We start from the raw sequence: 134,845 nt of genomic DNA, 5'->3' as shown, positions 1-134,845 counted from the left end.
AATTAATTGGTAAATTCCTCGGTAAAATAAGTATTTGGTCACCTACAAACAAGCAAGATTTCTGGCTCTCACAGACCTGTAACTTCTTCTTTAAGAGGCTCCTCTGTCCTCCACTCGTTACCTGTATTAATGGCACCTGTTTGAACTCGTTATCAGTATAAAAGACACCTGTCCACAACCTCAAACAGTTACACTCCAAACTCCACTATGGCCAAGACCAAAGAGCTGTCAAAGGACACCAGAAACAAAATTGTAGACCTGCACCAGGCTGGGAAGACTGAATCTGCAATAGGTAAGCAGCTTGGTGTGAAGAAATCAACTGTGGGAGCAATTATTAGAAGATGGAAGACATATAAGACCACTGATAATCTCCCTCGATCTGGGGCTCCACGCAAAATCTCACCCCGTGGGGTCAAAATGATCACAAGAACGGTGAGCAAAAATCCCAGAACCACATGGGGGGACCTAGTGAATGACCTGCAGAGAGCTGGGACCAAAGTAACAAAGGCTACCATCAGTAACACACTACGCCGCCAGGGACTCAAATCCTGCAGTGCCAGACGTGTCCCCCTGCTTAAGCCAGTACATGTCCAGGCCTGTCTGAAGTTTGCTAGAGAGCATTTGGATGATCCAGAAGAGGATTGGGAGAATGTCATATGGTCAGATGAAACCAAAATAGAACTTTTTGGTAAAAACTCAACTTGTCGTGTTTGGAGGAGAAAGAATTCTGAGTTGCATCCAAAGGGAGGGAGTTGAAAGTCCGTGTTGCCCAGCGACAGCCCCAAAACATCACTGCTCTAGAGGAGATCTGCATGGAGGAATGGGCCAAAATACCAGCAACAGTGTGTGAAAACCTTGTGAAGACTTACAGAAAACGTTTGACCTCTGTCATTGCCAACAAAGGGTATATAACAAAGTATTGAGATGAACTTTTGTTATTGACCAAATACTTATTTTCCACCATAATTTGCAAATAAATTCCTTAAAAATCAGACAGTGATTTTCTGGATTTTTTTTTTTTTCTCATTTTGTCTCTCATAGTTGAGGTATACCTATGATGAAAATTACAGGCCTCTCTCATCTTTTTAAGTGGGAGAACTTGCACAATTGGTGGCTGACTAAATATTTTTGCCCCACTGTAAGTAAATAGTGACTTCAAGTTTGAGAAATGCTTTAAAGCCCCAAAATGGTATTTAGGACAGCCCTACCTCATATCATTAAGATAACTTTATGTATTTCCACTTTTCTCCTTTGGACAATCAACCAAGTCTTCAAAAACACTTTTGAAAAACTTTCATTGTTGTTATTTTTTCAAGGTGCATTTTTTCTGTTGCAGGAATGTCCACCAGTACAAATCCCTCATTGTTCTGACATGCATTCATAAGATGAAGCATGGAGTAGATTCAAGACTAGAATCTATCATCTGTTGTATATAAATCTAAACAGCATAGCAGCTTACTAGCCCTGCCCCTCACTATACAAAATATAGTTGCTAATCCAGCTGTCTCGTTTAGCCTAAAAAATCAGCATTGATATTAATCAACTTTTTGCCATGATAATCAATCAAAGATATTGTAGTTGACCAATGCTGAGTTGGTCTTTCTACTTCTTTACATCAATGTACGCACAGTACATGATGTTTATCATATGGGTCAAGGACACTATAATGACTAGGTTTTTCCACATGCATAGGCGTTTGTTTTTCACTTGAAATGTGAAGACCTAGACTTTAAAGTAATTTCTCAGTCAACCTCACAATTCACATTTATTTCTTAATTCCTGATTTGAATTGATACTCCGGTGCCCGCTGGGCTTCTGCTGATGGTAATTAATATTTTCAGCCTGTGGCACTAATGAGCACTTAATATTGAGACATTTTGAAATGTTGAATAACTTTGCTTTGAGCCCTGATGATTTTTCTTTTTTTGGTGGTTGCAGTTAGAATATGACAGGAGGATGACATGGCAAAAGTCACATATACAGTGGGGCAAAAAAGTATTTAGTCAGCCACCAATTGTGCAAGTTCTCCCACTTAAAAAGATGAGAGAGGCCTGTAATTTTCATCATAGGTACACTTCAACTATGAGAGACAAAATGAGAAAAAAAAAAAAATCCAGAAAATCACTGTCTGATTTTTAAGGAATTTATTTGCAAATTATGGTGGAAAATAAGTATTTGGTCAATAACAAAAGTTCATCACAATACTTTGTTATATACCCTTTGTTGGCAATGACAGAGGTCAAACGTTTTCTGTAAGTCTTCACAAGGTTTTCACACACTGTTGCTGGTATTTTGGCCCATTCCTCCATGCAGATCTCCTCTAGAGCAGTGATGTGTTGGGGCTGTCGCTGGGCAACATGGACTTTCAACTCCCTCCAAAGATTTTCTATGGGGTTGAGATCGGGAGGCTGGCTAGGCCACTCCAGGACCTTGAAATGCTTCTTACGAAGCCACTCCTTCATTGCCCAGGCGGTGTGTTTGGGTTCATTGTCATGCTGAAAGACCCAGCCACGTTTCATCTTCAATGCCCTTGCTGATGGAAGGAGGTTTTCACTCAAAATCTCACGATACATGGCCCCATTCATTCTTTCCTTTACACGGATCAGTCGTCCTGGTCCCTTTGCAGAAAAACAGTCCCAAAGCATGATGTTTCCACCCCCATGCTTCACAGTAGGTATGGTGTTCTTTGGATGCAACTCAGAATTCTTTCTCCTCCAAACACGACAAGTTGAGTTTTTACCAAAAAGTTCTATTTTGGTTTCGTCTGACCATATGACATTCTCCCAATCCTCTTCTGGATCATCCAAATGCTCTCTAGCAAACTTCAGAAGGGCCTGGACATGTACTGGCTTAAGCAGGGGGACACGTCTGGTACTGCAGGATTTGAGTCCCTGGCGGCGTAGTGTGTTACTGATGGTAGCCTTTGTTACTTTGGTCCCAGCTCTCTGCAGGTCATTCACTAGGTCCCCCATGTGGTTCTGGGATTTTTGCTCACCGTTCTTGTGATCATTTTGACCCCACGGGGTGAGATCTTGCGTGGAGCCCCAGATCGAGGGAGATTATCAGTGGTCTTCTATGTCTTCCATTTCCTAATAATTGCTCCCACAGTTGATTTCTTCACACCAAGCTGCTTACCTATTGCAGATTCAGTCTTCCCAGCCTGGTACAGGTCTACAATTTTGTTTCTGGTGTCCTTTGACAGCTCTTTGGTCTTGGCCATAGTGGAGTTTGGAGTGTGACTGTTTGAGGTTGTGGACAGGTGTCTTTTATACTGATAACGAGTTCAAACAGGTACCATTAATACAGGTAAGGAGTGGAGGACAGAGGAGCCTCTTAAAGAAGAAGTTACAGGTCTGTGAGAGCCAGAAATCTTGCTTGTTTGTAGGTGACCAAATACTTATTTTACCAAGGAATTTACCAATTAATTCATTAAAAATCCTACAATGTGATTTCCTGGATTCTTTCCCCCATTCTGTCTCTCATAGTTGAAGTGTACCTATGATTAAAATTACAGGCTTTTTAAGTGGGAGAACTTGCACAATTGGTGGCTGACTAAATACTTTTTTGCCCCACTGTACATGCAGGTACCATGTTGCAGTTGTGACCTATGTTTTCACTTTCTATGTTAATACCATCATGACCTCATCACGTCGGCATGTGGCTCCACTCTGAGGGATTGGCAGCAGGAAAAATAAAGATTGAAACTGAAATCATCAAGTATTTTTCAAATATGAATTTGTTTATAAATGTTGTGGCGCTAACATTCTGCATGTATCAGTGCTTAGTATAGTTTTCACATGTGATGCATGCCAGGTCTGGTCTTTAAGGAACGGCAAAGCATGTCATATGCCATGCCACTCTGCACTGTTACTGCAGGGTAAGCACAAGCCTGTAGAAGGGGAGCCTGGTGGAGAGCCAGGGGAATTTTTGAACCCAACTGTGATAATATAGAAATGCGTCCAGACTGTCTTTGTTGGTTGTCAGTGGGTTTCCATTTGCGAGCACTGACAATTGCTATGAGCAACCATTTGACTGTGATGCATACATTTTTCTTTTATGAAGTACTCACAGACTGATGTGACAGAAATACAAATTATTGACACTGAGTGGAAGACACTGAGTGAAGACAGACAGTGTCCTGTATGTTTATGGCAACTATAACAATTACTCATTACTGTTGAAATTGAAACTGCTGTCACATTGGCATCATTTTCAGTCTTGCAAACATATCAGACATACTGGTTTCACATGAAATAATCTCTTCAATGAAAATTCCTTCCGTGTCAACAGTGTATTAAAAAAACAAGAAGATAGTGGCACCCTCCAAGAGCTCAAAGGCGGAGGAGATAAGTGAGAGGGGGTATTGGTTCTTCACAGTCTTTCAGGCCTCGGTAGGTGATGGAGATTCAAGATTCAAAGATTCAAAGACTTAATTGTCACATGCTCAGCAGTTACATGAAGCAATCACTGGCAGTGATAATCTTGTGTCTCTGGTCCCAGTAACACTGCTAACAATATCAAATAAAACACGCCAGCAAGTAAGTAAGTAAGAAATATAAGAAATATAAATATAAATAAGGTATATACAACTAAGAAAATAAAATAAAATAAAATGTACAGCTAAAGTGGCAGTGCAAATTGTTTGCAGATTATGTGCGGTTTAAGAGTCTTATGGCCTGGGGGATGAAACTGTCCCTGAGCCTGCTGGTGTGGGCTCGGATGCTGCGGTACCGACGGCCAGACGGCAGCAGGCAGAACAGTTTGTGGCTGGGGTGGTAAGAGTCCTTGATGATACTGGTGGCCTTCTTCCTACACCGCTGGGTGTAGAGGTCCTCCATGGATGGCAGCATTGACCTAGTGATGTGCTGTGCAGTCTTCACCACCCTCTGTAAAGCCTTACGGTTGAGGGCAGTGCAACTGCCGTACCAGGAGGTGATGCAGCCAGTCAGGATACTCTCAATGGTGCACCTGTAGAAGCTGCAGAGTATCCTGGAGTCCATGTTGAGCCTCCGCAGCCTGCAGAGGAAGAAGAGCCGCTGTCTTGCTGACTTGGTGATGAAGTCAGTGTGGTGAGACCAGGTCAAGTCCTCGCTGATGTGAACCCAGAGGAACTTGAAGCTGCTGACTCTCTCCACCGTAGTCCCGTTGATGAAGAGGGGGGCGTATTCCTCTCTCTGTCTCTTCCTGTAGTCCACGATCAGCTCCTTTGTTTTGCTGACATTGAGATGGAGGTTGTTGTCCTGGCACCAAGATGTCAGGGCTCTGACCTCCTCTCTGTAGGCCGTCTCATTGCTGCCAGTGATCAGGCCAATGATGGTCGTGTCGTCAGCAAATTTGATGATGGTGTTGGAGCTGTGGGTGGCCACGCAGTCATGTGTGAACAGGGAGTACAGGAGAGGGCTGAGCACACAGGAACACTGGTCAGAGACAGAAGGCTGAAGTGATTACTAAGACAGAGACGAGGTGGCTTGGTCAAACACAGGCTGGGTTGGCAAGAGGCGATCAGTCCGGGAATGAGTACCAGGAAGTTTGGAGGGACTGAAGAACAATTTGGCAGTGAGTGAGTGAGTGAGTGAGTGAGTGGTGAAGGCTTAAATACTGGCTTAATGCGTGGCCAGACTAAATGACCATGTATAATGTGACCGGGGTTGCTGATAGTGACGAGCCCACAGAGAATTGCTCAGCTCTCCAGCGCCCTTTGGCTAATGGTACATTTACTGTCGGCTCAGTGTTTTGATTTTGATATGTTGTGCCCTCCAAGTGGCAAAATAATCTATCAATGCAGCTTTAAATGTAAAATCTGATTATTTCTATAGAAAGGAAAACGTTAGCGCGGTGCAGTTCACCTCCACGTTGTACACAACAGAGCCTCTGAGGGGAAAAAGAGAAAAAAGGTCAAAATTAAAATGCATTATGTTTATAGCCTCCATCTGCCATCCTGTTCATGTTCATGATTTGGCCTTTAGCTCATTACCACTATCTGTCCCCCCTTGATTATGACTTGAGAAAATGAGCTGTGAAACTAACACTGTTGACAGTCAGCATTAGTACTGCATATGAATATTCTCCAGTCATCGTGGATCACTTTCCAGCGAATTTGAGTTAAAATTTACCCGTGCCTATCTAATATACCAACTGTTACATTAAACTATTCATCAAAGCATTTGTGGTTCTTAAACGCAACCTTTTTGGTGAAATGTGTGGTTGTTAATGGAGCCACACTAGGCCACTGATCAACACATAATTTAATATAGAATACTTACATAATCACCTTTGTAAATGTCTTAGGATGGAAATGCACTCGATACTTAAGTTAAACCATAAAGATACACACTCTGCGTTTTTGGTGAGCAACACTAAATCTGCACATAACTTGTGTTTGTTTGCAAGAAACCTCAACAGGGCCCGTTTAATAGAGCCATAAGATCCCTTCAGAGAGTCCTGATCCCCATAAGCTGTTTAGAAGTGTGTATGAGTGTGTGGTTGGTTTTATGTGTTGAGACTTGGATCAGCTCGATGCGATGGCCTGGGGAGTGAAACGTGTCTGTGTGTATATACTAATGGGGCCTGTCAGGCCGAGGTGATGATTGAGCCTGTGCCAGGCTATTTGAACATAGATCATAATGAGAACATACCCCAACAGCTTAATGTTGCCATGATAATAGTAACTGGTTAATCCTTCAAATTATTTATGGAGAATAATAAATAATATGCAATTAATGATCTGGGGTTTCACATGATGATTCATAAACATGCTGAAATTAATATTCATATATAAGTATTATTTGGTTAGTTAGCTCTAAACTTCTGTTATGGATTAGTCAAACTGGCAGTGGGTGACTAGGCTAACATTAGCAATATTAGCTAAGGCTAGCTCTAATATTAGCTTCGGGTAACTTTACAATGGCAAGGACATATCAAAAGGCTTTACTGTCGCACATATCTCAACATTTGTTAATTCACCGTTCACTTCGGTGTGACAGTCTGACAGGGGTAACACTGTCAAGCAGGACCATAGGCAGCCAATGACTAGAAGCGCCTTGTTGAAAGTTTAACACATACCTTCATTCCTTCATACCATCAGCCATCAGACTGCACAACACTGCAGCACCCAGCACCTCCTGACCGCAGAGACTGTTATCATGGTTCATTAAACCACCAATAGCTTTGCCATTTTGCACATATGGTACATTTGCACTACCTGTGGACACTTTGTACATTGCATCAGATTGCATATTTGCACCATATTTTATTTTGTACATTTCTATTTTGTATTTTTTGTACATTTGCATTATATTTTGTATATTTGTATTTGTATTTTTATTTTTCGATTTTTTTAATCTCCTTTTCGATTCTGATGTAGCTGTTGTGAAATGGGAATTTCCTCCTTGGGGGATGAATAAAGGTGCATCTTATCTTAAAACCATAAACTTCCTGCAGGGTAGACTGGTAGATTGCATCTGTTGATGGCTTGTGGGTAAAAACTGTCCTTCAGCCTGAACATCCTGGCCCTCACACTCCTGTACCTCATGTTCTGTAGAAAACACTTTTTTTTTTTTTTGCTGTTTTAACCATGGCCACTTTCGGTTACATGTAGAGCTCCCTGCTGTGCAAAACTATCTATCCATCTCTCTTGTCCAATGTGGTCCTAAATATTAACTAAAAGTCGAATTTCCACATATCCAAAAGCAATAGGTAACATTTTCATGGTGCTTTAGGCTCCACAAAAATTCGGACACACCCCATTATTAAAGGGAAAATATTATTAAGAGGAAATGAGAGGAAAATAAGTTATTGACTGAATTTATTGACTAATTTAATTTCAAAGGTTGTGATTACAGTCAAAATAGTTACCACCCTCAATGAATATAAATCAATGACACTGTGATAAAACATGACTTTATAAGGTATGACGCTACTTGATATGAAGGTTTGTTTAGAATTTAAAGTAATAAGTATGCTTGAAAACCTTGAACATACATAGTATAAGTAATCAGACATCTTGAGTATTTTAACTTTTAACTACTATAATTTTTGTGTAGACTGACAAAGTGCCAGTTGTCTGTATGCTGTCAGTATTTGTATAATTTTATGTGGAACATAAGGAGGACTAGCATTAGCGAAAGCTAATGTGGCGCTAAATAGAGAATAATGCTTCTATGTGGTCGAATATTGAGTAACAATGTATTTATCATGTGTGGATATGGGCACTTAAAAATCCTCATCCTACACACAGTGTTCAATCCTTATTTTAGAATAACAACTACATAAAGGTCAAAGTATGTCTTGTCCGCTGTAAAACAATGTGAGGAGATAAAGTAATAAGGGGCTTGTTTATTAACTGGCATGTTATGTCATTTCTGGGGTTTAAAGTCTAGATTTCTGATGCATAGTCAGTTAAAAGCCACCAATGTGTGACCCTGCTCCACGCAACTTTTTTCGACACTTGACAGACATTCCCGCTATGAAGACTGGCCTAACAGCCTCTAACCTGCAGGCTTCTCGGCCAGCTGATATGTGAAAGAACGTCAGAAATAATGGATTTCACTGAAAGGACAGGCTGTCATGCTGTCATGACCATAACTGAACCTGCACTGACACCATAGTACGCAGAACAAGAAATCTGACCAACCAAGCTATCCATGTCGCCCGTTTAGTTCTATTCTACTATAAAGGATTGAAATTTAAACATCCTGAAATTGCCAGAGCTTTGGTGGAGGATGAATGTGTACAATAGGATCCCTGGTATGCTTTTTTGGACTTACAAGAGCAAAATTGCATTCAACTGTTACTAATGGTCAGTGATTAGCAGTTAGCAGCAGCATTAGGAGGTATGTAGGTATTATTATAACTATCATAACTTTATACTTTATAACTTTATATAGCACACTACCAAAACAATGCTTACAAAGCCCTTGTCATGGTAAAAACAAAAAACTGGAATCATCAAAGTGCCATCAATAACAATACATAAAATATTAAGAAAGTCACACTGTATGTTTTCAGAGGAAGGCCCCATGTTGCTCAGTTAAATAACACACACGGACGTTGATGCTTAGGAGAAGAAAACCTCATCTTTATTCATAACAGTTTGCAAGTCCGTCCATCCATCCACCCTTCTATTGTCTATACTTCTTATCCTTTAGGGCAGTTTGCAAGTCATAAATCATTAATACCCACTAAGAACTTGTATGAAATAACTATGGAACAATGGACAACTATGGAAGCTATAGAAGAGCTATAGAACCAGTCACTAATTTTCTTTTTTCTTTTCAAACAACAACCTTATATCACCAGTGGCATCATCAGGGTTCCTTTTTTAGGATTGTTCACTGTGAATGACATCAGTGTGAAGTATGCAAAGCAACATGTTGTAATATGTTATTCATTACCAGTGAAATAATGATTGTTATATTGTTGCAGTTGCAGTCAAGACAGGAGCTGCAGAACAGGTTGGAAATGTTGTAGGTCAACCTTCTACGCTATCAGCTGTTCAGGCTCAAAACAGTAAAAGATGAAAATGGAAGACTTCTAGTACACGCTCTTCTCATAACTCATTATTCAGCTGGAATATGTGGGAATTAGCTACATTATGACTGCCTTGTCAAAATAAAGGTTCTCCATTTAGATTATTTCAAACGAATAATACTTTGCTGTATTCTACGTAGCTAAATTAATGTGTCAGTTGAGAAGCCATGGTTGCAGCAGTTTTCCTTTGAATTACAATGTCACATACCTGAGCACAGAAGATGCTCATAGAGGCGTTTAGCCAGCCAACCGGACAGCAGGCGCTGGGTAGCTGGTTACTAAAGATCGGACGTGCACGAGAAAGCACTACGGCAATTTGTGGAGCTGACACAAGACACTTAGATGACGTAATTTCCCAGAGCGACACTGTATCAAGCATAAAACTTGAAGCTTAAGGGGTGGAATGAAACGGCGTGAGATTTGTCCTGATGACATGAGAGCGTGAGCCTGGAAGCATGAGTCTCTCCTCAAAAGCACAAGAGTTGGGAGTTTGTCTCTTTTTACACTGGATCAAACAGATAATGTGTTGCTGATAAAAAATTAACACCTTTACATTATGGTTGAGCAAAAACAAGATAACCTGCTTTGCAGATTTCACATAAAGTAAAAAAGCAATGTACTTTAAGGGCAGGATATCACTTTCCTGTTGTGCAACCCACTGAAAATGACGTGAGTGCACACTGAATGTGTGCATATGTGTGAGTGAGTGAAAGGTCAGAATCTTAACATGCATCAGCCTTGTCAGGTCTAGGTCAACATCTGCTCAGAGATTTATCACTCATGAAAAACAGATATGCTATGTGATACCTGTGTGCTGATTATCATCTGCTTCTGCTTTACCTGAAATGAGAATTGTTTCATGATTATTTCATCGTACAATTACCCACCAATTTTAAAATGATCACTGAATATGCAATCAGGTACTCTGAGGCTGTTTGATTACTGGAATAGATTTCACGAAGTCCATCAGATACACAGTTCAGTAAACTGGGGAGCTTATTCATGAAAAATCATCTTGCCCCAGGCTTCTGTGGATTATTCAGAGACTGGAGGCAATTTGTTTTTCTGTCTTAATTAGCAGTACAGATTGGAAATGAGATCATTTTCCTGCCCAACTAACTTTGTAAATGATTGCAGTAATATTTTCAACAAAAAAAATCTTGACAAATTGTAGAAATTAATGCTTCAAGTACAATTAGCTGTCTTCTGAGGCTCTGAATACAGAGTTAATGATGCATCACAAGAGCATTTTAATACTCTGAACCATCAAAAAACAACATGAGATCAGATATAACTGATTGATTTTATGTTTTTTGAGTTAAACCCGAGTGTTGGTTTGGAAAATAACGGCTATAAGGAAGTAATATTGCATTTGCATAAGAGATATTTAAATGTATTCTAACATTGGGCAAATACATCGACCTTCTGCAGCCTCTCTGAAGACTCAAACTAATTATTTACCAAAATGTATTAAAATTTACAAAATTATTGTCATTCTAACGAAGGAAGACTGACTGACGGCACTAAAGCAGCAGATTCCACTTTGGCTCTGGAGGTTGAATACAATGTCACTGAGGTTTGCAGAATCACTTATCAAAATGTATTTTTTTCTCTGAAGTTTCTTGCTAATCCATGCTGTGTTTTATTCCAGTGTGCAGTACAGTGGGCACATACACTATTCAGGCACTTTCCCTGCCCAGGTTTTCCCCATAAGTCTCCAATGACTTCTGTCTTTAGTTACACTCCAGTTATACTAGTAAATGTTGATGTTAACAATGGAGGCTTCAAAATACTCAAAAACTCAGCTTTGCAAATGTTTTTTTACGAGGAAGGAAACACAATCTAACATGTTTGTTGGGCCTTAAGGACACAGAATGTGTTTTGGAGAGAATCACTGAATGTAAACATAATCTTTGTGTCTTTATAAAGAAACCATATAACACTGGAACTGTTGGAAATCCTCCATCCACTTAGTGCCCAAACCAACCCCACCCTTAACCTGGTCACCCTAGGACTGATTTGCAGAAATGCAACTGCAGCTTTTAATGGACCCATTTAAAGGGAAATTTCAGCCATTTCTGTGGATGTCCAATTAGTGCTGATGATATGGTATGATTCAGTTTCTGTTGGCATCAGACGACACCATTAGTTGCCATTTGTTCTGCTCTTTGTGCTTTCAGCAGGACAATGAGCACCTAACATTTCCTCTTGCACAACTAATGCAGCAGCAACATCAGCAGTGTACTCTGGCCCGAATAAATATGGCTCAATATCCATGTCAGCCAATTTTGGATACTTGTATCAACACTGATTGGACACTCACATAAAACATGGTGAAATTGACATCTTTAGACTTATTGTTATATCTAAATTTGAATTATGTGATAGCACACGAAATAACTTTATTCAAGAGAAGGGTGCTTGGAGAAAAACACAACCCCTAAAAAACCAAAAAGCAAAAGCACTATAATCTTTGTTCACTTAAACTGCAGTTGTCACACGTTAGCATTTGCATTTCATTTTCTAATTAGCACAATCTACTGTTGATGCCGATGAGAATGTCATTAGTTTCGCAGGTATTTAGTCACAAACTAAAGTATTGGAAAAAGTATAGAGTAAAATTTTGACCTGATGATGGCAGGTCAGTGGATCACCACCGCCACCACAAGTCAATAGGTGCCATTCTATGGGCACTATTAAAATTGCTGAGATTTGTTTTTGGACCAAAGTGATGCCAGAGCCAGTGGTTGCCAGCATAGCTAATAACCAAAGGCAATGCCAGTTTACATTATATCTTTTTCCAAAGCTTCTGAGGCCTCAAAGTCAGGATGAAAAAATGTGTCAAACTTGGTAAAATGGTACATTAACATCACATGAATATTTCTTAAACAGCACAATGTCAATGCAAGGCAGTACACTACAAAGTATTAGTCTAGTGTGTATCAGGAGTCTTATTGTATTTTTCATCACTAACTTAAGAAATCAAACTGAAGTCAACGGCTGAAATGAAACACTACAATGATCCACTAACACACTCAGAAGACAGCTAAACATCAGTAAAATACACTGATGGCACATTGCAGATTTCAGCACTAACAAACAAGTCAGCGACAGCAAGAGGTGTGAAATAGCAACACAAGAAAGAATGGATAAAGCAGAAAATTAATCTGCAGTGCATAATGCCTCAGCAGAGGTTTTAGAAAAGCATTGAGCTGAAGTAACTGGGGCATATCATGAGATTTTAGGAACATCTATTCATTGTCACTTTGAACATGGCTCCTTTATTTTGAGCTGTGCTCTCTCCAAGGTGAAGTAGGTGACGATGCTTTCAGTGTGTCCCGTCTTATGACAAAAAAACCAAATGTGATTAGGGTCAGATGAGGATAATCATTATATTTTTTTCTATCTGCTATGACTGAGATATTTCCTTCCTCTGTACATGCTGGCAAGAGGGGGAAATAAAATGACCAAGAATTGTTTGAGAGTCAGATTAAGGAGGATGCAAAGACAGACAGACAAATGCAAACTAAATATAAGGAATGTTAAAGAGAAAATTTAAAATGGACTCGGTGACCAAAGTTAAAACCACAACATAAAATATATTTAAAAGGTTTGTTACTATAAAATAAAAAGATGTAAAAGGAAAGAAAAAAATGTTTGCAAGACAGCTGGATTCATGGGAATATCATCACGTGAATATCCATCTTGCTCGGCCTCAAGTTACGTATTTGTTGCAGAACCACGGTGATTTGGACCAATCGGTGTAAGCTACAGGTGGGATTTAGGAGTGGCTACAGCGAGAAACTCTTCCAAAACAACAATGACAGTCCCTTAAAGGGGGTAACACACATTTTGCTAATACATCAGGTATATCTGAACTGGAGAGCATTTTCACATTAAAAGAAGAGCAAAGATGATTTTGCTCTTCTGCCGACTGGCTTAAGCAATAGTTTTAACTATGTTATACGGTTTGTTGGTTTGACTGGTTGAAGTTAGCCTGTGTTAGACGGTGATGAACAGATGGTTCATTCAACCACTTTTTTTGAATGTGCCTGCCCCTTTACAAACCAAATACCCAATAAATGATCTAAAACATTGAGCCAAAATCATTACAACGTGCATAAAACCCCATAACACTAATACATGACACATTGAAACATTGACAAGCCAGTCACGGAACATTTTAATTAGAGATGGTTATTGAATCAGATATTGGAACATCAGTAAAAGCTAATTTCCCATACTTATGTGATAAGGCAAATTCAAAATACTTTAATAATATACTTTAATAACCAATTTTTAACCTCCATTTTATTTGTATTTAGTGACAATATAACGTTTGGAGAAAAAGCATTTGTTTGCAATCCTAAACAGAGGCAGAAGAAGGTATAGAACTGTTTTTATGTAATCTCTGTGGGTTCAGTACAGAGTTACTTTATAGCAATATTCTAAAACCCGACCCTCAGTTGTACATTACTTATTCTAACATGTTGAATAAGGAAGATACAATGTGTAAATATAGCATTATTGGTCAGAAGACATATTCTTACACTGCTGAGCTAGGCTAGTTGCCATGGCATTTTTGACCACTCGGTTCTGGATGGCCAGAGATTAAATTGATATTGATTGCTCATCTGACTGTGAAAACAACCATATCTCCCAAAACGTTAGTTGTTGATTGCTCCTTAAAAGAAGAGCATTTAAAGTGTGGTTTCATGAGTGCACATGATTTCAATTTCTGGAGACAGTTCCCACATTTTGAGTGTAATTCGCTGTATGTGGATATTGTCTCAAAGCATGTTCGAAAGGGAACATACTACCGTCATCACAGTTAAAAAAAACCATAGAACCCAAAACTCCTAAGCAAAAACCCAGGCAGACAAACAAAGAGCAAAAAGGTCAGGCTGAGGCAGAATCTGGGGTTAAAAAAATTAAATCAGGATCAAAACTCATGGTCAGGCAGAGAACAGAGGTCTGAAAAGCTCAGGCGCAAAACACAAAAACAACCCAGATGAGGGCTAGTCTCTTTGGACCTGTATTTATACTAGAGAGCTAAAGAGGGAATGGGGAAAAGGTAATTAGGGAGAAGGAGCATTTGAGGTAGGAAGAGCAGATGGGAGTAGTCTGAAATGACACCAAAGTTAAAATATGAACGGCAAACTGAATAAATGAATATAAAAACCATGACAACCGGTGTGTGTGGTCAGACGGGGGAAAATGCTCCAGACTCTGCGGAGGAAAGAAACACTACATGGGCGCTAATTATCAGCTGACAGCAGCTGTAACTGCAACACTGCTGCCTTCCTCCCAAGAGCAAACTTCACCAGAGCTCAGTGAGTTCAATTAGGTTATTTGTCAATGCCGCAAAGTCAGGACCTTGGGCAAACGACAGGTCTCTTATTTCCAGGAGGAGTGCATGCCCTTTGCCACCTGCTCTCAGGTGTCAGTCACAGTAGTGCCATTGGCCCAATCCACGAAGCATTGCAGTGGGGCCTGAGCCATACATGTGTTAATCCACACAAAGAATCAGGCTTGTGCACAATTATGGGTCTGCCACCTCTACAGTTTTGCCCATAGCAAATATGCCATCAAATTAATCGCTGAGGTGGATAAACTGTCTTTAGAGCCTCCAACTCAAACTCATCTCTCTCCACTGCTCATGTTCTGAGACTGACACTATGGTAGTGAGTTCATTTTTACCTCCCTGTTTTGTTAAATCTCTTCAGCTGTCTGGGGATTATAAATAACAGTCTTGTTTTAACAGACGCCAAATAATCTGTACAATCTGTGCAATGTGGCGGACGTAATGAAGAACTTGCATTGGTTAAACGCAATTGGTGATTTCTCCATGGCAACTAGCCACCAATGTCATCAGTTTCACAGTCAAGACTCATATAGCCTATCTCTAGCCGGAAAACAAAGTGAAGGTGGATGACCGTTGTGCACCTGCTTACTATCAATGGCTGTATGTGTGGTGTAGTGGCATCAGACTGCTCTAATGGAAAATTAGGGAAAACTATCAATATCTGTGTGCTCTACCAAACACCTTCGCCCATTCCCTGTCCTTCACAAGAGCAGCTGTGTATCAACAGTGAGCACATCTACAGTTGCCCACCTGTTGAGACTGTGCCTCTTTATGGTCCACCGACGCCCAGAAGCCAATCAGTCAGCCCAAAATTATAGGGTGCATAATGTGGGAGCATGAGTTAGAGTGACAGTATGCCTGCAACATGTAGCACATGCATATTTTATGTGGTCACTGGTGTGTGGGTGTGTGTGTGTGTGTGTGCATATAACATACAAAAATGTCTCTGGCTGCACAGGACACAGATGGATCACTGATTGCATATAGCCAGAATGTGTCAGGGCCTAATAACTACACCCCAGAACTTTGCTGACATTCGTTTCTGATTAGGGTAACAGGCACCAGTCCTATCTCTAATATACACTCTTCCCCATAATGGCATATACACCACCATCAGTCCTAGATGCTGCAGTTGGAAAATGGAGGTGCAGAGGGAGAGATGGATGACACAGCCTAGGTGGTGTGGCTGAATGCTTTTTCTTCAAAGTTTGGATGTTGGCCGAGTGTTTAAAAGAAATGCTTGCAAGAAATGAGTGCTGGAGGAGGAAGACATCCCACACATGTTGTCATTCCATTCTCAAACACCTCCAGCAGCATCATTGAGCCACCTGTGTCTGTCACTTTCTTTCCAGTGATGTGGATGGTTGTTGGGCCAGTTTGGCCCAACGGCTCCTGAGCAACGGTCCAGTCTGCTTGGAAAGCTTCCTGTAAGGTTGTCAAGTCTTCTTCTCTCTATACCTGGGCCACATAGTGCAAGATATGGGCCTCCTGCAGCAAGATGCAACACTGAAGAGCTTATCTCAGAGAGTTCTAGGATTGTGATGGCTTCCAGCCCGTTTTCTATAGTTTCATCCACAAGCTACAGCTTTGACAAGGCTCCCCATCTTTCATGGGTTGCAGAAGCACACAGGACACAGCAAAAGAGAAGCATATGCCAGCAAAGTAATACAACTCCTCCAAAAAAAGAACTCTTCAGCCAGGAGATTTGTAAGCCTGCCTCATGTGGAACAGATGAACAGACATGAGCACCAAGTGTCACGCTGTGTTTTAAAGAAAACTCTACTTGTGGTACCAGTGGATTGCATGAAAAATAGCATAGAAGCAGAAAGAACCACAAGAAAATCAAACTGGGGGACTGGGAGTTCAGCACCTATGCACAAGCTGTTTTTTTCTCTGAGTTGTCTCAGAATGAACGGCACATATTATTATTATATCATTACCCTATTAACATTAAAGTAATTATACTGTAAGTGTGAGCAGAATTATAAATGTAGGTTTGGATGTTTGCATGTTCTTGTATGGTGTAGAGAGGGTGGAGGTGAGGGATAATGACAGGGAGGGAGGGAGAGAGAGAGAGAGAGAGAGAGAGAGAGAGAGAGAGCGTGTATGTGCGTGTACTCTATGTAAGTGTGTGATAGTGAGTGAGACTTAAGGAGAGAGCGACAGACCAGGAGGAGAGTGGACTGAGAGAGCAGCACATTGTTCACATGCCACTCAAGACCCTAATCTGTGTTTCACCAGGGAATAACAAGAAGGGAACACATTAGAGGTAAGACGATTTATGCTCTTTGGAAAGCTAACTATCACGAGTTTGGGGATAAATCACTATAATGTATATTCACCATCTATTAAAAAATTCACTTTACTAGTCAGTGACTGTAGTAAAATGTAGAGGATCCTAGTGGTCATCATCATTATCTTTTTCTTCCCAGTGCTATGGTGATTTTAATTATACCCCTTTTTAAAAAAATAAAAACATATATCATATTTTGATTTTAAAAAGCATGTACTCATATTATAATCAGAAGCAATTATAACAAAGCTAACAAGCAGTGGCTCACAAAACAGCTTTAATCTACTGTATGTGAATACTGATTATATTAACATTGTATTATAACATTTTGTTGATAAATAACTTGATAAAGTGATGTTTCATAGCAGGTATGACGCACATTATTGGGCATTTCTGTTACTGTGCTATTTGTATGCGAAACCAACAAAATAGGATATTCTTCGTCCACAACGCTTAGGCTATGATTTAATTTGCAACTGGCCTGTCACTTTCATTTACTTAAGCGACGTCTTTCTTTTAAGCCACTGCCAAGCTGAGCCTAACAGGATTAAAAAGTAATTGATCTAAAACCACTGAAATGTAATTAGATACTTTACTTTTGAAATCACTTACCCTGTGTAGCCATTCATCCAAATATCACACAGTGTTAAACAAGATATCCCAGTTTAATCACAAACAGGGCCTTTGTTGTTTGCCATAAATCTCTAAGATTCTTTTGCCTCCTTCTGCTTTTTAACTAAAAACTAAAAAAAAGAAAGAAAAAGAAGAAAATGATTGACCTGAAAACATAATTAGCAACATCAGTCATAATTGTGAGGAGGGAGTGTAAATATCCTGATGGTCTGTGTCATCTGCACATCAAGTGATTGATCAAAACGTCTGCGCTGTTATTAAAGCAATAACTTAAAATGATCTGTGGGCAGAGAGGCGTGCCTGACACATTCCACTGTTTTTTGGGGATTTTTTTGGTTTTGCACAATCCCTGCAGACAACAGCACACTACACCAAATGGAACAACACATGAGTAAAAGTAAGCAAAAGCAAGTATCAATGCAATTAAACTTATATTCCAGAAGTAAAAGGCCAATGCATGAAGTTATTTGATACAAAGAGGCTTTGTTGTAGCTGCTCAGTGGCCTGATATCATGACATCCAAAAGGGGTGAATTTCCTGCTGGAGATCAATAAAGTATAATCTACCACCTAACCTGGGAGATTTCCATCTGTGGCCAACAGGCGACCGAATACAGCAGTTTGAAGGCAAGTAATTTGAGAACAATGCATGTTGTGATGTTGTGACTTTGTTTCACTCATTTTGGGCGACAACAAGTCATGACTCTCAGTTGGACGTTGAAATTATCTAAATTTACAAGCATCGAAAAACATTGGTGGCGTAGCTGAGGGCATATCTACTTATTTAAAACACAGAACTTTGCTGTATAGATGGTATTTCAACGCACTGCAAGATATATTTACTGAAGCATAAAACTATTTCAAAACCCAAATAAATCAAAAACAATCTAGAGTTACTGCAACTTTTGAATTTGAATATTAGAGATGCATTACTTGGAGAATACTGATGAGGAAGACTTGATATGATGTGATGAATGCATCAAATCCACTGCAGATCTTCTATCCTACAGGACTGAAATATTCATTACAGTAGTAAATCTATTTTTCTAAAGCATGCTATGTTATTCTTCAAGGGGGTATTCACTGGACAGAATGCTAATATGCTTTGCATCCTGCACCCTAAGCTCGTCTTTGAGGTTTCCATCTATAGATGATGCCTATATGATAACACAACTTTTTTTTAAAGCTGACTGTGTACATGATCGGCAACTAAAAACTAGCTTTATGGACATCAGGATCTATATGTAAATCCTCCTGAAAAAATAAGTAATTTATGGCACAGTAGAGGCTGCATTCTAAATCCTAAGGGGGAGGGTTTATGATATGCAATTCATTGTAATGCAGTTGGTATAGTGCTATAGCTGCTACAGTGCACTAAAACACCTTACCACAGATTTTGTTTCAGAGTAATTTTCTGTCTAAATTGAAAGCCTCAGTCAACAGACACAAAATGTATTCTGATAAAATTTATAGTATAGTAGCCCTCTGCCACTGAAAAACATTGTGTTTTCCCTCCTTATCATCAACAGAATACTTCAGAATAAATCTTTTTTTTTTTCTTCCTTGGGCTAATATCGCTAAATCCAGCAGCATCCGTTTTTAAACCCTTCCCAGATGTTCCTCTGTAAAGTCTAATCACATTTCCTTCGTTATTAACTTACAAAACAATGATATATCAAAAAACCTTTAAAAATTTAATGATCAAAATGTTGATCTTAACTGTCATCTTGTTCAAGTTCTTGCAAAGCCCTTAACAGTGGAATATAATTATTACTAAAATATTTTACTTTTACCATAAGGAACTGAATATATTATTATGTTTTGAACAGCGGGTACAGTGCTTCTCATGGACATACTGATGGCAATGAGAATCTGCTGATTAGTAGATATAATGCACAAACAGTGTCCAAAATCTTAAAGAAAAGTAATCAGTTTAATTCCAATACTTGGGAGGATGAATGTGGTAATGCTAGCACTGCTCTCATTGCTGAGATGCCCTTAAACGGATGGTTTGGCACTTTGGGAAGTACGCTTTGTACACTTTGTGATAAGAGTTAGATGAGAGGATTTCTACCACTTTTATGTCTGTGCATGGCTACAGCCAGCAGCTTAGCTTAGCACAAATGCATAACTGCTCACCTGGTTCTGTCTAAAAGTAACAAAATCAACTTACCACTCATAAAATAACATCTCATTATATGTTTTTAATATGTACAAAACCAAAGTGTAAATACAATGATTCAACATTTTTTTTATGCCAGACCTAGCAAACGTAAGAAATAGCCTGGCGTGTAAACCAAAATGTAAAATTATCCTTTTTAAATTTAGTTTTTGTACAGATTTTGCCCTTCTCCCAAAATGTAAACTGTTCCTTTAAGCAGCTCACATAGTTGCCTATGTGCCAACAGCTCAGACTGGGTACTGGGCAACTTCAAGGTGTAAATGTATGAGATTAAATATGGACTGAAATATGAAAAATCTGCCGACTGATGGACGACAAGCAGCACCTTAGGGCCGCCCCCATTTTTATGGGGCAGCTGTAGTGCGGTTCGTCCATCAACCCGCAGATTGGTGATTCAATTCCCAGCTCCTCCAAGTCCAAGACAAGGGCACGTCACTAAACCCCAACTTGCTCCTGAAGCATAGCTTCAGTGTGTGAATGTGTATGAAAGAATAGTCTCCTCTGTTGGGTATGAATGATGTGTGAATGGGTGAATAAGGTTGTAATGTAAAAGCACTTTGAGTAGTCAAAATGATGGTGAGTAATCAAAATGACTAGAAAGGCACTATACAAATACAGACCATTTGCCATAATACAATTACACTATCCTGGGCCACTAGTGGCACAGTGCTTTGAGTACATACAGTGTAGAAAGAATGGCTCTGAACAAAATCAGAATAGTGAGATTGCCATTTATTATGTACTAAGCCACTCTCCACCCTCTGATCCGCTGCAAAGGGACAAGTTAATGGAATAATGAGAATACCACCGAGGACCTTTTATTGCAGTCTTTTTTAGTGCCCCTCCCAAGTGTACTGACCCCATTTCATTGTGCTCCTGCCGTTGAAACATTTCATGGATGCATCTAGTGACTGTCAATAAATCCCATGAAAAGACCAATACTCTGCCAGAGACATCCATTGTTGTCCCAATCTAAAATGGAAAATAGTCCCCACAAAAATTCATTGCTGCTGTTTGCGTAACGTTTGCTAAAACATCACAGACTCTAGAAGTCTATATTTGTGATCTATTTTAAACTTGCATTAAGTGATTTATTTTTTCACTTGAGGCAGTGCCACAAACTGTAAATACAACACTGACATAGGGTACCAAGCAATGATTTGTATTCTTGATTCTGATGAACAGAAGTCCAATATTCACTTTTCTCTCTGCTTTGGTCTCCACCAACTCTTGAGAAAAATGTGTTGGTCTTAAGCTGCCAAATGCTCCACTGTGTTCATCAGCTATTTGCTTAATTTGTCTGACTACTGTTTGGTGCTCATCAGGCAGTGAACAGTGGGTTTTATGAGCCTCTAGTGAGAGCGGAGACAGAGAACCAAAACAGTGGGTAGTACCTAAAATGCTCTGTAAGGTTGTGCAGAACTTGAGCTGAGACCTGAGAAGGCCTTTTCCCCGAACAACCCCTTTCACCTAGTGATTTCATGCATCACTAATGTAAAAATATTATTCAGTAGAGTTTTAAAGATTCATGTTTTCAGTGGAGACAAATGGAACAAATCCATTGTCCAAATACACAATAAGACCAGCCACATACTTGATGCTCCACATGTGTGTTCATTGAAGCATGGAGACAAAGCTTCTAAGGATTTTGAGCTATACTACAAAAGCAGGAAACAGCAAATCAAGCTTATTCAATCACTCAGTCTTCTGTTTACTGTCAGACGTGAATTCAAAACCCATTGGTAGAAACAGCAGTCATAGCTAATCTAATTCAGCGTTTTCAGGAATCATGATGAATGAGAGACAAATGTCAAGATGTGAAGCAGCTCTTTCCTCATTTTGTGCCAACACTTTACACATTTGCAATTTCAACAAAACTTTTATTCTGGTTCAAGTATAATTACAAATCTATCCTGCATAAATGTCATTACCGACGGGTTGTCAAATCTTTCGCTCTAAAATCATATGTAATACTGATTTTCTGTTTCACCCTTTTATTCCCCAGATAGCGAGAGTGACTACTTCAACAGGATGGCAGCTTCTTACAACTGCTCTCTTGACCTAATAGCTGAGAAAGGCATTTGGCTTTGCCCCCCAGGGGAAAAATGCGCCAATCTGACCTCTGGCATGAACAGCAGCCACATGGAACTAGATGATGCATGTCTGACAGAGGAAGAGTATCTGGAAAAATATCTGGGGCCTCGTCGATCATCTGTGTTCCTTCCCGTCTGCCTGATCTACCTGGTCATCTTCATGGTAGGTGTGGTGGGGAATGCTCTGACGTGCACCGTCATCGCACGTAACAAAGTGATGTGGACGCCAACAAACTACTACTTGTTCAGCCTGGCGGTGTCAGACCTGCTGGTGCTGCTGCTGGGCATGCCATTAGAGCTGTATGAGCTGTGGCAGAACTACCCTTTCCTCCTGGGGAAGGGTGGATGCTACTTTAAAACGTTCCTATTTGAGACAGTCTGCTTTGCGTCCATCCTCAACGTGACAGCATTGAGCGTAGAGCGTTACATTGCTGTGGTGCACCCATTACGTGCAAAGTATGTTGTAACGCGAACCCATGCCAAGCGTGTCATCCTTACGGTGTGGGGTGTGTCTGTGTTGTGTGCTTTGCCCAACACAAGTCTGCATGGCATCGAAGTCCTTCACGATCGCTCTCCCAGCCTTGCAGGAAACATGGAGATCCCTGACTCAGCAATCTGTACGCTGGTGAAACCCCGCTGGATGTACAACCTGACCATCCAGGTGACCACCTTGCTCTTTTTCATTCTGCCCATGCTCACAATCAGTGCTCTCTACATGCTCATTGGGCTGCAGCTGAAGCGGGAGAAAATGCATCAGGCACTAGAGGCTAAGTCGGGCTTTGGACAGGACGGCTTCTGTAACATCCGAACGCAGCAGCAGAAGGCACGTCGCAGACAGGTCACTAAAATGCTGTGTGAGTATCAAACTCTGCAGATCGTCTTTTTTTTCCTTTCCTCGTCTTCCTTTAATCATACTTTAATCTTAGTTGTGGGCCTAAATCACCTGTAAACTACCCTGATCATGGTTGAGGATTAGAGTTCAATTGATATACTTTGTGGCCTAATATTTGAGAGCTTTGATGAGGTTTTGTTTTTGTTTGTAAAAATATATTCACTATTTTACAGCTGCTTGTTTTTTTTTAATTATGCATTAGGGAAAGTGCTATTTGGGGTTATTAGTGCATCACATGATACTGCACTACCAAGTGAGGCCACTACATCAAAATCACCTGACAGCCCAGCGCTGTGTTTGACTGCTTGCCTCCTACAGACAATAAAGGGGAGATGGCCCCACCATCTAACTTGCGAAACCAGGCAGAGTCCCTGGCTCTGATTTACTCCTGAAATAAAACTTTGATCAAATGATGAATGCGGTATTCATCTACATCAGTGGGAGTAAACTACGAAATAAGTTGAGTGAACATGTTGTAGACATTTTCTCTGGAAACACAGTCTGATACGACGATGAAATTATAATCCATAAGGAACTACATTTCCCCCAAGCATATCTTAGTGATGATGAACAGTTTCTTACGGGCACTAATAAATATTGATGATATGATAATGAGAGGCAGCACCAACCATGCAGATAATGTTAAACAGTTTCCTTCGTATGAAACAGACACATTCAGATTAATGATGGTTTGCCATTTAAGATACAAGCTTGAACTCACATGCGCTTATATATCACTCAGAGGTGAAGGTCAAAGCAAATGTAGAGGTGTCCGTCTTTCATGGAGCATATGAATGAGCCATGTGAAGGTTTTAATCTATACCTTATCATGATATAATGCTATGACACTGAGTTTCATGCTCTTAGATGCCTGGCTGCACAGGTGCAGATGCTGAGATTCCATTGAATCCTCCCCCTTATCAGCACAACAACAGAAATAACGAATAAAAACACATAACCTTGTGAGACTCATATGTTACTTGACACTCTCAAACCTCAGGAGACTTTACAGTATATTTGCCTCTTCAGTCGGGAGCGGCTCTCAGCTGCCAGCTAGGCAGCAAAAAGGTGGCTGCATCTGAATGTGTAGCAAATAGAGGGCATGATTAAGCAACAGCATGGCCAATTTCTTGTCTGAAATGTCAATGAAAACTGAGTTCAGTGAATAGCTTGATAGATTTTCCAAGTGTTCAAAACAGCTGACATGATTCTCCTGTTTTATAAATGGAGGAAAAGACCAATGGCACCCCAGTGTGTGGTACATTTGTCCAGACAGGTATAGGGCAGGGATCATATGAAATGGAGATATATACAGATAAGTAATTTATTTGTAGCATAATTTTTTATAACTCATCTTTTAATTGAAAAAATGTATTCAATTTAAACCAGTTCTCACATTGCTTGTGCTTTTTTAGAGTTTTCCCATGTACTCGAAACATTACCACAAACAATGGTCAGGTTCTAAAGAAACAGAACTTTGAGCTTGGAAATGTAAATGCATAACATCTGATTGTGTGGGACAATTGCTTGAAATTGATATTCAGCCCTAACAAGCTGCAACAATTGATAATGTACAATGATCCATTTATAACCTTACAGCCAATCTGAAACCAAATCTCTAATGAACAGTAAAACTTTGAAAGAGCTTGAGGGGAGCAGTTTGGGCATGACTGCATTCATAAAAATAATCATGGCAGTCTTTTATAACAGCTATTGCGAATTGAGTCATTTTGGGCCACAATAGTCCAATTCAAAAACTCTGTGAGAATTTCGCCCTCAAGCATAGTGCACAATTAACTTTCGAATCACATTGCTAGAGGTGAAAATGTGGGCTGACTTGGTGAGTGCTCTCCTTAGTTCCTTTACAGGTTTTACCCTGTGTGGTCTGTGATGTGTTCAAGTCATGACTGGTATTTAATCTTATAGTCGGACTTTTATGAGCTGCCATTTCAAAACTAAGGGAGGTTTAATTTTAATTCATCCATTTCAACCAGCTTTGTATCATTACAAAGCAGTAATAATGTTATTGCAAATCAGTTATTCAGTTAAATAATAGCCAAATAGCAGGCAAATATCTCCCAGGTAGTGCGTTTTGTTAACTACCACTACCAATAGCCTACTAACTAACTAATACTACCAATACTGTAATGATACAAAGAATTTTTAAGGACAAGTATTGGGACCCATAGTAATTAAAACAAAAAACACAGATTTCAGAGAAGGATTTTGTAATCATAAATCTATTTATTTATTCAATACTTATTGACAGAACTAAATCAAAGGATGTGTGCTCAAGACAGAATATGTCTGCATCATTGACACACAGCCCCAAGAGGGCCAATTTAATTGAGAGCATGTGGAAGAGACAGCATGTTGGCAGCATCAATCAATGAACTGCTATTGAAATTCCCTCAACCCATGTCTCCTGTTGTGTCTTTTCTCTCTTGATGTTTGTCCAGTCGTTTTAGTGGTGGTATTTGGGATCTGCTGGGCCCCATTTCACACTGACCGCCTCATGTGGAGTTTCATCAGTGACTGGACCGACAACCACCTGGAAATCTTCCAGTATGTGCACATCATCTCCGGAGTGTTTTTCTACCTCAGCTCAGCTGTCAACCCGATCCTGTACAACCTCATGTCCACACGCTTTAGAGAAATGTTCAAGGAGGTCATGTGCCATCGGCCACATCACATCACGCCCAGGAAACACTCGCTCAGTGTCACACGGGTGACGCTCCGCAGCACCCTCAGTGATGCGCCGTTCAGCAATGGGGCTGCTGCAGTTGAAGCCGAGGCAGAAGATGGAGAAGTGAGGATGAAAGATGAGACCAGTTTTTCATGTTAAAAGAAACTTAAAGGTTATGTCAAAGGGGACATATTGTTGGTATGTCGTCATGGTGTTTAGCCGTTATATCCATCAACTATCATCATCGTCCACTTTGAACGGGTGCATCAGCTAAATACCTAAAATAGTCTGAGTGGGAAGACTGCGAAAAAAACAGGCACACCGTTCTGCTGATGCTGCCAGACTGCAGCGTTACTTTATTCGTAGCTCAGCAAATCACGTCCTGAAGTTGACCTCTAAACTTTTTCAGACACACTTCAGCAGGCTTAGATAAATAAATGATGCAGGAATGTAAGACTACAATGTCATTTTCAGTTCACCAGCAAAAACAGCCTCCAATGTTGAGTGTGGAAAAGCCATTTAAATGAGGACAATACAGTTTATAAATCCATGGTAGAACCAGGTGGATCAATGAATACTGAAGTTGGTCCAACCCAGAAAGAGGCTGAAAACTTTTACATGTTTGATCATGTACAGTAAGGACGGTGTCAAATATCAATAAATGGACATTTCTGCGTTAACTAGAGAGTATTTTAAAAAGGATCAACATGTAAAAAACTAACAAAAAAAGAGGACGTATGACTATAAAATTAAGAAAAAAAAAAAAATGTTTTGTTGTATTCATGATACGGTTACTGTGAATGTCAACAATGTATGGGTGAAACCCCACTGTACGTACAGTAAGTATTTATATCTAACAATTTACATAAATTACATATGTTCTTATCGCTTGCATTGTTCTGAAAGGATGTATACTGTATTAGAAATTTGCCATGTCCAGAAAAGAGTAATGCTGGATACTGCTTTCAGTAGTGTTCATTTCTGCTAAATGTCTTATGCTAAATACTTTTTATTGTTCAAAGTGTAACTTGTGTTGAGGTGTTATCTGTCACTATGGAAAAAACATGAGTTGAGCAGAATGTTGAATGAAATAAATTGCCAAATGCTTTTAAATGATGGACTTGTAATGATATGATATCATAGGATATGATCTGACAGCTATGTATGCTAAAACTAATGGCCACAAAGTCTGTCCTGCTATATAATAACTGTTTAGATCTTGTATAACCCAAAATCTAACAACTTAAGTCCGTTAATATATGCTGATTTTGTTCTTCGTATTGAGTTTTGGTGGAACTAGCAGGGGAGGTTCATGGAGTTCATGAAGTGCGTACCACTAGATGTTGCTATAGGTATTTTTTGTGTAAAAGTGGGAAACTGGACTGACGGTATTGTAAACAAAGAGGAACAGGTCACCCAAACAACAGTGAGCTTCACAAACACTTCACTTTAACAGATAGTTTTTACTTTGTTGGTCTGGAATCTGATTTATCAACATGAATTAAAACACATCGTAAACCAACTATGTAATATTATTGATGACATAATTTGGATTAACATATTATTGAGCACATTTCAATGAAAACAGTGCTGCATGTAACCCAAAGAAGCTTTTGGTTTTGAAACGCTACACTGGTCAAATGATTAATAAAGATACAGGCACAAAGTGATCACAAGAAGCAGCAGCCAACTGCCTGCTGATGTTATTTAACACAACAATATAGCCAAGTACCATGACATTATACCATCATGGACAAACATCCTCCATACCTGGCAGTGCTATTTAAAGCCCTCTATGCGGCCATGTCTTTTGATGGAAGAATCACAATGGGAAGGGCTTTTAGAAGCAAAACCTTTCAGAACTGACAACATCAGCAGTCCTGAAGGAAATGCAGGCCCGGTTTTAGCTGCTGTTAATCCTTCATCTGTACCTCAGGCAGAATGCAAAGGATGCAGCATTCGTCGTCTGTAGCGCTCTGTTAGACCAGAAGGATTTATCACATTTATCACCGGTATGTACCACAAGTTGCGCTGGAACAACACTAGTTTTCGCACGTACACTGTTGACACCATTTGAAAAGAGAAAGGTTAATTGACTTGGCTCATACAGATTTACTCTTCCACTGTGGGGGAATTCATGGCTGTCTCAGTTTTGTTGCAAATGTAATGCTGTGTGCAAGGTCGTCTCATGTACTAAATCATGTGTGATAAATCAATTTTTCAATCTCTGCCTTTATTTTCATTCCATTTCAAAATCACAAAAAATGATTTCCTACATTTGAATGCCTAATAATAGTGCAACTAATAGAAAATCTATAGAAGAAATAATTGACAGCAAATTGCAATACCTTCAGCGAGACTACTTACCAAGTTATTATGTATTTGACAAGCATTCAGGACCAGCTAGGTCAAAATGCAAACAAACAGCATGTCCATGTTTGTGAAAGATAACTCCTCTAGTTCTGTTGCCACATGAAAGATGATTTCATGTTTCTATGATAGTTAATCAGAGCGAAGAAGTTGATGATGATAGGCTCCTGTTCTGAGGAAGGCATGGGTGTCGAGTTCTCCCCTCTACACAGTGTTAACCCAGGTAAAGCACACCGAACCAGAAAATAAGTGCAGCAGTGCCTTGGCTCTTTTAATACTGTGGCAGAGGCTGGACTGCAAACACTCTCTGGAAGTGCAGACTACTCAAATCCCATTTCATGCCATATCTAATGCCAGTGCTAAGGGGATTACCAAGAGTATGAACCTACGTGACAATATTCAGTAAGGAGGAGGAATTTTTAGGAGTCTAGTCTACTTAAATAGAATGCCTGGTACCTAAAATAAGTTATATGATTGGTAACTCATGGTTAACAGTCAGCGTGTTCATATACTGCAGTCACACTGGAGTTAGTCCTAGTCTGGCCTTTCCCCAAATTGAATAAAATAAGTGTGGGAATATGAATGTGAATTCTACACAGAAAAAATGTGAAAATGTGTGAGTAATATTCAAAATCAAATATATATACTGTGACTGATAAAAACCAAAAACCATCCCAGAGTAAGGTGGCACAGTTAAACACAACCAACCACCTGCTGTATCCAAACAAGAAATTGATTTGCAGACTAACTTGAGAATGCCAAGATCTTGAACTAGCAATTTATCACACCGAGTACTTTTTCTACAGTAACTGCATTCAGGATCATCCACATAGAGTTCGTACAAACACAAGTGTGGGGAACTTCACATGTTTGGATTCAGCCATTGTCAAGTTAAAAATCCAGCTTTTGATGTTTCTTTAGTATAAATTATAGTCACTACCCAATTAATTCTCTGGTTCTTGCCTAGCCTAACACACCTAGCAATTACTGCCACATAGAACAGGTAGGAGGTACAGTGAGCTTGTTATGTTGTGGTGAAAAGTGAGGATTGGAGGTCAGGATGGGGGATGGTCGTGTAACACGTCTGATTTTCATGCAGGAGTAACTTCCTGACACACGAAATCAACCTTATTATTCATCTTTCATTAACCTTGACAGTGTGTTTCTTAACCTGCCCCCTACTCTATCTTCAACCGTCTCCGCTGAGGCTTCGTGTACTGTTTTTTAAGCAAGTTAAGCTTTTTAATTATCAGCACCAGCTATGCAGGTACATAGTTGAGCAATCAAATGAGAAGAAGAAAAGGAGGTGAGTGAGAGAAGCTCATCAGAAATAAACTGGCCTGAAGCGCCTCAGAAGCTGAGAGGTTACACAATGCTGCATGTTGCAACCATTGCCGGTCTTAGTTGCATGTCCTACCCCTATCTCTCTCTATGAGAATTACTGACCTGTGTTCTCTGCAAACATGTGGGCCTATAAAGCCTTCTGAGGTTATTTACTGTGTTTTTAAAGACTCTAACGCAGTGGTTGTCAACTTTTTTTGGGCCAGCACTCCTCTACCCACTATTACAGACCCTCATGAAAAATATTGTAGGCTAATCGTGTACCCTGAAATTAATGTTCATTATCACTGTGCGTTATATCATTAAAAAGCATGTGATTGAATGCCTAATAACAGATTTGTTTTTTAAATGCGCTGGTTGGAAATTTGATGTTCAGACTTTGATTAGGTCTTGTTATTGATCACAGCAGCAGCAAATCAGAAATACCAAACAAAAAGCATTCTTATAAATAGTTCCAAATTGTTCTGATGGAAAATGGGAGCAGCCTACCAAATAAAGGTGTGAGGCTACTGGGAAAAAAGCAGGAGCAGGTCGAAATCCAGTTTGACTTGATGGGGGACCAATTGTGTCTGTGTGTGAGAGCTGAGAGCTGAGGGTGAGCATAATATATCCTGTTGTGTACGGATAATCAGTCACTATAATATTTGGAAATACTCTTTATCGGAAACTGAATACCAAATGTTGACATTTAATCTCTACTGAATATTTGATGCTGAAGTTTATATATCACAGAATTTAATTTACTTTGTGAAATTCTCAATAGTGACTTTTAATTGCATTTACTTTTCTTATTTACTTTTATTTTATTTCAAGGATCATTTGGGGGGGGTTCAAATTCAGGTAGAGAATTCACATGCCATCCATCCCTTCAGTTCAGACATGATGTAGTATCTGAATTTATTCCAGCATATTTGAGTTTTTGACTTGATTTTAATATTTTGATCTGATTTGAGGTAACTGAGCACCTTGAATGTATCTATCTGAATGTGAGAACCCTAAAATATATAGTGGGAGTAAGTTTTAATAATTGAGCATGTAAACGGTGACTATTGAAGTGAAATTCAGAGCAGTTTTCAGTCAAATATTTCAGCACCAGTGTGCACAGGGACCTCAGGACAGTAGCTAGCCATATGGAGCTTGACTGCTTGCCCTTGACAGACTCTGAAATAATAAATTTCAATACGCTGCCAACAATATCAGCGTCTTGGTGCTCACCTTGAATCTGCACCTTTCTGTCTGCCTCTTTGCCTCCATTGTCTCTTTTTAGCAAGATGTGTGCATATAGGCTCACACAACTATACAAAGTACATGCAGAGTATCTTTGTAATGTTAGAATGTTCCCCTCTTTTGTACAATAGGCCATAATATAGATATATATTATGGCCTATTGTACAAAAGAGGGGAAAAATTCATTTATCTTAAATTCTGACGGAAATAAGATTAATTGCTTTGAAAGTTAGTTTGAGTTGGAATGGTGTAAACTTCATCTCAGCTGGAAACAGAGTGGCTGATGGCCGTGCTATGACTCAGCGTGTCATGTGGTGACAGGTATCTGGGAAGTGCGTGTCTGGGTGATACGCGAGGTTGCTTTCACAGGAAGACCGATGTTCAGATGTACATGTTTAGATGTTACAGGAAAATGAAGTTGGCTGCTTCAATCAAATCGTATTTGTGATTGCAATTGCATTTATTCTCAGTCTCTCCTTTAGACTAAGATAAATCTGTGTTCCTTTGTTTATGTTGCTGCTGGGATCGGCTGCAGCCCCCCTGCGACCCTTAAGGCGAAGCTGTATAGACGGTGGATGGATGGATGGATGTTTGTGTTGCTTCGTAGTTGTTGTTGTTGTCAGTGCTGGAACAGTGACTATTTCAGCTGGACTTTCCACCAGTGAATCAGGCTTTCACTGACATCTGAAGAGATCTGCACACAATCTGCATTTATAGACCAGCCAATAGGAACACTCTGTCGCTGAGATGACCTGTGATTGGCAAAAGTCAGCCGTCACAGCCTAGATTTCGAAAAGCCTGGAAACAGAGCCAAGAGGAGGTGCGGAAGTCTACTTTCCTCTCAGACCATATGAATTACAATATGCTGAAAGGTTATTAAGGAATTTTTGCCCAACAATGTCTAAAACAAACTGCCTACTCCAGCTTTAAGTACATGGCATTCAATAACAAAATGTACAATCACGGTCACAAAATAAAAATATTGCCCCATGCACTAGTCACTGTGTACACAAATTGCCTTCAGTTCTGCACTCAACATAGACGAATCCATGAATTAATTTCAGTGCACTTGAGGCTCTCCTCTAATTATTGTCATGACACTCATCTAAACCTCTCACTCTGCATTTAATGTACCTTGTATTCATTTTTTGATGAATTCTGAAAAGCATTCAGTAATGAGTATGTGGGCTCCAGCAAACAGTTTAAGATAAGCAATTTTTTTTTTTTTCATTGGTGGAAAGGCTGTTTTACATCTCAGAGGAGATCTCATGTTTAACAAAGTGGACATTCAATGAAGGGATGTTGTCTGACTTCTGAATTTGCCTAAACCATTTATTAAAATGCTATACATTTTGAATTAACTATTTAAGTCGTCTTGTCTTACCGAGGAAATTTATGAGGGCATTAGAAGTTTCAGTATACACAATAATTACAGAATGAGCAATGATGCTAATGAATTTATACTGACAGACCGTGACCCATCTCATCAATCTGAACATCTGATTATTTCACATTCTAACTGCACACCGCTGATTTATCTACTTTTACCAGAAGCTCAAAAAGACAAAGCATATCCTTAAAGTATACTCAACACTTAACACTTATTCTAGTGCACATATTCTTCTTATAAATATTTTGATATTATATATTTGATGGCACATGTAGGACATTCGCATGGTGCAAATATCCATCTCGAAGGCACCGTACGTTATCTTCTTGGCCCCGGTCAAATCAATAATGAGGGTACTTCACTGGAGGCTGTGGCTTGGTGTGATTGCCTCGTCAAGGCTTCAAATTGCGCCTTTCGGCTAAGTGAGAAGTTTGGCTTCTTCTCAATCAGAATCCAGAGAATATGAAATCCCAGAGCGGCTGTGAAGTACATGAATTAGGCATTTACAATGTGCTTCTCGATCAAATGAAATCAAATGAAGGTCTTAATCTTCTCTTCTAGTCTCTTTTATTCACCTTTCACAATGCACTTGATGTGAGTATTGTGTGGCTGGCTCTCAGCTTCTATCTATCTATCTATCTATCTATCTATCTATCTATCTATCTATCTATCTATCTATCTATCTATCTATCTATCTATCTATCTATAAATGCTATTCTAAATCTTTACAGACAGTTATTTTTATTAAACAGTCCACTGCATCTTCTGAGGTTTTGTGACTCAATAATGAGTCTTCAGATGCTGTTCTTTAGATATTACTGCATGTCTGTCATTCTGTGTTTTAGATCTCCAAAGGAGTAGCCCACCACCTCCCCATCAGCACCTTCTCCCTTGGGACGATCTGGGTGATCATCCTCTACAGATATTGGATCTATATGCTGGCTTTATTCCACCACCACCAGCATTTTGACCACCTATGTCAAATCTTCATGGGCCTATGCTTTATGAAGATAAACCACATCTCTCTAATCACCTTCTATGTTGTTAACCTAAATAAACGTGGTTATATGTAGTTTCAATTTAAAAAAAAAAAATCATTTATTACTGTACAAGACTAATGCCATACTATAGAAATTGAACAACTAGAAAAACTGAGGGGCTCAAATGTGACTAGGTTTTCATATTGCAGAGTGAAAATAAAGGTAAAATCCACTCTGTTTTAATCAGCAAATTCTACACTTCATTTTAAGGGAACAGTTTGACATTTAAGGAAACACTGTATGTGGATTTGCTTTCTGGTGGAGAGATGGACAAGAAGATCAATACCACTTTCATTTGTGTCTGTTAAATACACGGCTATGGTCACTTTGTGAAAGTCAGCCACTGCGTCAAACTTCACGCCCCCTACAAGTGTCTGTCAGCTACTGTCTGAATGGCAACTTGTGGCAACTCATAAGTGCTGACATTCTGTCATCAGTGCTAGTGTTGCTAGTTGGTTATATATGAAATCTTTACATCTTTATTCTATCCATCCATTGATCCATTGTCTATACATCTTATCCTTCAAGGTCGCAGGAGGGCTGGAGCCAATCCCAGCTGACTTTGGGGCGAGAGGCGGGGTACACCCAGGACTGGTCACCAGTCAATCACAGGGCTGACACACAGAGACAGACAACCATTGTAAATGTGACTACCCAAAACACAAAACAAGTGTTACCATGTTACAGGAGGTTAAATGCTGGACTAGTAAATGCCTGCACAAAAACTACCAGGAGTCTCCGACAGTTGACTGGCAACTACTCATATACAAGAAAAAGTCTGGTTCATAGTCATAAAACTTTTGCTTTAACACATTTTGTGAGCAATAATTTGAGGTGTGGAGATGAATAACACCACATCATCACAAATACCCCAAATATCATAAGAATGCAACAAACCAAACCTAATGGCTATGTTAGGTTCATTGTGCTGTACACAAAAATGTTGCATCTGCACTAACAAAATCATTGCCAGAATGAGACATCAAACTTGCGGATTAGTAGTAAAGGCCTTTTAAAGGTAATAAGAATGAAACAGGGTTTGTTTGTTTTTTTACATCATCAGTACATAGAGCATAGATACACACAATTTGAGACATTTTTTCTCTCAAATGCCTTCAAAGTGTTGAAATGAACCTCTAGCCATAAATTACTTGAATAATCTAGATGCTCGAAAACCTTATATCAGTGGCCAAGACAGACATTACTAAACCACATGGGAGCAATATTGGGTACCAATATTGGGTACATACTCCTCCTGTAAATAACAGATCAGCTTATAGCCAGCTCTCCTCAGAGGGGGAGATGAGAAAATAAGAAGAGAAAATAAGGCCTCATGAATGCATGGGCACAACTCTCAACAGAGTCTATCAGTAGACTGTGAATGCAGACACACAGCCTTCACGTGGACCCATCTGGAAGAGTGCAAACACAAGCTTAGCTCTGCGGTGAAATGGTTTTGGCACTTGTCTGAAAATAAAAGAAGAACAACGTCTACATTTCTGATTTTGTCATCATTGTCAACAGATTTTTCAACTAGATATGAAAAATTATAGAACTCAATCAGTGGAAGTTACTGGAGGCAGAAAGACAGGCAAGAGAGGGGCAGAGTGAAGCTGAGGTACAATACTGTCTGGTGCATGGAGCCACAAAACAGTGTAGAGAGCAGCTTGGGTCACAAAATGAATCAATTTATCCCAGCCTACTTACAACATTTCAGTGTCGAGGTTGAGTTCTGTCCTTCAACACAGTCTGTGTGTCTTCATGTCAACTTGGCCACATAGATGCAGAAACAGTTTGGATTTCTCTTAATTGTTATTTCTCTTGATCTCTGTACTTTTTCAGAATTACTGTAAATTGTGATCTATCATTTTATAGCTGAAACTCAACTGTAGCTTAGTGAGTAATCGGCAGAAATAACAAAAAAAAAAAAAACAACCACGCAACAACTAGATGGATCTGAGATTGCAAGGTACTACATGATCACCAGAAGCTGTTTTTACGTTTTTGTATCCAGTTTTCTTTCATTATCATTTTAGTAGTTGTCCTGTAAGTTAAAAGCACACATATAAAGATGAGCTCTCCAAATATAGAGATTTTCACTACGTGGCCTCTGTGTCTGAGTATTGACAGTCATCAGGTGATTGAGGTTGCTATAGAAACTGGATAATGTCTTGAATGAACTTGAAGGTGACGACAAGCATGTGCTGTCCCCTGTGTCTTCCACAGGTCGATCTATGAGATGTTGCTCCCTCCTCACACTGTGCTCCGATGGAACGTGAATTGGCAATTCATGGAATGAGTTCACTGGACTTTTCAGCCCGAAAAAACTCATTCAGCGTTGCCTACCGAGTTGCCTTTTGTGGGGAAAATCTTTGAATTCACATGCTGATATCCATTAGGAGACATTAGCATGAGTATGAAAAATACATTCAGTTTCAGTCAATATATACCTGACTTGTTCAAAGATGTGTCTAATTAATTTTGTAGCAGTTAATTACATGCATTCACCAAATGGGACTAATATTTCATATCTAATGTCAGCGAGCATAAATGAAAGCCTTTACTGAGGCCACCTGCGATCTCCCCCTGAGAGACAGGAGACATATATTATCAGATATTTAAAAAATGTATTTTTTCAAAGAAAACGAGAAGAATGTCATTAAGAATAAATATGCAGGAAAGTTTTATTGTTGACAAGAAGCTGTTGTTCTTTATTTGAACTGATTTGGTGCTCCCCTACATAGTCTTGAATACGTCCGCCCTTTATCTGCTGTCATTAACACAATCTCCTCTTAGTGTAATATTAATATTTATACTATATATTATAATAATTATTCATGGTCTCAGTTTTCCTTGCGGGACTCACCCCATATATTGCATGAACATCTAACAGCCGACGGAATCAATCACAATGCATAATTTGTACAATTCTCTCTTCTATGCATATGCAAAAAGGAAAGAGGTTTTTGATCTTCATTTATTACATGCAAGGTGCGCTGCAGATGACAGAAAACATCTCCTGACCTCTGTTTAAAGGATAGCATTCATGTTCCAAGGAGAAAGAGACGGAGACAGAGAAGCTCAGATTACAACACACACAGAGGTGGTGGGACTTCATTCTTTGCTCAGGGTGTCATTACTCCACTGTATCTTTACATAGCAATTAGTTCTTTGCTGCTGTATTAGTGTCTTGAACTCCCTTTAAATACACAGAATTTTCAAAAGAAATTCCTTCTACTGAATTCACTTAGAAGGTGCCAACATTGATAAGCCCCATGAAATTAAACTCAGTCAAGCTTTGACCGTGTGTGTGAGATAACCCCACCTCAGAGTCACTGGGTGTTTCTTCAGGGCAACTGTAAGTCTGGAAAGTTAAACATGATAGTAAACACGATGCAGAGGAGAAGGAACACACAGAGGCATAGCAGAAACTTCTGTGCCAGCTTGACAAAAAAAACAAAAACTAAATGGCACTCTCTCATAGCTGTGATTCACCAGTTTTCTAAACAAACTCAGACAAACTGCTGTTAAGAAGAGGGGACAATATGGAGAGATACACTCCCCTCCAAAAGTATTGGAACAGTGAGGCCAGTTCCTTTATTTTTGCTGTAGACTGAAAACATTTGGGTTTGACATCAAAAGATGAATATGAGACAAGAGATCAACATTTCAGCTTTTATTTTCAGGTATTTACATCTGGATCTGATACACAACTTAGAAGATAGCATTATTTGTAACGGAACACCAAATTTTTAGGCGAGCAAAAGTATTGGAACAGATAGACATAAAACACATTAACGTGAAAAGACTTAATATTTAGTTGCAAATCCTTTGCTTGCAATAACTGCATCAAGCCTGTGACCCATTGACATCACCAAACTTTTGCATTCTGCTTTTGTGATGCTTTTCCAGGCTTTTACTGCAGCCTCTTTCAGTTGTGGTTTGTTTTGGGGGGTTTCTCCCTTCAGTCTGCTCTCTAGCAGGTAAAATGCTCTACAGGGTTGAAGTCTGGAGATTGACTTGGCCAGTCTAAAAACCTTCCACTTCTTGCCCCTGATGAACTCCTTTGAACTCCTTTGTGTTTTGAATCATTATCTTGCTGCACCATGAAGGATCTCCCAATCAGTTTGGTTGCATCTTTCTTTGAATTGGCAGACAAATTGTCTCTGTAGACTTCTGAGTTCATTTTGCTGCTGCCATCATGTGTTACATCATCAATGAAGATGAATGAGCCCATCCCAGAAGAAGCCATGCAAGCCCAAGCCATGACATTACCTCCACTGTGTTTCACAGATGAGCTTGTATGTTTGGGATCATGAGCAAATCCTCTCTTTCTCCAAACTTTAGCCTTTCCATCACTTTGGTAAAGGTTCATCTTTGTCTCATCAGTCCATAAAACTTTGTCCCAGAATTTTTAGGCTTGTCTCTGGAGTTTTTGGCAAATCCCAGCCTGGCCTTCCTATTCTTCTTGCTAATGAGTGGTTTGCATCTTCTGGTGTGGCCTCTGTACTTTTGTTCATGAAGTCTTCTGCGAACAGTAGACTGTGACACCTTCTCTCCTGCTCTCTGGAGGTTGATGCTGATGTCAACAGTTGTTTTAGGGTCTTTCTTTACAGCTCTCACAATGTTTCTGTCATCAACTGCTGCTGTTTTCCTCGGTCTACCCGTTCGATGTCTGTTACTTAGTACACCAGTGGTTTCTTTCTTCTTCAGGACATTCCAAATGGTTGTACTGGTTGTACTATGGCCAATGATTGTGAAAGATTTTCCATCTTCTCTCAGCTTCACAATTTCTTGTTTTTCACCTATGGACAGCTCTCTGGTTTTCTTGTTGGTTACGCCTGGTTGGTTAACTATAAATGCAGTCTGCACAGGCAAAACCCAAATCTGAAACTGAACGTAGACATTCAGCGCTATTTATTGTTTGAATAATCAATGTAATAGGACACACCGGGGCAACAAAACACACCTGTCAGTCACATGTTCCAATACTTTTGCTCACATGAAAAATGGGTGGGTTCAAACAAAAGGTGCTAACTTCTAAGTTATGTATCAGATCCAGATGTAAATACCTGGAAATAAAAGCTGAAATGTTGATCTCTTGTCTCATATTCATCTTTTGATGTCAAACCCAAATGTTTTCAGTCTACAGCAAAAATAAAGGAATTGGCCTCACTGTTCCAATACTTTTGGAGGGGAGTGTATGTGACGATTGCAAAAGAACTGTGATGTGGTTGATTGCTTGGGTTTTGTTCATTTTCCATAGCCTGAAGAAATACTCAGTAATCTTCTTTTCACTGACGTACACAAAGCCATTTCCACCGCAAGCCTTCTCACCACGATTTCCATTATCTGACACAAAATGAACAGATGTAAACATATTTACTTCTGCAGTGAATGACTGCAAAGCAATATTCTCCTATTAAGCAGCAAGAAAACTGTCCCTTTGTCACTCTGGTGAATAACAGGATGTAAACACAGTTCCTTTGCAGTATGTAATTAAAGCATGACATCCATAAAGTGTTGTAGTGGTGCTTTCCACATATATAACTATAGATTATACCTTTAACTATAAATTTAACATTTAGGGTCTGAGTGAGCGACAAATAAAAACTGCCAAAAAAGTGGGATTATCCTTTTTTTTTTATTGCTGGCAAAGAAGAGTTAATCATAAAGACTAAAAGGAGAGCACCCAAACTACAACCAATTATTATTTTTCAGCTATTAGGCATCCCCCATTATACTAACCACCAGTTCTGAACAGCCAGTCTGGAAATGATGCTAATCACTGCATTGACTACATTCGTGCAAATCCTGCAGTGCGGTCATTAGAGCCGATTTAAAAATGCATCTACTGAGAGCGAGTCCAATTATCATGGCACTGTTCTGAGCAAAGAAAAAGGAATCAGCCATAGACATCGTTATGTTAATTACATGTTGTCTGTTGAAATTATACTTCTGACAAGACATGTCAGATTAAGAAAAGAAGTCATTCATCTCAGTGGCAGTGATCAGTAATGTAAGATTTCCCCTACTGACAGGTTGACTACCCCTCACTTTTAATAATCCTGGTTTTGTTGCCTCCACTTTGTTTCATTCACTCACTAAAATCTCTCTAAATTGTGTCCTCTTATTGTCCAGCAAAATCCAGACAGGACAAGCTAAGAGTTGATTAAAATGTCGACAGGTTTAATTGTTATGATTCACTCAGTAATAAGCTTTGTGGCCAGCAGTGACTCATTTTGGACTTTTAGGCCCCTGGTTTCTGCCTCTAAGGTTGCATAGAAGCTGCCTCTGATTCATGGAGCTGATTGGCCTGAATCCAAATGTCCATCCTTTGGACTCAGCTCTCATGGACTTCAGCATACGTACTGTGACGTGTTCACTGCTATCTCATGAAGACTGCAAGGCCATATAAACCAATGACAGACAGGCCTCAAGACAGCAATACTAGAATATATTTTGATGTATCATGATGTGGTTGAATATTATTTCTGGCCTACATGATTCATATAAAGTTTTAATAAATTAATTGTTTTACACATTCATAATACGTTTTTGGGTTTTATTTAGCCAGCAATTGGAAAAACTACATGTCCATATTGCAATGAATTGTGGGTAATTAAATCTCAGACTTGAGGCCCCCATGTGGTCTAGAGTTGTGGGTTTGGACAGCCCTCAGCACTCTCACACTTCCTGGAATGTGTCCACAAAGTCCACAAGCCTGTAAGAGTGGTGTGATGGGAAAATAATTGTTTTTCACCGCTCTCTCACCTTGTCCTCGTCCTCTTTGTGTTACTCTCTGCAGAATGCTTTGCACTCTGCCTGATTGTCTGACCTTCTTTGCAAAGAATAAAACTTAAAGAACTTAAAGACATCCTGTTAAGAAATTCCATAACAAGCGGTGAAGTCTAGTCATTTGGATTCAGCCTTGGTGTTGTTCACAACCTGAGATGACACCTGCAGAGAGCACTCTGAGCTGAAAAACCACTTATACCTGCTCTGCCACCTCTTGGAAGGGAGAAAAATCACTAATTTATATTTTGATAAACAGGTGACAGTGTGTAGTTATAATCAGTGGTGGTCAAAGTACACAACTCCAGTACTTGAGTCAAAGTAAAGATACTTCTGGTGAAATATTTCTGCAATACGTGTGAAAACAAGTGAAGGTTATTCAGTTGAACTTTTACTTACGTTTAGGTAGCTGCTTTTGTAAATACTTGACATACATAAGTATTCTTTGTATATGTCAATGCCTTGTTGTGTTGATGTCACAATACATTCACAGAACACAGACTGAAACAACCTTCTGAGAAAACATCCTGTAGAATAAAAGGTGCAGAATATGCTATAACATGGCCATAGAAATGCCTATAGAAACTCAACTGAATTGCCAAATGACATCCATTGCAGTGCTTTGGCAAGCTTTAACAATGTATGTGTGTGTGTACGTGTATATGTGTGTGTGTGTGAACATATATTCATTCATTCATTCATCCATTACAACTTATCCTTAAGGATTGCGGGAGGCTGGAGCCAGGCCCAGCTGACACTGGCCGAGAGGCAGGGTACACCCTGGACTGATCGCCAGTCAATCACAGGGCTGCAAATACACATGAAAAACCAGGACATACTGACACCTGGGATACTAATGGGTATAAAAACACACTAATTATCAGGCCAGATTAGGAATAAGGTCAGAAGTAATTTTAAATGCTCTTAGAACTTCAATAATACAGAAAAAGCATCTGTATTTCTGTTGTTAGACTACCAATATCATAGAATGCATAATAACTAATTTAATCATAATGTGTTATTTGCCGGGATGAAAAAATGTATAGTGAAGGAAATAACATTCACATTAAAATTGCTAATCAATGCCAGTTGAGTCAGGCAGAGTCAGGCCAGCTCTGTTTATGAAATATTGTTGTTGATGCAATATGGAAAACACCAACTCACCAAAAGCATCACATTTGCAAAGATCCAAAGGTCAGAAGCATAATTTCACCCATGGACAAATTATACACCACTGAATGAAGGTTTCATCTGGTTTACATTTTTAATAATAAGACCAAAGCTAGCAACGAAGCGGGTGACATTTTCCTTCCGCTGCTGCTGCCTTTGATGAATAATCTCTGAAATATGCAAATCCTCAAAAGGTGTGGCAACTGTGAAAAAAAGCCACGACATGAAACCTGTGCAGCTGACCGAAAGATCCACGTTCATGAATTGAAACCAGCCTATTAATCTTAATAACTCTTTAAAATCAAAATGGCGTATAAAACACATCAACCTTGAGGAGGGAATGAGTGGGGCTGTCCTGCATGTACACGACACAAAATCGCCTCTACAATCCTATGTTACGAACAAAGGCCATGAAAACAGCTCTTAACTGGAAAACACAAACATGACACCAAACCTGCAGATGACTTTAGCAGGCTAAGTGAACAGTCACTGCAGTGCCATACATCCAGAAGAAAGACCCTTTAAATGTTGTTCAATGGAATGACCGTCTTCTATAACACATGTTCAGTCTCAGTGGGAGTCAATCAGGAAAGGTAGCTGCAGGCAGCCAAGAGGGTCCTGTGTAAGCAACGTGACACTGGTACAGATGATTTTTAAGTGATGGATGTGAAAACACACATTAAATAAGACCTTGAAAGTCACCATGTCTCTTCATTTTTTAAGCAGCTCATCCATTAAATTAATTTAGTCATGGTGGGCTGAAGTGAATATTCCCAACTTCACATTTACTCACACATTTAGACTGTAAAGGGAATCGCCCTGAGAACTCTTCTGCGTTTGGTGTTAAGCATCTCCAACCGGAGCAGTTGTGGATTACGTCCTAAAGGGCGAGTATTTACCTACGTCTGTTGGCTTTAAGCCGGAAAAGCAATTAAGACACAAGTTTACTCAGAAAAATCAATAGGCCTGTTTAATGACTACACGGGCTCATGGGAATAACCAACGGAGAACTGTAGACTGAAGATGGAAGGTTTAAATAACACAAGGTGATATAAATGGTGGAAAGCTTGACATGTTAATATGCTTTTCAAATGTTGGGAACACATCAATGAGTCAGACAGAATCAACTACATGAGTCTATATGCTTAACATGCGTTTTTGTGCTTGTTAGGGTCCCATATTCAATGTTTTTTTGTTTCTTTGCTTGTTGCTTGTTTTAATGCAGCCCAGATTTACAACTAAAGACATGATATTCTACAAGTATATTTTAATCAATAACTATTTCTTTGTGATACATGCCAGCATTTTCCACCTACAAGGTTGCATTCTCTGAGTATATTTCTCAGCTTTGCTGGCTGTCAGAGAGCTTGAGTAAGTGGTAAGAAAGTCTAGTAGGTGGGCATGTCCATAATAAGCAAGCAGCACAATGCAATTTTAGTCTAAGGATGTCTCTGAGTTTCAGTTGAGCTGCCAGCTGGTTCAGACCTGCTCAGAGGTATGGGTGAATTATGTGATGTTGCTTTGAAGAAGCTGGAAGTCATGACCAGAGGAAGCTTATCAACCTATGTTGTTGACATACAGTGTATAGTCAGAACAGGATATGAAAAGATGCCGTTCCTTTCATAAAGGATAAGGCAGGGGATTTCTATATTTCTTTAATCATCACCAAATTCCATGAAAACACAACACTGTGCAAGTCTTTCTTTCACTACTTTCAAACTTCCCAAACCAATCTGCGGCTCCCAGCCTATTCATACGGTGGCCCTAAGAAGTTAAGGCACCGCAACTTACTCTAGAAACTCTAGAAAATGAAGAAAACATCTTCATCAACTTGACAACACATGCGCAGCATTTAGCAAATTCAGACAACATCACACATATATCAGCAGTGATCTGCATTTTTTCAAAATGCTATACGTGTTGTCAAGTTGATGAAGACGTTTTCTTCATTTGCTTGTATTTTGTGCTGTTTTCTTAAGCATTGAGCTCTCAGGGCCACCATACATTAGTTCCAACTAAAGATGTAAATCTTTCAAAAGAAATATATAGCTATTATTATTATTTTTTTTTTTTTCATAAAGCTAAATGTTTTTTCATGTTGCTTGAACTACTGAGTATTTATGGCAGCAGGACATGTATTTTGGATGGAATCAAATTAGACTACAGTGGCCGTGTTTATTGTAGTGCTGATGTAACCTTTTCATGCATATTTAACAATTTTGGACAATGCCTATTGGCACAGAGGAATAAGATAAAACATGCTTTGGGGTTTGGTTACACAGAATAATATTGGTTTATTCATGGAAACACACGTTTTAAAGGGGGCAGACTGAAGAAGAAAGATGGAAAGAGATTTAATTGCTGTACAAGAAGCTACTAGGGCAGGGGTGATATATCCAAAGTTTGAACATTTTGCAAAAATCAGATTGAACCAGCATCAGTTGAGCAGTTTGACAGATTTTTTCATCAGACAGCTGGATCCTCTTTTGGAGTTAGTCTGTTAAGTTTAGTGGCTTGTGTCACAGGGTAATACTGCTTTCCTGTATCTCTCTCTATTCCGGCATCTCTCATATGCACTTTTCTGATTTCAGAATGGATCAGACAGTACAAGGAGGGGGACAGGAGTGCTGGAAATTGCACGGTAGTTAGCTGATTTGGTGTGTAGTAAACACCTCTAACCCTAACCCTAACCCTGACTCATCAATCTCTGGCTCAGTGCTTCGTTCTTCAGAGTTTTCAACATTTATCTCTTCTGTTGTCTGTGTGTGTGTGTGTGTGTGCGGGCATGTGTGTGTTGATTGGCAGTGTGACTGAACAAAGGTTGTGTGTGAGCCGTCTTCTGTCGTGCTTCCAGCCTGCCTGTCAGATTAGTTTCTGTCTGAAAAACTCACTGTTTTTCCAAGTGGGCTATTTTGTATCTGACCTTTGAAAACTCCTTTGTAAACGAATTGATTTCACTGAGTGTATAAATATTTGGTGTGAATGCTGAAAGCATTTTGGGCCATTTACTGGAGTTCATACTGGGAGTGGATTGCATTTATCCATCTGCTGCTTTAGATTCCCACACAATCTGAAAATGATTGGTTTAGAACGGGTCCTTGCTGACATGTAGTGACAAAGTTAAACTTAGCTATTTCTTTAGTGCATTTCTCTATGAAGAGAAGATATCTAGCCAGTCACCTTTGGCGCCATCTTGATTCCAGCCAATTTTTGTTCAGGTCCATTTTGGACACAGGCCAGGAATTTGGTTTTTGTCAATCTGAAGCTCTTTGTAATTTATTCCTCCACCGATGAACCTCAACTCTATAGTGGTACTTTTAATCTGAAGGACATTTGCAAGCAGAGGAAGAGTTTCAGCACAAACATTGGCATTTATTTTCTCTGTTTCTGAGCACAAAGCTTTTGTCTTTCCCTTGTGACCATGAATGGAGGACCAGGAGGTGGCATACACCTAGTCTTACAATACATGCAGATGCAATACATGCACTCTTGGTCTCCTTGGTTCCTGAAAATGTGCGACTAATAATATTACAATAAATTACCAAACTATAAAATAGATAACTGTGGCAAACTGTTGACTCCTCACTGCTCACAACATTTGTAGTGCCTAAACAGTCTTAACAAAGGGTAAGACAAAAGGAAATCCTCTGTTGCTTATGTGAATGTATTTTATTAGGTTCTGGTCGCCACACACAATGCACAAAATACTGTATGGTGAAAACGTGACAACCCCCTCTCCACCAGCCTAGAAGAACCTCCCAAGCTGTTGCAGTATGAGAAAAGGTCTCGCTTCCTCACTATCTTGTCAACAGAACCAGACAGATCCAGTTTCCCACAGGCACATCTCAAGAAACTGAGACACCCCAAGGTCTTGTAACCTTTATGAATAGACAGTCTGAACCTTTTTTTCTCATCAAAGAGCGCATCAAAAGCCCCTACACAGCATGGACCACAGAGAGAAGAAGTGGCTGTTGTCAGGCTGGATTAAAAGACAGCACAGAAGCACTAATCATGGCAGCACAAGAGCAGGCACTTAGTACAAGATCAATAGAGGCGGACGTCTACCACACCAGGCTGGACCCCAGGCGCAGGCTGTACAAAGATGCTCCTTAAACAGTCCAGCACATAATAGCAGGGTGTAATAACCAAATGCCATAACCAAGTGGCCGGCATAGTGTACAGGAACATCTGCACTGCGCTGGAAGTCCAATTGTCAGACTCCCAAAGTGGTTAAGATCCTGTGGAACGTCAGGCCAGACTGATCCAGACTGACAAACTGGTGATGGCTAACCAACCAGACATCGTGCTGATTGACAAACAACAGAGGAAGGTGGTGTTAGATGTGTGAATCCCAAGTGACACCAACATCAGGAAGAAAGAACAGCCTGAAACAGCAGAAAGAGGAACTAGAAAAGATGTGGGGAGTAAAGGGATCATTTTAATTTCATATACTTGACAGATTTGTGGACAGCAACAAAAATCTAGAATATCACCAAGCTTAGAACAGCAGATCCTCTAATTAAAGTATTCAAATGAGGTAAATGTGCTGAGCGGAGACAAATTGGCCTGATTTGAAGAATTCCAACAAATGTTCATTCAGTGGTGCCAATGATGCCCCATTATGCTGCATTTAGTGGAGTCTGAATCTAATTTTAAAAAAGAGAGAAGAAGAAGGGTTTTGTAAAAGCATTAACTTCAGCCAATAAAAACAAAAATCCACTTTGAATGAAGCATCTATTTAAGTCAGTGACAACATTCTCCTGTACATATAGTCTCAAACGCCGCAGCATCGCTTCCAAAACAACAGACAGTGATCAAATATACATACATTTATTCACAGCCAGAAGATGTCCTGAATGTGACCAATTATTACCTGAAATTTACACTGCAGGTTAGCTGGAGTCCCTCAGTAGTACAGTTTAATATATAGGATATAGTAGCTAGCTGCATTTCATTTATTTGCACCTTGACCCCCGCAAATTGGCATTCTCTGAATGCTCAGTTTTCAAAATTCCTCAAAGATTTCAAATTAAAAAGACTGACATGAGATTAAAGATACTGAACATTAAAAAAAACATACATTTTAGTTGGAGTTATTAAAGTGAAATATGAGGCGAATGGCATAAAGGCCTGCACTATCATCTCTGATTTAAATTGAATGAAGTTTTAACATTACACTTGAATAATCAGGAGAGCTTTTATGACTAATTTGGGGAAACAGTTGGATGTGGTTTTTAGCAGCAATTGATAATATTTAGCTATATGTATGGCACACTAACACTGACTATTACTATAATTTACTGTAACATTATTATGGTATTTGAGTAGGAATGAAGATGGCTGAAGCATACTTGAGCTTCCAGAAGTTCAATCACAACTCAGTTGGAGTTTGCAACCAGAAATAGAAGGGCAAAACCTACTTCAGCATGTATATGTAATCAGAGTATGAGTCATTTGACTAATTGACTCGGCTAAGCTCGATCACTTCATCTGCTCAATTCTGTCTCATTAGTCTTTATATTTAGTCTGAAAAGCATCCAGTTTTCCAGCTGGGATCTGGTTTGCTGAAATTAATGGAGGAGACCCAAGAGTAATTGCAAAAACTCAAAAATATCTGAAAATGACCTCCTGTCTTATCACAGGCATCACAAGTTCCCCAGCAAATTACAGGGAAGAGGAGCTGGCAGAGTTTTCACTGTTGCACTTGAGTATTTTTGTTAGGAAAACAACTGTTGTGTGACGATATTTCTGTAAAAGGAGCAAAAGCAGGCAAAAAGCAATAGACTGAGACACTTTTTAATGAGGCAAACATGCCATCAAAACAACTATTAAAATCATCAGTATCTTCCTGTTGGAACAAACATTCTCAGTGCCATCCTGGAAACACACAAAAACTAAAGCAAAGTTAACTTTTAATGATGCGAACTGCACATCTCAGTCAAAAGAACATTTCACACAAAACCTTGTATTTCAAAATAGTTTTGAAGCAACATACAAACATGAAGAAAAGCTAAAACTTGAGCTTTATTAATTATTTCAAATGATCAAAAATGTGCTTCCACGTCACTCGCTTTGTTGTGAAATATTCAATCCGGTCCTTATGGTCAAACTCCGTCTTTTACTATTTTGGTGCTTTGCGATGACTAGTTTTATGCGCTGCGTTACTGGTTCCAGTGATTTTAATCGATCTACAGTATATGAATATGAATGTTCGTACAGTGCAATCTGATGGAATACATTGATGGTAATTATGAAAAACAAGCAGGATAAAGTAGGATGTAATGGTACTCATTCTGGTGAAAAACTCAAGGTTAAAGAATCAATTTTAATCGTATATATATTTACATTGAGAGCACTAGCGTTGCCAGTCTGGCCATGCTTTGACAGCTCTCATTTCAGTCTGTACAAACAGTTGTAAATGCAATTAAACCTTCCTATCATATCTACTCTTTGTTTTAGACTGAGCATCTGATTTCAGGTTAGCTTGGCTACACACTGCTGTAGCCATAATTTTCAGCAAAGTGTTTTAGACACGTCTCCTGTCAAATGGGTATTTCATTTAATCTTATAAAACATGTACTGCCACATCAGGTAACAGCTTATGCTGCCGCTGTCTCAATGACGCTTTCATCACACGTGTCTGTTGCTAAGCAGACCATGAGTGTATCTGCATCCACCAGCTTTTATGTTGAAGCAAGAGGTAGCGAGTTGAAAGACTTCAACACCAACAACAACAATAACTTAAGAAGGAAAGAAGTCCTCCTGGAACAGACGGGCTGCCCTCAAACCTGAGACTTTGTGTTCATTAACCTGCCCCCTGTGGCACTCGCAGATCAGAGGACTGTGCTAGCGGGCCCTTAGCCCTCGAGGAAAACAATTCGGCCCCTACGCGGCCACACTCACTGGCCTCGTCCTCGACCTCAGGCACCTTTGAGCACTGAGGCCTACGAACGCGGGAAGGGCGGAGAAATAAGGCCTTCCTATTTGAACTACCCATTGGACAGTCCACCCTCAGTTAACCGCTGCGACCTGCAGACGTGCCAACGCTAATGTCAAAAAACCCTTCAAAGGATTTCCCTAAGCCTAACAGAACCTAACAGCTATAAGATTTTAACACAGAGGCTGACCTCCCAGGGAGGGATACCAACAGGATTTCCTACCCTTGGATGTGGTGCGTTTCCCTAGTATCAGTAGTGCCGCCGTGGTGTGGAAGCACTGAAGCTCACCCCTGGGGGCAAGGCGGTGTCCCTCTAGTAGAAAACTCTACCTGTGTGCTTGTGTGTTACCTTCTCAGAGCGAATTCAAACACCAACCAAGCAAGAGCCACTGAAAATTTAAATGATTCTTTATTCGTGTATAACTAAATGCTCAACGAAGAAGAATTAACAAGTACAAAAAATATCAAAACTTTAAAAGATCTTGAAGTCATCTGTAAATCCCCGAGGGTATTCCCCTGATAGGGCAACCTTAGGTTGGTACAACTTTACCACCAACCAAAGGAGAGTGTAAATGTAAATGGCTCTGTCTTCGTTAGAGATTATATGTTCAACAATTAAAGAAAGAGATAACAAAATATAGAAATTAGCATCAGAGTCAAGTCAAAAAGCATCAAAGTGTGATGAAAACAGACATAGCACATAAATTATGACGCATATGAGGCATGTGACCTAAACATAAATTATGACGCATATGAGGCATGTGACCTAAACATCATCAAAGCTCCCCTGAAAAGAGAAGAAACTGAATTAGACGGAGACATTACATCTGTGTAAACTGATGAGGAGACTGTAACCTTCCTCAAATCAATGCATGAAACATACATATGACATAATCCCCCCAACTTCTTTTCCACATGGTTTTCCATAATTTGAAGGGCACTCATTTAATTATGTCATCTTGTTATACGCTCTTCTTCTGCTATGATTTAATGGCCTCTGATTTGGAGGATAAGTTTACCTGTTTACCTACAATTTCTAATAATTAAACAATAGTAGTAGATAGAAACATGCATTAAATGACATTTTCTTCTGACAAATTTCACGAAATTTTGTTAAAATCTGCCCTTTCTTTGGATTAAAATTTGACTTCTGTGTTTGTTGGGTTTTGACTTAATTACCTTTTGACTTGTTTGTTATTGACACCCCCAGAGTCCTGGGCAGAGATCCTCTCACTCATTGGCAATAGGCCATGAAGTGGGGAGGGTAGACCTGGGGCTGAGGGGTGAACGAAGGCCTGTGCGAGTGATAGGCCATATCACCCCCAGGGTCCTAGGTGAAAATCTTCTCACTAGATTGGTGGTCGCTAACTTACATTTTTAAGTTTCTTACTTTTTTACAAATTTTTACTTTTCATTTTTTAAAGGAGGCTTCAACAGACAGGCGTTAAACTTAAATTTTAGAATAATTTAGACTTTTAGAAAATCCTTCGGTTGGTTTTATCTCTCTCACAGAGTTTTTCTTAAGAGAGGACACCGCTATGCCCCCAGAGGTAAGCTTCAGCGCATCCACACCATGGCTACATTACTGAGGACACACACACACCACATTATCTAAGGTAGGAAATTCTGTAGGGACCTTCCCCGGGCATCTGTGTAAAAGTGTTAGCCACTTGGCAAGACGTTATAGCTGTTAGGTCCTCATAGGCTTAAAGGAATCCTTTACGGAGTTTTGGAGATGGATATTTTGTCTGGGACAGCCGCAAGTCAAACAGGACCGAAGTCTCACCCAGTCTCTGGGTGCCTGGGGGTCCTGGAAGGCCCGTAAATGCCAGTGGGTAGATCACATAAGAGAGCCTTACGCCGCCCCTTCCACCTCCCTGCATACGCACGCCTCAGTGTGCCTAAGGCCGAGGATGAGGCCAGTGAGCAAAAGGCGGTTGCCTAAGAGTTCAAGGTGTTAACCAAGCAGGAGAAACAAACTAGCGTGCGTTTTCCTTGAGGTTTCCTCGGGCCTGCTAGTATAGTCTAGTGACCCGTGAATGCAACAGGCGGCAGATTAATGAACGTGCCGTCACATCTCAGGTCTGACACCCCTGACGGCAGCCCGTCCGTTAACATTTTTAACATTAACTGTTAACATTAAGCGCTTTAGGAGATTTGCTATTTTGAGGATTTTTCATGTAAAATCAAATAAAATGTGGTTAAATTGACATTTACATTGATGATGTTGAGTTCAGCTGCCTTCTCTAGTAAACATGGCATTTCATGAATGAACTGAAGATCCAGTCCTTACCTTGACATCAAACTTTTCAATACCTTTGAGGACTTGATTGGTGACATTTAAAGAACTCAAAATTGCCATTTCTTGAAGTAGGACATGATACTAGTCAAAGTATCATTTTATTAGCCAAACAAAGAGTCCTCCGTCTTTAAAAATAATTTTGTTAAGTCAGGAAATCCCAGTGAAATCCTTCATTTTACTACAGAATCCGCACAGATTTTCAACACATCTGTGTTGATCTCAAGATACAGCAATTACATACACAGTTTCTTCCGATCAACGCACTGGCCCATAATGCTGACAGCGAGCAGTCTCATTTGGATGTTCACCGCACATCTTTTCATCTGAAAAAAGAACCCTCTGTCATCGATCCTCTTGTCCTCAATAGTAATAGCTTCCAAAAACTGCCACCAGACAGAACAAGCTGTCCTAAGGAGGGAAAATACAGTAAATTGTAAAAAAAAAAGAAACATTTTCTTTGAGAAGTCTGTTTTCCCCTATCACATCTAAGTGAACAGATCAAAGGCACCTACATTCATGAAAACATCTTCTGCATAGTTGTCTGTGTCAGCATCCCACAAACACCTTGAAGACATTCTGGTAAAACACAAGAGAAGACAGAGCAGAGGCAGTCACAGAGGTAACTGATTCATTTTGACAAGGATATTCGCAATGTTTGCTGACAGAGGGAAGTCTCAACTCTGTTGCAAGATATTGCTGAGATATTTTTTTCGTGGTGGAAAGAATATAAGAAGCACCTCTCAATAAAAAAATCAATCTAATAAAATACTAACACCAACTAATTGAGTCAATATCAGCTATTAACTACTACTACTGAAATCATGCTATTTTGAAAGAGTGATGAGGTAGCAGGACAGACGGATACAAATCAGAAATATTAGTTAAGTAATGCGTTCGGCTCAGTGTCAGTCACTGAATAAAATTTTTTCCTGGATTTGAAAATATCTTCTTAATAGGTTTACATACATTGGAGTAAATGTACTTGTGTCACTCAGCTGACAAGATTTCTGCTAAATACAACCACAGGACAGCAGTGAGGTAGGAAAAAAAGAGAAGGAAATATGAAAAAAAAAAAAAAGTGCTAATTCTGTGAAATATAGTGCTGTTATTATATACCGCTGGTCTTTTGGCTTGTATTGCAGCTTGAGCATCCATTAAGTGCACTACAGAAACACGCAAATGCTAATTTGATTCAATTTTAAGACTTATTAATGGAAGGTAGAAGGCAAAAAGATCCCGAAGCAAACAAATTTGACACCTGCTTTCCACAGACAATAGAGCGTCCTGCACAAATATAGCAGTTTTACAAAGAGCTATTTTTTCTTCCCCAGTACCAAATAATCACTCACTTGACTCCTTGTCCTCGTTGTTCTCCAATGACCACCTGCACCACAAGTTTATATCTGTCAAATCCTGCATCTGTTGAGGAAGAGAAGCAAGCTGTAGTAGTGTGCATCAGTAACTGTGCAAACACTGTGCAGGGGCAATACGGGGGTGGGTACTAATACTGGTAGGATTTGTCTTAATGGGACATGTTTTACCCTTGATTACACTTGTAATGACAAAAAAGGAATTTTTACATAACAGTCGGCGTCGTTCTTCTGGCTACATTCGTTAATCAGTTCACAATGTACTTGTTTCCTTCTCCAAGGGATTCAGCCTGGTTCTATTTGCCAACCACATCAATCAAAAGCAGCTGTTTGTTTCATAAGTGTCAGGTTATCTTTAGTCTGTTGCCAATCACACAGACAGTGTATGTATCACACTTTCAGTGCAACATTTCCAATGTAATCTGGGTTAAGCCAAGAGGAGTGTTTGAGTTTCATTTTGTTCATTTCACTTGCTGTGTATTCAGCCAACATCACACTTCAGTTCTGTGGTATTTATATACGGGTATTAAAAATATTTAATCAGACTATGGAACACTTCCTCTGTTTTCTTTCAGTATTTCAAATAGGTACTCGAATGATCATTTCCACTTATATTTGAATAATGATTTTGCACAATATTTTAAATTACTTTTGGTATTTTGATGGCCTGCCCCCCTGTGTTATAGCGCATGAGAGGGAGAAAGCGTCACTCACTCTTCACTTTGTCTTTAATGCTGTCTGCCAGTGATCTGGACAGCTCTGGGACTTCCTCTGGGTCATACCGCATCCCAGACAGTCGCTCCCTCACAATTTCACGAATACACTCCTTCACGATGGCTGGTTTAAACCTGGAAGATTCAACAGTGAGCGGCAAGGCAGGAAATAAATTTAACAATGAGTCTCCACAGGTGACCCCAACTCATCAGCCTCTCTCATGGCATGGCTCCCCGAGTTATAAAACTCCTTCAATAAATGATACTTATACATACATTAGTTTTAGGGGTGCCTTGGTATACTTTCATTGTATAAATACCCACGGTAGACTAAAACACCAGTCGTAAAGGTTAACCTTAAAATGTCACTACGCTAGTTAACGCTAATTCAGTTACAACAGAAAACACTTTGCGCTAATGCTAGTGGCTAACTTAGCCCCAAAACATATCGTTAGCAATGAACTCGCTGGCTAAAAGCTAACTTCAGGTACTAGAAATGACATTTAACCACTTTGACCCACTCACTTGTGCTGATGATTAGGTCTTATGAGGTAAGTATCTGTCCCCTCCATCGCATGTCGATAATAAAACGCTAACTAGCTGCAACAAGAAAGAGGACGTGAGGCTAAAGTGGACAGCCGGTTGCTAACAAGCTAATCTTAGCAGAGTTGTACCCGTTACCATAGCGACGTCTTTGTCCTAGTTTCCTGTTTCAAAATAAAAGTACTGTAATCATCCTTCCTGGGGTTTTATTTTATTTTATTTTATATATGTCATTTTATATATTTCATTTTATATATTTTATTTTATATATTTTATTCTAGATCTATCAGTGTCTTGAAAAAGGTCTTGTGTCAAAAGACTTTGCTTTTAGAGGAGACTGGAGCCAGCTTGCGAGTTAAAACAAAGTTTAATCTTGCATGCAACAGGAGCGTTCAACAGTGCAACAACATCATAGAGGTTACAGAGTAAAAGGCTCAACCAGTGAGCATGTACAGTTGGTTTTTATAATGGGAGTTGTGGGTGTAGCTCTCACACATCGTGTGATCATCTACTGGCGTGAGGCGAAAGGCATTTGGGCTATTCAGGTCTTCTTGTCCTTGTAGATATGAGGCTACACACCGTTGCAGAGCACGCCCTCGAGTGCCATTCTGTCTGACAATTCACGAGCATGTCCTCGAATGAGAATTCTTATAACATCTTGTATAAGCATTTTATTTTCAGATTGCTTGTTAATTGTGTGTTGTTTCTCCATTTGTGGGTAAAAAAAACTATGAGATTCACTTAAAAGTCAGTAAATGGACCCAAAGTTCAGAATTTAGGGTCAAACTACAGTTTCTAAGGTCAGAAATACACTTTCATGTTTGTTGCTTTTATTTTTATCTATTATTTAATTCTTTTTAATCTAGTCCACTTCTCTAGTCTACATCAAAATGCTTCTGGCTAATCTTTTTGCAGATTTTTGCCTCACGAAAATAGCTTTTCTGAGGAAGGGACAGAATCCTATTAGTTTTTTCTAAAATATCACCACCAAATACCACCTACCATTTCTTTCATTTTACCCCCTTCCCTTCACTCCCATGTGGACTGGTGTTAGTCCAGGGATGCTATCCAAAGATCCATTCATTGCAGTTTTCATCATGATTTCTGCACTCCCCAGCTTTTAAGGCCTCTTCAGCTGCAGCCAAATCAGAACATATCTCAGTTTGCACCCACCTGAGTAAAGGAACACAAAAGTTCTCTGATTTTAAGAGCAAATTAGGAATACTTTCTGTGTTTAAAGATCAGTCTCTAGGTTTGCAGGGACAGCAGGATCCTGGCACCTTCTCACCATGCAAATCTCACATTTTTGCTCGTGTGGTCCAGGATAGGAAGGTTGGATTTGAATCACATTTTCCACATTACAATGTCCTAATTGTGTTTTTTTTTATCTAATCCACAAGTATTTTAATCAGGTATCAGTGCCGAACTACAGCAGCTAGTCAAACAACAAATCTACATGAAGATGTATTAGAATGATTAAAGTTATTCATTTTGAATTCCAAATCAATTGTCAAAAAGCCAGAGGGGTAAACACTGGGTGCTCAGTTTAATTGCTCACCATTCAGAGCACTGCAGGCCAAAAGGAGGGGAGGGGAACGCCTTTACATGCCTGACAATACTTGAACAGGTTGAACACAGTGTGATTCAATACATTCATCATTATCTACGGGCCCTGAATGGGGTACAAATTACAACTTACAGCAGTATGTGAATTTCTGTTGTTTCTAACATTACCTACTAATGAAGCACATCATAATTAGACCTTAATGGTTTTTTGGGGGGGGGTCTTACTTGGGGGGCATAATTCTCCTGGAAGAAATTAGAAATGTGTGGGTTCATTGTTTAATGTTAATGAGTTAATGAATAAATAGCGATGATATTGGCACCGCACATGAAAGATTAATCGCACAATCAAGCCTAATGAGCACAATTTGTTTCAAATGATAACTTTACTGAACGGAAATTAAAATTTGGCCCAAAGTTGAAGTGGATCATGCTCACGAGAAGGGGGCATACATTTTTTAGGAGCTACTGTATAGCTATTACTCAATATGAAAATGAGGTAATGACAGATCAGTTAAGATAAAATGAAATTAGGCCCAAAGTTATCGTATGAAAGTGTCTTCTATTCAAATAGAATATAGTAAATATTAGTACATGTTTTCATTTGTTGGAGTACAGACGACATATAAGACCAAGCAGCATGACACCAGCAGATGGCAGTGCTGTATGAAGGAAAAAAACAAGAAAAAGTCTTAGTTTCATTTCTCTTGCACTTCCTCATCAGTGAGTCCTCTGATACGAAACTTTGACAGTCTACGAATGAAACACATAATGGCATCTTATTCCAGTTAGAACATCGCTATGGCATGAAGCAGCTGTTTGCCATGTAAAGATACAGTGGAGTAATGGTCATGTTGTGACTTCAGTTTTCAGTCTTCAGTCTTTGATTTGGTCATCGTGCAAGTTTGTGCGTTTGAGGCCCGTAACACAGAGAAACTAAGACAAAGAACGAGACAGAGCCACTGCAAAGACAGCCGGGTGTAAGGTAAGGTTGATCCAGCACAGTAGAGGTCAAGAGCCCTCAGCAAACTGTACTGAGAGATGCAGACTTCACTTTATGTTTCTTAATCCCTAACCAATTTCAATGACATTTCTTTTGTTATAAAAGTGAGACAAGATCAAATTAGTGCATTACTGGGGGCGCTAGTGAGCAAGCAATGGCGTAGGTTGTGTTTTTGACGAGCTCTGCAGAAATTCGATTTAAACGTTTGTCGTGTTGACAGGCAACTTCTCTCATTTGAGGTGTTTTAATGTTTGTAAGAATAAAACATAATTCAATTCAATTCAATTCAATTCAATTCACCTTTATTGATCCCCCAAGGGGGGAAAGTGGGGAGGAAAACAGGAGGAGAGAGAGAGGAGGAGAAAAAACATGCATAAACATGGCCATGGACCCTTCTCGGAAAACCACAGTCAGCAAGCTGCTACTCTGTAGCCAACAGATAGCAGAGTGATCCCCGGGCTCTGTATAATGCATCAATTTGTAACATTCAGATATTGTGGATAGAATTGTGATTGGTTTAGATTAGGTGGGGGGAGACCATGGTTTAGACTTGGCTCTCCCTTGTTGGTGCACAGGCTGGTCCCAGCCTCTTGGCATCACGACCTCCAATCCAGTAAAGTCGAACCTGGAAAAGGTACCCTCCCTATTCTAGTCTCATGCGTGATCATCCTTCAGTGCAACCTATCCCTATTTATGTCTATCTTGTCAATCCTCTACAATAGCGGCATTCAGAGAGAGCATCTCTTGTCCTTGGAGCTCCCTTATATGGAGTTGTTAGTGTGGTGCATGTAAGCTGTGTGCACTCTTGCCAGACTTCTCTTTGCTCACATGTGTCTAACCCTTCAGAACCTGGGGTCAGTGCTTGTATCCTGTCATTAGCATTATGAAGTTGGCCAACTCTATAGCAATACATTTAAGCAATATGTGTCTGTCCCTGTAAATACAAAGCAGTGAATAAGGTACAAAATAAGGCTCTATGAATAATAACAATATGATCTCCACACATCATAAGGCACTTGGAATAGTAACACTATATTTGTCACAAATACTATATTCCCCACAAATCCCTCCTTTCACACCCTTTGGGTGTGAATCAGTCAATCAGACTACAGAGAAAAATCAGTCCCTCCTTTCACACCTCATAACGAGAATTCAGTAGATCAAACTGCTCAATGTGATCAATGTGGTTTTCTAGCATGGAAACTCTCACCAGCCTGTGTAGGCGGGAGTACATGATTGGTTACTAAATGGTCCTTGCTTTTGATAGATTCAGCCAAATTGCTCCTAACCTCTCGTGAAGTCCGAGAGGGTGGGTCAGCTGGTGCGCAATGTGTGAGGTGGTGCCAATTTGCTCCTGCTTTACCTTTTACTTGGACTGCATGTGAGGTGGGTTCAGTTACCTCCCATGCTCCAGTCCACCTGGGTTCCGATCACTTTCTCTTGTGGACCTTCACCCGTACCCAGTTGCCCACTAATACCTGTGCAGGAGGCGGTTCATCAGCTGCTGCTGGTCTCTGCTCGACCTGTTGGACCTGAGTAGACAAAGCTCAGATATGGTCAGTCAAAGATTTCATGTAGTTGTAGGAAAGTATACCAGCCTCACAGGAGGGCACCAGAATATGTAGGAAAGTATAGGTGCTTCACAACGCGGGCACCAAAATAATGTAGGAGATATAGGCCTCTCACTGGGGCACCTGCATGGTATACAGAATCAAGATATTTCATTTCCAATTCATATATTCATATTATTCATATTCATTAAGTCTTTACCAAATAACTTCCTAAATGGCATGACACACAATGACCTAATCTTTAACATTCTCAAGTTTGCATTAACTTCCATTACTCTAATTATCACATGACACAGATTAAACAGACCTGGACTGAATATACTGTTGGTTAGTTTCTAACTTATTAGACACAGATTATTAATTATATGGACTTCCTGAGTCTTTTCACTCATTGGTGAATTGCAGTGTTACCACAGGATTTGAAGCAGCATCCTCAAAAGTTGTAATTGGTTAGTTGGTCGTCCTTGGATATTCATGAACATGTGGGTTACACCATTAGACAAAAGAACACATTAATTAGCATTAATTGATCTGTGGGCACTTTGGACAGTTTCTTTAACCACATTTAAACTTATAGCAGAAATGGAAGAATGTTCATACAGACTTCCCTCATTCCTCTCCCTGATCAGTCTGGCCTGGGCCTCAGGGGTCCACGAGTGAAGAGAGAGACCACGGGGTCGCTCGGGTCATAGAGAGTTCAGAACGTATATGTCGATAGAAGCTCTTTTGTTAATTTTATGCCAGTCACTGTGAGGCCTTTTACACAACACCTACCCAGAGGCAAGCTTTGGGTTCCATCACTTTATCATTGTCACTTCATCAGTCTTTTTAGCGTTCATCACGTTATCACCCGGAACTCTCATACAATGGCTTCCTGTTTTGGATAAGTCAGTTCAGAGTTAATTCACAGCCAGTACACTGTTAAAGCATGGGTTTGTGGCAACCCCCCCCCCCTTTTCCTCTGTCACAGGACAGTCCGGGAAGTCATAGGGCAAGTGAGGCAGCCACACTACTGGTTCGACGGGCTACATAGTCGTCACAGTCAATTTGCCACACATCCAACAGAGGCGTATGTCCTGCCTCTCTAGGAGGTCCAGGCATAGGCCGACCTGTCAACAGCTCATGTGGACTCAAGTGTGTTTTACTGCTTTGGGGACTTCTCATGGACATTAATGCTAATGGAGGAGCATCTAACCATGTAAGTTTGGTGTCATGACACACTTTTGCAATTTTTCGTTTCAGAGTCTGATTAGCTCCTTCCACCAACCCTTGTGATGCTGGGTGGTACACTGAGCCAAACCTGTGCGTGATACCTAGGGCTGCCTCAACCTTAGCCAGCTCTTTGTTGTTGAAATGTGAGCCATTGTCAGATTGGGTTAGAGTTAGGGTTAGTCCTCCCTGCTCTTACATGTTTTTGATGTCTGTTTCAATGAGTTCTGGAAGAGGTTCCACATGGAGTGCCAGCATCTGTCCTGCGTAACCATCAGCTTTCTTTGCTGCGGCATCTGCCGCCACATTTCCTTGAATTATGTCTGTGTCTCCTCTTTGGTGTCCTCGACACTTCATTACAGCAAGTTTTTCTGGCAGTAGGACTGCTCCATCACTTCTCTTATTATTATCGTCTTATTACTTTTTTAAAAATGCAACAAGAGGAACTTGAGAAATAAGGGTGTAAAAAGAACCAAAGGTAACTTAATTAAAAGTAAAGAACAGGATAAAGTTAGAAGTTAATGGTGTCAAATGAATAGAGCATAGGATAAAAAAAGTAGGACATGTGTGGACATAACTCAGTTGTCCTGGAGATGGGGGGGGGGTTGCAGAGGGCAGAGTGATGGTTTTGTCCATATGGTCCCTTCCATACATGGAGCGTGGAGCACTACAACATATTGGTGTAATGTTAATGATTAACAAGTGGATGTATGGAACAGTGAAACATATTGGTGTAATGTTTAATGAGTGCAGAAATAGACAACCAATGAGAATGCTTAGTGGATGGGCGGAGAACAGATGGAGCATTAGGGGCTCCAGGGAATATAAACAGGTAGACTGTCCAGTGGAGCTCAGAGCTCTCTGGCTGTATGTAATGTACACGAGAGAAGTCTCTCTCTTTACTGCCGGCATTAAAGACCTCATTGCCCTTGTACTCTTGACTCCTGGTGATTTTTGACCACCTCTGAGCAGTTATTAACTGACTCCTGCTATTCAGTTTTTGACTCTATTGACTCTACTCCATTTGAAACAATTGGACACGGCTAAACTGCTTAGAGAGTGGCCCAGTGGCCTGAAACTCCGGTTCCAGGATTCCTTCATCATTAGCTAAGTTTACGCCTAGTATCGATCCTATGTGTGACCGGTGTGGGCAAACACCAGCCACCCTTTCACATATGTTTTGGTTCTGTCCAAAACTAGATAATTTCTGGCAATTAATATTTAAAACCTTTTCAGGTGTTTTGGGAGTGCCTATAAAACCTTCTGCTGTCATTGCAATATTTGGAGTAGCTCCACAAGATATGAATATCAGTCACCATACCTTTAAAATATGGATCAAAGACCTTTTGTATCATTTGACACTGGAGAAAATTCGCTACACTACAAAAGGGTGTGCTCAGAAATTTTATGTAACATGGCAACCTTTTATAACTCGTGTAGAAAAAATAGACACTACTGAAATTGCAGTTTAGAGATACTGACCCCATATCATTGTCTACATATTTATTATTTGTAATAAATGTAAGGGGTGGGGCTCTGTTGGAGCGTGGGGGGGCTTATTGTATTCATCTAATCCGTTTGTAAACACTGTATTTTGTATATTTCCCAATACTAATAAAAAATATATATATATATTGCATTACTAAATTTCTATGTCTGTGGCTGCAGGGGGACACATTTGTTTTGGTCTGAGATGCTCCAAAATCAAATAGAGAACCTTTAACATCTTCAACAAACGTCTCATTACCCAGTCCACTTGTAGAACAAAACCAGGCCTGAAACGAAAGGAAAATAGAAGAAGTAAATGCTGACGCTGATTTCCCCCCAAAATTCATCCATAGTAGTGTCATCTGAACTCAGGGGGTGAGGAGTCATTGTGACAAGTTGTTTGTATATTGTACTAAGCAGCTGTCGGTGTGTGTCTCTTCTGGCTCAGACACCAGCACCATGCACACTGACAGGATCGCATTACCACTGTGGACAGGTGTCTTCCAGAGTAAAATATGGGTTTTGGATGACTTTTGGAGTCTGGAGTTTGATCAAACGCTTGTGCCTGGCAGACCGAACTGGGGATGGAAGCAGTACATCAGAAACACAACTGCAAGGTCAGTGTGCTGCACTACTGTCGATCACTGTAGTGAGTGCGTATAAACACTATATGTTATTTATAATGTAAATTATAGTATAGTGGATGCATTTGTTTTATTAAGGTTTGTGCTTATGTATATGCATGTGTTTTACTCAACAAGGTAGAACCATTAAGTTTTAAGGTAAAAACTTTTTTTGTTAATTTGAAGATCAGTTTAGGCTTAAGGGAATGAATGAAAGTTAATGCCGTGTCCAGTGTGACAGAAGCTGGATCTCATTGGTAGACTTGAGAGAATTCTGGTTTCATTATTTGAGCAGTAGAGATGGGCAGATGATGCCGAAGGTTGTTGTGAAGCTCACTGTATGAATACATTGTGTTGGAGTAGATAATAATTGAGAAATACATAATAATAAGTGTGAGAATATTTCCACCTGATACCAAGTAATAATGGAATAAAAGTAATGTCTAATTCAATGAATGTCATTCTCCAATCAATTTACAATGCATTTATTCATTAGTATACTTTAACATATTGCACAATAAGATCTGCATTTGATGTAACTCATCTGAACAAGAATATTCCAGATTTGATGGTAATATGCAGGACTTAAATTGCACACTCATGAGACAATTAAATCAGTAAGGTGTTGGAGAGCTTTGGCCCCAGTTATTTATTGCGAAAGAAAGCGCCAAAGCTTCATCCTCTCATCACTAGAAAGCAGGAAGAAGGTGACGTCAAATGGCTCTTTGTCCTCCCATTTACCTTTTGCACTGGCTTTTGTTCAACAACATAATTTGACCAACTGACTTTTAATCTCAGTTATATAATATTGTCTTTCAGATGTGTTGTCATTTTGTTAAAAGGCCAGTTCAGACTAACTTGGATCTTGTGTTATTTTCAAGATTCAGATGCACAGAATGTGGAAGAACCTGGCCCTCCAACCGGGTGATGGTGGTCTTCCACATGCGCCTGATGTACAGGCAGGGCGTTGTCAAGGTGAGACGTTTCCGTCAGAGCTGCAAGATCTGCGAGTCAGCTCCAATGGAGATGCCCAAGATCTGCTACGAGAACGTTGACATCCTCCTGGAGAATCTGGTGGAGAAGATAAGAATAAAATGTTACTATGAACAGCTTCAGACGTGGGACAGGCCTAGTAGAAATGTTTATGTGAGAAGTCCCCATGAGCCTGCTAATTGTGAGGGCTGTATTGAAGACATCTGCCAAAGGAATTTTCCAGGTTTTTATTAAGATAAAGGAAAATATGATTTGTCTCATGTTTGTTGTGCTTGTTGTTGAAGGTTTTAGAGTTTGAAGAGTTGTGATCATGTTTTCTGCCTGAGCAAAGCAACAGTTGTAGAGACTTTGGATGGATGGACGTGAGCAGAGGGATACACACAGTTCATGAACTGAGACACACAGAGACTACAGAGAGCGCAGGTGAAGAGCAGATGTTTCGGCAGGGACTCTCCCATCACAGGCCCCCCCTGTTTCCAGTCCACAGTGGACAAAACGCCTTCTTTGTTACCTTACGTTTTTAATCTCACGCTTTGATTTTACAATGTAGATGTTTTCACCTCCACATTTTCTAAGTGATTCTGTTTGGATTGAAAAAGGGAGCCCTTGGAGGACACACACGCCTACAAACACATGTGTATATGAACCAAAATGTATACCTGTCAAAGACTTTCTATATTGAGAGAGCGGCTGTGGCTGAGTGGTAGAGTGGGTCATCCCTCAATCAGAAGGTCGGGGGTGTGATCCCCAGCTCCTATGGGTCAACATGTCGAAGTGTCCTTGAGCAAGACACTGAACCCCAACTTGCTCCTGAAGCATGGCTTAAGTGTGTGAATGAGTATGAAACAATAGTCTCCTCCAAATTACATTCCTCCTGTATGAATGATGTGTGAATGGGTGAATGAGGATGTCATGTAAAGCGCTTTGAGTAGTTGAAATAACTAGAAATGTACCATTTACTTTTTAAAGACATTCTGTATATTCTGCATTCATATAATCAGTCACATAATAGATAAATAAAGCTTATACAATCTAAATGTATTTGGGTGGCGTTGGTCTAATCATTTATTGTTTAATGTGTAAATATTTTTGACACTTAAAGCATGTATAAAGGCGTCACTATGGTACCTGATCTTGTTGCAGGAGGGTACTGAAATATCAAATACAATATCTGGACATGTGCATGTGGGAATTTCAGAAACTGTGATATTGTGCATACAGTAGGTTTAGGCTTTTTATGCATGGTGTCAGCCAGGTGGTAAAGAGTAGATACATACAGGGTGGCGTGCAGGTTTGGGGATTAAAGCGTTCTATAGTAGCTGTGCAATTTGTTAAATTTTGATGGATAACATTAAATGAGAAAAGGTTGGCTGGCAGGAGATTTGGGTTGACACCATAGGACGCATGTTTCTCTCAGGCTATCCACTGTTCATTTGCATGCGACCAGCAGGTGTGACGCTGACGCCGTGGTGGTCATTCTGCACCATCTACAAGTCACACACCGCGGTGCGATACATCAGCTGTGGTTTTTCTCTGTTTTGTATGAAACCACTTACAGGGAAAGTAGCTGCCTTGCAGAGTTTTCCATTTCCCACATCATTTGCCAGGGGTTTGCTCACATCATGCTTGGTTCACGGTGGCACTATGTATAACTTGGCCACTAAAGCTGAATTTAGTCTTGCAAGAGTTGGTTGGCCAGGTGAGTGGTGAGCATGCCTTTGTTGTCTGGCAGTGGTTATTTAAGGATAGCTTAGATGCCTATTTAGATAGCTCTTCTGTTTATACAATGAACAACTAAAACCAAATGTTTTGTGTGTCATTGCAACAACTGAAGACACTGCTTTCATCCCACAACTGCACAAGATTTAACTCTTGGCGTTATGGCTTCCAAGGATACTACACTGAAGGTAAAGTATCTTGTCCTGCTGCATATTGTATATGTCATTTTGAAAGTGTCATTTTGAAGCTAAATACAGAATCACTTACAATAAATGTAACTAACTGCTTTTCTTAAATAATTAAGAAACTAAACGATTTTATTGGTTTAGTTTCTGAAATTGAAACACTTGCTGTAATTGTTTTATTCTAGTGTCTTGCTCCGTCAGTCAGGCCCACTCTGGTCATATTTCTCATTCTTGCACCAGGTAAGCTTTTTGTTAAGCACAATATCGAGGCCTGAGATCTCTTCTTTCTCTGACGTGAAAGGTTTTCTCAAAAAACACAAACCACAAGGTAGCATTTGTTACAAACTAAAAAGTGCAGAAGAATGTATACTACATGTATAATTATGCGATGTGTAATGTACGTGAAACATTTTAAGACAAATCCTGGAAGATCTAATTCCTGTCTATTGTGCATTTTGCCAAGTTCATCAAAATCCCAGTGGCTGCTGGAAATAAAGCTGAGGCAATCCCCATATTTTTTCATGCACTTTGTTAGTTGCAGGTCTGCTGTTTCACTGCAAACCACATTCGCCAAAGCATGTTTCGGGCTGCACTTCTCATTTTTGTATCCTCTCATCAGTTCTCTGCAGTGCCTTTGAGGTAAACTGCACTCAGCCAAACCAACCCGCACTGCTGAATGCTCTGACTCCACTCTTCAACCTGAGCGCCATACGACCCGTCATGAACATGACTACCCAGACCAACGTCAGCACCTCTTTCATCATGTATGGGATACTGGGAGTGGTATGTTCAGCTCTGAGTATACAACCACCTGAAATCAGAAAGCAACAGCTCTGATCACTCTACTGCTGTCCTCAACCAAATGTAACCTGAATTAAGACACAAGTCTCCACTGAGTGCTCCACTGAGATTTCCTTAAGGATTGTTTTTGTCCCCAAAAAAACACACTAGGTCAGTACTGTCTCTGCTTTTGTGCCCTCAAGTAGCTCTCCTTGTCTTCCAGGATGAAAAGGCTCAACTCTTGACCACTTACATTTGGCTAAATTATGTGAGTACTGCAATCATCCATCTTAATTTCTCAGGCTGTGGTGTAAGGATAACTGTGGGATTATTTTTTGAGGTTGATGTGATTATAACATGAGTTCTGTTGTTTCAGTGGTGGATGAATGAGTTTGTCAGTTGGGACCCAGTCCAGTGCGGCACCACCAACATTTCTCTTCCCAGAAACAAGTTTTGGGTACCAGATATAGTAATCAATGAATTGTGAGTTCCAGTGTACTTGTCCGTTGATATAGTTAGGCACATAAATGTATATATAGATGTAGATCTAGATCTATAGATTATAGATATACATTAAACCATGCACTATGTGTACTTTACAATAGAGTACCATGCTTTTCTTTTTGTTAAGGCCTAAGGCTGGTATTAAGCTATATCTTTTATTGTCAACAAAGCCCATGAAAAAAACTTCCCCATTTTGTCTGCTCCCCTTAGTTCCAGGTCATTAACATGTTACAAAGTTTCTTAAAAAAAAAAAAAAGAAAGATATTAAGAATTTCCCAAAACAGCCGCTCACAGTAGCTTTTAAACATTCGAATATTATTCAAATAGGGGGAAATAGTACTTTTCTTCATATTTATATACATATTTGGTGCTTCTGTGAGTATCTCTGGCAGCAGAATGGTGTATGTGGGATTGATTCAAAATAAACTACAATGCCCATGTATGTTGAAATGAAAGCATTGGAAGCATTGTAATGAAATGCACTGTTTGCTCACATTTTGCCAACATTTCACTCATAACACCTCTTCTTGTTCTTGTCTTCCAGTATGGATCAAAACACAGCCCCTACTGTCCCTTACATTTACCTGTACAGCGATGGTAGGGTTCACGACTCCCTGCCAGTTAAAGTTGTCAGCTCCTGTAACCTCGATATCTACACCTTCCCCTTCGACATACAGAACTGCACAATGACTTTCAACTCCTACCTCCACTATGGTAAGGCACTTCACCAAATGTCTCTTTTTCTTTCTTGAAAGACTTTTGTACGCCAATCTGACAAATTAAGAAATGTAAATGTTAAAAAGCAGTAATAAATAATGCATGATGAACAGTCCTGATATGAATCTATGTTTTGGAGCACCCGAAATGACCATGGCCACTTGTAATAAGGAAAGAAACAGTCTGAATAATCATATGTTTAGTTAACATTTTTGCTTGCTGTGAAATAACCTAAATTCAACCTGTAACAAGTGTACTGTGTGACGTGTGATATCTTAGATTCATTGTGTTTCTGGACGATATGTTATTGTTGATGCACCGTGACAGACTCTGCAGAATTATGAGTCCTTTTCAGATCAGAGTTATTAAAAACTTGTAATGTATGCACATCATATAAATTTTGTTAGTCAGAGTTGAGATGATTCATGAATATGAGTTCGGTAGGATCTATTGCACTTCTCATTAGTTTACAATGATCAGCTGGTGACAGATAACAAACAGGAATGAAATATAATAATGTGGTTATGTGCTTTTATTGGCCTTGAATTTATGGGATTCATGGGAGCTTTGCTCTTCTCTCCCCAGCGACGGACATAAAGATTCTCCTGGGAAGGTCAGCAGAAAGCATCACAAAGCTCTCCAAAGCGGTGATTACCACAATGGGAGAGTGGGAGCTGCTGGATATCACCTCCCATAAATACGACACGGGACGTCTTGATGGTCAACACATTGATGAGCTTGCTTTTCATGTAGGTTGATTGTTATGTCTTTAAATTGGGGTGAATTGACAGAAAAATGCATTTCAGGCTATTATCAGGGTGTATATATGAATATGAACAGCTACAATAAAGATACTGTACGTGAACAGAGCCATGAGCAAGCAACATTTAACAACATCAAATTTTAAAAAGCTTATAACTGTTTTAACAGACTGGTATTTCCGCCCATTTTAACTATGACTGAAGATTTTTCTAATTTGAAAATAACATTGGATGTTTAATCATCATTAAGCTTGACACCTTTAACTCTTCTATGAACATGCAGAGTTTTTGTGTGGTGATCAATACCTTTATGTCATGCTGAAGTAAGTAAGTAATAGCTGGCTGACAACATCTGTGTCCTTCTTAAAGAGGAATTGGCAAAATTTTAATCAAAAATGTACATGTGCACAGAAAATGTATCTGACAAAGTGCTTGTTTGTCTCTTCCCTGTGCAGATCAGAGTGAGGCGCCGGGCCACCCTGTATGTGGTGAACCTGCTGATCCCCAGCTGCTTCCTCATCACGGTGGACCTCTTCAGCTTCCTGCTGCCTCCTCAGAGTGTGGACCGATCCTCCTTCAAGATGACCCTCATCCTGGGATACACAGTCTTCCTGCTCATCATGAACGACCTGCTGCCCATCACTGGAAACACCATACCTCTCATAAGTCAGTGTTTTTCACACAAAGGTTATCTGTATTCACTGAAACCTGTTACATATGTCTCACTTGTCTTGTGTTTTATTTATTTTTGTTGCTTAAGTTGTTCCTAAGAAGCATCATACATCTTTTGACTGATGTGCATGAGCTGTTGTGTGAGGAGTATACTGCCAACTATCTTATGGTCAAACATTTAAAGAATGATGTAATGATGGTGACACTATTATTCCTTGAAATGGTGAATGTGGGTCTAAGCTAATTCATTTCAGTCTGCAAGGAAGATGTATGTTAAATCTGCTCACCGGGCATATTGCCATCATAAGTACATATATCATATATACATGGAGGTGCAGATAGAATATAACACTTTCTGACAGTGGAAACCTTCGTTGACTCTGGTCTCACTTCCCCCCCCTCCCTTGCCTCTGTGCCAGATGTGTTCTTCTCTCTCTGCCTGGCTCTGATGGTGGCCAGTCTACTAGAGACGATCCTCATCACAAACCTGCTGTATGGCTCTGCTGACTTCTCTCCCGTCCCTAAATGGATCCAAGTGCTTGTTCTGCAAATTCTGGGCTGTCTCGTTTGCATGCCTCGAAAGACTACAGAACCTAAAGATTCAGGTATGCAGTTTATTTAGGTACTCTTATGGTGGTTAAATATACGTAAGAAATGAAGAAATGCAAGATTACAGACAATGACTGAATACACAGAGTAGACTGGATAGATCAACATGATTGTGTATATAAATACAGCACATTGCAAGGGAGGTTTTAATGAAAGTATTTTCCTTAAAAACTAGACATGAAACCCAGCACTGCGGTGGCACAGCGAAAAGCCGATGAGGGGCCTCAGGACGACAGCAGGCCAGAGGTGGAGGGCAAGGCCCTTCAGGAGCTGAGGAGCCTGGGCAGGGACCTCCAGGCCGTCCGCCTGCAGGTGGAACAGCAGCAGGGTGGAAGCCAGAGCTCGGAGGAGTGGATCCAGGTGGGTTTCATCATAGACCGCCTGCTGTTTGGCCTCTACATCTTCTTTGTATCAGTCAGCTTCATTACCATCCTGATTATCTGGATGAACTCATACAGTCAATAGACAACGTTTAAGGGGCTCCATTTATGTAGCTAATTGTTTGTTGAAGTTTGATTGATTCATGATCTATGTTATTTTTTTTAGATGATTCGCTCTGGAGCCAAGATATTTATACATACTCTCAAGTTATTGTACCATTGTTAAAAATAGAAAATAGAGATATTATTGGTATTGGACATGAAATTAGCTCTGCTACATTAACTAGGTGCTGTCTCAAGCCATTTGTGTAATATGTGTCATTTTAAAATGGAGGAATCCACTGTATACAAAATAAAATAACTTGAAAAATTTCACTCAGTTTTTGATTGAATTTCATTTCAAGCATAATAATCATGCTCCAATTGTTTTGTTATTCATTTAAATGTCAGCTTTTAATCTTAACATCCACACTCAATAGGCAATATAATTAGAAAATGTAGTTTTCTCCTGCTAATGGCTCCCTGAGAACAACATACAACAATTAAATAAATCCACAGAAATTAGTGAATGTATCCATTCTTTTATTTGAATTTTGAGAGTGTAAATATTTGTAGATTCAAATGACCAAACAAACCAAAGCTAAAATTATTAAATAAGTAGCCAAAGACCAGTTTTAAAAATCAAATCATCAAAGAGTCACACACAGAGTGAGCAAATCATCTGGTACATTAACAATGGTACATGACATGGCCAAAAGTATGTGGAAACCCAATCACAAGATGTTGAATCCTGGCTGCAGGGATCAGTGGGGTCAGAGTCTGATGTTGAATTCATCCTAAATGTTTTGGAGGTGCCTTCATGTCCAAAATATCATTGAGTGTATTAAGATGTCCCTTAAAAGTAAAAGTAAAGTAAAGTAAGTAGACCAACATACATCGTCATACAATTTAATGTATTTTGTACCCAAACTCTATAAGATATACTGTATATTACACACACTTAGAATGACAACTTTTTATTTTGAAGAGTATAAGTACATTTAGATTTCTAGATTAGTTTTAAGGTGAATGTACAGCATTTAACTTTAAAATGTAATTTAAAATTGCATTCAATGTATTTGAATATGCAGAACATGTCGGAATGTAAGCAGGAGGGTAAAATAATTTACATAAACAGCATCTTTGTCAGCTTTTGGATCATATTTACGTGTTTTGTTTTACAAAAGGAAAAACAGATCATAATGTATATGGCAGCGCAACGTAAAACAAAAATCAACAAATTCACACTAACCAAAATTGCTTCAAGTAATCCCATTAATATTGGAAACCTTAAACACTAACACGTTCTCTTTTGGGTCTTAAATGAAAAATACTACTTTTATATCTGGATATTATTTGATGGTTTCCTACTGTTGTCTGTATTTAGCATCTAAACTGTGTGAAGACACGTTTACAGGACAGACCTGACCACCCGCACATCATTCAAAATTAACAACAGCTTTTGACCCAATGTTGATGTTTTCAGTGCTGCCCGCTGAAAGTCAAGTCTTCTAAGGTTCTGTTCATCTTCATCTCTGTGCTCATGTACGGTAAGTAGAGCTCCTGTGGTGCAGTAATTTATGACGTATTTAGGCACTGTAATGTAATTTAGCAAGCTGAGGCCTCCGGGTGCAATCAGGTAAAGAGATGAATTTAGATATCTACTGAGCAATATTACTCATTTTATCATTAGATGTATCTCTGATTTAAATCCAGAGATTTTTATGAAAAATACACCAGTTTTATTAATGTTTTGTATCAAGGCCCTATTGTTTCAGATTCTTAGTGGAAAAGTCCTCACAGATTTTAACATCTGTTAAAAGGGTAAAAGATTATGTGGACATCAGTTGTCCCACTGTAATACAGGTGCTGGTCATATAATTAGAATATCATGAAAAAGTTGATTTATTTCAGTAATTCCATTCAAAAAGTGAAATTTGTATATTATATTCATTCATTACACACAGACTGATATATTTCAAGTGTTTATTTCTTTTACTTTTGATGATTATAACTGACAACTAATGAAAAACCCAAATTCAGTATCTCAGAAAATGAAACCCGTCTTGCATATGTCTGTGCGTGGTGGTTCTTGAAGCTGACTCCAGCTGCAGTCCACTCTTTGTGAATCTCCCCCACATTTTTGAATGGATTTTGTTTCACAATCCTCTCCAGGTTGCGGTTATCGCTATTGCTTGTACTCTTTTTTCTACCACATCTTTTCCTTCCCTTCGCCTCTCTATTAATGTGCTTGGACACAGAGCTCTGTGAACAGCCAGCCTCTTTAGCAATGACCTTTTGTGTCTTGCCCTCCTTGTGCAAGGTGTCAATGGTCATCTTTTGGACAACTGTCAGGTCAGCAGTCTTCCCCATGATTGTGTAGCCTACAGAATTAGACTGAGAGACCATTTAAAGGCCTTTGCAGGTGTTTTGAGTTAATTAGCTGATTAGAGTGTGAGTGGCACCAGGTGTCTTCAATATTGAACCTTTCCACAATATTCTAATTTTCTGAGATACTGAATTTGGGTTTTTCATTAGTTGTCAGTTATAATCATCAAAATTAAAAGAAATAAACACTTGAAATATATCAGTCTGTGTGTAATGAATGAATATAATATACAAATTTCACTTTTTGAATGGAATTACTGAAATAAATCAACTTTTTCATGATATTCTAATTATATGACCAGCACCTGTATATAGCAAGTGCTTTAGGGCTTTGCCACAGATTTCTTTGGGCCCTTTGCACACTCTTCTCAGTCTGCAGTCCCTCTGATTTGTCTGGGGGAATAACCCACACTTAACTGAACTTAGTTTTAACTTATAACTTATTCATTCTTCAGCATAAAGGGAATTTGGGGCTTTTGGAAAAACCCTTCCAAAAGCCCCAAATTCATTGGCAAAAATAAATCTCCATCCACAAAAATAAATGGTAGAAAAGTCGTTATTTTCAAACCATGCTGACTCACCCTCATTACACAACTTTGGTCAGTCTCGTTCTGTTTTAAAAAAAAGCATACTTTGAGTTACATGAGATAGTATGGTCTTTGAATACCTTTGCCTGCTGCTAGTTGGTGAGTCAGACTGTGTGAGGCCTACTTTCATAATCATAATGACACATTTCTTATTTCTCCACAGCTCCATCCAGCTCCGTCATGCTGAACTGCTCTCGACCTGACCCACCTTCTTTGCTAGAGGCTCTCAGGCCGGTCTTCAGCCTGAGCTCCATTCGACCTGTCATGAATATGTCAACCCCCACCAACGTCAGCATTGATTTCATCCTGGTTGGCATTTTGGGGGTGGTAAGGGACGCAACATTAACCAAAAACCAGTCCACAACTGCTGCCAAATACAGTTAACTGCTTCAAAGCATAAAGAGTGGCATCTGCATACAACTTTAATGTGGTTAAGTTAGCCAACAGAAACATTTCACTGGGTCTAAAATGGTCTTTTTTAGTTTCTACATGGTTAAAACAACTTTCCATAAGATAAAATGTTTGTAAAGAAGGAACATAGACGACCAAATGTTGGTTCTTTTTCAGGATGAAAAGGCTCAAGTTCTGAAGACGTTTATCTGGCAATCTTTAGTAAGTATTTCCTTTACAATCCACTTAATCCAGTTTACAGCAATTATAAAGTTGTTCAAGGCTTGAGAATCAGAAAAACAAAGAAGTTGTGAGTGGATTATAGCAAGTTTTTGGACAGACAGATTCTACTGTATACATTCAACAGGCTAGAAGATACTATATTATATAATCTACCGAACTTACTATTGGCCAAATAAAAAGTTTTCAGTCAAAAATAAGATAATACAGCTGTTGTTCAATTCTCTGACAATGGCGCCATTTGACATTTAAAAATGTAACCGTCTGTTCACACCTGTGACCACTTGAGCTAAAGAACTGATTCTGTATGTCCACCAGACATCACCTGAAAACCTTTTCCACTCAACATACTAAAATAACAGAATAGGTAAATTTCTAATAACTCCCAAAACATGAGAGTGCCCTCTATAGGGCAGAAGGGGACCAGTCGCAAACAAGCTAATAACTTCAGTGACTTTATGTATGTGACATAGTTGTGAAATGGTCACAGTTTAGCTAGGTTTAAAAACTAATCAGGTTTAGGAAAAGATCATGGTTCGGGTTAAGATAAGTAGATTCCTTACAGAGGTGAAAGTATGTTGTGTTATGTAAGTTATGTTAAAAGTTACTTTATGTACGTGAAATTACATAAATTTATGTAACCTGTACTACTGTACTATGTAGTACAGAAGGCCAAAATTCAATGAGTCAGCAGTATATCCCAAATGCACTGTACTTTTAGAGCCTCTGCAGTACAAACTAAATCGAAATAGGAAAATTATGTGATTTGGAAAGTGGCGTTGATTTCATACAGGACAGTTTCAAACAGTGACCTCCTGGGTGAAAATCCTGTGTTTGACCCGACCTTCCTCCATTACTCCCACCATAATCACTATGGCCACTAGAGATCGGCTACATAAACATTGGCTTGAAAAAATGACCACTGCAGTCTGTCTGTGATTCATGTTGCAGGAATGGAGAAATGAGTTTGTCAGGTGGGACCCAGAACAGTGTGGCTCTTCATGGATTACAATTCCAAGAAAACTGCTCTGGGTACCAGATATAGTCATCAATGAGTTGTAAGTACCGTTTATTCTGTAGAGCCGTGCAGCCTTAGCTGCAGGATGACTATGACCTGACATACATAAAAGACACAGATTCATTAAAAAGTTAATGAATAAACAGAAACACGTAATGACATCTTAAGATCATGACTTAAATGTTATCAATGTATGTATATTTTGAAAATTATATTTGTTTCCTTACAGAGAAAGGATAGTACCAATCCTTTTTACTGGGTGTTATGTCTTTTCTTGTCCCTCAGTATGGAGAGGAACTCAGCTCCATTCGTCCCATACAGTTATCTGTATTCTGATGGCATCGTGGTCGATGAACAGCCTGTAAAAGTGGTCAGCTCCTGCAACCTTGACATCTACACTTTTCCTTTTGACATCCAGAACTGCACTTTAAGCTTCAATTCCTATATACACCGAAGTAAGCAGAAACTCGTCCAAATCTAATTTTCAATGAGATATGCCAACTAATATGATTGTCGCACCTTTTAAAATACAAATTATGTAAATTAAATGGCACAGATGGACATTAATGTATTTATAAATGGATTAAATCTCACAAAAGCTTTGACTGTCTCATATTTTCCTTTCAGTGCCTGCTATGCACATTAGCCAAGCATTAACTGTAGAGGAAATATTAGCGTACTCTAGAAAGATGATGGCAACTATGGGCGAGTGGGAACTGGTTGGAATCACAGCGAAGACATACCTGCTACCATCTGGGGACGGAGAAATGCACAAAGAGATTCACTTCTTTGTAAGGAAATACTTTGCACTGTAACCTTTTATAGTCCCACGTTGTGCTGTGGGAGGATGACCAAACATGTATTTGAAATTATTTTACACCATAATTTGTATTTAACGTACTTTAGGGTTAAGATTAAATAAAACAATGAACTGTGAATCCATCACAGTGCATAATAATTAACTATTACAATAGTTTTGTACAACAATAAGACATAGAAACATGAATACTGTCTGTACAACCATTATACTGTTGGAATTAGTACAGTCTTGTATACTGTGTTAAAAGTCTATGTTTTATGGTGTATTATGAAGGCTAAAGTGATGTTGAACTTTTAGATACTAGATGTTCTTAATTGTGTTGCAGCTTTTTGTAAAACTTGAGTCAAATCCTGAAGCTAATGATATTTTTCCAAGCATTTTGAATGTAACAAAACAGTCCTTTAATCTGGTGGTGTAGGAGAAAAACAACTTGATACACACAGAAACCATGTTAGCTTAGCCAGTTAATAAGAGCTGTACTAAACAAATCGAGCTGGGTGATTGTAAAACAAGCACCAGAGAAATGAGAGGTTGAGGTTTACCAGCTGCTGTATATGTTATCTGTTACAGGTCTCAGTGAGGCGCCGGGCCACCCTGTATGTGGTGAACCTGCTGATCCCCAGCTGCTTCCTCATCACCGTGGACCTCTTCAGCTTCCTGCTGCCTCCTCAGAGTGTGGACCGATCCTCCTTCAAGATGACCCTCATCCTGGGATACACAGTCTTCCTGCTCATCATGAACGACCTGCTGCCCGTCACTGGAAACACCATACCTCTCATAAGTCAGTTGACAAGTTGACAGTCACTCGTAGCCATTGGGACTCTATAAATACAATTAGTTTGAAATTTGTCCAACACAATAGTCACAATAGTAAATGCAGAAAAAAGACAGTCAAGAATGTTGTCTCGTCTTTTCCATCATTCCACCGTAGTGTGAAATACAAAATAAAAAGTGAATTAATTAAGTTTTTAAAGCTAAGCTTTGCTCCTTATTATGTTAATTTCTCTAAATACCTCCCTTTTTATAAATGTTTGGGATTATGTTCAGCAGTGGTTAACCTTTTAGCTCTCATGTTCTTTAAAGATGCTATAATTATTATGTTATCAATGTTTAAAGTGACTGTGTATGTGAAAGAGTTGTAACAAAATTCTGCAGTCCCCCTACCGCTATGGTGTTTTTTAGCATCATTCTTGGTTGTGATTTTACTGCCCCCAACTTTACTGTTTTGGTTTACTCTCATAGTGTCAGCTGTTTTCAGTGAAAAGGCTCTAAAAATCCTCTCTGTTCACCACCTGCCCAACGTCAAAGAGCAGATCGACAAAGTTAGCAACTTGTTGGTGAACATAGAGGAGCAGTTAGCAGCTAAAGAGCCAAATATTTTACTGAAGTTCAAAACAGAGTTAAAGCATGAGGGACTATTGACTTACATTCATCACATGGACAGAAACACAACATTATTATTATTATTATTATTATTCCAGATGTGTTCCTGTCTCTGTGTCTGGCTATGATGGTGGCTAGTCTAATGGAGACTATCATTGTCACCAACCTGCTGCATGGCTCAGCTCTCTACTCCCCAGTCCCTCGCTTGGTCCGAGTGTTTGTTATTAACATCCTTGGGCACCTGGTGCGACTTCCTCCAAAGCCTAGAGATCCAGAGGAAACAGTCAGCCAAAGTCTTGGCGCACAAGGTAAAACTATTCATGCAGTCAAAAAGCATTATGAGCTGCAGGAAATCTTTTCATAAGTCCTCAGAAACAGTCAGAGCTTTCATCACCTCCTCCCTCATCTCCTCTGCCGCAGAGATGAAAGAGTCCTCTCTGGTGGTAGAGGACAGCGAGGCTCCAGTACAGAAGGGACAGCTGGATGAGGACAAGGCCCTGCAGGAGCTGAAGAGCCTGGGCAGCATCCTCCACACCCTCCACCTTCAGCTGAAGCAGCAGCTGGGCAGAAACCAGGGCTCGGAGGAGTGGATCCAGGTGGGTCTCATCATTGACCGTCTGCTGTTCGGCCTCTACGTCATCTTCATCTCAGTCAGCTTCATTACCATCATCATTATCTGGGTGCAGTCATATGGCACAGCTTGATTTTGCTTTTTTGTTTGCATGCTTTGTCATATTCCTCGTCAATTACTGCTAAACATAGAGGAAACTTGGGGGTTGGTTGAATTTCTGTATTTGAAAGTGTTACATCACACCTCTCTGCTGAACTGTTCCCTCTCACCATTTATCTTCATGTGTTTTCATGTGTAATTTATTTTCCTTTATTCAAAATGACCTTCTTTACAGTTATGTTTTAGGACAAGTAGCTTCTGAGACCAATGATTGACACATTTTGAAATTCCAGCTGGCTCTTCTCTAAGCAACAAATATTTGCATGATACAACCGGACTCACGGTGATCGCTCTAATGTTTTAATCCAATCTGTTCTTGCACAGCTCAGCACAACGTTGTTCATATGTTTTACAAGGCCCTTTATTTGCTTTTTTTCCCTGAGTCTAGCAGGTTCTTGTTTGTTCTTGACTGAGATAATTTAACAAAAGCTTAAGGGCTCTTAAGGATCTTAACTGAAGACACTAGACATGATGGTGGATTAACAAGTGCCTCCTACACTCTCTTGAGGGCATGCACGTGTACTCTCTCTGAAGTCTTTGTGTGCATACAAACACTCTTAGAAATCACTCAACTATCTTCTCTGATCGATTGTTCTTGTTATAGTTATAGTTTACAAAGATGTAAACTATCTTGGTTCCTCCTTTACATTTAATATTTAGGTTAATATGTGTTAATACAGTTAAATTGCATCTGCTGTTGTAGAAATACTTTCATTTCAAGAGTGATAAAAAAATATGCCATGCTCTATATGACACAATCACTTCTTGCGTGTCAGATTTTTTTCCCTGTTAACATGTTTGAATATCGATCACATGAAGCTGAGGGAGCCGAAAAATTTTATAAATTGACATATTTCCCTGTAGGACCCCATCTCAGTGTGATTTTCTGTCATTGGGTTTCTGTTTGTTTGTCCGTATATTTTCTTTTTTGTTTACAGTCACGTTTTAGAGCACTGGCTCTTTCGCACCGTCAATTAAGAAATGAATATTTGCATGATTCAACAAACCATGCATGCTTTGTCGCAGGCTTATGGTAATCACTCTGCCCCAGCAGGTCTAATAAAACACTGTTCATATGCATTTAAAGTTTTAATATTTTCTTTTTTTCTAAGCTTATGAGCAAATTAAGTCCAGGTTTGTACTAGCTTGATGTTTAAGTATAGATTCAGGCTCATTGCTGACATGTGTGTGTTTACAATATTTGCAAACTCCCAAAACAGACACGAATGAAACGAACTCCTGAGATGAGGTTTAACAGCAGCATCATGAACATCTTAATGACATGCAAAGTAAACAATGCAAATCCCCCCAAAAATCAGAGGGAAAACGTGTGTGTTGAAACTGAATTTAGCCAATCAGATACAAGACACACCATTTGTTCAGACTGTTGATGGGTTGAGTCATGAAAGTGAGCTGAGACAGAAAAGATGAGAGAGAATGAATTTAGATTTCTTCCTTCTTTGTTAAACTCAGGTCAGGTTTTTTTGGTACGGCTGTTTCATGGATCGAATTTGATCATTTAGCCCAAGGAGGGTGTTCTTGATGTTGAGTTTTGACATAATCAGAAGAAGCTGAGCAGAGATCTCAGGACCATCAGCCTCCAGGTGGACAAACACTTCCTGGGGACCAAAACCTTGAATGGCGAATGATCGGCATCGACTAGGTCCAAGACACAATAGAATTCATAAACTGTTCCTCCAAGTTCCTCCTTTGCATTTAATATTCGTGTTACATTAAAAAAACATTTTAAAAAATATCTCTTGTATCTCATTACATATTTATATTCAATAATCTAATAATCATGTTTGATGTTTATAAGTACAGATTCAGGCTCGTTGCATGCTGAGGTGTGTGTGTGTTAACAATATTTCTAAACTGCCAAAATGAACAGAAGTGAACATAATCGTAAACAGCAGACAACCTTGTTTGACTAGTTTTACTTCAATCGCACAACTCTTGTTTAGACAAACAGGACATGCAAATAATTCAGAAGGAAAATGTGTGCGTTGAGACTGAATTTAGCCAATCAGACACAAGATATACCATTTGTTCAGACGATCGACATTTGGCTTTGAAAATGATGGATCGAGTTGTGAAAGTGAGCTGAGACAGACAAGATGAGAGAGGTAAAGACAGCCGGGCTCATCTTCATCTGTTTTTCACTGCTTCAAGGTAAGGAAGACAACATTTTTCACAATCTACTAAATAAACAAAATAAAAGAAGGAAATCTATTATACGCTGACAGATGACTAGCTGGATGAAACCTGTTCACACGGTGACACTCTTTCAAGTCTCTGTAAGGAAGACAAACTTTTGACAATCTAGTAAAATCAAACAAAGCTGAACGATGGTCAGCTGAAGAAAATACAAAGTTAAACTGAAAACTAAAACTTGAATATGTGTTTTTTGCTCACTTTATATTAATACACAAATAAGCAACAGAAACCTCAAACCAAAATTTTACCAAAAAGACCAAACTCTTGTGGGACACTTTCCACAACCTAAAGATCTGAGAGAAGTGTAACATATGTCAAGACTAAGAGTCCATGTTTGAGCCTGCAGCTGTGTGATTGTTTCTGCCCCTGACATGACTGCCCCACCCATCTCCTCACCTGTTTCCACTTTGCAAATACTTGCAATTTCTACCTGCAAATACGTTTCCTGTCCATCTCACCCCTTCTCAGTTGGTCCTAGTTGCAATTTTGGTTGTGTTGGTCTCTCGCTTTGTGTCTTTTGCTCTCTTCCCTAACATGAACCTGAACTTTGACCTGGAACTGCAGCTGCCTGTAAGCTCTCCTTATCAATAAATCACTGAAATCATCCCGTCTGTCTCGACTGTCTACATCTGGATCCTATTCCTCTTACTCCTGTCCCAGCAGCAATGACAATTATTTTCAGAGTATAACAGAAGTATATGACAGAAGGCCTCAGATTTGAATGGATTCATACTTAAAATAACAATTATGTAACACAAAAAACCCCATTAAAGTGGCAATATGGATATATATTGTGTATGATATGAAACATTTTGTTGAATAGTTCATCAATTGTTATCCCACTGCGTACAGCATACAAAGACAGATCTGCCAAACCTTTTGAGAAAATATGAATAAAAGAACACAGATGCTACTTGCACCTGGGTGTCAGTTGTCAACACCATTTGTACCCAGGCCAATATGGCTACTTACACCTGTGTGTATGTTGGAAAGAAGATATTTTGTGTGTCTTGTCTCTTATATTGGTATTTAACTTATCATTTTAACCCAAGCATCATCTTTCCCTAAACCTAACCAGTAGTTTTGGTGCCTAAGTTTGACCAAACTGAACTAAACCTAACTTAACCAATACAAATAAACAATTGTACGTGTTTGTTTATGCAAATAAATTCACACAGGACTTCCTTAATGATAGTCTCCTAAAATCTTTCAGCCACCACACCCACACCAGTCTGAACAATAATTCATCTTTCTTTATACTGCATAACCGGACCGGCTGTGAATAGCTGAATAGCAGCTACCTGGCTATTTGCACCTGGGTGCAAATAGGCACTCTGATAAAAGATTCATATGTTCATTTGGACTGTCTCATGAATTTAGATTCCTTCTTTCTCCTTTTGAATTCAGGTTTTGCTGCAGCGCTGAACTGCAGCAGCCCGACCCCTGAATCCTTGTTTGAGGCACTTGAGAGGGAGTTATTTCAGAAAAAACTACTGCGACCTGTAAAAAGCTTTTCAGATACAATGATCATATCCATGCATGCCACTGTGGTGGGAGTTTTAGGAGTGGTGAGTCCCTGACCTACACAACAATCTATTCATGCCTGCACACACACACGCACGTTTACCTTTATCAATTTGGTCTGCTGTGACTTATTTTATTCATCATTAATAATCAGAAATATGTCTCACTCCTAGAATGAAAAAGCCCAGTCCTTGACAATATTCATATGGCAAGTCCTGGTAAGTTTTCAGAGCACCAACTAAACTTACTAAAATTATTTTAAATCAAATGTGAGAAGTTTCATTGGAAAAATGAAGAATGCTGAGACACACAATAAGAAGCTAAATCAAAGCGGGAAATTCTCCTTGTCCCACATGCCAGAAATGTAAATAGTCCAAACTACAAATTGATGGTAAAATACCATGATCTCGACAATGTTAAATGTTAAAATGGCTTATTTTGATTATGTATTGTAGGTTTTTCAACATCAGGTGACTTTATGTCTTACAAAGATGACAAATGGTATTTTGAATGCAACTCAGTGCAACTATTGGTTACTAGTGAAGACATCAATTTTAAAAAATGAGTCATAAATACATTCATTATAGGCTCAGTATCCATTAAAAATACCTGTATGGTCCAGAGGAGGTAGAAAGTCTCCCATCTATGAATGGGAAGAGCAGAACCACTTTAGGAGCTCTGATATGGTCACTTCCTCTGACCTCTCACTGTCCCTCTGGAAAGGCCACTCCACAGGACGCTGTGGAGAGGGCACAAAAAACACACTAAGCTGAGCCAGTCGACTTTCCTAACTTACACCATTCAGGTCTTGATATACTCCATTAAAGCCGTCAGCCTGGGCCTGTCTGGGGCCAGCATTTTGGTTCTCCCCTTCCTCTGATTTTACTTTGGCTCCCCATGGTTACACAGAAAATATCTGTTAGTAGGATCCATAAATTGATGGTTGTGGTCTTTTCATGGGATTTGTTGAGAATAAGAAAATGCAGAATATCATGATATATCCTTTCAGTTTAAGTATGTTGTGACAGTTAATAAGGACGTCATTTTCTAAGATGTGCATCACACTGTTATTGTTTTCTTTAATGTAGGAGTGGGATATACAGGGATTCAGCTGGGATGAGAAGGAATGTGGAACCAAAAGGGTCTCTGTCCCTCGGGAAAACCTTTGGGTCCCCGACATCCTCATCTCGGAGTTGTAAGTTAAGACAATGTTCACGAGTCTGTAAACTAGTTCAACCTTCATTGGAAACCAAAAGGAATCATAACACCAATCGACTTTGTCTCCTTCAACACATTCTTTATATTTTGTGCTCCGCCATTTTAGAAATATTGCAAACAGCACAGACAAGAACTGTGTCCACTTTTAAATATATGTGCAATGAAAACGTTTTTTCTACCTTATTCTTTTCCAGCATGGACGAGGACAAATCTCCCAACGCTCCCTACGTCTATTTGTACAACACAGGTCACGTATATGATGATAAGCCGATCAGGGTCATCAGCACCTGCCGATTAGGAATTTACACTTTCCCCTTCGATATCCAAAACTGCTCGCTGACCTTTGGATCATATCTCCACGTTGGTAAGCCAGAAAAACAGTAACAATGTCATAACTGCAAGTTTGTATTTGGAGTAAACAAAATGTTCACCTTTAATTTACTTTTAATTTAATCAAAAATGAAAACTAAATACTTTACACAAAGGGATTAAATAATCTGAATATCTTCAAAATTGAACTTCCATTAATTTATCTTTCATTCAACAGCATGCAGAAGACCACACACAACACAGTCTGGGAAATTAACATGAACAAACTTTTGTTAAACTGTCTTCCAGCTGAAGACATATTGTTGGTTCAAAGCGCCACAGCTGCGGAGGTCATCGAGGAATCCAGAGAAGTGATGCAAACCAAAGGGGAGTGGGAGCTCTTAAATATCGAAATAACTACAACCATCCTGAACATAGTTCATGGAAACTACAGTGACATCACATACTATGTGAGCAGTCTTGGCTTTTTCATTCTGTATTTTCTAATAACATGATACCTATATACCTATATTCATCTGCTTAACATCATTAAGCCAGCTGTGATACCTGACAGAAACCATGTATAGTGTTTCTATGTCAATTTTAAGTCTAAAATTAACTAATTATGTATACTGTGGTATCCCTCAGTAAGGCGGCTATGAGACGTTAACTGGTTTTGCTGACAGTCACACACAGTCTATTGTAGGCTATAGCAAACGCCGACACAATAAAACTCACTGTACCAGCACCCTTCTTGGCTAAAACATCTCTCTCAACCCCCCAAACTAACAAGAACACATCAATGTCGTACGCTAACCTTAACCTTAAACTGCCCACTGACCAGCTGCCACTGGTGATGTACAGTAGGTGGTTTTGGGTCTGGTTTCAGGAGCAAAGACGACCTGCCAGTATCCACTGTGCAGGTCCAGAGAGGAGAAATACTGCCACTGTGTCAAGGTCTCGTCAAGGCCTTGGTCATTTTGTTTGAGGAGCCTGAAGCTCGTACAGAACAGTCAGTCAGCCTTCAGCTTTTTGGGGGCGATCACGATCTGGTAGGCCAAGGACCTAGTGGAAGGTTCAGCATGTTCAGCCTGTTGCATATCTCACAGTGCTTCATCTGCAGCTGCCTGTTGCCTACGGTACCGATGCTGCAGATGTATTCCGATACTAAAAAAAAGATAAAAGACAACAGTGACAAATGTCATAGTTGACAAGAGTAAAACAATGCAATGGCAAAGACAAGGCAATAAAACGAACCAGATACTTACATTTTTTGCTTTTAATTAATTACAAACAAAAAGATGAAAATGATAGGATACGTGGAGCAGTGTGACAAAAGGTGGAATGTTTTTTTTCGTGTTCAAAATCAAGTTTTACGAAATGACTGTAGTTGTTGTCTTTGTGGATAATTTGTCATAGTGGAATCATGTAAACACAGACAGGTCTGAGGGGCCATTAAATAACCATCAGAAACTACAACAGAGGACAATGGTCTCATTTATTGACAGTAATTACAGCAGTATTGTAAAGTCTGACTAAAACTTGGGGACCTTGTACCTGTGTCTCTTCCCAAGATCATTCTAAGACGTAGGCCAGTCCTCTACGTGGTGAACCTGCTGATCCCCAGCTGCTTCCTCATCACGCTGGACCTCTTCAGCTTCCTGCTGCCTCCTCAGAGTGTGGACCGATCCTCCTTCAAGATGACCCTCATCCTGGGATACACAGTCTTCCTGCTCATCATGAACGACCTGCTGCCCGTCACTGGAAACACAACACCTCTCATCAGTGAGTGACACCTGTGATATCAGGAGATTTAAAATTACAGCCGTCATCCATCAAGATTAAGGCCGTGGTATCACTTTAATATCTATACTAGTGCTTCTTCTTGACCAAATGCAATCGTTGGCTAATTAATAGTATGTCCTCTGAAAAGCTGATTCTCCTGCTCTACCCATTGAATTTTAACTTGCTGAGATTACCTCCACCCTCGTTGCAGCGTGACACTTTAAAAGTCAATCTTTCACCTACCTTTGGAGAGTAAAGTTTGAATGAAAAATATCTCTTTACCTCCTAACCGCTGCTTCTTTTTCTTTACAACAGATGTTTTCTTCTCTCTAAGTCTTGCTCTGATGGTGGCCAGCCTGTTGGAGACAGTGTTCATCACTAATATCCAGTTCAGCTCCAGCCACTACAGTGCAGTGCCGAACTGGCTCAGCATCCTCGTGTTGCGATATCTGGCTATTGTCGTTTGTCTCCCTCCAAAAAAGAAGAGCAACCGCATCACAGTCTCCCTTCCATCTGCTAGAGGTATAATGGCATTATCATTTTTAATTATCAACATTAACTATATAAGAGTAAATTAAACGTGAATGTTCATCCTTCTTTCCTGGTCTTGGAAACAGTGGTTTTCACAAAACAATTTCAGCTCCACTTCTTAGCTTTTCTAGAGCTTCTAACTGCACTTAACTCAGCGTTTATTAACATAAACAATGCAAACATTACCATTTCCAGCTGACATACTCCCTACAGTAAAATTTCAGTCTCAAAGCATATTATAACCAGTTGGCTCAGCCTCAGTTGAACGTCAGGGCGCTAAACGTGATGCATGCAATCTGAGGGACCCAAACTGCTTTCATTTATATTATTTATTATGTATTTTTATTGTATTGTTGTACTGATGGCAAACTGCTAGGCCCAGCCCATGTGCACCTCTCACACCCTCTGGCACTTGTCTAGTGACTGAACATACTCATTCAACATCTAACTTTTCCAGAGTGTCAGCTGAGTACAGAGTAATGGCAGATCCAGATTAGTTTTTTTCAGTAACAGTTGAATAATTGCATGTTTACAACAATTAAACTGCCAGATGCTGGATAAATAATAATCGATATAAAAAAATGGCAAACAGTGAGGAACACATCTAAAACAGAGGATTTAAATGAGAAATTGATTTACCTGATGCTAACAATGTTAATAGTTTGAAATGGGTGAGGGAAAGATTCTTGTTAAAGGTGGGTCTCTATCTTCCCAATCAAATGAAGAGCAATATTCTGTCCACTCAGGTCTGAGGTTGGAAATCTGCACATGATGGCCTGCCTCAAATAATAATTTGAGGTTATGATCACTTTTGGATATTGTGTCTGAATAACAGGCTACTCTTGCCTCTTACTGATCTCTGGTTTGATTTTTGGCATACTCAGCAATGAATGCCAGCATTGTCTCAGATCTTCATAGCATCCCTGATCACACACCTCCAATGAAACCCCCTCCGGAGCCGGCCCTGGATGAACTGAGGAAGCTGAGCAGAGATCTCGTGGCCATCCGCCTCCAGGTGGACAAACACTTCCTGGGAAGCAAAACCTCGCAGGAATGGCAGATGATCGGGACAGTCATCGACCGTCTGCTGTTTGGCTTGTACATCGTCTTCATCTCTGTCAGCTTTGTCTCCATCGTATGCCTGTGGACCTTAAGTAACTCTTATGAAAGTTGATTCAGTAGGAAGGTTAAATCACAGTGTAACACAATTATAGTGATCATCAGCAAATGTTTGACTGGTTTGCAGCTTACAGTTACAGTACAGAATCGTAAAAAGAAAAATAATGATTACGTGATGTAGTATTTCAAATAGTGTAATCACATCTATTAGGATGGGCAGCACGGTGGCGCTCACAGCAAGACGGTTCCAGGTTCGAATCCACTATGTCGAGTTCAAGGAGTATAGGGTCATCATGAGAACATAAGGAAACATCGTCCACACTGGGAGGGTTCAAGGAGTCAGAATGAAGAAAAGAGAAAAGAGAAATCCAATGACAGAAAAACATATGGAAGTGGTATTTAAATGAGTCTCACAGGGACTGATTTTTTTTTAATTTGCAAGCAATACGTTATATAGCCCACTTTCCCCGCTCATTTTAATGTGTTATATATTTTAAATTAGATTTAAATTTGAAATGATCACGTTTATGATTATGTTTTAGGGCACTCAGGCTCTGAAACAAGCCCTTTTTTTGTATCTTTGGGTTCCTGCAAACTTCTTACTTGCATTGGCAATTGTTCAAGAAATATTTTTATGTTTCAACAAACCATTTGGCTTTAAGGTAATTGCTCTGCCCAAGAGGTCTAATACAACACTATTCACATGTCCTTTAAGTTCTAATATGTTCTTCTTTTCCTTAGATAATGAGCAAATTAAATTCAGGACTGTACTTCTCTGAAATATGAAGCATGAAGACACAAGAGAAGAAACTGTTCCTCCAAGTTCCTCCTTTGCATTTAACATTCATGTGAGTGATTACATTTTAAAAAAATTATCTCCTGTCTTTTTATATTCACATCTGATTAATGTCAGATTGAGTTATTTCATATTGCTGACAACATTCCCTGGTACTTTTTTTTTTAAACTTTTGAGCTTCTTCCTATTTCAATGTCTGTGAGAGATGGTGACCTTGTTGATTATCCTGACTCCTCTGAAGGGACTCAGCCTAGAATAACCCACACATATTGTCTGCTTCCTGTCTGGTGGTATTTCTATACAACATTCTACATAAAGCTGAGTGAATCTAATGTTACTCTAAGTTTTTTGGTGTAAACTGTGTCTATTCATACATTCTGTACAAAGATCCTCATGTCTCTAATGTCAGAATTATGTTGTAATAAACATACATATTCAACTAAGCACAACTCAAGTATTTTTTGACCAAAAGTACAAGGTTTTCCACATTAAACATTTTACGCTGAAAAGTTTAGTCAGGTCAGAGTCATGCCCCTTTTGTATGATGTTTGATGTTTAAGTACAGATTCAGGCTCGTTGCATGCTGAGGTGTGTGTGTTAACAATATTTCTAAACTGCCAAAATAAACAGAAGTGAACCTAAACATAAGTTCAGAACATTATCATAAACCGCAGACAACCTTGTTTGACTAGTTTTACTTCAATCTCACAACTCTTGTTTAGACAAACAGGACATGCAAAACATTTCAGAAGGAAAACGTGTGCGTTGAGACTGAATTTAGCCAATCAGACACAAGACACACTACTCCTTCAAACGATTGACATTTTGCTTTGAAAATGATGGATTGAACCGTGAAAGTGAGCTGAGACAGACAAGATGAGAGAGGTAAAGACAGCTGGGCTCATCCTCATCTGTTTTACACTGCTTCAAGGTAAGGAAGACAACATTTTGACAATCTACTACATTAGCAAAATCAAACAAAGAAGATGATCTGCTAAAAGCTGAATGATGGTCAGCTGAAGAAACCTATTCACATGGTAATGTAATGCTTATAGGAACTTCAACATTCAAGATTATTTGTAAGAAAATACAAGTTAAACTGAAAACTAAATAAACTAGAATGCATGTTTTTTTTCTCTTTATATTCATACACCAATAAGCAACAGAAACCTTATAACAAAATCTTACCAAAAATTAAAAACCTGTGAGATGTGTCCTTTTACAGGATAAACAGCTTTTTCACAACCCAAATTATACTGCAACAAATAAAGCTGTGAAGTACAACATACGTTAAGACTAAAAGCCTACAGCCAGCAAGCAGCTGTGTGATGAACGATTAAGTCTGCCAATTCCAGCAGACTGTTCACACTAAAGTATGATGCGTGCAGTTATATCCACAGACCAGCGAGGTAGGGTCATAAAGATTAACATTCTGACCAATGGCTGATGGGTTGCAGTGTTTGAAAAAAACTCATCAATAATGGGGAAGATAAATATAATACAAATAATAAGTGCGTCTCCAGCTTAAGAGAGCTGCTGTGCGCATTTACGTACGAAGCACAGCAGCTTAACTTTATCATGTCCCTCAGCGGTCATACTCTGGTGCTAGAACCGTCTCCCTCATGGTCTGCCATTGGACAGTCTGAAGACACGCAATGCATTTTGGGGCAATTGAGTATGACAAGTGAGTTCATGGCGCTAATCTAGTATACATCCGGAAATTTCTCGCATACACAAAATACACATACTATGCAGTTAAAACACTCCATACTCAATTTGACGTAATACTTAATATGAATAGTATGTTAGAATGCCATTCCGAACACAGCCAGTGTCTGCAACGTGTCTTAGAAGCATTTTTTGTTATGTTAGTTGAAGTTGAACAGCTCAACAGCTCAGTAACCAATAAATGAAAACAGTCTGGTGTCTGTGGTTGTGACAACACTGCAATAAACTGGAATGTAAATGGCCGACCTGTTTGTCTACCTACCTATCTGACTACTTGTGAACACACTGGAAGTGCACCTACTGAAATGACGGCAGACTAAAGTCAATGAGCTAGTAGCACAAGAATGATAACGAAAGTGCTGCCAAAATTCAACAGATTGTCATGAGTTACCAGCATGAAGCACACACCTACTTTCTTTGGCGCAAAGAATGAGCAAGAGCCGCTGCTGACCATGACAGAGTATCATTCAGTAAGCTAAAAGCTCAAAACACAGCCTCTGCACCCAGTGAGCAGGCCCTATAAGCTGGAGATAATGTGTTTGTACAGCATACAAACACAGATCTGCCAAATCTTTTGAGTAAATATAAATAAAAGATTCATATGTTCATCTGGACTGTCACGTGAATTTAGATTCCTTCTTTCTCCTTTTGAATTCAGGTTTTGCTGCAGCGCTGAACTGCAGCAGCCCGACTCCTGAATCCTTGTTTGAGGCACTTGAGAGGGAGTTATTTCAGAAAAAACTACTGCAACCTGTAAAAAGCTTTTCAGATACAATGATCGTATCCATGCATGCCACTGTGGTGGAAATTTTAGGAGTGGTGAGTCCCTGACCTACACAAAAATCTATTCATGCCTGCACACACACACACACACACACATTTACCTTTATCAATTTAGTCTGCAGTGACTTATTTTATTCATCATTAATAATCAGAAATATTTCTCACTCCTAGAATGAAAAAGCCCAGTCCTTGACAATATTCATATGGCAAGTCCTGGTAAGTTGACAAAACTTGAAATGATTCAGAAATTTGTCTAAAATCTCTATAAAACAAATGTAAAGAGTTTCATCAGGAAAATGAGAGGCTGAATCAAAAAGATTTCGATGCTCTTCCTGGGGGATACCGATGCATTCCTAAGATATATAGGCCCTCCAGTGACTTATGGGTCTGCCCCAGGGTCTCCTTCGGGTTGGATGTACCCGTAAGTCCTCCAAAGGGAGGCATCTGTTTAGGATGATCAGAGAGGAACGACCCATTTCAGATTTATCCTTTCAATTAAAGTATGCAGTGCATTTGTCATTCTTTAAGATGCACATCACACTGCTATTGTTTCCTTTAATGTAGGAGTGGGATATACAGGGACTCAGCTGGGATGAGAAGGAATGTGGAACCAAAAGGGTCTCTGTCCCTCGGGAAAAGCTTTGGGTCCCCGACATCCTCATCTCGGAGTTGTAAGTTAAGACAATGTTCACGAGTCTAAACTTGTTCAGCCTTCATTAGAAAAGGACAAAGAAAAGGAATCATAACACAAATAGACTTTGTCTCCTTCAATCCATGTTAATACATCATACATATCTTTTGTGCTCCATTTTAGAAATATTGTCAACAGCACAGACGAGAACTGTGCACATTTTTAAATATTTGGTTAAATCACTTATTGGTTACAGAAACCAAGGAAAAGAGTCAGCTTTATGGAACATAATCCCTGTCAATCTTAAAGAATTTATGTGCAGTGAAAATGTTTTTTTCTACCCTATTCTTTTCCAGCCTGGACGAAGACAAATCTCCAAAAACTTCCTACGTCTACTTGTACAACACAGGTCATGTATATGACGATAAGCCGATCAGGGTCGTCAGCACCTGCCGATTAGGAATCTACACTTTCCCCTTCGATATCCAAAACTGCTCGCTGACCTTTGAACCATATTTACACTTTGGTAAGCCAGAAAAACAGCAACAATCAGTAATTATGCATGTTCAAAAATGCTAAAACAGCTTAGCACTAATCCTTAGCAGAAGACTACAAGCAACATTTCACACAGACTGGGCATCTAATATGAACAAACTTTTGTTAAACTTTATTCCAGCTGAAGACATAACGTTGATTCAAAGCGCCACAGCTGCGGAGGTCATCGAGGAAACCAGAGAAGTGATGCAGACCAAAGGGGAGTGGGAGCTCTTAAATATCGAAATAGCTTCAAATACACTGGGCTTAGCTGATGGAAACTACTCTGGGATCAAATACTTTGTAAGAACTATTTTTTAATTATCATTATTAATTATTCTTATTTCCTATTCATATGATGACTACCAGTATTTACCCATTTAATTAGTTGCGATACCTTAAAGACACCACATGTAGTTGTAGTTGAAAGTATTGATGTTAATACTTTAGTATAAAAATGAGGCAGTCCCAGTGAAAACGCGTGCAGTCCATATGTTTTTTCAACCCATTAATCTCAGTATGCGAGGTCAGAGCAGTGGGCAGTGTACAACAGTGTCACTGTTTTCATACAACCACTGGGGGGCAACAAAGTCAGAAATTTGGAAATTATTTCTATATACAAAAGAATAATGCAATACTGCCTGTGTTAAAATAAGATAGGAGACAATAGTGACAAATGTCATAGTTCCTAAGAAGCATCATGGAGCAAGAGACAAGACAAAGAAATTAAAAGCACAAAGGATAAAAATGATAGGAAATATTCAAAAACAGTAAAAATAAGTGACTGTAGTTGTTGTTGTCTTTGTGGATAATTTGTCATAGTGGAAGCATGTAAACACAGACAGGTCTGAGGGGCCATTAAATAACCATCAGAAACTACAACAGAGGACAATGGTCTCATTTATTGACAGTAATTACAGCAGTATTCTAAAGTCTGACTAAAACTTGGGGACCTTGTACCTGTGTCTCTTCCCAAGATCATTCTAAGACGTAGGCCACTCCTCTACGTGGTGAACCTGCTGATCCCCAGCTGCTTCCTCATCACGCTGGACCTCTTCAGCTTCCTGCTGCCTCCTCAGAGTGTGGACCGATCCTCCTTCAAGATGACCCTCATCCTGGGATACACAGTCTTCCTGCTCATCATGAACGACCTGCTGCCCGTCACTGGAGATACAACACCTCTCATCAGTGAGTGACACCTGTGATATCAGGAGATTTAAAATTTGCCAAACTCTCATCCATCAAGATTAAGGCCATGGTATCACTTTTATATTCATACTAGTGCTTCTTCTTGACCAAATGCAATCGTTGGCTAATCAATACCTTGTCCTCTGAAAAGCTGGTTCTTCTGCTCTACCCACTGAATTTTAACCCACTGAGATTACCTCCACCCTCGTTTTCAGTGGGTGGGATCAGTCGGCCTGCTGAAGGGCTGACAACAACTACAGATCCCCATATGACATCATAAAGGAAGCTAAATCTAAACAGCACGTTTTCTAAAACATTTACTGACAGATGAAGCAGGAGAAAAACACACAGGACAGTTTTTTCTCATTGTTTGGTGATCTCTAGGCACACATGGGACACTTAAGATGCAAAGACATTAAAAAGCAAAAACATCCCATATTATGCAAAATTCTGTTTATAATATCTCAACATAAACAAGAAATAACATGAATATGTGTCCCTGGTGAGCTTATAGGCCTCCAAACTCTGAGTAAAGACTGTCCTCTCTCCTTTTCACCTGCTCCATCTTTCAGCAAATGTGTGTGAAAACATGCTGTGCGAACTGTCCCCGCACACTTTTTCTTTTCTGCAGACATTTTATTTTCACTCAGTCTCACTTTGATGGTGGCCAGCCTGTTGGAGACAGTGTTCATCTCTAATATCCAGTTCAGCTCCAGCCGGTACGGTGCGGTGCCTCACTGGCTCAGCGTCCTCGTGCTGAGATATCTGGCCTTTGTTGTTTGTCTTCCTCAAAAGAAAATGGGCAATCGCATCACAGTCTCCCTTCCATCTACTAGAGGTATGATAACATTAATAGCATTATCATTAATTATTTTTATTATCATTTATATGATATATGATATACACACAGTATATATACATATACATATTTACTTTTTTCATATAAGACTAAGTCAAAAGAGTTTTTCATTTTTTAATTATTCATATTTTGATTATCAGACAAAGTATTTGTACCTGGCTTTTTAAAAATGACAATATCACTTACCCAGCAATGAAAACCAGCATCATCTCCTTGAGAGACCTTCAGAACATCTCTAGTAATACATCTCAGGAGCCGACCGTGGATGAACTGAGGAAGCTGAGCAGAGATCTCGTGGCCATCCGCCTCCAGGTGGACAAACACTTCCTGGGAAGCAAAACCTCGCAGGAATGGCAGATGATCGGGACAGTCATCGACCGTCTGCTGTTTGGCTTGTACATTGTCTTCATCTCTGTCAGCTTTGTCACCATCGTATCGCTCTGGGGCTTGAGTAGCGTGTACAAAGGTTGACCTGACAGGAGACACAATTTTATTCATCAGCAGCAAAAGTTTCACAGCTTAAAGTTAGTCAAATGAAATTACAAACATGTTATGATGTTTCTTGGATTTCTCAGTAGATTCAAAGTCTAACTTGAGCTACATCTTGTGCTGCTGCCAGTCAGTATGGCCTTATTTTTATTTTTTTTAAGATGACCCACTCTCCCTTTGAGTTACCGCCTCTCAGAGGTACAGTGGGTCAGACTAGAGAAATTGTGAACCTATGCTGTGCCTATACTTCCATCTATTTTCGGCAGCTTATTAGGGCCGGCTTATGGTGGCTCCTGGGGCTGTGCTGAGGCTTCTTATGCCAGATGAGATATTTAATCACTCTAGCGTGCCCCCGGTGACCTGTTGAGTTAAAGTTTTGCACTCTACACGGGAACAGATCGTTCTCCTCTAGAATAAGGTAACGTACAAATAACATACAAATGAACGAAATACACATAAGACATTAAAAATGTCCCAAATAATCCTTGCTAAAAATAGTCAAAATACTAGTTCACTGTGTCAGTCTTTCATGTTGCCGTGATAAAGACATAAAATGTATATTTCCGGCCCCTGATTATAATTGGCCAGCATGGATATCCAGATAAAACAAGCATAAAGCCTGCTTTCCACTGCGTCTGTTTGTTGCCTAGCAACCAAAAATGAACGCTAGATGTCGCTGAAGAACTACATTGTTTGGTGGAAGAATTATTATTTATCAGTAAATGATTGTAATTTTTGTTGCTGTTTGTTTTAGTTAATGAGACCTTGCCGAGCTTCCTCTTCACTACAGCAGCGAAGTACAACATCTGACTGTCGATCTCACCCTCAGTTTCGGTCTCACTTGTGGACAAAACCCCAAACTCTATCCTTTAACCACCATTTATTACCTTGAGGTTCAAGTATTTGAGCCCTAATTGAAGTTTCAGTACGATTCCTTTGAGTGATTTTGAAATGCTTAAAATGAACCCTGTATTTTAAAATGCCATGCATTCACTTTTAAACTCATTCGAGGGTCTTTTTGCCAATACATCGCCCAGTTTAATACTACCCAGTAAATGCTGTATGCTGACCACTGAGTCATGGGTTTCTAAAAGAGAATAAAATCAAAAATGATCACATGGTGTCACAGCACCACACACACACCGTACTGGAGAATGGAATAGATGATAACTCCCATAGGTGGAGGTGTTGAAAAATAAAACGGATGAGTGGTTACCGGAGGTGCGCAACAACAAGTCCTATTTGTCCTGTGTGTGTTTATGATCCTCCTGCATGTGTTTTTTTTTTTTTACTTATTCATATATATTTGTGAGGTTTGAAATATCCTGTCTGTGCACTTGTTAACACAATAAAAGTTTGGAAACCGACTTTTTTACTTGGTTTATACTGATAGTAAAGAATTTTAACAGTTATAGCTATTTGTACGTTGTACTTGTTTATTTGTAGAGGTTTAAAATGCAATTGATTGTTATGCACATTATGGAGACTCATTTAGGGATTAGGTACAAAAAGTAGATTTCTACGAGATAAACCACCAGATTTAAGTGATTTACTTTGGTGCTTTTTGTATTTGTTAAGGGTTCAGGTTATGCGCTGGTTTGGGGTTAAGCATGTGGTGATTGTGGTTAAGGTTATTAGGGGTAAGACTCCAGAGAATTAATGTTAGTTATATCAGTGCCCTGCTAAGTGGCAAAAACAAGTGTGTATGTGTGTATGTGTGTGTGTGTGCAGCATTTACATGGCCAGTAGGAGCTACTTTTGCTTTACACATGATAATATCTGTGATTGTGAAGGATATTTGGTCAGAGACATCCAGCATGGGTCCGTCTCAGCAGAGAATCAGCTTCATCTCTGGTTTAATCCTGATGTCAGGTAATGATATTTGTCACTCTTTAATTATTTGTTATACGTTTTACTTTCTGCTTTTTTATTTTCAGCTCTGCAACTGAAACACTCCTCTTTGTCGTCCTGTGAGAAATAAGCAGAGTTATTATTCATTTAATATTTTATAATAATTGTTGTAGTCGTTCACTCTGCTCCAGGTTTAATTTATCTGTAAATGTGGTAATACTGATGCCATCTTTCCTGTTCTTTTCCAGGCATATTTGAAGTGACTTTAATGTGTAAATTGTTAACCTGAGTTATATAATATCAATATCGTAACATTAACCAATGTATCTGGCTGTTTGGTTTCCAGTTTAATGATACATTGATTATTCAAAACTCATTTTCTGTTACATAATCAAATAATTCTGACTTTCAGTTTTTTCCTTTCTTGATATTTAAGTCTGCAACATATACTAATACTCTATCTAATAACTTTGCAGTTAACAGTCATTTTACCGGCAAACCCATGAATGCAAAGTACAATATTTTGTTTTACATGGTTCATCATTATCATATTTCTAAAAAATCAGTGGTAATGGGGGAGTTTAACAGAAATAAATGCAACAGTCGAGTGCTTTACAAACGTTCTCTCTCGGCAGTGTCACTGTGTTATACTAAGCTGTCCTGTAAAGAAGGCCACAGCGGTCCAACCTACGAGTCCATGCAGGCTGTGTTTGACCTGAAGCCCTTCAGGCCAGCAGTGAACCTCAGCAGTCCCACCATAGCCAACATCTCCTTCACCCTATACGCCGTCCTCGGGGTGGTGAGTTTGTCAATTAGCTAAAACCTAAAAAAAAAACCTGAGCCTCCACTCCAGCAGGCAACTTCAAGGCAGATCGACAAACCTTTGCTGTAATTAAATTGAAATTACATGATTTATATATGTGTAAACATCCATCACTACAATACATATTAATGATCATCATATGTCTTGCTTTAAAATATTGTATTTTTGACTCACCGTAACCTGCTTCAAGAGGTATCAATAAGATTCACATGAGTTTTACTTGCTGTTCACTGTATTTCAGAACGAGAAAACCCAGATACTGACCACTTTCTTGTGGCTGAGACTGGTAGGTAGCATGGAAAGACATAATACTACTCTGTCGTTAAATATAATTTGATCCAAATGTATCATGGGCCTGTAACCACGGCAGTAGTAAATACAGAGTAGCTAAATTTGACATGCAAGCAGACATTTTGATTTCATGTTGTAAGTTAAAAGTGCGTCATTCCTGATTTATTTCGCTGTAGTTTTGGCACCACGAGTTCCTGGTTTGGGATCCTGATGAGTGTGACAGCGTCACCAGGATCTCCCTCCCCGTGAAGGAGCTCTGGTCTCCAGACATCATCGTGTACGAGTTGTAAGTTCGGAAGCTGTAAAAGCTTGGAGTTTTTTTTTCCCCTTTTCATGGATCCCTCAGGGTCTTGTACTGTGGGCACAAACTAAATGGCTCATTAGAGTCGTTAGTGTGCTGAGGCAGATGGGTGCGCTTAACGCCCATTCATATCATATCATATCATATCATATCACCTCATGACCTGCTGTGTTCAGATCTTGTGAACTACCTGCAATTACTGCTTGAAATGGCAAGGACTGCAGCAGAGCTGCCACAGGCTGAGGTCCTCCTCTGGACAATATGTCCACCCCTCAATTGAAGAAACAAAATGAGCCAGGGTGTAAGGGAGCGACTATGATGTCTATCAGATCTCGGATGGACATATTAATATGACCGTTCAGAGTATAGAGTTCCAGGATCACACAGAATGAGAAAGTAGGTGAGGGGAGTTAGTTTATCCACGATTATTCCATAATAAAACACATCTGACAATCCAGCCCGACTGCTGACTGTGCAGAAAAATCGTATGAATTTTGATTTTACCTCATGTTTGTTTCCCCAGAGCATTTTTTGCTGTATTTATTTCTTCTCCTTCATCCTCACTCCTCCATTCCCAACCCCCCCCCAGTGTGGATGACGACGTTTCCCAAGCGTGTCCTTACGTCTACGTGAACCACACAGGCCACATCCGCTGGGACAGGATGCTTCGGCTCGTCTCAGCCTGCAACCTGGAGATCTTCAGTTTTCCCTTTGATGTGCAAAATTGCACATTTACATTTGGCTCCTATATGCACACCAGTAAGAAACAGCCTCTTCATCATCACATCAACATCATAAATTCATCCAGTTTTCATCATAAACTAATGCACTCAGTGAAGCAGAGCCTAAGGCTGGCTCAATAGTGTGTCAGAAAAAGCAACCACAGTCTGCTGCACTGTTCGGATGTTAAAAACAAAAGAATGCATGATTATGTCATAAATCAATTACATTCAGCTAAACTATCTGTTTAGGGAAGCTGTACTGCAGGACTGTCTGGCTAATTTTCCCTCTCTCACTTTTTTTCTCTTTCGCAGTAAAGGATGTGAGGATCAGTCCTGCCCTGACATTTGAGGAGATGTCGAGAAACTCAAAGCGTTACCTGGAAGCCAGTGGAGAGTGGGAGCTGGTGGACATACTGGGGGAGACTTCCATCCTCCAGTTTGGGATCGATGAGTGGGACATCATCACCTTCTGGGTGAGGAGTTACTACTACTACTAAACTACTATTCTTACGTCTGCAAATATAATCATAAATAAAACGTCTGACTTTTAGATGTAGTGAAGCAAAAGCTCACCAAATTATCTGTTATGTTTGTTTAACCTGTACAGACACCAGTAAGCTCACCAGCTACTTTCTGCAGACTTATATTTAATGTAGATACGAGGTACAAGGATGGTATCGAGTTTCTCATCTAACTCTTGTCAAGAACGTGAATGGGCGTGTTTCCCCAAATGTGGAATTATTCTTTCAAAGCAGCTAATATATTTAATATTTTTATAATAACAATGTATCAAATGATAAAGTGAAAACAATGTGACACAGTGAGAGGGTTTATTCACACTTATTAACGTATAGAGAATTATCACCCCAATCTAAAGCTCCCCTTAGCTTTACAGCGAGTTACAGCTCATTGTTTAGCTGTCAGCTCCATGACTTCATTATTTCGGTTCACCCTCGCCGCTTTGATGGTGTTGCTGCCGCAGCAGATGGACAAAGTTAGCTGGTTAACATAGTGGAGCATTTAGCAGCTAAAGAGCAATACATTTCCCTCAGGAGTTGGTAGGGACCCAAATCAGATAAAAGAGGGTGAATATTGGACATTTATTCAGAAACCCTCCAAAAATATTATGATGTTTACAACTGTTTGACAGTTTCACCATATCAACTTAAAAGGTGATGATGTAAATGTTATATTCACAAAGTGCTTCTGCTGCCCCCGAGTGGCTAAAAGCTGAGTTACTGCAGGTCCACATAGAATTAATGATACATAAATATAAATGTTCCTTCAAGAATAATTCCTTCTCCTCCTATTTCCCTCTTTTGATAGTAAAGTTAGTCTGATATATTTTATGACATGTAGTCTACCATGACTTTTTTGTACATAAAGGTAACTGATGGTCTACAGTGTGATGGTGGTGACTCTTCAAACTGGCTCTTCTTCACTAGGTGGTCATAAAGCGGCGGCCAGTGCTCTACGTGGTCAACCTGCTGATCCCCAGCTCCTTCCTCATGCTCATCGACATCCTGTCCTTCTACCTGCCCCCCCACAGCGTCGACCGCGCCTCCTTCAAGATGACCCTCATCCTGGGCTACACCGTCTTTCTGCTCATCATGAACGACCTGCTGCCCAGCACAGCAAACGGCACGCCCATCATAGGTCAGAGGGGGTGACACGAGGCGGCGACATAACCGGTGTACTAACATATCCTGGGTTACCGGTTCCACCATCACTAACAATGACCCCCCACCACAAGAAGTTTACTCCAAGCTTTACTGATCACTTTTCATTTTTCATTTCAGTTTTCATTTTAACAATTCACTCATGTCTGTAAATGTGTAAAAAGTCTGTCTTTTTGTGAACACGTTCCTAATTACAACTCTACTGGGTGCTGAGTGGTGCATATTTAGCTTGTTTTGCTGCCCACAAGTGGCCAAAAAGATCAATTACTTACAAATTACACAACTATCCAACAGCCAATCAACAAATCAATAATATGAACAATAGCTGGGATTAATCCAAATGATCAGAGAAAAAAAAAAACATTTCTAAAAATATTTCTTTTGATAAAATGTTAATTTGGGCATATTTTTGTACTCTGTTTTCAAGATGATGGGATGAATTAATGATATAGAACAGAATGTCATACATTTGAAACCTGTTTGATTTAGTTGCATCAATACATGAAACATCAATTTTAAGAATTATGCAATCAAGCAACCCTACATTAGCTCTTTCACTCTAGTTTTTCTTCAGTAGATTATTTAGATTATGTCAAAAAAATAAGTAATCTCTGTACAGGTCTTAATGTCACACTGCTCCTGAGATGTACCCATTTTATTGTGCTTGTACCACTATTCTTTTTTCATCTTTGGGACTACAGGAATAGAGAAGTGACCAATAACTCAAATTTGTGCAGATATGTTTTGGCTGTCTTCTGCTGCTAAGAGGGGAGGTTTCATATGTATCGTTTCCTGTCTCAATCTATCCTCCAATCCAGGTATCTATTTCTCCGTGTGCCTAGCCCTCATGGTCATCAGTCTACTGGAGACGGTCATCATTACCAATGTCCTCCACCACAGCTCCATGAAATATCAAGAGGTTCCAAACTGGGTCAGGGTGGTTGTCCTCAAATACATCGCAAACCTCATCTGCTACCGATGGCCAGAGGACGTCCAGCCCCCGTCTATCCCACAGGAGGATAAACCCAACAGCTCAACTAGTAGTTCAGGGCCGTGGGTCATCCAACCGGCCAGTCAGACACCTGCCGAGCACCCAGCCAACAACAGAGGTAATCAAGCAGACTCAGTAAATAACAAACACAACTTAAGATCATCTCTTAAAACAAAACGAAAAAAAAAGAAGAAATATGAATCTGTGTAGTTGTCAGGAAAGGAAATACATGAAAATGATCAGAATTTGGCTTCACAAATCTAATTTAAAACAGCAATCTTCAAGTTTGTGTATGAATTCCTTCCAAAGTTCAGAGTAATTACTAGTTGGTTTAAAAGAATTTTAGAAAGGTGGGAATTGGTTGTTAGGAAACATCCGTCCAATCAAAAGCAATGAAACTATGTCCAGGCAGCTGCACAGCTTTTACAGCCGACCGTCACTGGACGTAAACTGTGATTCCCTCTGCTCACTAATCTCCTGCCAGGTGCAGCTGCTTTGCCTGAACTGCAACAGATCTGTCAATACCTGGGCGACCTTCGCGCCCACCTCACCTCACTGCAGAGGGAGAGTCAGCTGCAGGACCAGTGGTGCCACGTAGGATACGTCCTCGACTTCCTGCTCTTCCGCATCTATCTGCTGCTCATCTCCTGCTACGCCCTGGTCATCATCTCCATGTGGTGCATCTGGATCTCCCAGTCCTAACTGGACGTGGGTTGGATGTGTAAATAACAAGTTCAAGTGCAGTTAGTGCAACTAGAAGGCAACAAAGCCTCCAGTCATGTTTGTCTAAATTTTGCTTCCTGTCTTTGAGTTGGTAAAGAAATACGAGGTACATGGAGTACTGCTAGTTTTGTTTCCTGGAGGATGGATAAATAAGTAATAACAGTATAATGGTTTAGGGATAATCACTGTATAACCATCATCATCATCATTAACAGAGAAGGCTCTCTGCTGTTAAGCTCACTGATCCCCCAGAACAGTTAGCCTCTTATCTGTTCTCTGTCAGTAAATGTAATTACTTACTAAGACTTTATTTATTTATCCCACACCGGGGAAATTCACATGTTACAGCAACAGAGGAGACAGAAAATGTGCAGAAACAAAGTGTCAGTAACAGAAGGGGTGTAAAAACAAGGGCTATAACAAATATAAAAATAAATACAAATATAAAAGAATGAGAAAAAATATACAAATGTGTGTATCACACTGTAAGATATCACACTGTAAGAAAAAGCACTAGTTACTTAGCTGCTTTTTTGGGGGAAAGAAATGAAAATATCACCCTAAATTTCAACAATCATCCGACTCAACGGTGTCACAGCACAGCATCATGTGAATGTGTCAGAATTAGCTTGTATGGCTAAATCTGACACATTCACATGACTTTGTCAATCAATGTGCATTGTCCTTTCTTTGATTAATAGACAAACAAACACTGAACTAACAAAAATATTGAATAACACATCTGAATCCTGGTTCAGGCAAAAATGAGTTCTGGTGCTGCTGAATATTAATGCAGCCTTTGGTTCTTCTGTCTAGAAATACCTCTGAGGTACAATTATCTTCCACTACTATTACCACACAATCATGATTTTATTTTGACATATGATAATATGACATACTTTCTGTTATTGCCGTTGTCCTGCCTGATAGCAGACAGCCTGATATTTAGAATAAATTGCTATTTCGTGTCTATCATGCCGTTATGGAGTTGGTGGAGGAGATTCATATTTTACAGCGTCATTGAATGGCGATGTCAACCTGACGGTCAGCAGCTCCATCACTTAGGTCCAAACTTAAATATGTCAACAACTATTAGATTGATTGCCGGGGACGTCTGCACAGACATTCATAGTTCCCAGACAAACGGGGAAACAAAGCGAGACAACTTTCAAAAATTATGATCAGATGGATTGCCGTGAAAGTTTGTCTTTTGACTAACTTACAACACTTTCGTTAACGACTAAACACCAGCAAAACTAGACAGTTACATCCCCATCAGCCGCGCTTTATGTTTACAGCCAATTAGCAAATATAAGCATTCTAAACACCGAGAACAAACATGGCGAACAGAATAAACATCACACCTGCTAATCATTATAGCCATTGTGAGCATGATGTTAGTCTTTAGTTCACAGAACTGCTAGCGTGTCTGTAGACTGTTAGCCGTGTTTAGCTTTTGTGGCCTCTGCAGGCTTGAACTGACTTATTCTGTGTGGGCTTTGATTTTTTTTTTAAAAATGAATAAAGACTCTACGGCATACAGGACACCCACCGGCAGTAATATTTTCAACCAATAACAATAACACAGAATTGAGTTGGTGCTATTCGTTTCACCATTACTAATAAAAAAAAGGGGGCAAAGCATAATTTTCGTACAGTCCCCTAGGAGGCAAACTGAAACAGCAAACAGCCAAGCTCCTTGTGTGTGTTTGCTTCGGCCGCAGCTATCACAAATAGTGAAAAAAGTGAAGATGTTGACACAGACGATCAAAACCTGTTGTACAATCCAAGATCGCATTGTGTCAACACAGTCGTCGGATGAGCTGAGCTCTGCATGCAGTTCCTGTAAGCTCAAAGGCTTACAGGAAGCCATGCAACAGTTTAACATTGAGTCAATATTAGCATCTCAAGTCACACACTTCAGTAAATTGCTCATATATTCTTGTCGCTCGGGCAGAACATCTCAATCTGATGGAGCGGGCTGTTGACTTTTTACGCAAACGGGGAACAACGGCTTAACTGAGACTGACAATGACCGAGTTAAAGCCCGCCGAGCTCGTCTTCATCTGTTTCATGCTGCTCCACGGTAAGACAGGCAGATATTTGGAGCCAGTCCCAGCTGGCACTGGGCGGTAGGCAGGGTTCATCCTGGACTGGTCGCCTGTCAATCACAGGGCTCGCAAAATGGAAATTTCTATGAAAAGCTGAACGACTGCAAGTTGGTAGTTAAAGAGAAACTTCAGTTACTTCTGGTCCTGCATGCTGTCCCGTACACCTTAAATCGATTAGTTGTCAGCTGTTTAATTGCTGTAACTATTTTGAAAATTCCAGCCTATAAAATATAAATAATTCCTGGTTTCTTCACTCCTCTTTGGCTGTAAACTGTATATCTTTGGGTCGTGGACAAAGTAAGACATTTGAGGCCGTCATCTTGGGCTTTGGGAAACATTAATGGACATTTTCTGACATTTTATAGACCAAAAACTAATGGACCAATTGAGAAAATAATCAACAGATTAACTGACAATGAAAGTACTCATTATTTGCAGCCCTAGTTTGAACCCCAAAGACAATAACCAGATACAAAATAATGGTCAACTTTTTTTTACAATTTGCTTTCAGGTATGTTGTCTGAAAATACTAAACTAGAATCTATATTTATTCTATTGTATTGAATGGGTTTCCTTAAATCATATAATACATGTTTGAGTAAATGAGTTTTATAACTTACTACATGGCACATTTATAAATACTGTTTCAGTTCTTGGTTCTATGAGGTTCATTCAGCTTCCCAGATTTTATTTTCCAAGAGAACATTTTTATTTTGGTTATTAAAACAGTTTAGAAGTTGTAACTAATGACAGCATAAACATTCGTTCAAGATCTGCAACGCTTCTGTGCCCACAGCAATGGAGGGCCTGGGACTGAATCCTTCCATGGGCATGTATAAAGACCAGCTCACAAATTCTGTCCTCTAATTTATCTTTTTAAACTCAGGTTTTGCAGCAGCGATAAACTGCACCAGCCCAACACCTAGAGCCTTGTATCATGCCCTCGAGGAAAATTTATTCCCTGAAAAACTGGTGCGTCCTGTAAGGAGCTTTTCAGAGCCTATGAACATAACCATCGGTATCACTGTGGTGGGAATTTTAGGAGTGGTGAGTCTAAACACCTTTTCACACCTGCATATGAGCATGCATCACATTTTCAGTTACATTTTGAACTGACTCTAACTTTAAAATATGTCTCATCCATAGGATGAAAAATCCCAAACCCTGACAACAGTCTTATGGCAAGTTCTGGTAGGTTTTTAGTGCACTGACATCAATAAATTCATTCGTCTTTGTCTAACAAGACATCGAGGATTGGAATTGTGCTCCTCCTGGTCCCCGGTGCAAAAACAACAAAAGAATAAATTATGCAACATTCAGACATGAGATGTACAAACCAGATATAAACAATGCGAGGCACAAAAACAAGGTACAAACATGTCGTGCAATAACAGGATAAGTGTACAAGAGTTTAAAACAAGTGTAAATGCAAATAAGTAGTGTTGTAACACCAGTAAAAGCAGTTTATGGGTCCCTGAGGATACTATTGTGTACAGGCTATATATATATACACACATATACATACATATGTATAGTAGATATGTATATATGTAGTAGAGTGCAAATTTAGCATTATTCATACTATTCTGATTGGGTTTTTGTTTGTAGCAAAACAAGCCAACCCAAGTGTCTTCGATATCTCCACTAGGTCAGCGTTTCCAATAACTCTAATGACTCATTGCAAAATGATTCGTACATGTCTACGTGTTCGAAATAAATAAACTAGAATACTCTGAAATTACAGTTCACTTGTTTTGGTTGCCAACATCAGGTTTTTTCCCCTGAAAATTAATAAATAGCATTTTGGATGAAACGTCCTATTTGTCTATTTGTTCATTTGTTGCTGTTGTTGTGTTTAACGTAGGAGTGGCATATAGACGGACTGAGCTGGGATGAGAAGGAATGTGGAACCACAAGAGTCTCTGTCCTTCGGGAAAATCTTTGGGTCCCAGACATCCACATCTTTGAGTTGTAAGTTAGAAAGATGCCGAGTCGTCTGTGAGCTCTTTCAAATTAACTGTCCTAAAAAAAAAAAACTGAAATAGCAGTACTTGAAAAGTAATCACAGACCCTGTGAATCTGAGAGAAGAGTATTATGGTTGGTGGTACTATGGAGCTGTTTTTTTGCTCCTTTTAATCAACTAATTTTAGGTAAAAAAAAAATATAATAAAGAGTGAGCTGTGTGAGAGGGATATGAGGGAGGGATATATCTTTTCTCCCTCTCTCTCTACCTTTTTCATAGCTTCTCAGCCTTTTGGCCAAATCTAGTGAAGTCTCTGTTCTTATTAGTCTAATTTCTGACACGTGCACTATGAAAGGACAACGTATTAAAAGGATTTTTAGCATCAAGAGCTGAAAAAGTGGCTCGATCCGTTCACTCCATGCACGGACTCAGGATCAGTGAACTCTTGGGGGGCGGCTGTGGCTCAGTGGTAGAGCGGGTCGTCAATTCCCTTATGCTGAATTTTCTCTGGGCTGGATACTGAAGCCCTAGTCGCTCCCCGAAACTATGCTTCTGCGTGTGAATGTCTGCGTGAATGGTTAATATCCAACCAATGATCATTAATGGGTGAATGTGTAGCGAACTCTGGGTGGTTATGAAGACTAGAAAGGTGCTACACAAGAACAGATCATTTACTCGCTCCTTTTAAAACAAATTGAATAAATAATTAAAATGTTTCTTCTTCTTATGTTCTATTTTTCCAGCATGGATGAGGACAAATCTCCCAAAACTCCTTATGTATACTTAAAAAACACGGGTCACATATTTGATGATAAACCAGTCAGAGTCATCAGCTCCTGCCAATTAGAAATCTACAGCTTTCCCTTTGATATCCAACGCTGCTCGCTGACCTTTGGATCCTATCTACACTTTGGTAAGCCTGCTTGACTACAAAAAGTCAGATCTTTGCACAACTTAAAAAAAAAATCTGAAAATCATTACAGGATGTAATCCAGCTTTGTATACTACAACATCTCTGAGGGGTGTCTTTTCCTTTGTGCTGTTAAATGTTATTCCAGCCACAGACATAAGGATGATTCAAGGCAGCACGGCTGAAGAGATCCTGAAGGAGTCCCAAGAAGTGTTGGCGACCAATGGGGAGTGGGACCTCGCCAATATCAGCATAGGTTCTACTACACTGGCGTTGGATGAGGGAAGCTACTCTGAGATCAAATTCTATGTAAGCACTTTTAATTGTATTTATTATCCTATGATCACAGAGATAATTAAAAAAAAATGTGTACAGATTTCATCGATTGTCGCAGGGCAGTAGCTACCATTTAAGACACTGAGGTCACGGCTTAAGGGTTTGTACCTTTGTCTCTTCCCAAGATCATTCTAAAACGTAGGCCAGTCCTCTACGTGGTGAACCTGCTGATCCCCAGCTGCTTCCTCATCACCGTGGACCTCTTCAGCTTCCTGCTGCCTCCTCAGAGTGTGGACCGATCCTCCTTCAAGATGACCCTCATCCTGGGATACACAGTCTTCCTGCTCATCATGAACGACCTGCTGCCCGTCACTGGAAACACAACACCCCTCATCAGTGAGTGACACCTGTGTGCCGTTACTTCTTTTACTCCAGAGAAAGCCTGGACAAAACCTGGAGAAATTAAATCAGATCCATCTGCAATATTTAAAGCAGAGATTTTTAAATTGTGAGTCACTCCTTCTGGGGGAGATTTAGTGCCAGAGGTGAACAACAGAGGCAACAGCAGGAAGTGCAGTAGTGGCTGTGACATGCACCTGGAGGCAATTAGGCCTTAGCGCCAATTACTGCATTCATACTCCTTTTCTGAGTTCTACCTGTGTCCAGTTTTAACACAGAGACATGATACTTGTACTTCGAAATTTAGCATGACTCACACTTAGTGTGGACATCATTATCCCCGATACCCATTGCGAAAAAACGTCCAAAAATCCACGTGGAAAACATAGAACCCAGAACTTGCCTGAAAACCATCGCATTTTTAAATTTTCTTCAGTATCAAAGTACTTTAGTGACAGCTGTCTGTAAATCCTGGAGTATATTGCAAAAAGGTGCCAGTAATAGCTAATTCGGCATATATTTTGTCATGCCAAAATGTAAACAAATATAGGCTAAAAGTAAAAAGGAGGGACTCACGTTGTACGGCAACACACTGTCTCCATAGCGCCACTACTTCCGGTTAATCTCCCTCCAAAAAACCCCCCAAAAATGATGGGAGCTGTAGTTCCAAAACCTCAAACTTTCAGATTATTATTCCCAAAGCAAAATAAAACAAAGAATAATAACAGCAGTGGCAAACATTAATTAGAATAAACTTTTTTTCATGTTTAACTATGAATATATTTTTCTACATTATGTGTTCCTTATGGGAACACATATCCTTACATTCCTGGAACAATGACACCCGCCTCTATCCATTCAAATATTTACCATGTGTTAAAAGTTAACTAGCGTAAATCATTTAAATTAGAGTATGCGCCCAGGGGGTGATGGGGAATGTTTGTGGGAGAGATGTGGGGGTGAGTGGAGGGTGGAGGAGAAACTGGTTTTTCCATAGTAGCATCACAGCATCAACGCCAACCTGCCACTGGGCTCCACCCTGTATAAAAGCACGTCTGTGAGTGTGTTGACTTTGGATATCAGTATCCTGGTTATCGTCTGCTGCTTACAGTATCACTGACAGACACGTATTCAGGAAAACTGATGAATTATGTACACAAGGATATGAATAACAGGTTTCTCATGTGTAATGTAAACATCTTTTCCCAGCACAAGATCATAATGACTGGAAGCTGAAAATACAGGAAGTGATAAGAGGTGTGCTGAATCATCCCTTGTTGCTGTTGTTGTTTCCTGCAGATGTTTTCTTCTCACTCAGTCTCGCTCTGATGGTGACCAGCCTGTTGGAGACAGTGTTCATCACTAACATCCAGTTCAGCTCCAGCCAGTACGGCGCGGTGCCGCACTGGATCAGCGTCCTCGTGCTGAGATATCTGGCTTTTGTCGTTTGTCTCCCTCAAAAGAAAAAGACCGACCGAATCACCCTCTTCCTCCACCCGTCTGGAGGTATATCATCAAACAACCACAATTTAGCTTAAGTTTGAACTCCAGTTTGTACGGAGTTGACATTTGAGGAACTAAATATATATGACAGGACCACATGTTAAGTTGCAGAAAGCTAAAATTGCTTTGTTTACAGACATTTCCTTTGTTGAAGAAAATTTAAGAATTATGACATTTTGGAAAATAAATCTCCCTTGGAAATAAGTAATTCATCAACTGCAAAAACGGCTTATGAAGTAGCAGTATTCCACCTGTACTTGACAGGTTATGAATTGCTGTGACAGGAGATAGATCCTATTTGTGTACTTGTTTTCCTCCACAACACAAATATACGGATATATACATATTTTACATTTAAATCACAATTCTCCATAATCCTTCGAGGTACCCCTTAAGTATCGTTGCAGTAGTGACCCACAGTTTATGCGTACATTATGCAGTAATTTTAAACAGTAGGAAAAGAGTTAGGCTGTGATCTTCAAGGTGTCCTGAGGATAATTTCAATGCACAACTGTCAGCCAATGAGACATAACTTGTTTTTTCATGGCTAATGGATCTTAATTCTTTGTTTCTGGCAGAATCAACAATGAATTCCAGCATCAGCAGCATCTCACCGAGTCATCTTGAGAGCGTCTCCAATCACACACCTCCAATGAAACCCCCTCCGGAGCCGGCCCTTGACGAATTGAAGAAGCTGAGCAGAGATCTCGTGGCCATCCGCCTCCAGGTGGACAAACACTTCCAGGGGAGCAAGACCTCGCAGGAATGGCAGATGATCGGGACAGTCATCGACCGTCTGCTGTTTGGCTTGTACCTTGTCTTCATATCTGTCAGCTTTGTGTCCATCATATGTCTGTGGACCACAAGGAGCTTGTACTAAGGTAAGGCTCTGGAGGAGAGTTAAATCACACAGTCACACAATTCTAGTGATCACCAGCAAAAGTTTGACCAGTTTAAAGCTAGAACAGTAGAATGAAAAATAGCCAGTGTGGCTATTTACACCCGGGTGCAAATAGCATCTACTAAAATCAATGTGGACCGGGGGTGTAAAGCGGGGGGCGATCTGTACTATACACCATTAAAGCCTCATAACTGCTGGATGAATTAAATGGTGGTGCTAGAGGAAAAGTCAGGGAACCTTGAAAATCTGCCCTAAATTACATGGCAGTCCATCAGATAGTTCATATATTTCAGTCTGTAACAAAATGCAAACAAAAAAGCAGCAACTGTAATAAAGAGGAACGTTCATCAGCATTAATTGTTTTAAATTCTGATGATACGATCACCCCACTTACTTATTTCCAATGTCATATGAACGCATACAGTAGAATCCAAAACAGAGCAGGATCTATTATCTCAGCATCTATTTGGCCATATGCAGCCCTGTTTTATACCTACCGAGCATTAAATGTGTCCTTCAGGGGGGAAGTAAAAACCTCAGCCATGGACTGTAACTTGTGATAGTTTCAGCATAAAACCAAAAGTAAGCACATGGTTCGACAGTTCAGCACACAGAGCAGCTCCGACAGGTGGAGGTGTGAGGTGGATACTGTGCTGTCCCAGGTGTGTTATGATCCAGCGACAACTGCATGGTTTCATGTGTTTCAAGTATTTTTTTTATTCATTCAAAGTATTGATGAGGATAATAAGGTCATGATGGGTAAAAATATTGACTGTTACATTATATCCACTAGATGGTGCCATTGATTCATTGTTGGATTGAAGTGTGAACTGTCTGATTTAGGCATGTGAGCTGCTCTGTAGTTATATCATCTTTATATTTCAGTATAAGTATAAATCACATAACTTTGTAATACAAGTGTGCAAGAGTAGATTTTACAGCATTTCTTTTTTTCTGGCACTTGTACTTCACCTCATTATTTCCATTTTCTGATACAATACAGAGGCAAATATTATACTTTATCACCACTAAGTAGTAATTTAGGAGTAATAATACAAAATATAGATTAAAACAATACTTTATTGATCCCAGAGGGAGAATTCAAAAGCTAGTCAGTAACTAAAATTGAACATGAAAGTGATGAATGTATTATTACATCCATAATTATATTACAGTAATATAGTACACATTACTCTGAAATGGGTCATTCTGCCTAATGAGTACATTATAATTTAGCACTTTTTGGTACATTTGGATGATTACATTTGTGTAATAAAGTTTTTTTGTGAAAAGTAACATTTCGGGTGCATGACTTTTACGTTTACGGTCGTTTCTTTGAAATATTTCTCCTCTGTGGTATCTCAGTGCTGCCTCGCCGCATTCTTACTGTAGCACACGTTGCAGATGTGGTAGTTTTGTGGTAGATCCGTCTTCATTTAGTGTAGATACTAAAATAAATCATTAATTGCAGCCTTTGTTTTCACTTCAGTTTAGAATTAATCGGCTAAACTCTTATCAGCACACAAAAACTCTAACCCTCATTAACAGTCTGGCCAGTCTTTTATTGTCAACTTAATTACAGAACAAAGGCAAATTAACACAAATAATCATCATCATATTAAGAATAATTAACATTTTTAATAATAGACACTTTAGTCTGTAGTGCACTTCCATGTTAAAGGCAGTCCATGGACAGACGGTCTGCTGAGTTGAGGAGGTTTTTCAGTGAAGCGGAGCGGTCACTTCGTTCAGGAGATGTGATCTGAACAGTTCGGTACTTTGTTTAAAAGCAGCCTGGATAAAACTAAAGACGTGGGTGCAGTTTATCTCTTCAATACTCATCTGTGAGGGCTTGGAGACATGAATATCACATTTATTGCTTTAAGTAGTGTCTCATGAGAGCGTGTTCAGCTCATGAGGGAGAGTACACATAAAGCAGAGCCTGTTGAGGATGGCATGTACTCTACAGCCTAATCCATTAATAGGTTGCTATGTTTTTCCCTACATGCTCTGGTAGTTAATCTAACTCTCTGCACAGCCACTAATTAGACGAGTGAGATTTAGCACAGAAGCAAAATCAGCCTCAAGACATTAAAAAAATAAATAAAAAGTCCAGATATGTAGTAGGTGGAGAAAAGTGTCTCTAGACCAGTGGTTCTTTACCTTAAAGGTCCCAAGATTGTTGTAATGAAAAATGGTCTCATTTCTGACGTATTCATCATTTCTGCTTTTTGCTGCGAAATAGTGGATGTTTTTATCTATTGGTGGATCTCTGGAAATTCTTCAACTGAAATAATAAAAGAAAGAAAATTTACTTTTTGGTTCAACTGCTCAGAACTCACATGCACAGTGAGACAAGTGGACGCTGCTTCATTTCAAGGGAATAACTCGAAGAAATCAATACCAGAAGCCTGTTAGCTTAACTTAGCAACCAACCAACAGAGTATCCAGGAAGTTACTGGTCCGCGCCAAGAAACAGACGGTGCATAACTCCCAAGTTGCCGTTTTTACAAGTTAGTTTTTGTATTAATTAAACAAAATGATATACCTTGATATACCATGTAAATTAGTGAGCTTTAGCAGTATACAGAACCAGGCTAGCTGTTTCCACCTGTTTCCAGTCTTTGTGCTAAGCTAAGCTAACCAGCTGCTGGGCCTAGCCACATATTTAGTGTACATATTTTCCAAAATGTCTAAATAGTCTGTTAAGGGTCAAAAGCCAAGAGGGTTAAAAACCACTGCACTAGAGTGATAAGATCTGTTGGAGGAGAAAACCCACTTAAATATGAAGAATTTCAGTCCAAGAGGTGCTTAATGCATTTTGATAATGATGTTGCTACACGTTCAGAGTATGGCTATTATCTATTTTAACTGTAGCTCTTATCTTATAGCTTCATGGTAGAAACAGTAACATTTCAGGGTGAAGGCTCGTGTTCTTAAAATCGAACAAGAGAAAACAAAACCTGTGAGTGACAACCCAGCTCGCCCCTCCAACAGCAACAGACAGGATCAGTGCAATTTACTGGACTCTCTCATTTATACCAAAACCTACAACGTTAGAAAACAGGCAAGTGCTGATCAGGCTGGTGCAAACCATTTGTGCATGGCTGCATGTACAGCAGGTAGACATGTGCATGCACACACACACGCACGCACACACGCACACTCTTAATCGCATCACTTTTTCTAGTAACCACACACACACACACACACACACACACACACACAAAGCAGCACAACAATGGAGCATTTGCAGTTTAAAATATTTGCAACACTGACTGAACTCCTTTCTGAGGTCCAGTCCTTCTATAAGTTTCCAAAGTGACTCCACGAGCTCCACCAGTCTAAGTTCATTGGTCCCGGACGCACATTCGTGTGGCTAAAATAGCTAAAAACAGGACAGTAAGGAGCGGGGAAAATAATTAATTAGTTAAATATCTTCAATATGTTCAAATTAAAATTAAAATCTCACCATGAAGGGCAGCACTGCCCAAATACAATATCTACACTGAAAATCAGTCAAATCATAACAGAGAAACTTTTAATTGCCATTTGATTTTTTTTTAAAATAGATCCTTTGTTATTTTAATTCACTAAAGAAAAAAAAAAATCAGCTAAGCCAGTAGCCAATAAAATCACCAGTTGAAGCACTTGTCAGAAGCTGCAATTGTGGGAAAGGACGAATATCAAACCTGGGCACAACAGTCTGAACAAATACTTATGTTCTGATCTACTTTAATCTTAAATATATTAGTTTTACCACAGACGAACAAAGTGCCAAGAGGTTTAGTGAATCTCAGGCCCTCTCACACATGTGGTTAACGTCAAATATCACTGTAAGGCAGAGGGCTTCGTCATTCAGACCATCTCACATAAAGAACAATTCTGTGCTGATACTTTTCTGGGTCGTGTCACATGAGTGCAGCGGGGAAGAAAAGGGAAAATAATGTCACAAAGGAGGACAAGTGGGACGCTGTCTGCCACAGGAACTTTTCCAAACTGGTTATTTGAAAAGAAATTGAGTTAAACAACTATTTTAGGAATGAAATAGAGAGGGTGAACTAATGTTTGGTTAAAGATGGAATGTCACTATTCATAAATACATATCCTTAAAGCTATATTTCCTGCCTGAGACATTTTTCTGTAAAAGTTGCTGAATTTTCATTGTTATTCAACTGCGTCTTCAATTCATAACATGATGCCGACACAAAAAGCTACCTCTGTTGATGGAGTAAAGTGCATGTGTGACAGGGGCGTAGCTTACTCTAAATGCAACTGAAAACCAACAGGAGCCACGTTCCTGTTGACCACTCATGTGACACTAACACACAAAATCTGCACATCTGGAAATCTGTAAAGATCAAAGCATTTGTTCGCAGCAAGTGTTGTGACCCAGGTCTGAAGGGACTGGAACGGAAAGAGAGGTGGCCAGCCACTACAATCATGGTCGTATTGTGCTCATCTTCTTCTGTCTCCGAGTTTCTTCCGTTTCCATCACTAGGTCCCACCTCCCTCATCTTCTTGTTCCTCCATGTTTTTGCGCGCCATCCTCTCTCTCCGCTCCGCCAGCCGCTGACATCGAGGGCAGTCTTTGCCCGTCCGGAAGCAGTTGCGATGGTAACACGCATGGCACTCTGAAAAGGGACAAACATCACAAAAACAAGGGTCACTGGCTTGAAAGCATTCACAGGACAGGAGGAAGATAACAGTATTCACAGAGAGCAGCTCCCTTCCGCTAAACAGAACAATGCTGCAGCTCACAAACGATAACCAGTTAAACCGCTTTGCTGAAGGTGTGATGCCTCAACAAGAGCAGCCAATCACAACGAGACCTGGGGGAGGCAGGGTGGGGAGGTGAGTATAAAAGGCAGAGAGGTTAAAGGCAGCAAGGCAGAAGGCAGGAAGAGGGAAGCAGGTATATGGGAGAAAGCTGATATCCTGGGAAACACACACCACACCCTAAACCTGTTCAGACACATCTCATTCTTCCAAACGAGGCCACCAGAGTGCTTTAAACCTCTCCTTGTTTTAACTAATCTGCTCCAACGGATAGTTATGACTGCAGTCCCTGTCTAAATTTTGGTTCTATGTTTCCAAAAAAGACAAGAAAAAAGAAAAAAAAAAAAAAAAAAGTGATGAAAGACAGATAAAATGGCAGGCAACTCAAATTCAAAACGTGTTTATTTGATGTTCACATGAAGATGAAGCTTAAATAATACCAGGCAGGTGTAAAAGTAACTAAAAACATAAATTACACATTCATAGTTAACAAAAACCTAAATATAAACAAAAAGGCTTAAAAACCATCACAGACGAGGCAGCGCAGCAACAGGCAATGTTTCCTCAAGGTTGGGGGGGGGGGAGTCTACAAACGAAACTGATTTCACACAGACGGATGAAATAATGAGCAAAAATCTGCTAAAGTTGTGCTGAAAACAGACTCCTCCACTGGCTCAGGGGGAACATGGCAAACAGACCACTCTTACAATTGTCCAGAAAGAGTTCATGACCAAAGCAAACGTGAAATGTAAACATAAACGAAACATTCATGACCAATACACCATTTTGGTATCATCTACCATCCGTGTGGCCAAGAAGAAGGAGGCTGCGGATCAGAACTCAAAGACGGGAAAACTAAACCACTAAAGACAGCTTGAAGTATGAGTCATCAAGCTTTACAGACCTGTGCCTCCGGGAATCAAAGCCAAAGGCGCCCACCACCAAACAGCTGCCAAATATCTACCCTCATCCACAGATGTGCAACTGTGCAAATATCAGAACCAAAGCCAGGAAACACCAACACCACTGTAGTGCAAGGAAGTGAGAACAAAGTGACAACAGTCGAAGGACCAGTGCAGAAAATGCTTCAATCCACCAGACGTTTGAAAAGTTGTGAGAAGTTAGATTGAAGGTGAAGGCAGAAATATGGAGGTAGCTCAGCGTTTTAGAAAGCCATTTAGAAAACATGCAGATTTGCTTTCTTGCTGACAGTAAGATGAGAAGATGGATTCCACTCTCATATCTGTCTGGGAATTAGGACACTTGAACCGTGAGGACGTCGCCGCACCCAGCCAAGAAACAGTGCGGCACAGAACCCCCATAAAAACAACATCATAACATTTTAATACTTTAAAAAGGATTAAACAAATGAGATATGAGGTGTTAATTAGTGAGCTTTAGGTGTGCTGGTAGGTATGGCTGTATGATATTTTTCCTTGAGACATGAGAGTTTCATCTTTTCACCTAACCGCCTGCTAGAAAGTAAACAACAAAAATGCTGAACTATTCCTTTTACGTTACTTAATAAGATTTCTTCACCAGTTAAACTGACAGAAAGAGGCAAAAAAAAATATTCAGCGTCGACAATGTAGTTACAGCCGTGAATCCCGACGAGAAACTATTTGAAATCTACAGACTATAAACACTGCTAAAACATGTGCAACACGAGTGATAAAATAAACCTTATGTAAGCCTGAAACTTTGTAGACTTTTGCTTGATAAGATCAGGGAAGGTTAATCAATCCTGAAGCTCTCAGTTAAGTGTTGACAACCAATTTGTTACAAGACGCTGTTCACATATCAAACTTTGAGATGTTAAGTGGACTGTAACTTGGCTATTCACTAACTCTTTGCGATTGGATGAGACAGCATTCCTAACGCTTTGCAGCATGACATTGTGCACATCTTAGCTTTCTATTGCTCTTACTCTTCTCCTCCACCTTTCTTGGCACTATAATCTACACCCTGCATCTCTGCACTCTCCGTTTTGCCCTCTTTTTCCGCCCCTTCCCTAATCTTCCTGCCTCTGCTCACTCTCCTGGCTTTGCGATTTTTACGACCTCTCCAGTTGGTCTTAGTCTCTTGGGCTGACTCTGCTTGGCCCTCCTCCCCAGTATCCAGCTCTCTTTTTCCATCAATCTCCCCGCTTCTGTCCTCCTCCCCCCTGCTCCTCCCTCTGGAGAAAACAGCCGACAGTTGCGGACGTTTTAACAACTTTGCAAGTGTAAATTTCTCCAGGTTTTCTGCACCAGATTTGTCTGTTCCAGCCGCCACCGTTTGGCCTTTGTCTAAAGTTTCCTCATTCTCCTCTGCCTCCCTCCTGTCTTTTCCTTCCTTCTCAGTTACTGTTACTTTCTCTAAATACCCTTTTTCATACACTTCCTCTTTCATTTCCATTTTCCCTTCATCCTTCACCTCTCTTTTTGAAAAACTCTTGGTAAGGCCTGCAAACCCTGACACTTTCCAACGTCCTTTCCTCTCTTGACCTATCTCTTCTAGACTTTCCACACTGCTGCATGTTTCACTGTCACTTCTGTCTCCTTTCGAGATGCGCTTCTTTAATCTTTCAATGTGAAGAACCTTTAATAAGTTGACTTTTTCCCATGGTAAATGTCCTTCTCCTCTTTCCTTACTCTTTGCCCTCTCTTTGCTGTATACCTCCCCATGCTGACCAGCTCCTCCCTCTTCTCCTCCTTTATCACACTTAGTCTCTTCCTCCCGCTCTGACTCTGTCCCTCCTGTCATCTCCTGATCTTCCTCACTGCCTTTACTCCTGAAGAAAGTTTTCACCAGTTTTCCAGGAGTGAAAGCTTGAAACATTCCCCCTCTTCCTTGTCTCTCTTCTAATGTGCCACCCCTTACGTCTCCACTCTTCACCTGATCCACATCTAGCTCCAAATCCTCCTCTCCTCCCTCGCCCTCTCTCCTGTCTCGGGAGAGGGCCCTCGCCAGCCTACGAGGTTTAGAGATCTTCCAGTCCCTCCAGGTAAGTGGAATGGAGGGGCGGGGAGAGGGGGCTCTTGAGGCCCCCAGGCCTCCCACCAGCAGAGAGGGCTCACCTTCGCAGCGCTGGCACTTGTTGAGTTGGAAGGGGAAGATGATGTCTTTCTCGTTGCCGCAGAACTCACACACAAAGCCCTTTGCCTGGCACAGCTGGAAGAGATCGAAGCAAAAGTGACAGAAAAAACAGACATTTGATTAAGATCTTCATATTTCACTTGTGTGTTTTATAACTGCAATAATTTAACTGCATAAAGTCTCTGTGTTAAAAGAGAAGGCGCATGGTCATCTTACCACACAGCCAGCTACGTGCAGGGTACCAAGTTTATGCAGTTCTTTCATTCTGGGAGCCAGATCCCCGTTGCGTACAGCACTGAGGTCATTGAGGGAGAAGAGGTGAAGGTCCTCAGTCAGGTGACCTGACATGGTGTCGAACTGGTCCAGCACCCTGAAGGACACACAGGCAGACACATGGAGATGTCTGTCTTTGCAAGAAATGTACTCCTGTGCACAAAGATTTTGAAATTATTGTGAAACTAAAAAAAAAAAAAAAAAACATGCACAAGCAGACATCTTACTCTTTAGCAAAGCGACAGGTCTTGAAGAGATTTTTCATGTGAAACAGCTGCACCCTCAAAACCTAAACAACAAAACAGAGAAAACATTATCTTGCCACTTCAACATGCACTGACAGAAACACACAGACAAACCGTTTAATATGTTGTGGAAGTGACAGGAAGTCCAGGTTCAATTCCCAATTACAGCACCTGTGCTGTTTAAGTGTTCAATATTCAAAGTCCGTCTGTTTTGACACACTTTTGAAAACAATTCTGCACTGAAAAGGTTTTAGCTCTTTTAGCACAATCCTGTCTAATCACGTAACTTAATCACCCTGTTGCCCACATAAGAACATTACATGCTCAGAATTCAAAATAAATCTAATTTAGAGCGCACCAAAAGAAATTAGGTCAACTGATTTATGAATACTAGATAGTAGTTATATATCAACCAGAAGCACAGAGAATGTATTCCTCCTGTCACTACTATACTGTGTATCATAGTGTATACATCCAGTGAACAGCACAGTATGTGTTACACAGGCTACTGTACTACTGCTGGTAACGGCCCAACAGCCCAAGGCAAAGGTTAATAAGGTTAAGTGCCTTCAGCATCACACTTTACTGTTTGTTGTCAATGGTGTAAATGAAGCTATTCATTCTGGATTCCCACCCAGATCATTTGAGTATTTAAGGCAGCAAATTCAGTCACAAGTTTGCCATTTTACAATTAGGATACTTCATGTGTTAAAATCGTAACAGCTAAAATTTACAACCATCTCGTTAATGCCTCATTGCCCCGTCCTGCCGCTGCCTCTGTGCTCACCCTGACATTCTCCAGAGCTTTGATCTTCTTGTACAGGCCACTGTTGATGTCATTGGGGTTGAACAGCGGGTCTCCGGCAATCTTGCTCAGCAAGTCCCGGGCAAAGTTGCTGACATAGTACTTGCTGAAGTCCCACTTCCTCAGCACTCTGCCGGGAACCACCGCCTGGGCGTTCTCATGGCAGCACTGGCAGAAGTAACGGCCGAGGTATTCACAGTAACGCAGTCGCTTGATATAATCTGAAATGTGGCAGCAGAAACACAAGTGGGGTAAGAATCCAGAATAATATAAAAAGTACAAATATTTCTGTTTATACATAAAGTGAATTTCCATAAGAAAACATCCACCGGTTTGAAAAAAAGTCTTACAGTTGCACAGAAAACAAGAACTGAAGCTGTAAAAGTAAATAGAAATTCAGTGTTTTGATATTGTTTAATTAATGGAAACCTGTTCAATACCTGGGTCGATGCGGGTGCCACAGCCAGCGCAGCGGTAGTTCTGTTTAGCCACAACTATCTTCCTCCTGACAGGAAAAGAAAATGCACAGGCAACATACACTTAGTTAGACAAAGAGCAAGAACAAAGCTATATAAACTTTGTTCAGGGGAGCATGACATAATGCTTGCTGCAAAAGAATAAGTATAAATACATATTTCCAAAAAGCAAGATATTGTTTCTCTTTTTGAAAGCCTTAAGCTATATGTGACATGGATAGAACACCTGAAAACAAAGCACAAAGACTTGAATTTTTGCTTGTTGCCTGTTATCACAACACTGACAGGTGTTACATAATTAGATCAAGCCTGCAGTCTTGTATCACTTCTGAAATTGAATAGTACCACTAAATCATTTGAAATCAAGTAGGCGCACCCTACCAATTTCGTTGTAAGTTGCATTTTATTAGCAAACGCTTATCATGCAGTGTTCTGTTGCATGTGTCAAGAGAAAGACGACATTATCAAGTAAAGGGCTGATTAAAAGGGAACAAAAAGGACTCACTTGGGGGCGGGATGAATGTTGAAGATGATCTGCGGTCGGGGCGGCGCCCACTCCAGGTTGCCTCGGACCCGAATCCTCAGCTTGTAGATGTCTGCGTGTTCGCCATCATCAGGCGAGATGGGCAGGGAGTCAGGGATGGGCAGCAGCTGCAAGTTAAGCAAGTTCAAGTTCAGTTTCGTTGTGTGAATCACAGGGAATTTATTTGGAAGAGCTTCTTACTGTAGAGACGCAAGTCTTTCAGTGATAGTAATTTTTGCAGGTTGAGAGCCGTGTGTGGAGACGAGCTATTTCGTTAAGTGCTATGCGTGACCAAGATGCTGTACCTTCTGTGGAGCGTCTTGTTCTGGGACCAGCCAGTCGAGCTCCGAGGCCGCAGGAAGCTGCATGCCCTCAAACTGCCTGAGTAAACCCATGGCAACTGACTCAGCTGAGTTAGACTGGAGGAAGGATGGAGAGCTGAAAGCACACACAGACGGACAGGATATATTTTTACAATATGACATTGTTCAAGTCATTCATCAAGTTTTTCTGTTGTGTAATCCACAGAGCAGACTGAAAATCCCAAATGTGGTCCACATTATTAAAACTGAGACATTTTAGATGAAAGACACCGGTGAAGTCCTTCCTTAATCACCGTTATTTTTTCTGTCAGGACTTCAAGTGATTGTCCAACTGTCACTCCAGACAGACCAGAGTAATTTAGCTTTTATTTATTACAATTCTGCAACATGTCAATCTTTAATTTATCACTAGAGGATTAAGGGAAATGATGACAGTAGCCGTGTTACTTACATGGACTCTGAGCTGAGAAATGACCTGCCACTGGAGCTTACACTGCGCTTAATGTCTGCATCTGAAAGACACAGCAGGAGTAAAATAAAAGAATCAATCCCCTCTAAGCAGTGCATCAGTCACGCATAGATCCACCTGCCTTAGATACTGAAAAGATTCTTAATATTTGACTACAAAAATTTATGATTTGGAGAATTGGAAATATCAGATGATGCACTGGGGAAAAAAAATCCAAAGTAAAATGTAGCAGGCGGCTGGTGGAAGGCACCATTTCCTACAGCTACCTGTAAGCAGCGTTCAATGTTTTAAGAACTGATATGAGAGAGATGTGATCAGACATAAACATAAGAGGAATATAAGAAGACAGTATCTCCTTCAATATACTGAAGTGAAGGTCCCTAAAACCACATTACATCTTTGATTGAATTCAAGCAGTTTTAAATGCAATTTAGCAGAAAGCATGCAGGACACCAAAGAGATTCAAAGGGAAGAGCACTGCAGCAGATTGTTCTTGTAACGCTCCACAAACAGCTTATAAGCAAAGACATTAAGCAGTACAGGTTTGGTAGAACAGGAGGCCGCATGCATGAGTTCTTGTACGACTGCAACAGCTTCTTTCTATCAGAAGATCCTCATTCTTGTTTATTTAGACAAAACACTGGTTAGATTCAGAGCTCCTCTGTTTTACAGCCAGTCAAAGTCAAAGCATTAAAGAGCTGGGTGAGCAAGTTAGTCAGCTGCAGGCTTAAACAAATGCCCTTTGTTGCTTGTGTGCAAAAATAGTTTAGAGTGGAGTGATTGTCGTAAAAAAAAAACACATCAACACGAATCAGATTGGCCTGAATAGTGTGTGAAGATCACCTGACATCATCTGTTTAGGCAGTTTGACTCCAGGTGACACTACAGGCACAGGACAATTTTGATCAGTGACACACAGCAAAAAGCACTTTTGAGAGGACAGGGCGGAACGATCAACATTTGGTATTTTATGTTTGCACCACAGTTAGTGCTGAGTGGTATTTCAGTGTGGTTACTTATTTCTCTTCTTTATCTCTACAGCGTAAACATTCAGTAATCAATTTAATTTCAGAAGGCCCACTTTTGCTATAAAACACTTTGGGAAATCCTACCGTGGCATCTGAGAGAAGTTTGCTTAAGAGCTTAAATGCACTGCGGTTCATGATTACTAGCACACCAAACCAAATATAATGATATTTTTGACCACTTTCCTTGATGCCATATTGTGACTCCACTGGTGCTTTCAGAGGACTTTTACACACAAGAACGTTTTGAAGAACAATCATTTGTGGTTATGATAGTCAAACTAGCATTGTGGATTTTAAATCGATTCAGACATACAGTTTCAGTTTTAGTTCAGTTCTTTTGGACTATGATTGGGTTTCAAGATTTTGTTTAAATTGAGGTTAATTTGGTTAAGAGATGCAATTAAGTTTAAATCATTTGGGATTATTAAAATAGAAAAATGCATTTAATCTTCATCTCATTAAAATGAAACAGTAAAGTAATATATCAGGAAAATGTGTCATTAATGTAGACCAGGAAAACATAGCATTTTTTATCAATACCACAGTATCACCATAGTCAAAATCCAAAGCAAAATCAGAGCTTATTCTGTAGCACAGTGTAATATTAAACTGATAACTGGGATTAGGTGAAGTCATGTGCACTATGAGTCTCAAAGCAGCCTGTGTGCCCCTGATAAAATCATCACTTTGCCAGTGCTATGTGCTGCCATAAGCCGTCAACAAAAACAATTTTTTTTTCCAAAGAGAGACAGCAAGTACTGGGTTGACTTAAAAATTTAAAAAGAACCAGTTGAAAGGACGTGTATGTGACAGCAATCACACCTCATTCTCACAGTAATCACATTGGAGGTGATGAATGATGAGCTGGATGGATAAATGAATGAATGAATAAGTGAATAATCCCTGTTGCCACAGAAAGCCAACTGTTAACTGGCTCATCTCCTCCCATGAGCCTCCCTATAATCTAACAGGTAGAGGCTCATTGGTCCAACCGCACCACCAAAACCCAGGAGCACTCAGCAACAAGCACCAACACAAACAGCCAAGCGTATAATTCAGCCGAGGCGAGGAGTCGGCTGGTTTGACTCCAAACTGAAAACTCCCAGTACTCCCCTCCCTGCTTAGAAAGACAGTTTAGTAGGATACTGGATACCGCAGGGCCATACTAAAATAATAATCCTTTTTATCTAAATAACACGAACCACAACAGCTGTTTTGACTTTTTACAACAGCTGAATATCATTAGTTCAAAGGGAAATAAAGGGATGGTGTTTATTTCCAGCTTTCAGAAGTTTACAGAAGAGGAACTGAACACTGCTATTGTTCAATGTGATTGTAGGTGTTTGGATAGTTCCACATAAGTACAGAACCAGTATGAGCCTGGTTCCTGTTGCTCTTGTGTTTGTTAATCACACTGATAACTTCTGTCTAAAATTATGTATATTTATATCATTCAAGACACTCCTTTTGGGTCAGCTGGCATTAGAAATTAAGTAGTAAAAACGAAAACAAAAATCATTTCCTTTCTTCAGGTTAGTACTGCATGATATCAAGTATCTATAGTAAAGCAGAGTAAAAGTCAGTCAACTAAAACAATAAAAAGTATGAGTATTTTTGAGGTTAACGTCTAACCATCAGCATGATAAAACAAAGACAAAAACTGTAAACGGCAAAAGTTATGGTTAAAGTGCCACCAATTAGCAGGAAGGATTACAGGCAGAAATTTTCAGTTTGGAGTGAAGCCATCAGCTTCCTCTCAGAGGAGCACCGCCACAGTAAACAGTCTGTGTGTAGCTGTGGAGCCCCGCCCACTGGTCCAGCCTGCAGATACCTGAGAAGAGGGAGGCGAGTGACAGGGAGAGGCCGTTCTGAGACACCGCCAGCAGGGACTGACCCTCACAGCCATCTGAGAGACAGAAACTAACACTCAGCACAACCGTCACCACAGGCACAAACATCTTCGACACTCCACAGAGCTGTGTGTCGGCGTCTCGGGGCAAACATCACACAGTGTACTGCGCTGATGCAGTACATGTGGAGGTCATGCAGTTATACAGATGCGACAAACTTTGTACGCTCACTCTGCAGTCCTGAGAAGTGCAGTTACACACAAACATAGTCAAACACAACCCATTCATAAAGTACGTGCACATGTGAAATCCTACAACCCATCCCAATAGTATCAAAGATATACATCTTCGGAAATGTATATGATATTTACATTTGTCAACGCAATTGTTTTAAAATGGCTTAATGAGAACTGCTGGTGCTTTTTCCAGAACAAACACAGCCTGTCAAATTATCATGACCATTAGATATGCCAACTCACACATCTGTAAGGTCAGTATAAACAGTAAAACTGTGACATACAATACAGATGCCTATTCTGTGACTTTTGTACTCAGACTTCCGGGTTTATGGTTCGCAGTAAAAAATGACATATTTGGTGAGTATCATGAAGCAAGTGTGGTGATGAGGTTATGACCTATGACTGGAACAGAAACAAAATCATTCACACATACACATCACTCTGCAGCCTGTTAACCATTGCGTAAAAAGTTGCTGACATACACACAAAGTGTGCAGCGTCATATGTCTGGATTTAAGAGGTTTGGTCACACTGATTAGCAGTTGTGACAATCAAAACCAAAAGCCTTTTGTGTTCACTTCCCCCTGTGTTAATCTTTCCTGGTGTTCCCTCATTCCCTCTCTCTACCTTGTAGCTCGCACTCCTCCACCTCCTCAGCTGAGCCGGAGTCGGACAGGCCCTGGCACGAGTCCTGAGAGCTCCTCCTGGAGCCTCCGCTGTCGGTGGAATGGAAAACTGCAGAGAGGAAGACAACGAGAAAAAACCAAAAATGAGACAGAAATAAAAGACAGAAATCAACAGTAGGAAAGGACACTGTGACGCTGTGACACTGATCTACTGAGCAAGGCGAAAAGCTTTAGCGTTGGCAGCGACAGCAAGCTGTCATTCAAATTTGCATGTTTTGGCAAGAACATTGCACATCCCAGGTTGTCCTAGATGAAGAGAAATGTATGGAAATATGAAACCACCTCAAGTTTATTCATGTTATGGATTGTCTTAAGTAAAGCACTGTAAATGGATTAATGGACACAGCTAGCAGCACAGGTATGCCAAACTGAAATCAAAGCACACCTGGCACCATTAGGTCCACATTGGGAAGTAGTTAGTTGGCAAAGAGGATGTAAGTTCTGTTTGTAAGTAGTCTGACATTTGTGGTTCATTAATAGTTAAGGAGTATTTTGACTAATCAATTTCAGTAGGTAGCTCTTCTACTGCAGTGCTTATTACAGAGGAGAATATATTTAATTAAGCTACCGAGATGCAAAGATTGTGTCACTGTCATGTCCATCTACTGAAAGCACATTCACAAGGAACTATCTTTCCATTTAGCAGCCCTCCACTGCTCATGCTGCCTTACTGTGCTGGGAGGTTGCGCAGGGCGGCAGGCGGCTGCGTCGGATCTGCTGCCTCCGCAGACGGATTTTCTGCTTGAGCTGCTGAATCTCACAGTCGCTGTCTCCCTCCTCCTCGCCCTCCTCCTCCTGACGCCGTAGGTTATACTTCATCAGCTCGATGGCAGCAATAAGGGACTCTGAAATGCTGAAATGAGCGTTCTCCTACAGAACAGAGAAAAGCATTAATCAATCAGAGGAGGAGGCATATTGACTTAAATGTAATTCCTAATTTAGCACATATCTGCTGAATTTTAGTACAAGGTTCTTAAATATAATCAGCACCTGTAAAGTGCTCTGAACTAGACTAACTTGTATGAAAACTGTATATAATCACAATACAAACTAAACTGATCAACTGATTGAAAGAGCAATCAGCACCAACACTAGTCAGAATGAGTCAAGAGTTAAATTGGACCAAACCCCGACCTTCTCAAGGTCAGCACAGCTGCCAAAGTCCTGCTCTGACAGGTAGCTGATGAGGCTCTGACCCTCCGATGGCTTCCTGAACATCCCATCGGAAACGCTGCTGTACTGGGACCCATCTGAAGAGACCAAAGCATGTACACAGAGAAAACATGACACCAATATACAAAACAGAAACAGGACAGAGAAAATGTATTTTCTGAACCTAAGTGTGTTTCTATTAGATTTTTAATGTAATCTCTTTTACCTTTCAAAATGAGTTTTTGGTTTTAAAACAAAATAAAAAGCTCTACGCTCTTAGATAAGCTGCCTAATAAAACTTCAACCCTTCTATGACCTTCCTACTTGGGTCCACAGTGTCACGTTTATGGATCAGGTGACTCACTCGCTGCATTCATATTCAGGAACTCAAAGCTCATTTTTCTTGAAGGAACATTTCATGTCAGCTTTCCTGTCCAACTTCCTCCCATTTTTAAGTTTGCTTAGACTTTCTTTGCATCACTCCAAAATCTCTAAATCACTGGATAAGAGCGGAGTTTTTTTCTACAACATAAAACGTCTAAAAGTAATTTTTTAGAAAATCAGAAAACTCACGAGACTCCATGTAGAGGGAACTGGGGGAGCTGACATCGCTGCACTGAGTAGAGAAAGGGCTGTAGTCCTTCATACGGCCATCTGCTGCTGATTCTAGGAGAAAAATAGTCAATGTTAACGGCCTCTAATCACCTAAATGCTAGAGTCACTTCAGTAAACACATTCTTTAAAATTGATGTGAACATGCAGCAATAAAACAATCAATAAAATCTATGGAGATGGTTCATTTTATTGCACACAGAAACAAAAATGTGACTGCTGACCTTTGCCAGTGTAACGGCTTCACTGTACTTTATTTACAGTCAGTCCACACCCTGTACATTTAACAATGCACAGAAATGCGCTTTGCTTCATCTTTGACATTCACACTTTGATTGTTATGGAAAATTCTAAATTTCAATGGCAGTACTCCTATCAGGGCATCACTAGCATCACTGTAATGAAATGAACGCATTCACACACAGTTTTTATATGACTTCTGTGATAAAACAATAATAGGTCATGAAAAATGGCTTCACCACGTCAATTTGACCTGAGTAACACAAACCAAAGGTACATGTTATGAGCTGAAGGCAGGACTTGAAATGAGAGGGATGGAGAGAGCTCTTTAGCATGCAGAGGAAAAAAGAAAACAGGGGTGGGGGGGTGTCAAGTGATGGAGCACAGTGGAACTGCACTGCCAACCTGCTACCGGATCTTCTATGATTATGGTGATTTTTCGGTGGGCCCCTCCTTTGCACAAACAGTAAAAAGAGAGGAGAGAGAGATAGAGCAGAAAGAGAGAAAGTTACCTCAAGCCAAGAAGGGGAACAGTGAGCAAAGAGAACAGAGATGTTAATTCTGAAATTTTTAAAAGCCTCAGACAGGAAGTGCACACTTTCCAAGAAAGAAGATGGCCAAGCCACATCTTACAGAGCAACAAATAAACACTGTGCTGGTACTCCACCATTTACACGTCACCTTCAGTTTATGCAAACATTGTACAGAAAAACAAATTGCTAACAGGTATGTTTCCATCACCTCCAGAACGCTGAAGCCTCTCTCTAAGGAAATGTAATCCTGGTAATTATATTATCAGCAGATTTCAGCTGATTGTTCTAAGTAGAACAAACAATGATATGTTTGAGTACTTTGTGCTGCATGTTGACAGATTACAGTCATTGCATTAAAGAAGAAATTAGTCAACTATTTACTTTTCTAAAGTTGAAGTACTTCATTACAGTTAATACTGCATCAACTTTTCTGTAAATAAACAAACAAGTCAAACTGGACTAAATGCTCATATCTGCTGCAGTTTGAAAAATGTAATGCACAAATTCTTTAGTACTCAAAGATATTAAAATGGCAGACCTTTTGAGGACTGTCTGACATTGCTACAGAACACAATAAGAAATACTAAGTCTTCAGTTAACTCATTGTCACCCAATTTGGCCACTCTAATTCAATACAACATAACTAAGATACAATTAGGTGGAGGTAGCCCACATGGATTAAAGCAGGAAAATAATTGCGGCTCTGAAAAGTTTTCCTGGGGAAAATGTGTACAATGTATTGAATTAAGTATTAAATGAATTAAAAACTGCTCAGTGCCTGAAATCAGTCGTGGTGTCTGAGAACTTTGAGAAATGATCCCAGCCATTCTCACATCAGTTAACGTTCAAGCTTACTTACCGTTCCTGAGTTTCTGATTGATTCCTGTGTCAGAAAATGAGCGTGCGTGTCCTCGGGACCCCTGGCCCGGCCCCCTCTGACCCTCTGAGAAAGAGGAGCGTCTGGGTGGGGGCTGAGCTAGCGAACCCCGTTGCAGGGACTGGTCCTGGGTCTCGCCCTGCTCGCTGCTTAGGGTGGAGCTTCTGGAATCACGGCGACTGCGCTGCCCCAGGTTACCAATAGCCAGGTACTCCGGGCCGTCGTCATAGTCCCCATCACCAGAGTCCCCGACCTCAGGCTGAAGGGAGGTGGGGGTGGGGGACTCTGTGAGAGAGATGCATGGGACAGGGTCAGGAGGTGATGTCACACCCCGCTCACTCTCCCCCGGCCTGGACACACACACCCAGGGAACTTCCAGGCTGCTGGCTGAAGAGGTAGTGTCTGCAGCAGAACAGGTTGATAAGGTGAAATGGATTGAGACACAAGCTTTACAAAAGCAGAAAAACATACAGTGATGAGGCTGCTTCTCTGTCACTTCCCTTTCATTTGCTCTAGTTGAGCTCATGTGGAATGGACAAGAGTTACAGATCGTTTTAACCCAAAAAAGTAACAAATATGTTCAAATATGTTACAGAAAAAGCACTCCAAACCAGTTATCTATTTTAGGGAGCACAGCCAGTTTGGGACATTGAGTTTGCGGCTGTCTCAAGACATTCTTCAATAACTCATCTTGTCCACAAACAATCAGGCCTGTGTATGGTTAAGCCAGTCAGTCTATTCACATACAAACTGTAGAGCATTCATAGTGCCATCCCCCAACCTCACCCTTATGTCCCTGTATGTACTGATTAGTGAATAACGACCATTTTCTATTCATTTGATTCACTCAATGTTCGGCCTCAAAATACTTCACTTAGACACAAACACATGAAGTCTGGTCCAACACTATACTGTTTGCTGAAATATGAAATCATTCTGTGGAATAACCTTGCTAAATTTCTGATCCTAAAATGACCACAAACCTATTTAAACCTCAATGACCTAAAGTGTCCTCCACGTGATTCTACCATTAATGACCTTCTGACCTTCCTGTTGTTGTTACAGGGCAAGCAAACTAATTTTCCAAATCAGAATAAATGACAAGTGAAACGAAGACAGATCAACTGCTATCTGTCTACCTACCTAGAGAGTAATTATTAGGGCACATTTAGTTGAACCTCATAAAAACTATATATATGATAGAGAAAAGCATTCAGCAAAAGAAACTACACATTAAAAGCATCATGTTCCAAATCAAAAAACCCATTTAAAAACTATACTTGTCATCCTTTTCCTCACTTGTGTTGTTGCCGTTTTGGGATCCGACTCCCGTAGTGTTCCCAGAGTTGTGGCTGGTGGCGACTGCTTCCCTGAGGGAACAGTTGGAGGTGGTGAGCCTGCGATTTAAAGGTTCTCCTCTGGGAGCCGTGTCGGCACTCCTCCAAGCCCCTCCAGCCCCTGGCAGCACACACAGGCTCTGGCTCTTCAACAGGCCCAGACATGGTGGGCCCTTCAGAGGGGACAGCTGTGGGGTGAAAAGGGAGAAATAATAAAATTTAAGGTGAAATCCAATACACTTCTGAAATTCTCCTTTGTCTTGCCTTAGTTTTGAGTGGCCTTCTAAACAGGAAGCTACGACAGATGGGGAAAACATAACACTGCTCATTAAAGAGTGATAATAACGGTGTGAAGCACCATAAGACTGCCATAAGAAATCCCAAATCTATTTATATCCATTTTAAAATCAGATTCCAGCATAATTACAGTGATAACAGTATGGTATAGTACTTCTTTGTTTTATTGGTTTGTGGTCTATTGATTGGTTAGTTTTCCTGCTAATTTCTTATCATTATCTGGATTTTATGCAGTCTATGTGTGTACAAATACAAAATAAAACATAACATAAACCCAACAAAATATCCATAAATAGACAATGCACAAAAAATTAAAAACAGAATGATAATGGACGAGATATAAAAGCGACAAAGTGGACAGACTTCATTGAAGTCAATTCACAAGACCCACCCCGACAGTGTCTATTTGGGCGAGGAGTTTAGGATTATTCTGCTCCACAGCTTCCAGACACTGGAACATGGCGGTCACATGGGGCTCGCTCAGCAAAAAGGCGTCATCTGACAGAGACAAGGGGAGAAAGGCAAAGAGAGGTTAGGAGATAAGATAATGAGAGCGATAATTAATTAGTGGGACAAGACTGAAGACACAAGAGAAAAGTGAAAGAGGTGAGAAAGCTGGGCACCAAGGGAACTGAGTAACAGAGAGTCATTTTAGCTGCTTCTTACTTAACCAACGTCTTCTATATTGAACTAAATAATTAATGTGAAACTCACCGTTATAGTATTTACGTGTATGTCCCAGATGCCGGAGCAGAGGTCTGAGTTGAGCCGAGAGCTTGTGAACCTGTAAGCTGTGAAGCAGCCAGCGCTCTGCCTTGTAGCTTTCACCCGCGCTCTTCATCCCGCTGCTCACTACTGGCTCCAGGTGACTGAACTGAAGACGGGGAGAGAGAACGAGCAAAGGGCAGAAAGATGTGTGAAATAAAAGCATATTGGGAGGGGGGAGGTAGATAGGAAATAGGTTGGCAGGGGTGCAAACAGCAGAGTGACAGATGCTATTCATATGAATAAAAAGAACAACACGTGGTTCTTCTTTTGTTCTTTTTTGTCACACGCCGGCCAGCATCATGAGCTCTTGCTCCTGTAAACATACTGCTGTTTGAGTGCAGCCCAATGAAGTTGACAGTTTGTTTGATACTCCAACTACTTGGTTGAAAAAGCAATGTAGAAATGGTGAAGAGACAAGTCTAACATGGTGTGATGCAAATGAAAGGCTTGACAGGCTAAACAGAGTGAACAATGAGTGGACAGAGGAGTGAGAAAAACATATCAGCACTAAAGTAAAAGAGGGCAGACAAGATATTCACAACCAATCGTCACATGTTGATCACATCATGGCTGAAAGCTCTGTAAGGCCTGCTGGTCACAAAGAGGAAGTAATGAAGATACTAAGTACTCCAAATCCCTTTATTGTTGCACAATCATGTTTACACTTGAAAGAGCAGAAAGGGGTTGAAGGCTGACTGTTCTCCAAAAACACAAAAAGTCAGGTAATCAACAGGTAATCTAGGAGGTGTAGCAACTCAAACCAACTCACCAAACTCTAGTTCCAACTTGCAACAAGGAGGAGTCATGGCAGAGAGGAACAAACGGTTTCATTTCACAATGAAAACTTACGACATCGCTCGCTTTGATGTCTGTAAGATTATAACTAAGGGTGGAAACACTGGCAGTATGCTGACACATCTCTCTATACTACATTGGCTTAAATTCCAGGAATGCCAGAGTCACAGCCATGTCTTTTCTCTACTCTGTGACTAAACTGTGTTCAGACTTAGAGATAATAAAAACACTTGTGTGGACGCTAAAAACCTGTGTAGGCCTACTTTTCCACCCCCACAAAGGAAACTGATGACAAATCAATAAGGGAATCAATTTGTGTTTCCCAGTCCTGGTCCTGGAGGCCCACTGCCCTGCATGTTTTACATGTTTCCCTGCTCCAACACATGTTATTCAAATGAGTGGGTCATTATCCAGGTTCTGAAGAGCTTGACGATTCCCAGGACCAGGATTTGTCCTGAGAACAGTGTCATATAGAAACAAAATAATGGCATTGGTATAAATAAAATCTTAGCAATTTCCATTGCTAAGCAACTCTGCTATGGGCATCTGAACTATGTCAGGTATTTACTGACTTTGCACATCACAAATTTACAAAAGAAGGAACTATTGTTTTTGTCTGGCAGACAGACAGGCTCTCAAATTCACAACCTATTATCACTGTCCAACAAGCAAAGTGAAACACAATTTATCAGGTAATGAGGATTAGTTTCTCACTGGAGCAAACGCATCTATAGTTATTTGCTAACTCTGCAGCCCAGCTACTGTGCTTTCACAAGTAAACCAGTTTATTCTCTCCGAAAAGTGATAACTCAGAGTTCTAGGTTGTGGAAATAGGAGAGGCGCATTGGTTGTTGTGTGTGAAATGAATTAGAGAACTGAAACACACCAGCAGTAGTTAACGGTAAATGTGGAACCTGAACATCTCTCAAAAAAAAAAGTGACATTACATTTCTCCAGTTGAAGGGAACCTGCATGTGATTATAGGTGGTGCCACACACCATATTTTATATTACCGTGTAACCCAATTCTTGGGGCATAATGAAACTGCAGCACAAAGTAAGTTCACAATATGAAAGCTCAAAGTCTGTCCATCATAAACTAAACAGCTAATAACGGAAATCTCTGTGAGAAATAACAGCCCAAAGACAGGTAGCAATGTTTACGTATGTGTTCACATAAACTTGCCTCCCATTACAAATGGAGGAGATTTGTTTGCTGACTAAACATGACCACATTTACATACCACCCTGCGTGTGGCTGGCAGTGACCATACCTGTTCGACGTGCGAGGCGAGGTGGGGGCTGATGTAGCGAACACACCACACAAACGGCCAGTAGTCTCTCTGCTTGTAGTACACCTGCAACACCAAAGCAGCTGTTAGCATGACCCAGTTACAGAGAATACCAGCTTCAACAAACACAATAGGCCAGTATGGAAGCATTACCCTTTAGCATGTGATATAATGGGCCAAATCCATTCCTGTCAACCTATGGGTATGTGAGAAACTTTACTATTATCTAAAGTTATTACTTCTATATGTAGATTGTCAGTGATGTCTGTCTTAGCATCTGTGGCTGCAATCAGACTGACTTCAGTTCAACACTACTCTCATACACTTCCCACCAAACCAGAATGTGATATCACAGGTACAACACAGGTGGTCTGGAGATACTGAGCAGACCGATACTGCAGTTTGCTGCCTGAGAGTGTGGTATTGTGGGGTTATGGGACACACCTTCAGTGACTCCTCCATGTTCAAATAACAGTTGTTTCTATTGACAAGATAACAGATAAACTAATGCTAACTTTGGCCTGCTAATCTGCCACAGCTAGCTGGAGGTCACACAGAAAGTGATCAGTAATGTGTTTACAGATTGCATGACAAACAAATCAATTCAAAAGGCAGAGTGGTATCACTATCAGTCCCGTCTGCTGAGCTCTGACCTGCTCATTCTTCAGTCCATGGCTCAGGATGTTGTTCATGTCCTTGTGGAGCCGCTGCAGGCCACCGTAGCGTGACCACACGTTGGGGTTGTTGGTGGACACAAGACCCTCCACCGTGGTCTTCAGGCTGGACAGTAACTTCCAGTGCTCCCTCCTGTGAGGAAAACAGGGCAGCGGGACAGAGGGAGGAAGTTTAGGAATGAGGAAGGAGGTAAAGAAGTGCTAGTGTTAGCAGAGTTGTGGCTTAAATCATTACTCACATGAACAAAAATACTTTTCCCAAAATTTTAAATCGTGTCTTCAGCATTTTAGTCACAATAACCCAGTTTTAAACTGCACTCAGTGCAGACCATCAATAAATGTGCTGGCAGCGTCACTGCATCCTGGCCCAAATAGACAGATGCATAAAGAAACACTGCCCCACTTCCTCCAAATAAACAAAATGTTAACAAGAGTCCAGAAGCTGTTGGTGAAGCACAAGCTGAAACTTTTCTGACCCATTAGTGGCATTTATGATACATAACCATTACCCTACATTATCCATACAAATTCTGCCTTAAGAAGAACTCTGAGTGTGAGGGTAAGTTTTTTTCATGCAAGCAGAAAGTCTCAATGTTGATATAATTTATTACAAGCCACAAATAATACCATTGATATGCAGCTCAGGGAGTCAAACCTTATCTTTAGATAAGATAAGATAAAGCTATGGAAAGCTGACAATGTCTAAAAGTGTTGAACACAAAACAAAACTATTTTAGGGCACATTCCCCCAAAGCCGTAAAATGCTGGCTCATATCCAGGATTTCCTCTTTTTTCCCTTAAGTCAGCAGCCAAACTTAATGCTATTGAGAACATGTCAAAGAACTGCAGTGGGACGAAAAAAAATCTGTCATCAGATGGTACACTGAGGGACAGACTTGAGGGAGTACTCTTTGAATATAGAATAACTGAACTGGTCATCTGCTACTTAAATAATATATTATACTATGTGGATGCTTTAGAAAACTATAAGAATACGCCCCAGAACATAATTCATTGTATTGAAATATATCAATTAAAATGAACGTCCAAAAGTAAATCCAGCACAGGAAAAGGCCCACTCTGTTTTATACTAGATCAATTTAGACAATGTAGTCATATAGCCGAACTGAATAACACACAACTGCTCATTATTTTATTCATCGTCTCAGAGAAAGCCGAGTGTCTGGTGGAGGGGTAGGAGAAGGCCATGAAACCTATGAATAACACATTTATGAACACAAAAAGTATTTTTTTTAAATATATATATATATATATATATATATATATATATATATATAGTGCTGAGCAGCAGCATCACGAGTTCAGCTATCAAGCAAACAAATCAAATCACATCATGCAACAAGGTATGGCTGAACGTTAAGAGAACATTCTCCACATACTGCCGAGCATGAGGCATTTATGCAACAAAAGAGGTGTGTGTGACATGCGTTATGTGTATAGTGTGTGTGTGTGTGTGGGGGGGGGGGGGGGGGGGGTTCTACTAGAAAAGCATCAGCACAGATCTGTTTGTATAATCTGTACTCTCCAATCTTAAACAAGCAAAGAGGATATCAGAGTTGTCATGGTGTACCCAGTTCATCAAACCACAAAGTGTAAATAGACTGGGTCCAACTCTCCTCATCATCTGTTTACCCATAACGGAATTTCTACAGCGCTGATACAGAGATGAACAGTTTTTACTGATACATGTTTATATAAAACGTATTTAAAATATGCATGTGAAACACAAAACATTTTGTAATCTTTATTTGATGGGCTTAATAAAAATGGTTTCATATTTTCTATAAAATACTTAATATAATATAAAATACTTTTGTGTTGTGTGTATTTTTGTATTTTGTTGAAAATGCTCTGTGTAGTGGCATCCCATGTTTATTTTAGTTTATTAGTTAAAATATCTTCTGAATATTTTAGGAATTGATCTTCAGGTACTCCGCCTCAAATCAGGGAACTTATTGGACTTTCCACTTTCTTGTTTTTAACTTGAGAAGAACATATCACATGATCTACACAACTTCATAGAAAACAAAAGGAGGCATTTTTAGTGGAATTTATTAGTGGAGTCTATTTTTTTTAGTCTATTTATATTCTAACCTTATATGGGCTTGTAAAATGTGAAGCATGTCCAGACTTTTGAGAGGTACTATATCATTTATCTAAGTAAATGTACTATTCATGTGGAAAAAAAGCTAAATATGTAGCCAAGCCTGGTGATTTCATGTTGCCTTGGATGTATATTTTTGTATTTTTAAAATACATTTCACATACTTACATGTACATCATTTTTATTTTTTATATCTGTTACAATGCTTGGTTGCTTTAATTTGTAGTTTAATTTGATACACTTACAATATGTGTATTTTTTTTTGCCAATCTGAACATAAAACACTCAAACTTCTGATGTTGCATTAATGACTTGAGTGTCTGTCCACTGCTCAGACTACAGTGTGAGTCACGTTATTTCCCCTTAAACTCTTCCCGTTATGTGTAACACTAATGTGTTACTTTAGAGGTCTACTGACAGCTTGTGTAAGAATAAAATAAGCACTTTAGCTTGCTGAATCGCCCAAAACTTTACACCCAGTAAGGAAAGTTTAGTTTCCATTAAAAGAGGGAAAATATCCTGTAATGAAACAATAACCTTACAACGAGCAGATGACAGTTTGACAGCTAACGTTAGCTGTTAGCTAGGAGCTAATTTAACTAAAAGTTAGCACTAATAACGCTATCTAGGTGGATAATTAACAAATGTGCGAATTACTTTATTGCTACAAAGCTTTCAGTAATTGGTCACTCAGTTGACATTTGTTGTTAAACAGGTTGACAAGTCTGGTTAATGTTGTTTCCTCCCAGTTGTCAAAGCTTGACATGCCAGGTTAGCCTAGCATAGCTTCGCTGCTAGCACAGCAGCTAGCTAGCACATAACAAGATTAAAAAAGGCTCCGTTTAAATTAGTTGCCGCTGCGCTAATCATTTCTCTGCTTTTGTTAAACTATCGATCATGTTCTGGGTGGTACAGGGTCTGGTTCTGTTGTTTGTATAACGTTAACCACAGCCACTCTCAGCTAGCCCTCAGCTAGCCGGGCACCCAGCTCAGCCCTGCCCGTCTCTCACCTGCGCTCCTCCGCCTCTTCCTCCGCCGACATCTCCATGTCCTCGGGGCGGAATCGAGTACCGTACAAAGCTGCCAGCTTCGCCGATAACTCCCTTGGTCTTATTCAACGCGACGTGGTTTTACCCCAGTAGCAGGGCAGCTTGAAATAGTTACCCGGACTTCCAGCCTTCCGCCATCTCTGCCCTGCCTGTCCGAGCTGTGGATCAAAACAGTGGAGGCCGCCACATGACCTGCTACCGTCAGCCGGTGGGCGGAGGTGTTGTTCTCTTCTTCCTGTAGCTTTATCTGCAGCTGGTGTCCTGAATGGTGCATTACTGCCCCCTTCTGGAGTCACTTCACTCCTGCACTTACACCACTCACTCACCTCCACACTGACATGCAGCTGTGCACGAATACACCCAAAGCACTTCATACACTTCAACTCGTGCACCCAAATACTACAGCATGTCACAACACTTTATCATTCATCATGTAATGACTATAAAAAACACTAAGAACAAGGTATGGCAAGGCACATTCATTTGTATAGCACCCTTAAGACACAAAGCAATTCAAAGTGCTTTGCAGGGACGTAAAATGCAATAAAAACAAGGCACGGACACATTAAATTGCATGTAAAAGATAATAAAAGCGCAAGAAAATAAACAGTTAAAGCTTAAGAGAAGATGCATTAAAAGACAATAAATGCATGTGTAGGAATAGTTAAAGATTGAAAGAAGTTATGTAGCTCTATAATTGGAAAGCCACAGTAAACAGTAATGCTTTAAGGCCTGATTTAAATGCACTGGCAACAGCTTGTATTTTGTCACTATTCTGGCCTATGTGTGTGTAAAACTGAGTCTTCTTCTTCTTCTTCTTCTTCAGCTATTGTCTTTGTAAAAGTATCTTGTATTCGTGTATCTATTTATCAATATGTACGTGACAGAGATTCATACATCAACTAAAATCAAATCGCAGTAAAAGAGAAATTAATGGCTTTATCAGTGAAAACAACTGAATAAAAAACTGTAAGAACAATATGAATATGAGTGATTAAAAACGTGAAGACGGTGGCAATTGATAAAATAAGCACTTAAAGCTTGGGATTGTCTCTGTACGAATGTTTGGCGCCTGCAGGGTGACTATGAGATGAATCAGAAATGCTGCAATATTCATTTTTTGCAGAGAGTAATTCCAAATACTAACAAAATGAAACTAAAGCAATTCCAGTAATGCAATGCAAAGATATACAGACTCATTCTACATACTTGTGTAGGAGAGCTACAGATACATCAGTGCCAGGCAGCCCAGTCTTCTGCATTTGGCCTCAAAATCTCATCCACTTCCCACCGTCTGGTGTCTCTTGAAATCCACGGGGGAAATAATCTTTCTGAGGCCTGATTCGTCCCCGGCTGTCTTCTGCAGGTAGGTCCAAACATCCACTGCGTCCAAGACATCTGATCATGTGGCTGCTGCTCATAAAGCTGCCACTTCAATGAGGAGGAGAATCCCTCTGTGGCGTTGAGGCCTGAAGACCTTTTATGTAGACGTACATCAAGAAAACAGGCGCTCAGTGTCCCAATAAGGAGTTTATGCATTTTTCTTCTTCTATTTCTCTTCTTGGGTTCTCAATGTAAACTGAACAATTTTGACAATAGCATATAAATGTAAAAAATTGAGTGAAAATACAGTTTTGGACCGAGAAAACAGTTCATGAAATTTGAAAGATGTGGTCACTTAATGTTTTTACTTACTTTTACTTCCCCCATGCACACTGTGAACAAGTGAACTCCTACAGAGGAATGTGACTTGTCAAAAACCTGTAAGAAATTTAAACTTTAATTCCATATTTCAGCTCTGTGTTTAGGAGCTGCAGCTGCAGAACCTCCATTATCTGTTCCTGGATCTGTTGATCCATCAGTAGAAACCTGCACAGACTGAATATTTACATTCCTTATAAAACCCACTCCTTAAATCTGTACT

The 134,845-nt window shown here is 39.9% G+C and overlaps 7 protein-coding genes and 1 pseudogene across 9 annotated transcripts; 6 read left to right on the top strand and 2 right to left on the bottom strand.

Moving 5' to 3' along the window:
• The first annotated feature begins 22,045 nt into the window (after positions 1-22,045).
• nmur1a (neuromedin U receptor 1a) lies at positions 22,046-25,881 on the top strand. The gene is made up of 2 exons (XM_070832673.1): positions 22,046-22,947; positions 25,445-25,881. The coding sequence occupies exons 1-2, from the start codon at positions 22,128-22,130 to the stop codon at positions 25,828-25,830; spliced, it is 1,206 nt and encodes a 401-aa protein (XP_070688774.1). The 5' UTR covers positions 22,046-22,127; the 3' UTR covers positions 25,831-25,881.
• A 24,556-nt stretch (positions 25,882-50,437) lies between these two features.
• On the bottom strand, positions 50,438-52,917 carry dynlt2b (dynein light chain Tctex-type 2B). Its single transcript, XM_070832840.1, has 5 exons — positions 52,852-52,917; positions 52,328-52,461; positions 51,593-51,662; positions 50,756-50,819; positions 50,438-50,651 (listed from the first exon to the last, which is right to left on the bottom strand). Exons 1-5 carry the CDS (start codon positions 52,896-52,898, stop codon positions 50,604-50,606), a joined length of 363 nt encoding a protein of 120 aa, XP_070688941.1. The 5' UTR covers positions 52,899-52,917; the 3' UTR covers positions 50,438-50,603.
• A 2,393-nt stretch (positions 52,918-55,310) lies between these two features.
• LOC139202747 (receptor-transporting protein 3) lies at positions 55,311-62,360 on the top strand. Its single transcript, XM_070832310.1, has 3 exons — positions 55,311-55,417; positions 60,152-60,320; positions 61,208-62,360. The coding sequence occupies exons 2-3, from the start codon at positions 60,163-60,165 to the stop codon at positions 61,551-61,553; spliced, it is 504 nt and encodes a 167-aa protein (XP_070688411.1). The 5' UTR covers positions 55,311-55,417; positions 60,152-60,162; the 3' UTR covers positions 61,554-62,360.
• Positions 62,361-62,861: 501 nt separating this feature from the next.
• Positions 62,862-75,215, top strand: LOC139202664 (uncharacterized). The gene is given in 18 exon segments (XM_070832209.1): positions 62,862-63,039; positions 63,183-63,226; positions 63,409-63,463; positions 63,843-64,006; positions 64,227-64,271; positions 64,380-64,486; positions 65,052-65,221; positions 65,810-65,973; positions 66,441-66,651; positions 67,077-67,262; positions 67,442-67,723; positions 70,824-70,987; positions 72,242-72,348; positions 72,594-72,763; positions 72,936-73,099; positions 73,699-73,909; positions 74,610-74,836; positions 74,985-75,215. Coding segments are annotated over 18 exon segments (2,880 nt in total).
• A 2,143-nt stretch (positions 75,216-77,358) lies between these two features.
• Positions 77,359-83,999, top strand: LOC139202663 (5-hydroxytryptamine receptor 3C-like). Its single transcript, XM_070832207.1, has 9 exons — positions 77,359-77,413; positions 78,866-79,026; positions 79,156-79,200; positions 80,071-80,177; positions 80,395-80,564; positions 80,819-80,979; positions 82,084-82,294; positions 82,610-82,816; positions 83,710-83,999. Exons 1-9 carry the CDS (start codon positions 77,359-77,361, stop codon positions 83,997-83,999), a joined length of 1,407 nt encoding a protein of 468 aa, XP_070688308.1.
• A 1,609-nt stretch (positions 84,000-85,608) lies between these two features.
• LOC139202662 (uncharacterized) lies at positions 85,609-106,376 on the top strand. The gene is made up of 26 exons (XM_070832206.1): positions 85,609-85,671; positions 87,127-87,287; positions 87,423-87,467; positions 87,816-87,922; positions 88,239-88,408; positions 88,559-88,719; positions 89,394-89,604; positions 90,236-90,442; positions 90,654-90,929; positions 93,439-93,602; positions 93,868-93,912; positions 94,094-94,203; positions 94,808-94,977; positions 95,253-95,413; positions 96,386-96,596; positions 97,438-97,728; positions 98,095-98,305; positions 100,358-100,419; positions 101,331-101,491; positions 101,591-101,635; positions 102,309-102,415; positions 103,152-103,321; positions 103,467-103,627; positions 103,780-103,990; positions 105,293-105,499; positions 106,075-106,376. Exons 1-26 carry the CDS (start codon positions 85,617-85,619, stop codon positions 106,374-106,376), a joined length of 4,182 nt encoding a protein of 1,393 aa, XP_070688307.1. The 5' UTR covers positions 85,609-85,616.
• Positions 102,684-102,856, top strand: LOC139203297 (U2 spliceosomal RNA; annotated as a pseudogene).
• A 3,602-nt stretch (positions 106,377-109,978) lies between the features above and the next one.
• rubcn (rubicon autophagy regulator) lies at positions 109,979-133,108 on the bottom strand. 3 transcript variants are annotated; one of them, XM_070832131.1, is made up of 21 exons: positions 132,883-133,108; positions 129,727-129,880; positions 129,056-129,139; positions 126,934-127,093; positions 126,611-126,717; positions 125,885-126,110; positions 124,568-124,987; positions 122,897-122,989; positions 122,306-122,421; positions 121,843-122,041; positions 121,113-121,220; positions 120,228-120,302; positions 117,351-117,411; positions 116,882-117,014; positions 116,559-116,704; positions 116,018-116,082; positions 115,560-115,798; positions 114,755-114,816; positions 114,471-114,624; positions 114,236-114,329; positions 109,979-111,031 (listed from the first exon to the last, which is right to left on the bottom strand). In XM_070832131.1, exons 1-21 carry the CDS (start codon positions 132,918-132,920, stop codon positions 110,895-110,897), a joined length of 2,871 nt encoding a protein of 956 aa, XP_070688232.1. In that variant the 5' UTR covers positions 132,921-133,108; the 3' UTR covers positions 109,979-110,894. The 3 variants fall into 3 exon arrangements, with proteins under 3 accessions (XP_070688232.1, XP_070688234.1, XP_070688233.1); XM_070832133.1 differs by having other exon boundaries at positions 133,007-133,098; XM_070832132.1 differs by lacking the exon at positions 120,228-120,302 and having other exon boundaries at positions 132,883-133,107.
• Positions 133,109-134,845: the final 1,737 nt, after the last annotated feature.

The sequence above is a fragment of the Pempheris klunzingeri genome, chromosome 6 (assembly GCF_042242105.1).
Source record: "Pempheris klunzingeri isolate RE-2024b chromosome 6, fPemKlu1.hap1, whole genome shotgun sequence".
Lineage (NCBI taxonomy): Eukaryota > Metazoa > Chordata > Actinopteri > Acropomatiformes > Pempheridae > Pempheris > Pempheris klunzingeri.
The sequence above is the reverse complement of the archived record's forward strand: the minus strand, read 5'-3'. Positions and strand labels throughout refer to the sequence as shown.

Bases quoted from the DNA above. Each gene is read 5' to 3' on its own strand.
- rubcn (XM_070832131.1), bottom strand. From the start codon at position 132,920: ATGGAGATGTCGGCGGAGGAAGAGGCGGAGGAGCGCAG. The intron at 129,140-129,726 runs GTCAGAGCTCAG...TTGGTGTTGCAG, and splicing joins ATGGACTGAAGAATGAGCAG to GTGTACTACAAGCAGAGAGA. The intron at 111,032-114,235 runs GTGAGCCCTCTC...GTCCCTTTTCAG, and splicing joins CAAGTGCCAGCGCTGCGAAG to AGTGCCATGCGTGTTACCAT.
- LOC139202747 (XM_070832310.1), top strand. From the start codon at position 60,163: ATGCACACTGACAGGATCGCATTACCACTGTGGACAGGTGTCTTCCAG. The intron at 60,321-61,207 runs GTCAGTGTGCTG...GTTATTTTCAAG, and splicing joins ATCAGAAACACAACTGCAAG to ATTCAGATGCACAGAATGTG.
- LOC139202663 (XM_070832207.1), top strand. From the start codon at position 77,359: ATGAGAGAGGTAAAGACAGCCGGGCTCATCTTCATCTGTTTTTCACTG. The intron at 80,178-80,394 runs GTAAGTTAAGAC...ATTCTTTTCCAG, and splicing joins GACATCCTCATCTCGGAGTT to CATGGACGAGGACAAATCTC. The intron at 82,295-82,609 runs GTGAGTGACACC...TCTTTACAACAG, and splicing joins AAACACAACACCTCTCATCA to ATGTTTTCTTCTCTCTAAGT.
- dynlt2b (XM_070832840.1), bottom strand. From the start codon at position 52,898: ATGGAGGGGACAGATACTTACCTCATAAGACCTAATCATCAGCACAA. The intron at 52,462-52,851 runs GTGAGTGGGTCA...TGAATCTTCCAG, and splicing joins AGACCTAATCATCAGCACAA to GTTTAAACCAGCCATCGTGA. The intron at 51,663-52,327 runs GTGAGTGACGCT...CTTCCTCAACAG, and splicing joins CATTAAAGACAAAGTGAAGA to ATGCAGGATTTGACAGATAT.
- LOC139202662 (XM_070832206.1), top strand. From the start codon at position 85,617: ATGAGAGAGGTAAAGACAGCTGGGCTCATCCTCATCTGTTTTACACTG. The intron at 96,597-97,437 runs GTCAGAGGGGGT...CCTCCAATCCAG, and splicing joins AAACGGCACGCCCATCATAG to GTATCTATTTCTCCGTGTGC. The intron at 100,420-101,330 runs GTAAGACAGGCA...TTTTAAACTCAG, and splicing joins CTGTTTCATGCTGCTCCACG to GTTTTGCAGCAGCGATAAAC.
- nmur1a (XM_070832673.1), top strand. From the start codon at position 22,128: ATGAACAGCAGCCACATGGAACTAGATGATGCATGTCTGACAGAGGAA. The intron at 22,948-25,444 runs GTGAGTATCAAA...ATGTTTGTCCAG, and splicing joins ACAGGTCACTAAAATGCTGT to TCGTTTTAGTGGTGGTATTT.